Source organism: Typopeltis vanoorti, chromosome 19 (genome assembly GCF_054136105.1).
Source record: "Typopeltis vanoorti isolate ZY-2024b chromosome 19, IOZ_Tvanoo_1.0, whole genome shotgun sequence".
Lineage (NCBI taxonomy): Eukaryota > Metazoa > Arthropoda > Arachnida > Uropygi > Thelyphonidae > Typopeltis > Typopeltis vanoorti.
This window is the reverse complement of record NC_143567.1, coordinates 95,334,976-95,454,009: the sequence shown is the minus strand read 5'-3', so window position 1 is coordinate 95,454,009 and position 119,034 is coordinate 95,334,976. Positions and strand designations below refer to the sequence as shown.

Sequence of the window (119,034 nt, the reverse complement as noted above, 5' to 3'; positions counted from 1 at the left end):
TGCTTGTTGAACTAATTCATTTGGATGTGAGGACGATTTTGAGAAGTACTTTACTGCTAGCGATTGCAGGAAAGCGTGGAATATAAGGAATATTTGTGTCTCGATGAAGTTGAATATTTCTAATGTACCATGGTGCATTTAAAATCATGCGTAAGCATTTTTTTTTTTTTTTTTAGTCTCTGCAGTTTAAGGATATTTTAGCTTGAAGAATGGCTCCAGGCAGGGTACGCATAATTGATAATGTGACGAATCATCAACTGGTAGAGGAGCAATTTGATTTTAATATCTAGTTTGCTGTTCCTATTAATAAGAGGATAGAGCTGAGCAATGACTTTTGATGCCTTCGCACATGAGGATTTTGTATGTGGGCTGGAGTTTAGTTTTCTATCCAGCAGTACACCGAGATATTTGGCTTCTGTTTTCCAGGGAATTTTGATATTAAATAGGAAGATGTCTTCTTTATGAGATATTAAATTTTTAGTGAACAGCAGGGCATTGCTTTTTTGAGGGTTTACTTGCAATCTCCAAATGGAGAACCAGTACTCCAATTTCAGCAGGTTATCTTGTAGTTTCTTGGTAACAAGATACAGTTTTACAGATCTGGCCAGTATTGCTGTATCGTCGGCATAGAGGGCAATGATAGATGACATCAGTTTATGAGGGATGTGAATCGAGAAAAGTATCGGCTCCAGGACGATCCTTGAGGCACTCCAGCCAAGATTTGTCTCTGGGTAGATAATGCCCCATTAAGTTTAACTTGCATGCGTCTTCCAGAAAGAAAGAACTTCATGAGGTGGACCAGATCCAATGGAATGCCGGCTAAAATCTGCTTGTATAGGAGTCCATAATTTGTCAAAGGCCTTTTCTAAGTCAAGAAAAACTGCTCCAGTATTGGTACCAGCTGAAGCTAATGGTGATGTATTCAATTAGTCTATGGATTTGTTGAGTAGTGCTGTGGAGTTTACAAAAACCAAACTGCTCTGTGGGAAGGATATTTAACTTGTTTACAGAAACATGAATTTTGGAAAGGATGACTTTTTCAGCAATTTTGCCCAAATTGGAAATCAGACTGATGGGATGATAACTTTTTGACAATTGTGGGTCTTTACCAGGCTTATAAATAGGTATCACATCTGCCAACTTCCATGCATAGGGAAAGTATTTGAATCTAAGCATGACATTTATTATTGTTGTAAGATGTACGATGGCCTTTCGGAGCAGTAGTTTAATAACTTTATTAGGAATGCGGTCAGGTCCAGGAGTTTTTTTATTCTTTAAATTCTGTATCATGTCATAGATTTCGGCTGGAGAAGTAGGTGTGAGTTGGCTGATACAGGTATCACACCGTTTTAGCACGTATCTAACGTGGCGGTGGATGTTATAAATATGGATTGAAGTTCAGGTTATCATATGAAGGGACTGCCCTGGTTTTCTAAATTTTTAACTATAGTTTCTGCTTTTTCAGCATCTGGAACAATGCCTAAATCGGATTTGAGAGGGGGAGAGTTTTATTTTTGTTTTTGATATTTCTTAACATTTTCACAAGGTTTGATTCCCGGGTGAAATGGAAGCTAATTTATCTTCCTATAGTTTGCTTCTGTGAGCTTTTAATGCATCTCTCACTGCACTATGCGATTTGTTGAGTAACTTTTTATCTTGGAAATCTCTTGTATTAAGGTATTGCTTTCTAGCCTTATTTTTTTCCCTGATTAAGTTCATAATATCTTCTGGTAGTCCTTTAGGCTTAGAAGCAGGTGCGTTTGAGGTGATAGATGATAAGGCTGCATTGATTTGTTGAGTAAATTTATTGACTGCAGATTCGATTTCTTCCTTGGAGTTAATATGAGGAACAAGGCCAAAGTAGTATGGGAGCAAAGTGGATAATTTTTCCCAATATATGAAGGTGTGAGGCGGGGGGACAGTCCCTTCTGATTGCCTAATTGGAGCAGAATAGGGTTCTGGTCAGAGGTTAATTCGTCTAGTGAATCCAGGTTGTACTGCAATTTGACATTTTGTAGGCCAAGTATATCTAGGATGTCAGAGGAGCCAATTGGATTGAGATGAGATGGTACAGAAGGACCAGCTACAGCTATACAATTGGAACTTGAGTAGTTAAACAGAATGCGGCCATTTTTGTTGGTAGATTTACTCTTCAGGCAGGATGTTTTCCATTGAAATCTCCAGCGATGATGATCGGTCCTTTTACTTCGAGAATTGCGTCCAGATCTGAAGTCAACAATGTTTTTGATGGAAGGTTGTAAGCAGCAAAAATTTTTTAAGTTTCCAACTAAGTTTGTGACGACATTAATGCCTGTGATTTTTAAATTGGTGGTTGCAGGGTTGGCTACTGAATGATGGTTTATATAGTTTTTGATAAGAATGGCTGTACCTCTATACTTAAGTATTATTTCTGTAAAACTGATACCCTCGGATTTGGGAGTTGTCAGCAGACCTCGGGTGAGTTTCGTTCATTAGTAATATATCTGGGTTATATCTATTATTGAATTCCTGAATCTCCAACACTTTGTATTTGAGACCGTTAGCGTTCCAATCAATAATCCTAAGCGAATCTGGAGTGAGTGTTTTCCTATGCATCAGAGAGTGCAGATAATATGGATTGGGTTTGCTGTAAAAATCTTTTTGTAATACTTAATAATGGATTTCAGTTCCTGAAATATGCAGCATATTTGAAAGAGAAGAGGTGATAATAGCTGATAGATTTCAAAGTGGATTAGCAAGTTTCTTGTTTTGGTCTATGTGTTTGGAGCGGGCCATATCGGGATATGTTCTCATTTAATGTTGAAAATTCATTCTCTTGAGGGACTCAGTTAATGGTGGGTGAGCACCTGCTGCCATGTTTTCACTCTTGGGAGACGGAGGAGTTTGAATTTCAGGAGCTCTTGCACTAGATGACGAGATAGACTGACTGTTCGGATCGTTCCATCTGTTTTTGGAGTAATGAATACATCCTCTATAGTTAGCGGGCGAGGACCGCCACAATTAGCGCACTTGGCCAGGGTGGTTTTTGGTTTGGTGCAAGTATTGTGGGGTGATTTTCGCCACATTTTAAGCATCTGTACTGGGCTTTGCACAACTTCTGGCCATGGGCGAATTTTTGGCACCTGTGGCACCGCCCAGATCAGAGAGATTAGAGGCAGAGACCACTAGATTGCGCTTTTCCTCCATTTGAGGAGAGTTTTCATTCTCTTCATCATCAACCCCGGGTAAAGAATATAAGTTTAGGTATCCGGGCCATTCTTGTTCAAATTTTTTAGGAAGCTTTTTAACGAAAGTAAGTGCTGGCCCATTATCGAGCGAGTCAATGATGATGTCGTGATCGATCATACTTGCAGGCCATTTAAGCTTCAACTTTTTTTGAAGTTTATTTATGAGTATAAGAGCTAGCTCTTCATCGAGCAAGTCACTGACGGCGTCCAGGTCAGGCACACTAATATCGATTTAATTGCTTATGAACGCAAGAAGAAATCCCGCATGTCTAGAGACCTGCCAGCAGAAATTCTGTAGATAATCCTGCAGGCGCAGAGGACTACCAGCAATACCGAGAGTTAGATAAACACGTAAAGCAATAGCAATTAGTGGGGGAATGAGATTCAGGACCTGCCTTGTCCCTTCTTTCCACCAAGTGTAGACTCCAATCGAAATCTCCTACAAGAGGCGGAAGACTACTGACGGGCACATTATAGGGAACAGGAGAGGGCCTGGAAAATTGCATCAAAATCCCCTCTTACCTTGCACTCCACTATCAATATACATTTACAAAATCCAAAACTCGCTAATCACGACTGACCCCTCCACTGAGTGTATCGCATCACTTTATATATATTTAATACGAAAATCACTTCAAAAGTGCCCACAAACCGCGCATGCATAGTTACTGAATCATGTATTATCGTGATCATTATTATTATACGGGTATCTTCATGGAGTTAGAATATTCATTGCAGGAGACCCATTATTCACACACTAACCATATTCATACAATACCCTTCCTTAAACTCATACTGGTACCCGATGCAGAGAAAGACCCTTAAAAAGATGGAATGGAGTCCAGACCAGGCCACTTGGCCTATAAGTCTAGAAAGGAGAAAAAGAAGATGATGATGATACACAATATGCAAATTTTTCAAACCGAAGAGCATAACCTTACAATTTGCAACATTAAATTGATAATCATTATCAATAACCCATAATGCCAATTTATTTAAATCGTCCTGCAGGATATCTACATTACATTTGTCAACTATTGCTTTCCCCAGTTTTGCATCATCAGCAAACAACTTAATATCCCTCTTAAATCTTTCCCTATATCATTGGTATACAAATTAAATAGTAGTGGCCTAAGTATCGAACTCTGAATTACTCCACTACTGCCCGTCATTCTCCTAAACTCCACTCTACTATATACTACTCTTTCGTGTCTGTCTATCAGCCGTCCCTCTATCCATGCAGCTACTTTTATATATTCATTCCCTTCCTCTCGAGTTTCTGTAAGTTTTCCATGTGGTTTTCTGTCAAATGACTTGGAAAAGTCGAGCAGTATCATGGTGTAGTAGCCATTATTTTTATCCAATTCTGCTGTCACCTTATTATAAAATGTGAATAATTACTAAGACAGGAACTACCTTTTACAAAGCCATGCTGACCGCTATAGAGTATCGCATTCCTATCCACCCACTGTTGTATTTTACCTTTCACCAACTTTTCCAATGCGTTAACAACCACTCCCGATATATTAATTGGTTTGTAGTTTGCTACCTCCGTCTTGTAGTCACCTTTATGCAATGGTACTATCTCAAGGTTCCAAGAGAGTGGAAAATTGCCAGATATGAGACTTAGATTGAACAACTTCGTCAAGGGCAATGCTAATTCTCTTACACATTCACGTAATACATGTGCTGATATTTCATTTAGTAGCACTGCTGTGTTCAAATTCATATTTTGTAATATGCTAAACACCTCCTGTTCATCTACCTCATTATCGGTATTCATTTCTGTAGCATCAGCAACTGTGAAATCAGCACTTGAATAATACACCTTTGCAAAATGATCACTTAGTAAATCGACTATTTCTTTTGGTTAAGTCATTTTCATACCATGAGCAGTCTTTAAGTCATTCAACCATAGTCATTTTCCCTCTTACCTACTACATATCGAAAACACCCTTTTGGGTTTACTTTGTCCTGTTTGGCTAATTCTTTCTCATAGCCTGATTTGGCCTTCCTTACCATACTAGCCACCTTTCTTGCTTACACTTTGAACTGCTCATGAGTATGCTTATCACTTTTTTTTTTAATATTTTCTCCGTAATGTTTTTTTTTTTTTTTGTTTGTTTCAGCTCTTGATTTATATCCCTACTAATCCACTTAATTCCAGCTTTGTTTATCCTCCTGATTTTGGATATGCAGTTCTGATACTGCTAGCCTCAAGCAATCTGACCACTTACTGTGCACTGTTGACCAGGGGCGGCTGATGCATAAGCACTGCAGAACTGCAGCACCCTAATTTTTCTCGATATATAAATATATTTATTAATTTATTTATATTTGCTTGTAATATTTAATTTTATCATCAACAATCCTATACAATTCTCTAATTTTGTATAAAAAAATAATAAAAATCCATCTTGTAGCACTTAGGAGGGCGAAGGACGCTAGCAGCACTGTGTTTACCACATTGTCATATTGCTACGCGCGCAAGCATATGCACATCATAGTGAGATGCGAGCTATTAGCGTAATGCGGCACTGTCCGTCGCGCAGATCCGCTGTTATTTATATGCAGTTTGCGCCAGCAGTAGAGTGTTCGTAGGACTTATCGTGTTTACTCCGTCTCTTTAAATATTTGGACATTACAATTAAAGGATTTAATTGTAATGTCCAAGAATTTTAAATCCGTTCCTTTAATTACAATTAAAGGAATGCATTTTATTTTTAAGTACTTTTGAATTGTCGATAATAAACAATATTTTTTCATGTTTAATTTTTTTAAAAATTTTTACCATAATTTTGATATTTTATCTAAACAAGTATACACTGTACTTACTAGTGTGTATGTGTATTTCGAAAGTTGCAGCACCCCCACGATTTCAGACTACACTACTGGATTAACGCCTTTCCAAGAATACTCCAAAACTGTCCGTTCAAAGCTTTCCTTTCCTCCTGCAAATCTGATGAATGATATCAATCCACCGTGATATAGATCTCCGTCGTGGTCGTTTTTCCTCTCCTGGAATCCAAACCCAGTACTTCGTTTGTCCATCGTTGATCTTATCTTCAAGCAATATGCCTAGCCGATTGCCACTTGGGATGTTTCACTCTTCCCACGATGTCAGAGACTTTGGTTTGATTCCTTATCACGTATGCCTTTTGTAATCCAGTCTTGTGATACGAAGCATACTTGTTTCCATACTAAATTGTGTTGTTCTTAATTTTTAAATTCCCTTGCATTTAGTATCCATGTTCCACATCCATATGTTAATATAGGAAGAATGCATTGGTTAAAAGCTTTTCTCTTCAGGTATAATAGTAGTTTCGTGCATCTTTTAGTTTCGTCCTTTGTATGTTGTTTCATTGATACCTGTTGTCCTAATATATGTAATGATCTACTTGTTTGATATCATCGTTATTGATTTTTATTATTTTTCGTTGGACATAGCTATTGAACATAACTTAATCTTTAGGTTTATCTTTAGGCGAGCAGTTTTGCTAGCAATTTGGAGTTCATAGATACGAGTCTGTAATTCACTGTTATCTGCAAAGAGTAAATGGCTTAAATATCTTCCATTTATGACTTTTCACTTCCCAATCAAGAAATTTGAATATTTCTTCTAGGCAAACTGTGAATAAATTTCGATATATATTGTTATACCTCTCTGTATTTCCACAGTAGAGATGTTTCCATTGAAATGAATTACTGCTGTGGCATTGGTGTATGCTGATTTCATAGTCCTGAAGTATTGCTCCTCCACTTGTTGGTTTCGTAATGCTTTAAGTATTGCACAAGTTTTTTACTGAATCAAAGGCTTTCTCATAATCAATAAAACCTAGATATAATGGTAACTGATATTCATTACACTGTTCATAATTTGTTGTACAACTTGAATATGGTCCATTGTATTAAAGCCACTTCGAAAGCCCGCTAATTCTTTTGGTTATACTAGGTCTACGTTCGTACAAAGCCTATGAGCTAAGACTTTTCTAAACACTTTGTAAACCACTGGTAGTAGACTAATGGATCAGTAGTTCATCAAGTCTTCTACTTCACCTTTTTTTTATGTATCAGAATTAAAGTAGCCTTGATAGGTCATTTTTCTTCCGCCATAAGGTAAATAGTTTTGCTAAGATTTTGTAGATCATTTCTCTACCTGCTTTTAGAAGTACAGCTATAACTCCATCCTCACCTGTAGCTTTTCCATTTAGTAAGCTTTGGATGCCCCATATAACTTCTGGTAGAATCTATGGCACTTCAGCTATTTCACAGTTATCTCCTTCATTTAATTCATCATCCTGATATAATACTGAGTAAAATTCTTCAATTCTTTTTGCTATAGCATATCTACGACTACTACTACTACTACTATTATTACGGGCAACTCCAGGGAGTCATTAGACTCATCGAGGGAGGCCCCAAATCATATTCATCACAACTATTCAACATTCATACAGTATATCTCATACCTCGCCTTAAACTCATTCACTGTCACAGCATCCACCACAGACTCAGGGAGCGCATTCCACTCATTCACTGCTCTAAAAGTAAAGAACCCAGCTCTAACACCTTTACTAACCACACTTTTGCCCAGTTTCCATGGATGTCCCTTAGCCCTCCCACAACCAGCCCTGTTCTCAAAAATATCTTCTGCATTAATTTTATAGAAACCCTTCAGTAATTTGAATGTCTCAATCATATCTCCCCTCCTCCGCCTATCAACCAATTTTTGCAACCCACAAATCCTCAACCTGTTCTCATACGGTTCATTCCACAGACCTGCTATCATCTTGGTCACTCGCCTCTGGATCCTCTCCACCTCCTCCCCATCAAGAAGAAACCTAGGTGACCAAATCTGAGCACAGTAGTCTAGATGGGGTCTTATCAAGGCTTGATACAGAGGAACAATAACCTGCTTATCTCTGCTTGTCAACGTATTCTTCAGCAACCAAGCTAGTGGGATTGAATGCGATGGGTATAGCGTATTCAGGAGTGACAGGGAGAATAAAAAGGGAGGAGGAGTGTTATTGATGATAGCTGATGAATTGCAGCCAAGGAGTATAGAAGTTGAACTGCAGGATAGAGAAAATAGCACATTTGAGGCTGTTTGGTGTGAGACAGAATCTAGCAGAACAAAATATACAATTGGGTGCTGCTATAGACCAGGTGATGGAATAGATGGTGGGGATAGTATGCATAGGCAAATAGAAGAAATGAGTGGAAGGAAGGAGAGTAATTATTATGGGTGATTTCAATTATGGTAACATTGACTGGAAAGAGGAGAGGGCACATGGGAGGAAGGAACTGGATTTTATGCGGTTATTAAGGGACAACTATCTACGGCAACATGTAGTGGAAATTACCAGGGGGCAGAGAGTGCTGGACCTTGTAATTGCAACTGAGAATGTGGCTGTAACGAACATGACCATGTTGCCACCAATTGGTGGGAGTGACCATAAGGTCATGACTTGGGAGGTGGCTAAAAGAGTGGAATTTACAATTAAGACAGGGTACATGTGGAATTACCAGGCTGGTAAGTATGACAAGCTTAAGTGTGTGCTTGGCTCAGTGCCATGGCATGTAAAACTGCAAGGGCTGGATGTTGATAGTGCATGGGAGGTGGTTAAGAACTGTTTGCACGAGGCAATGGTTGACTGTATACCAAGAATCCGAATAATAAATCAAGTAGGGGTTAAATGGATGAATAACACTATTAAGCTTGAACGGCAAAAAAAGAAACAATTGTGGATGGAATTTAAGGAGAAAGGTGACCATCAGGTGCAGGAACAGTATAAAGCTCAGGCCAGGATGGTAACAAGGGTGGTAAGAAAAGCAAAAGCAGATTACGAAAGAAAATTGGCCATGCAGGCTAAAGAGAATCCCAAACAGTTTTTTCAATATGTTGCAAGTAAAAGGAAAAATGCTCATAGTAGAATGATCTTAAAAAATGCTGAGGGTAGGGAGGTAACCGAATCAGTCGATATTGTGGAATTACTGAGCGAGCACTTTGCAAGAGTGTATCATCCAGGTGGTGACTTTGCAGGAATGGAAGAACCAACAGCTTATGCTGGAATTGTGATGAATGAAGTAGAAGTAACTAGTCTATTACAGAACCTCAATGTCAATACATCTGTGGGATTGGATGGTATACCAGCTTGTGTCGTACGTGAAGCAGCAAAAGAATTGTCAGTGCCATTGACCATTTTGTCTAATTTGAGCCTCGGGTCTGGGTCAGTCCCAAGGGGGTGGAAAGAGAGGAAAATAGTTCCGCTGCACAAAGGTGGTTCCAAGGCTGCTGTTGAAAATTACCGGCCAATCAGCATAACAGGAATCATTATCAAGGTCTTAGAGAAAATAGTCAAGAGGAAAATACAAGATTGGATAGATGAAAATGGGATACTGTATCGGGGACAGCATGGTTTTGTGAAGGGTAGGTCATGCCTCAGTAACTTGCTCACGTATTATAACACAGTGACGGCTGAACTGGATAAGGGTAATGGGTTTACAGTGATTCTACTGGACCTTGCTATGGCCTTTGACAGGATACCACATGGAATTCTAATCAGTAAATTGCAGCATATGGGAATGGACATAGGGTTGGTGAGATGGATAGGAGGGTGGTTGACAGAGAGATATCAGAGAGTGGTTTACTCAGGAGTAGAATCCACAAGACGGCCTGTGACTAGTGGTGTGCCACAAGGATCTGTTCTTGGACCACTGCTGTTTAATTTGTTCATTAATGATATAGGAAAGGATCTGAGAGGAACAGTTCATTTGTTTGCGGATGATGCGAAGTTGGGTAGGGCAATAGTGAATGCAGATGATGTCAAAATTTTGCAGGATGATTTGGATAGATTGGGTGTCTGGGCTAAGGAGAATGGATGTCAATTTAATGTGGCAAAATGTAAGGTTATGCATTTTGGGGTGAAAAGATTGGCGGCAGTTTACTGCATTGGTGGAACTGTGCTCCAGGAAATTGATGAGGCACGAGATTTAGGAGTGTTAGTGAATAAGGAATTAAAATTTAGGGGACACATTGCAAAAGTGGCCAAATCAGCTCATCAAATCACTTGGTTGTTGAAGAATACGTTGACAAGCAGAGACAAGCAGGTTATTGTTCCTCTGTATCGAGCCTTGATAAGACCCTCTCGACTACTGTGCCCAGATTTGGTCACCTAGGTTTCTTCTTGATGGGGAGGAGGTGGAGAGGATCCAGAGGCGAGTGACCAAGATGATAGCAGGTCTGTGGAATGAACCTTATGAGAACAGGTTGAGGATTTGTGGGTTGCAAAAATTGGTTGATAGGCGGAGGAGGGGAGATATGATTGAGACATTCAAATTACTGAAGGGTTTCTATAAAATTAATTCAGAAGATATTTTTGAGAACAGGGCTGGTTGTGGGAGGGCTAAGGGACATCCATGGAAACTGGGCAAAAGTGTGGTTAGTAAAGGTGTTAGAGCTGGGTTCTTTACTTTTATAGTGAATGAGTGGAATGCGCTCCCCGAGTCTGTGGTGGATGCTGCGACAGTGAATGAGTTTAAGGCGAGGTATGATAGATACTGTATGAATGTTGAATAGTTGTGATGAATATGATTTGGGGCCTCCCTCGATGAGTCTAATGACTCCCTGGAGTTGCCCGTAATAATAATAATAATAATAATATCTCAATCAATTTTATGATTATAATTTTTGGAATTTTTTAATGAAATCTGGGGAAAGTGCCCCATTTCCCCTCCTTCAGACTCCCATGACCGTGTGATTGCATTTTTATCGATGTATGAAAATTTTGAGAGGGCACAGCTTATCAGCACTCATCTTAATTGGTCCAATGCAATTAATTGCAGGATACCATCTGCATAGACTGGGGGAACAATCTGTTTTAGGATTTATTAGAAAATAACAATGGAGGAGAACGCTATATTTGGTTGGTATATTTGAAATACTCAAAGATGAAAATATGTGAACCATCATTTATAAGACACGTAAGAATAGGAAAGAATAAGTGTGAGTAAAAATACTTTCATTAATGGTAAACAAATTATTAATTATCATTTGTGATATGTGTGTCCTATAACTTGCTGGGTAGAGTCAATAGCACAATCCTATAAAGTCGAAACATGAATAAGTGAATTTATGATGGTATAATTAAAAAAATACAACTTATGAAAAAAGAGAATATTGCAGGAATAAATATGGTTTGATAGAGCAGCAAATCATCTCATAAAATTTGTTGCACATGTTATGTGTATTTCTCTGGTTTGTGTATATTTCGCTCCATTTTCCAAGAATTTTATTTTCCTTACTGAGACTCAGTATACATATTCGATCATTATCGAAATTATCTACATTTTTGTGAATCCTACATTCATTAGTTTTTTTTTTAGTATCAGCAGTTCTTGTGTCTTATCAATCTCACATATGCTGGAATTTTGTTATAAATAGATGTCCTATAATACACAGAATATTCATTTTTATTCAGGAATAGATTTTTTTAGTCTCTTTTTTTGAAGACTAGAATTAAAATGTCTCTATATACCTTTAAAAAACTTTCCAACCCGAACAGACGCTATACTGCACAAGCAAAAGAAAAAAAACAATTAACTTTTTTCTCCTAACATCCACTTTTAAATTTTCAGTTTCAGAAAACATGTGTAACAGCTGTTAGTAATACAGCCATTGGATACAGTAATCGCTCAACTCATGACAAGTGACGTTCAATTGGATTGGTTATATCCAATAACCAATCACAGATGCTAGGTAAGCTCAAAATGTTAGCTCACTCAGCCATGCTTTCTCAGCAGTTTAAAAATACCAGAAAGCTAAGAATTTGACCCACTGCACCCTCTTTACCTCTTCTCGAAGGGCTCAAAGGTGTATGCATTTTGAAAGCACACCCAGGCTATTAACGTGAATGCGATGCAATGTTTATGCATCGAAAAGTGCCCTCTTTATGAAGCACTGTTTCATTACTCTCCTGAAGAGGACAATGAAGCATTAGTATATAGTGTTCAATTTTAAGTCTACAATCACCTCTTGATTAGAAGAAACATGCTAACCAGCGAGGAAGAGTTTTAGTTTTGGGAAGAGATAGAAGTCAAAGGGACCCAATCTGGGGAATAGGGTGGATGTTCCAACAATCCATAGTGCAGATCCCTTAATTTTCCCATTGCAAAACAGCTTTGTGGGCAGGTGCATTATTCTGATAAAATATGATTTTTTTCTTCTGCAAACCAGGTCTTGTCTCATGAATTTTTTCGTCTAGTGTGGTCAAAAGATCGGAATATTCCCCGGTTATTGTTTTACCCTTTTCAAGATAATTAATAAACAAAATGCCTTTAGCATCCCAAAACACCGATACCATGACCTTTCCTGCTGATGGAACCAATTGTGTCTTCTTTGGCGCTGAACAACTGGTTTCTGTCCACTGTTTTGACTGCAGTTTGGATTCTGGTGTGTGTGTAATGATGAACCCAAGTCTCATCCATAGTAATAAATTGACATACAAAATCATTTTATTCTTGCTGTGAGCAAGCAAGGCACCCATCTTGTGCAAAGCTTTTTCGTATGCAATTCTTCATGCAAAATATATCCTACATATTCTTTTGAAATGCCTATAGCGTCAGCAATTTCATGCACTTGGACTTGCAGGTCATCCAATACCATATCATGCACTTGATGGATGATTTCTGGTGTTGTTACACTTTTTGGACGTCCTTCACGTGTATCATCTCCAAGGCTGATACGGCCATGTTTAAACTCGGCAGTCCATTCCTTAATTGTCGAAAAAGATGACGAGTGCCCATAAATTTTTATAAACTTCGAATTAATTTCTTTTGGCATTAAACATTTTACAAAGAATTTTATAACTGCATGATACTCAATTTTATCCATTTCAAGGGATACAGACAACACTTTTGCTTCAGCCATATAAAACAAACTTGATAGAATGACTTGCAATTTCACATGGATACTTATGACAGATGTACCAACTTAGAAAAAAAAATCTCTTGCCGATAGTGATATGGTCGAGGCCGAGAAATTTTCAGACCACCCTCATAAGTACTTATAAAAATACATTCCTTTTTAGTAGAAAATTCCCCATATCTGGCAATCTCCCATGTCAAGATTACATCATCGCTATCCCTAATGAAGGCAGAGTAGATAGATTGCTTACTGTTAAGTTCCCTGATGCTATGACACCAGATCCAGCACTCTGGAACCTAGTGTCCCCCCCCCCCCTCCTCCACTACTTGCTATCTCAAGTAATATCTCTTAGCAGCAGTTGCATAAATTTCATTTTTTCCTTTCATATGACCATCCCTCTTCCTCCCAATCTACATCCTCATAGCTGAAATCCTCCATAATAATAATTGACCTGAACTTATCAGTGCTAATTTGCCACTGCATGTCATCTACACAATTTCCCTAATATCCCATGGATTATAGTAAGCATAATTACACATTTCATCCTGTTTGCCCATATCTCACATTGGATAGCCTCAAAGCTGTTCATTTGAGGACAGGAATGCAGAAAGCATTCCTGTCCTCCTGACTTGTGGAGGATATTCTCCCCTCCTCTTTTGTCATCTCTAAGATGATCAAAGAAACACAATGAAGGAGGGGAGAATCTACTATATTCTTTGCAGTTTTGAATAAGGGGCAAAACTAATTATGTAAAGACCCAAATAAACTGGCTGTGAGTAAATCCTCCATCCATTGTTATGGTCCTAATGACAATAAATAAAACTAAAAGTAAAGTAATGAATAAAAACGAAAATAAAAACATACCTATAATAGTTCAGAACATAAGCAAATTTCGTATTATCACCAACCTCAGTGGCTCTAACAGATCCTTAGACACTCACAATCTTCAAAATATCCTTGGATTCCGTAAATGTAATTATTCAATAAGGTATTTAGCTTCATCTGTATAAGGCTATAAGTATACTTTGTATGTAAACTTGTGTTCGTCTTGCTGGTTCAAAAAAAAATTTTTTTTTTAAAAATCAGCTAACGCCTTTTTTTCCCATATAGGTGAGGCCATTTGTAGAGAGAGAGTTTGCAGGATGATTTGAACAGGCTGACAAGATAGGCAAAACATAATGGATGTTGATTTAATGTCGAAAAGTGTAAAGTTATGCATTTTGGAATACAAAGATTACAAGATGTTTGACATTGAAGGAAGTGCTCCAGGAAATTGATGAAGCCAGGGATTTGGGGGTAATAGCAGATAGATAGTTGAAGTTTAGAAGGCACAATGCTAAAGTAGCCAGGGTAGCTAACAGGATTATTTAGTTATTAAAGAACAAACAGAGATAAGGGAGTTACTATTCCTCTTTATAAAACCTTGATATGACTACACCTGGATTACTGTGCTCAAGTCTGGTCACCTGGGTTTCTTTGGGATGAGGAAGTGGTGGAGAGGATCCAGAGGCAAGTGACCAAGATGATTAGTGGTCTTTGGAGGATGGACTGAGGGTTTGTGGATTGCAAAAGTCGATTGATAGGCAAAAAAAAAAGGGGGGGGATATGATAGAAACATTTAAGTTACTTAAAGGATTTTATAGGATTGGCACAGGGGAAACACTTTCGTACTTGGCTAGTCATCCCCGGAAGTTGGGTAACAGTGTAGCTAGCAAGGGTGTGAGGACTAAATTTTTCACTTGGAGAGTGGTGAATGAATGGAATCGGTTGCCCGAGTAAATTGTGAGTGCTTTCTCTGTTAATGATATTTGCATCCATAGTGCTAGGGCACACGAAGAAAGACCATTTGTAAGTTCAATTCTAGTCACTGACAGAGTAACTCTGCCTGCCTTTCTTTCTCCAGTTAATCTCTGAGACAAGCAAGTAGTTTTTCCCTATGAAACTCAGGTTCTAATTCGCACAAATCAAAAAAAAAAAAAAAAAAAAAAGCCAAAGTGCTCGCACCATTTAAGACAATAATATATAGTGAGGGAGCATGAGATGGTGTCAGTTGTATGGCATATACATCATCCAAAGATGTCTATTAAAATTATTGATGGCCTTGAGCTAGCTATCGATAATTGGCTATGAGTGAGGTCTCACTACCCACCAATCTTCAAAAGGAAGCTGGGGCTAGTAAATGGGCATTAACAATTTAATGAAATGGAAGTTGAATGCTTCAAAAGACAAAACGAAAACATAAAAGAATGGCAGGGGAGCATGATGATGAATCACTGAATGTCAATGTAATGAAAATTTCTTGTTTATATATATAAATATGATATTTGTACAGTTCATCTCTCCAAGATGACTGACTGATTGCTTTTTGAACTTTTTTTTTACATATTTTCTTTTCAATATGAAATTTATTTTTCTATTACTCAAATTAGTATAGTAAAAATTAGCAATTAATAAATTCATTCTGTGATTTAAGTACTGAATTTCACCAATTAAAAAGTTAACTTAATCTTTCTCCACTGACTAAGAATTACACGACAAACTAATCATTAATACAAATAACAAGTCCTTTGAATTAGTACATAATGAAAAAATATTTTACGTATTAACTTTCACTGCAGAAAAAAAATTTTATTGAATGTTATACAAATGTGTGTTTATAAAGGTATATAGGAGAACCCATAATTTGGAACTGAGATGAACTGGGAATAAAAGTTTATATGATATGTGCAGAACAAATAACACTGGCACATAGTTCAGAAAAACAGACTTCACAAAATCTTTTTTGTATAAATAAGCCATAGAAATGTACAACAATGATTTATTTACAAATGTGATACAGTATTGAAAAATACATGGAGGCCATTTGTGATTTAAACACAAATTGTACAGGCTTCTGTACTACACAACATAGCAAAATCTATTTACAGGATGGGTTTTAATATTAAATCAAATAATAATAAATAAATAAAAATAAATAGATTAAAAAATTAAAAATTTTTAAATTAAATAAGAAATTTAGGCTGAGTGATAACTTTTATTAGAGCTGATGATTCAATTAAGTATTAAATATCTTCCTTCAGCATAATGCCCTGCAGTAATTAAAAATTTTCACCTTTTTACAGATATAAGTACATGATTACGTGGAGACATCTTAGGATCAAAAAGGGGAACAATGCAGCTTGAATATCCTAGAGAATTAAATCAAAGAAATTATATATTAACCGTTAATAAAGTATTAATTAAATTGTCTAGCACAGAAAGTTATTTCTTCACCGAAATGACAATTCTAATGAAGAGAGGAGTTCATAAGAGAATTAGATAAAACATGAAACTTTTTAGAGAAACATGCATGTCAGATATACTAAAAATATAAGTAACAGTTTAATACAAGTAAAAAATAAGATTTGTTGCTGTTATGTTTTGTAACTTTTTACAATAGCACCATGTAATATGAGACAAGTTAATTCAAATTATATGTATTCAAAATGTATTCAACTATTGACCTATCAGTATCAGAGGTGAAGATTTTGGAAAGTTGGTTAGAGCTCGTATCCAGAAATGGGTTGATAGAGAAACTATACTTTGAAATGAACAGAGTGGGCTCACTAAGGGTAGGTCATGTTTGAGTAACTTGCTCACATTCCACAATAATGTTACCGTTGAGTTAGACAACTGGAATGGATACACCACGACAGTTTTGGATTTTGCTAATAAGGCTTTTGACAGAATACAGCATGAAAGACTATTGCATAAACTGGATAACACAGGATTGGATTATAAGATATTGGCATGGATAGAGAGGATGGCTGACTGACTGACATATCAAAAACTAGTACATGGGAGATGCGATTCTGCAAGATTTAAGGTAACCAGTGGCATGCCACAAGGATCAGTCCCTGGTCTATTGTTATTCAATCTGAACATTAATGACAGTTGGAAGAATTCACAAGCAACATACAGATATCTGATGATTGGTGATGATTCAAAGCTAGGTAGGATAATCATGAGTGCTGCTGATATGTAGTACTTGTAGAATGATTTGAACAGGCTGGAATTGTGGACATGTGAAAATGGCTGTCAGTTAATGTAAAGTCATGCACTTTGGTGATATTAGATATCCAATATCATATTTTATTGGTGGGATTATGCTAGAAGAAACTCATCAGGCTAGGGATCCTGGAGTTTTAGTAGGCAGGAAGATAGTAAGTTCAAGGACAATATAACAAAGATTGCAAATACAACTCTCAGAGAATAATTGCAATGCTGAAATGAACCTTGACTTGTAAAAACAAGGAAGTTATTTTGCTCTTTACAAGGCTTTGATAAGATCTCATTTGGATAATTGTGCACAGGTCTGGTCTTCTGGTTTCCAAGGTGATTCTGATACAGTGGAGAGAAACAGTGCTAAGGAAAGTGCTAAAAATTATATAAGGCTTTGGAATACTGATTATGAAGGCAGATGAGAATTTGGGAACTGCATACCCACCAGCAGACAGGAGAAAGAGTGATATGATTGAGACTTACAAACTTCTGAAAGGATCATACAGGATTTCACTAGATGGAATTTTTCATTTTATGGATGGTGGGAAAAGGATGTTAAGGCATCCCTGGAAGTTGAGAATGAATGCTGCCAAGAAATGGGATAAATTTTTCTCTCATAGAGTAGTGCATGATTGGAATGGATTGCCATTAGATGTGGTGTGTGTGTGTGTGAGTAGCGTGAAGAATTCAAGAACAGGTAGGACTGCTGGTGCAAATGGTATGACCATCCTCGATGAGTCCCTGAAGGTCTCTCTTAATAATAATATGATTGATGTCAAGAAATCATATTCTTGGTTTAATTCTTTATGCAAGCATAAGCAAAGTTTGTACGTTAAGTATCTTCACCACTGGGCTACTTGTATATAGAGGATAATAAATCCTATACAACCATGATAACATATATGCTTCTTTCATAAACCCTCTTTTTGCCTACTTATGACAAAATTCTTTAAATATGACATTATTGTCATATTTAAAGAATTTTAGATGGTTCTTATTGCTAGGAATTCTGAGCAACATAATTTGGTTACATTTTCTTGGAAGCTTTTAATTGTAGTACATGTAAAGATATTTCAGTAGTGGGAGATTTTTTTTTTTTCCACTTGATTAAACTATACAATAAAGATATCAAGAAATCATATTCTTGGTTTAATCCTTTATCCAAGCATAAGTAAAGTTTGAATGTTAAGAATCTTCACTAGTGGGATACTTGTATATAGAGGTAACTTCACATCAATTGCTTTAGGAAATCTTTACACTTGGATAAAGGATTAAACAAGAATATAATCTCTTGGCATCTTTAATTTACATTTTAATGAAGTGAAAAATTTTCAACATCTTTCTTTGATCTAGAGTATTTTAATAATAAGTCGATACACCTTTTCATTACTTATACATGAGAAATATATGACTATTGCATTACTTTAATCTTGGTCTCTGGTATCCATTCATCTTAAAAGGAAATCTTGACTCAACATCAAGGTGACTCATTAAGATTTATTCATCCTAAGCCAAAACATACACAGGGGCTGATATTGGATCAGACCACAATCCTGTGGTCATTAAAGCAGCAATAAAATTAAAGAAAACAATGAAACCTATAAATATAGAAAAATATGATCTTGGCTCCCTTAAAAATCAAGAAATACAAGATAAATTTTTAAAAGAACTGGCACAATCCACTGCCGCGAATGTTCCTAATTCCACCAAGTATCCTTACCATAAACATGAGATTGAGGATAGATGGCAGAAATTTAAAGAGGGCATAAAAAAAAGGCAGTAAAACAAACAATTCCCAAATTTGAGAAGAAGATAAGTAAACCCTGGATGAATGACAAGATACTGAAAATGACGGAGGAAAGAAAGAAAGAAACACAAAAATCGACCTGAATACAAGAACTTAAACAAGGAAATTGAACTTCTGGCCAAAAAGCACAAAACAAGAGAACTTCATGAAAAAGTTAGGGAGCTAACTAGCAAATCTTGCAAAAGGGTAGGCTCTCATTGCATCGAAGATACCAGTGGAAGCATCTTAATGGAGAAAGAAAAAATAAGGGATAGATAAGTAGAGTATTCAAAGGAACTCTACAATCATGACAGAATAGATAAGCCAATGCAAGAAGATTTGGAGGGGCCTACTTTTCTTACCTGGGAAGTAACAAATGCCATTAGGAAACTGAGACCAGGAAAAACTCCAGGAATTGATGGAATTATGGCAGAATATCTAAAGACTTTAGATGATAAAGCTATAAGATCACTAACTGACATATGTAACAAAATATACGAAACTGGACACCTGCCAAAAGATTTTAAGCACTCAATGTTCCTACCAATACCTACAAAATCGAAGACAATCGAACATGAAGAGTACAGAACAATCAGTCAGATAGCAAAAGTTATGTTATATATCATCCTAGAAAGAAATAAACATAAAATTAAAATGGAAATTAATGAAACACAATCTGGTTTTCAGGAAAATAAAGGAACTAGAGAAGGACTCTTCAACATTAGAACTATCATAGAAAGATATCTGGAGAAGCAGAAAGAAGTCTACTTATGTTTTATTGACTACACAAAGGCCTTTGACAATATACAACATGAACAACTAATCAAATGCATCAGAAATTTAGCAGTAGATGGTAAAGATACCAGATTACTGATAAATCTATATTGGGAGCAAACTGTCTCACTAAAAATATCAGGAGAAATCTTGGAGTAATTCCCAGTAGACAAGGCTGTGTTCTTTCTCCTATATTGTTTAACCTCTATACTGAAAATATCTTCCAGCAAATAGAAGAAATTAAAGGAGTCAGCATAGGAGGCAGGAATATAAACAACTTAAGATATGCAGATGATACAGTATTGATAGCTGAAAATAAAAAAGATCTTCAAAACCTACTAGAAGAGATGCTGAAGTAAGTAAAAAATATGGACTTAATTTCAACTTCAAAAAAACTAAAGCCATGCTGGTAACAAGAGAAAAACAGAAAATACCTGATATAAATATTAAGATCAGAGGAAATACTTTAGATCAAATAGAGAGTTATATATATTTGGGTCAACTAATTACAGAGAATGGAAAGTGTGATAAGGAAATATTAAGAAGAATAGAAATTGCTAGATCAACCTTCATTAGCACGAAAAACATTCTGACCTCAAGGGAATTTCACACAAAAACAAAAATTAGGCTGTCCAAATGCTACGTATGGTCAACACTGCTATATGGAGCAGAAACCTGAACAATATCAAAATATTGCGAAAATAAACTAAAAGCCTTTGAGATGTGGATCCTCAGAAGAATTCTTAGAGTCCCATGGACTGCCAAAAAAAACTAATTTAGAAATATTAGAGATGATTGGAGAAGATAGGAATCTATTGAAAACCATTAAGAAAAGGAAAACCACCTACCTTGGTCACATACTAAGGCATGAATCCCTACAAAAAACATTTCTAGAAGGAATGATACAAGGAAAAAGAAGAAGAGGAAGACAAAGAGCAGATTGGATGGGAAATATTAAGGACTGGACCTTTTTGTCCTATGAAGAATGCAAAAGAGAAGCACAAAACCATACATGTGGAAGCTCATGGTAGTCAACCTCCTGGAAGGAGATGACATCTGACAAGACAAGCTCTATGAAAGTTAGCCGTATGCTTGGAGCAGATAAATGGCCAATGCCTCTTGTCCTAGTGAAAATCAGAAAACAGTACCAAGAAAACTTATGGCCTAAAAATAGTTTGCGACCAGACTATAAAACCAGAACCCTTATGACGGAAGGCATCAACTGGACAATGTCACTACTGTGAAAAATCCAGCCATCGTAATACTGCTCAAGGCCAATTTTCACTGTGTTAAATGCAGAGAAAGCTACACAGTGGCTTCATGCAAAAAATCAAAAACAACCCGCTATATGTACCAACTGTGGTGGACCACATTCCACCAACTACAGACTGCAGACAATACTTAGCCATGTAAAAGTCAACAACTCCAGAAGCACTTACAGCAAATGATGATACCCCCAGCAAAACTGCAGTCATAACAGCCACTCTGGGCAAAATGTTAATAAAGCAAACCCCCAGCCAGGACTCTACAAACAAGTTTGTGAGACACACACAAACAATTCTTACTGCATTAGTCGATAGTTAACAAACATTGTGTTCTGGAATGCAATGGTTTAGGAAACAAAATGCAAAAACTACAAGAATTTGTGACACGTTATAGTGCTAAGGTAATCCTTGTAAATGAAATGAACCTTTGATCTGTTGACAACCCAAAACTCAGGAACTATGTTCTATACTGAAATTAGAACACAAAATTGCAAATTCTGCTACTACCAACATAGAAATCACGGGGGTGGAGGTCCAAACTGCAAATGAGAGTACCCTGAAAATATACTCTGTATATAACTCTCCAAGTAAACAGTTATTGGAAGCAGACCTGACTGAAATTCTAGCACAAACAATGCAGTGCTAGTATCAGGAGACCTGAACGCTCAAGCACACAAGCCTGGAACAGCAAAACTACAAATTGAAATGGTAGTGCCCTTTCCTGCCGACTTCTGGGTTTGGAACTTCTTTAGCCATTGAGAACCTTGGAGTGTCACTACTCCATTGACTGTTGTTTGGTCTCTGAGTCATAGTATTATAGTCATATTTCATCAAAACAGTCATAATACAAGCCAAAAAATTTGCACCTGATTTCTCAAAATGATCCAAACTCCCTTGAGATGACAGCACACATTCTCTCTCTTGGTTGGCATTCAAACATTTGGGGACCCACTTCACTGAGAGCTTCTGCATGTCCAGATATTGGTGGATAATGACCCCAATTCGTTCTCTAGATATCCCCAGAGTCGTTGCAATTTTTTGGCTGATATTCATCTATCACCAACTATCATGACATGCACTGCATCAATGTTTTCAGATGTGATCATTGTGAAAGGTCTTCCTAACCTGGGAGCATTTGTTGTCTCAGGATGCCCAGTTTTAAACTTGGCCACTCATCTGGCAACTGTTGGATATGCCAGGACACAGTCCCCTAAAGTCTTAAACAAAGTTTGGTGAATCTCATATGGACTTTTCTTGGAGCATGAAAAACTTGATGATGGCCTGCACCTCTGTGTCTTCGAATTTCTTCAAATCACTGACATGTCTCTTATATATCCTAAAAGGAAAAAGAACAAATTATTACAATCTGATAAAACAAAGGGGTTAAAAGGTTTTAAGATGTGTTCTTTCTTGTGTTTATATCAGTTGTTTTAATGGCATTTATTAGAACTTTTCAGCCTCAATAGAGTGATAGAAGGCAAAATGCAAATTTTAAGTTGTTTTAAAAATTTTTGGTAGGATTTTTTTTTTTTTTTGTAAATTTTTGATGTTTTGTTATTATTATTCTAGGAAGGGATTCTGGCTTTCTGCAATTGCTTCTGAATGGAGTATGCAGATTTCTATCATGAATAGTTCATTCCACAGAACTCGACCAGGTGGAGATCCAGTGATTGAGCTGCCCAATGAGATATGGTATAGTCATTCTGATGCTCTTGAAAAATTGCTAAATGAACATTACAACATTTCTTAGTGGATGAGTAGAGGTATAAAACAAGAGTTGGAAAATAAAAAAAAAAAACATTGTAGAGGGAATAAGAAGAAAAGGTGATCAGCATATTCATGGGTAGTACAAAGTGCAAACAAGAAGAATGTGACTAGTATGGTTAATTCCCATTTGGTTTATCCTCCTGACTGTGGATATGCAGTCTGATACCACTTTTCTCAAACAATCCTTGACCACTTCCTATGCACTACTGATATTCTTTCCTAGGTTATGCACTTCAAGATGAAAAGGTTACATACTGTGTATCATGTCACTGGTTCTAGATTGGAGGAAATTAATGAAGGCTAGTTTCTCGGGGATAAATTATAGGAGACAGAGAGTTCAAGTTAACAGGACATATTGCAAAAGTTGGTAGAATAGCTCAGAGGATTACTTGGATGTTGAAAAACATATTAACAAGTAAATATAGAGAAGTTATTATCACTCCTTATAGGACTATGATTTGGCTGCATATGACTATGTGTACAGGTTTGGTAATGCATGTTTCTTGGGAATCAGGAGGTGGCGTTGAGGATTCAGAGAAAAGTGATCAAGCTGGTGACAGGTCTATGGAATGCTTCCTATGTAGATAGGTTGAAGGTTGTGTGGGTTGCAAAGTTTAGTTGATAGGTGGAAAAGAGGGGACATGATAGAAACTTATAAGATATTAAAGAATTTTATAAAATTGATGCAAAGTAAATTTTTCAATATATGACAAATAGAGAGAACTAGGAGACATCCTGGAAGTGTGTAAGCATGTGGTTAGTAAAGGTGTGTGTGGACTAGATTTTTTGCATGGAGAGTAGTGAATGAGTGGAATGGATTGCCAGAATTAGTTGTGAGTGCCCTGACCATGAATGAATTTAAGGAGAGGTATGATGGTTTTGTGTGTATATATGATAGTGTGGGTCTCCCACAATAAGTCTTTTGACTCCAGATACCTGTATAATAATATAGTAGATTGTTACTAGACAAATAAATTGAGCATGAAAAAATGCACTTAATCAAAACCATGTAAGTAGCATCTGTCATTCAGATGGTCTAGTACGAGAGAGAGAGACAGTGTGTGCGCGTGCGTGTGAGCATGCATGTCAAGGAAGTACTTCCCATACCATCACATTCATCATTCACCTATTAAACATATACTTCGATATGACAAAATTGTGTAAGAATGTGGTTAGTAAAAGTGTGTGGACTAATTTTTTTTTTTTGCATGGAGAGTAGTGAATGAGTGGAATGGATTGCCAGAATTAGTTGTGAGTGCCCCTGACAATGAATGAATTTCTTGAATAATGAAGTGTTAAGTAATAAAATGGCCACTCAGAGTTTATGTTTAATTCTATTCTTGCATTAAATCATTCATTTAAATACTCTATCATCAAATTCCTGACATGTACCCTCAAGGGGTGTACAGGATATGATAATACCACATGAAAAATTTACATAATTACTAACTTCCTATCTACAATTTTCCTCCAAATCAGTTTACTTGTCAAGACTCCAACATTATCAGATCTTATATTTATATCGTCTAAGGCACTTTGTACTGTATCAATCCACCTATATCTTGGTCTTCCTCTGGGTCTTTTTCCTGCCAACCTGACAGAGAACACTTTTTTTGCTAATCTTTCCTCTCCCATTCTGTTTAAGTGACCATACCACTTGAGATTAGCTCTGCTAATGCATTCCAATATCAAGTTCTTTCCTAATATCCTCATTTTTAATACGATATTGCCATTGATGCCATCTGTTCACACCTCTAATCTTTCTCAGGATTCTCATATCTGCAGTCTCTAGTCTTTGGTCAAGTGTTTTACTTCTGACCCAGCTCTTAGATCCATAAGTTAAAACTGGTTTGAACACTGTCTTGTATACAGCTAATTTAGTGTTCCGACTAATTTCTCTCTTATTACATATGAATTTATTCAATTGACTTCCTACCATACACGCATTGTTGATTCTGTTGTCTATTTCCATATTTAATTTACCATCTTCACTAAAAATCGTGCCTAAGTAGCTGAAATGTTTTACTTGTTCCACAGGTTCCCCGTTCACAACACAGTTGACATTTTCAACAATTCTACCTAATTTCATTGTCGTTGTCTTTTTAATGCTGACCTTCATACCATATCTATTACAACAGTTATTCAATTTAGTCAGGGAATCTTGCAAACTTGTAGCGGATTTATTTAGAAGTATAACATCGTCCGCATAAAGCAAATAGCTGACATTAACATTTAAAATTCTGATATCATGTTTAATACCACTTTCCTTCATATATCCTGTACACCCCTTGAGGGTACATGGTAAGAATTTGATGATGTGATCCATATAGATAATGAATAACAGAGGGAATAATGTACATCCTTGTCTGACACCAGATTTAACATTAAACTATCTTCCTGTAATTCCTTCAATTCTAACTGCTGACTTACAACTCAAATAGAGACTAAGTATTGCTTGATATAATGCCCCATTAACACCATATAATAGCGTTTGGAATAACTTGTCATATGCCTTTTTCCAGATTTACAAAACATAAATACAGATTTTTGTTATATTCCCATGATTTCTCAACTCTCTGTCATAAAGTGAAAATCTAATCCTGACAGGCTCTATTTGGCCTGAATCCAGCTTGTTCTTCACCTAGCTTCTCTTCCTCAATTTCTTCCAAAAATCCTTCCTTAACCATTTCTGAAGTACACTTGCATATATCTTACCAGGAAAACTCAGTAATGAAATGCCTCTGTAATTCTGACATTCAGTTTTATTTCCCTTTTTATGTATAGGTACTATTAGAGCTCTACTCCAATCATCAGGAATTCGTCCCTCTGTCCAGGCTTTCTGAACTATGCAGTGCAGCCACTGTAAGACTTTTGTGCCACCATACTTCAGCATTTTTGGTCGAATATCATCTACTCCTGCTGCCTTTTCACATTTCAAGCCTTTGATGGCTTTTTCTACTTCAAGTATGGATATGTATTCCTGACTGTATGGTTGTTGAGCGTTTTTTACCACTGTGCTATCACTGCTTGTTTCATTTAGCAATTTTTCGAAGTAATTACTCCCTACTTCAAGGATATCTTTTTCTACCGTTTTCATGTCACCTTTATCATCTCTAACTCCTTTCACAGCACACTTTCCTCCATTTCTAAGCTTCTTCAACAACCTCCAAAATATCTTATCACCTTCTAGATATTTATTTTCTATGTTCTTGCCAAATCCTCCCATGACTTTTGTTTAGCTTTCTTACATTTGTCTCTGTATTCTCTAAGAGAGAGCAAAAGCTGAATTATTTGCCAGGAATGTTCGATATGCTTTCTTCTTTTCCATCACTGCCACTTTAACTGCCTGTGTCCACCATGGAGTTCTGATTTTCTATCCTTGCAGACTACCTCACCACATGCTTTTCTGGCTGAATCAATCAAGGTTTTCTTCAAGACTTGCCACTGAATCTCCAAGGTTTGGTTCCTGTTCTCAAACTCTTTCATTTTTTCTTCAATAATCTTTGTGTATTTTAGTCTACAGTTCACATCTCAGAGCTGCTCAACTTTTATTCGCTTTAAAACGTTCTTAAAACAGGGAGAAAACATCACTATCAACAATAACATAGTCAATGAGACTTTTCTTATTCCTTGCTTCTTCTCTCCATGTGAATTTGTGCACATTTTTATGTTGGAACATCTCATCTTCTTTATACCCTCTTTTACCTTGCGGTGTCGAGGGTCCATTGATCATCGGACCTCAATCCGTTTACAGGATAAGGTGGTCAGCCCTATGCCCCGGTATATCCTATGGCCTGTAGTGTTAAATTCTCAAGGCCAGTTTGCCTGCTTTGCGGGATGAAAAACCCCAGAATAAACTGAGGAAAAAACCCTGCTGTCCACGCCCAAGACTGGCTAACTTGGCTATGGCTGAGGAAGATCCTTCAGCTCCTCACGTCACCGACGGGAATTGAACCTAGGAACCTCCTTCCCCAGGCATATGGTTGCGAAACGCATAGCCACTAGACTAGCCGCACGGACTATGTTGGAACATGGTGTTAGTAATAACCATTCCATGTCCTGAGCAGAAATCCAACAGGTATTTGCCATTATTATTAGCTTTGCTCTTTTCTCCAAATTTTCCCAAAATATTTTTGTATGTCTGACAATTATTTCCTACTCTGCTATTTAGATACCCAACAAGGACCAACTTTTCCTTTTTCATTGTGTCAGTTGGTTTTTCTAAAGAATCAAAAAATTCCTCCACTTCTACCTTAGTAGAATCTTCTGTGGGACCATAGGCACAAATAAGTCTCATTGTCCAATTCCCCATTCTGATATTAGTCCACATCACTCTACTTGAGACTGCCTGCCATTCAGTTAGGTGAGCCTCATATTTTGTGTTGAATACTATGGCTACTCCTTCTTTTCCTTGATTGTCATTGCTTGAATATAACATTTTGTATATATTGCTCAGAAAAAATTTATTGCTCTTTTTTGTTTCAGTCACCCCTATTATGTCGATCTGGTACTTATCTAATTCCTCAGCTAGCTCCATTTCTTTGCCATTCAGGCTTCTTATGTTGATAGTACCGATCTTTAACTTTGGTGATGTTGAGTTGGGGTGTGTTTTCAGATTTGTTCCAGTAGCTGACTTTTCGCTGTTTGCCTGGTTCCCTGGCAAAAACAATGGGGTCCTTGTTTAACCGGGCGACGCCCCAGCCGGCATGAAATTTTGTCATGTTGTACCATCGTTTTGTATATTGGTTTAAGGCAATAAGAATACAATTTGGTCGGCTAAATCCCAAATTGCCAGCCCATCCTCGTTCATTCAGTATCCAGGTAGATACCCAACAGGGTGCACCACGAGAAGGTAAGGACTGGACATTAGGTCAGAAGCCCTGGTTGGTTCTCTGCATTCCTTGAAAGGCTATGTAGAGGTCTCCTCTCAGTTATATAGCTTTGACCCTTAAGCTATTATATCATTTTTAATTTAAATAATCTAAACACATTCGGTTTAATACTGAATAATCATAGGATACGAGCCTGTGCAATAATAATTAAGGTTATAGTTGTAAAAACTTCTTCTTGGAAATGGCTGTTTTTGTTTTAGGATCACATAGTGCATGTTGGGTGTGTGCATTCTTGAGTTGGTTTGTCAGTTTTGAAGAAGGGATATATTATTTAGCAAATGAAACCTCTTGCAATTTATCTCAGTTCCAGAATTTAGTCAAAATATAGTAATACTCGCTTTTATTTTTGTTTATATACTGAACTGTCAATATTGTCGCAATCCCACTCTTACAGTGTGCAGGAAAGCTGAGAGTTCATCAGGCCAAATGAAAGCCCTTGGAAGGTCCAATGAAAACTAAGTGAATTCATGAAAGGTTTCTGTGTGGGAGGAGGGGGAGGGATTGTGGAATAAATAACTATTGAAAAATTGTAGTCCACTGTGCACTGTGATTTAACTCAATATATCCATGAAAATTCAGCTATCAGCTGATGACTGTCTTAGTAAAGACTAAAATGCATGTGAATCAGTGGCGGCCCGTGAAGTTTTAAGTGTGGGTGCTGCCTATACAAAATAATTTAAAAAAATTCTTTTTTTCCTAATCAGTAACCAATTTATTAATAAATAAATTACAGATTTATTTACTAATAAATTGGTTACTAATTAGGAAAAAAAGAATGATTTTTTTAAAAAATTTTGTATAGGCAGCACCCGCACTTAAAACTTCACGGGTTGCCACTGATGTGAATGGTAACTCTCTTAAATATATATTGCTTATAATTTCAGAATGGATTGTTAATCACATTTATATTTGAGGAGAAGAGTAGAAAAAAGTTCTATATCACAAATACACTTACCTGGTCAGAGTCTTAAAGAAGATTGATCATATCACAGCAGTGACTGGTTTAGCCTCTTCCACAACCATGATCAGGTGAGTTATATTTTGAAATATATTATTAATTTATGACAACATTTATAAAATATAAATGTTATTAGCACAGCCATGCTAAAATCATCAGCATTACCACCTACACAAATTACCTTTATTTAGAGTATCTAGAACCTAGTCATTTATTATTTTATCATCATCATCATTTTAGGCATGGTTTGATTAGCTTCGTGGGAGGTCCAATGTCATACACAAAGCTAATCAAACCATGCCTAAAATTCATTCTGTTTCCATATGCACCACAATTTCAGGCAATGCATTCCACTCACCAATTACTCTCCATATAAGAAATCTGTTCCTCATTTCCAGGATCAGATCTCTTTCCTGGGCTGACTTAACTCCGGTCTATCCCTCTTCTTGTAGACAGGTTTATACATTGGTTAATCATACATTTGTTAATCAAATATACACAGGTGTCAGTGTGGTTAGTCTAGTAGCTGTGCGCTTCACAACCACATGCCTGGGGAAGGAGTGTTCTAGGTTCGATTCCCATCGGTGACGTGAGGAACTGAAGGATCTTCCTCAGTCATAGCCAAGTTAGCCGGTCTTGGGCATGGACAGTAGGTTTTTTTCCCCAGTTTATCCTGGGGTTTTTCATCCTACAAAGCAAGCAAACCGGCCTTAAGAACTCAACGCTACAGGACATAGGATACACCAGGCGCAGGGCTGACTACCTTATCCTGTGAATGGTTTGAGGTCCAATGATTAATAAACCCTCAACACCGCACGGTAAATGAGGGTAAAAGGAAGATGAGATGAGATATACACTGATTAAGCATAACTATTAATTTTTCAGGAAATAACAACACATAATACAATATTAATTATAAAGGACTTTAATTAATGCTTTCCTATATTTCGGCAGCATTACATTGCCATCATCTGGAATCACCAAAAACAATGATATGTGCATGCAGACACTTAACACTGAGCAAATGAGGCTGAAGAAAGGCAACAGAAGTCAGGCCTAGTCCTAAACAGTGCTCCCCAATGGGCTAAATTGGGTTAATCCTCATGGATATATTGAGTTAATCTCAGCAGTTGGGCTGACGATCTTAGAATGTGTGCTTCCCAAATTTGGGGCAGTCTCATGCACCCAAATTTGTTGAGGTTTGGAAAGTTTTTTCAGGACTGAGAGGCAGATTTGAGTAATAGTCTTTCTTATTTATATTTGCTGCAGTGTAATAGAGTAGCCCTTTCCCAGCATATCCCATGGTGGGTGTTCAAAGCATGCTCAGCAAGTACTGAGTGGTTGTATTGGTGGAACCGGATGTAGTCCTTGTGTTCAGATATTCTGATGTTGGCTGTTTGGCCATAGTAGGCCAGTTTGCAACTGCAAAGGGCCTGGTATACTCCTGATAGGTCTAGGGGATGTGACTGGTCTTTGGTGGAGGGGATAAGAGATGCCAATTTCTTATGTGGTCTGTAAGTGGTTGTGAGGTTATATTGGATTTTTGTTAATTTTTCGGATGTGCCGCAGTGCACCTCTCCTTTTCTCTCTCCTGGCATAAACACATCACATCAGTATCTTCCTCAGCCTCTAAAAAAACTAGACATTCTTTTTCCATTCAAGATGCTAATTTTTATCCACCCAGCTATTAACTCTATACAAATCCTAAGTCAGTTCACTGATCCTTAAAATACTATCCTCATGTTTGGGTACACCTAAAACCTCCGTAGAAATTCTCAGTGCTGTACAGATGATTATTCCCTCACATATCAACTATCTGACAGATGCATTATGTCTTTTCTACACATGCTTTTACATCCATTGCTATGGATGTAAAATCCATTCCCCACTTTCTGTTGGGCCTTTAAAACAAGAGCAGCAGCTGCCCAATATACCTTTTCAGTACAACTGTAAACACACTGGACTTGCTTTTCCCATTTCTCTTTTATTATATCTACTTCTGTCTTCTGGAATAACCTTTCTCCCAAAACTTTCCAAAAAACTATTACCACCAACTATTCAAGAGAAATGTCAATAAACTTATTAAGAAGAATATTCTATAGCACATCAGTGCTATAGGATATTCTTCATAGAATGCTATAGAATATTCTATAGCACATCAGTGCTATAGGATATTCTTCAACCTTACGTGTGAGATCTCGCTCTCTCTTTATATATGTATATATAAAGTTGTAAAACTTTATATATACAGAACATAAAAACTTTATATATAAAAAACACCATGTTATTATAACATTATAAGCAGTGCTTTTTTTTCTGGCGGTATGCAGTATGGCACCTTTTTTCTTATTTAAAAATTTGCGATTTGTTGACAGCAAAATTTATTATAAATATGCCAGAAGATGGTACTATGTTCACAAATTAAATTTTCAGTTTTGATTACTCATAAGTTGGTATCCTGCTTTCCTGTTTCATAGGTTGGTACGCAACCGGAGACAGGAAGTTGTGTTCACTTCTGATTGCTTCCAATATCAGTTTATCAGTTCTATATTCACTCTGCAACAGGCAGATGTTCACATGAGTTTTGAATTAATCTAAGTTAAATCAGTGCACTCATTGTTCAAAATGAGTAAAATAAGTAGTTACTTTATGCCAATGAGTAAAAAATGGGAGGCTGAAGAAGCAGAAATTGTTGATCCTGTAAAACAGAAAACTAGTACAGAAAAACAGAAAATACACTTGGCGAAGAGGATCACGAAACCAAGACCGAAGATCCACGTAGTCAAAAGAAGCAGATTCTGATGATGATGGCCTGAATGTTGGACAATTTTGCAGAAAAATGACTTCTGCGAGAGAAATGAGTGGCTGTATGTCAAGAATAAAATGTTGGGCTGTAAAGTATGTCGTGATGTCAGAAGTCTTGCCATCAATAAACACATGGGAATGAAAATTTCAGTGGATGGAGAATCTCACAAACAACAGTTAATGTCATTAAGAAAAAAGATTTACGATCATAAGAAGAGTGCAGCACACAAAGCATGCCAAAAAAATAAAATCTGAAGCAAAAAATGAAACATTAGAGAAAGTTTTCCTAAATACTTTGTCTCATAATAAAGACCCAACAGGAAAATTGTTTTGAACCACTGAAAAAGTTGCGAGGAGAATCAATCATTTAACAACTTTGAAGATAATGGCCTAGACATGGGATATATTCTTCATTCTGCAAATGCTTGCATTAACATTGTGAGCCATATCGCAAATGAAATGAGAAAAACATTAATAGACAATATAGTGAACTCCAAGAACAAAATATCGTTACTAATCGATGAATCGACAACTGTGAGTAACACAACAACATCGATTGTTATTGTTCGTGTAGTTCTTCCTGAACTTTCGGCTCCTGTGAGTCTTTTCCTAGATTTGATCGAATTATCAGATGTAACTGCTAGAGGAATTCTAAACTCTTTAAGCCCTCATCCATCACTTTCTGGAAGCAAAAGAAGACAGCAGCAGAAGAAGCAAAACAGATTGCTTTCTTTATGAGGGCCTTTTAAGAAAAATAACGTCATGCAAGTTTGTTCTTGATTTCGGCCTTATGTGTGATGCTCTCCAAGATTTAGTGAACTAAGTCTAGATTTACAAGAGAGAAATATTGACTTGTACAAAGCAAACAGGAAGATAAAGAATACAGTTCAATTTTTTGAAGAATTGAAAATCCTGGTCCATACTACAGTATTTCTCTTCAAAGTCAGAAGAACATGAAGTTCAAAAGGATTGAACTCCACAAAAATGAAAGACACAGTCCTGCAATAAGTTCATCTGCTATTTTATAAAATTCTGAAAGAAGCTGTTGGAAAGCATCTGCTTGAAGGAGATGATGCTGATTTGCCTGAATGTGCTAAGAATTTAGATTCCAAGTATTGGCCAGAAAATCCTGGGAAGCATCTGTCATTTGGTGAAACTGAAATTAAAAAGTTAGCCCTGCAAATTTTGCTTAAATGAAAGATAAGCAGTTCGTGGTTTCCGTGAATATCTTTAAGAAAATAAAGTCCCGGACATACTACTTCATCTAAAGCACACTTTGGGCACAATTGCAATATCTTTCAGTGAATGTGAAAGGGTTCTCTCAGATGAACCTTATAGTAACTTCATCTAGGTCATCTCTTCATGTATGGATAACGTCTGCACTGATGTTCGGCAGTATAGTAGGACCTCCTCTCGCTCAGTTCAACCCTAGCAAATATGTGGACTCATGGCTGCTCCAAGGTAGTCATTCTGCAGTTGATACCAAAAGCAACAAGCGATCTAGAGACGATGAGGGCATACCAGAGGATATGTTAAAAGTGTAGAAGTTGCTGTAATAACATCTTCATGGTGAGTACCGGCATCTTTTTTTCCAGAAAAAAAAAAACTGATTACAAGTCATATATGCACTCTATCATTTTATGTGAAAAACGAAAAAATTCAATGTGAATATAAAAATGCAGAGTGAAACAGCAAGCCTATCAAATTACCTTTCTCAAACAAAAAGAGCATTCTATCAAGAAGAATCAAGGTCTCAATAGCTGGTGCAAGAAGCAACCTCAAAGAGTAAAATGCAATAACATGTTTCCATTGTTGCAAACAGGAATTTACAAAAGACGAATCAATATCTTCATCTGGTATGCAGAAGGGTTGTTTCTTTAAAGCATTTGCCACATACCTAACAAGATAACCATTTATATTAAAAGTATACATCAATAAAAATAAAAACTGCAATACAAGTAGATTTAAATTCAATTAATCTAAATAGCTGAGGAAAAATGTAGCAACAGAAAGCATTTTCAGATTTTATGTACTGCAACTTATAGCCTACTCAATCTAATCACTGGCCACTTTTTTCTCTATGTGTAATGAGATTATCTGCAAAGATTATTCCAACCTATCATGCATGGATGGCATAAAACAGATCTCCATGGTACAGATGGAAAAAAGTGATGCACCCTTTAAATGGGAAAGACTTGGGTTTCAATGCTTTTTAAGGATGTTAGGAGCATTTCAACTAAAAGTGAGTTACCTGTAGAAAGCATTTTTTTTTTTTTTTTTTTTTTTTTTTGTAGAAAGACTAGGATTGATAGGTGACAAAGAGGAGAAATGAGAGAAACGTATAAGTTATTAAAGAGTTTTATAGGATTCACATTAAAGACTTTTTTCAATACATGGCAAAGGGAAAGAACAAGAGGTTACCCCTGGAAATTATGCAAGAGTGTGGTGAATGGGTTGCCAAAGGAGACTGTGAGTGTTTCAATTGTGAATGAGTTGGGAGAAGCATAATAGGTATTGTGTGAATAATGGTTAGTTCAGGCATCTTGAGATAAGTCTTAAAGTCATCTTAAAAAGATGACTGGTAGGAAACTTGCCTTTAAAAGTCAACTGTTCAGCTGACCATGTGAATGACGACTACTCTGCCCAATTTTACATCAGAAAAGAGAGAAATTTTAGCTTTAATATTTCAACTTGAATCTATTAGTTTGAAGTTAACAACACTGAAAGTCAACTGTACAGATGATCTGAACAACTGATTACTTTGCCTCACTTTACATCAGCTGAGAGAGAAATTTTTTATAATCAGTCCTCAAATTAATATTTGAGGACTGATTGTAATTTACTTTTATTACCAAGCAAAAAACCTTATTACAACAAAGTTTCATATGGGAGACATTATAAACTCAAAGGGATGGGTATCTAAAATACACTTATGACATGGAACCTAAATCTATTAATTTATTAATTATAGTAATATTTTATTAATATTAATAATCTCTTAATCTGAACTTAACAAGTGTCCTAAAGCTGAACCTTTGTGGTACCTCATTTCAAACAACTTAATGTAGACATGAGTTAAAGTTTAGGAGTCACGCTGTTAGGGTGGTTAAATCACTGTATTGGGTAATAGCATTGTTAAAGAACACTAACTTGTAGGAATAAGAAAGTTATCCTCCCATTTTACAAGACTTTGATAAGACCACATCTTGATTACTGTGTGCAGATATGGTGTCACACAGATTCCAAAGGTATGGGTAGACAGTTGAAAAGTTTAGCAGTGAGTAACCAAAATAATAATAACTAGCATGTAGAATTCTATATATAAGGTAGATTGAAAGAATGTGATCTTCAAAGTTTAAGGAACAGATGGAGAACAGGGGATATGTAGAAACATACAAGTTAGTAAGGGAATCCTGCAGTATAGACAAGTGAGATTATGCAACTTACAGGCATAGTCAGGGTATCTTCCTGAATATTCCTGAGAAAAATTTGTTGATTTAAAATTCCGAGTTGCCAGGAATAGTAGAAACAGTATTTTTATCATAATGTATTATACCTGACAAAAAATATAATCTTCTGTTTATCCTTTACCCAAGTCATGACAAGCAAAGGGTTGTACAATTTGCTGCTTGTACAGGGTGGTGATAAATAAACTTCCTCTATTCAGAGTTTTATGTAGCTCAATATAACAAATGGAATGTCACCATATTTGGTAGGAAGACTAATCAAGACATGGGAAAAAGGATTCTGCAAAAAAAAAAAAAAAAAGATTAGTTCAAAAAGTTGCTGATAGTCTCGATGGAGACCATGTTGAGAAATAAAAGCGATTTTTTTCCAAAAAAATGTGTTTAATTTATTTTTTTTACCAAACTTTTCAAACAACCCTAGTATGTTGAACAATTTTGTCATTCCAAAATGATGATGTCTGAATGCGACCATTTTTATGCAAGATGGAGGACCTCCCCACATTGCACAAGTGGTACAGCAGCTTCTGGCATAACTTCACCGAAGAAAGAGTGATTAGTCACTTCTTTCCAGTTGCATGGTCACTTGCTTCCCTGATATTACTCCTTGTGATTTTTGGTTGTGCAGTTACTTGAAGATCAGCATCTATTATGGGGTGTCTTGAACTTGGTAGCCTTGAAGGACAATGCATCATGGACTGTGATGAACATTCCTTCAGACATGTTATGTTCTGATGTTGAAAATGCTTGTACAGGATGCAATTTCTGGTCCATGAGAACGGTGGCTACATTGAACTAGGTCCTCTTTTTTTCATGGGTGAACTCAATGTGTTTGAGTTGTGCAACAGGTTTGTGACAACACTTATGCTCCAGTAACTATAATGCCTATGTCATAGATGAAGCTCTTCATGAATATGACACTGGAATAGTAGTTCGTGGACTAAGAATAAATAACTTACATTTTGCAGACGATATCGATCTTCTGGCAGAAAGTGAAGAAGAAAACACGGCCAGTTACAAGAGATAACTGGCCGTGTTTTCGGAACATTAACAAAATATGGATTATACATAAACCTACAAAAAACAAACAATGATAACCTCAAAATCAGACATTGAATTCTTAAAGATACAAATTGGCAATAAACAAATTGAGAATGTAAACAAGTTCACTTATCTAGGAAGCACGTTGAGTCAAGATGGTTGTTCAAAAATCGACATTAAATACTGAATTACTAAGGCAACCATGGCCCTACAGAAGTTAAAACCACTGTGGGGAGATAACAAAATAGCAATCACAACCAGACTAAGACTAATTAACACCTTGGTGAATTCTATCCTCTTGTATGGTTGTGAGGCCTGGACTTTATTGAGGGAAGATGAGAGGAGACTCCTGTCTTTTGAAATGAAAACTTACAGAAGACTTTTGAGAATTCCCTATACCGCTCATGAAACCAATGAAAATGTCCGAAAACTGATTGATTCAATAGACGGGAGAAGAAGGGAAAATATTCTGACAGTCTTCAGAAGAATATAGATGAAATGGTTCAGACATGTAGAGAGGGCTAATGGCATTCCAAAGCAAACACTAGAAGGAATCGTTCCGGGACCAAGGGTTAGGGGCCGACCTCAATTAAAATGGACTGATAACATCAAAAAAATGGACAAATTCCTTCCTTTCTCAACTGACATCAAGAACAAGAGACCGAAAAGATTGGACGAGGCTAACAAAGAATATCACCTACCAGCCATGAATGACCCAACAGTCCATTTAGGACTACGGGAGAGAAGAGAGAACTGTAATACCATAATTAATGTGCTAAATTAAATTGATATTAAATATTTTCTTCCATGTTATCATAAGTGTAACACATAAAGGTAATTTTTATTTCAGTTTAGTCTTTCTTATTCATTTGTCTGTCCATTTCAATGCTTAATGGGTTTTTTTACATTCTACAGTGCCATAATTCCCCTACCAGCGACTTTTCAAATGAAATTTTTTTTTTCGTGGAATCCTTCCATGTCTTGATTAATCTCCCTACGATATTCGGTGACATTCTGGTTGTTAGATCGAGCTATATAAGACTCTGAATAGGGAAATTAAAATTATGGCCACCCTATATATGGACTTCTGCAACTGATTTAGCTCTCAGAATTTCCAACTGGGTCTAGTTCTCGCCAATGATATTTCAATCAAAATCAGTCTGTGTGGCGACATATCCGTGATGCATGTGACACTGGAATAATCTGATGAGAGGTTAATTGCCTTTAAATATTTTATATTGTATATTTTATATACAAGTAGCCTAGTTGTGATAATGCTTCATAGGCAAACCTTTGTTTACTCATAGTCAGGTAAAGGATAATGAGAAGAATATAATTTCTTGAAGTACCATTTACTTTCTGCTCAACAAAAAATAAACTTGATATCATAATAAGTGTTGTAACATTTGAAGGTATACACAAAAAATTATAATGATTATACTTCTTATTAAAATGAGATGCTCTTTCATCATATTTTCATTGCAGGTATTATTTTTAAACATTTTTCATTCTAATATTTCAACTACCTATACAGAGACACCGATGTAACCCTTTAAATGACCAAACTATCCCTGACAATCAGTCATTAAATAATTAACATTACCAGAGATAGAGAAATAAAATGTGTTTTGTTTTATAGCTAAATTGTGTGTGTATGTGTCTCTCTCTCTCTCTCTCTATATATATATATATATAGATATACATATACTTACTCTGCAAAATTCATTCTTTCTGCATGTTTGACACCACGCAGTCCCACATGCTTCATGTGTGGATAATACTTGACTATTAAAGCCTCAAGAGTAGCTCTATAACAATGGATTTTCAGGTGAGCTGCATCATCTAAATAAATAAAATGCATTTATAATAGTTGAATATTATAATTCTAAATTTTAATGCATTTTAAAAATATTTTTGGTATTATTAATTTTTATTTAATTTGTTTGCTAATATTTTAAGTGAAAAGTACAATAGATATCCATCCCTTCTTCCTCTTCATGTTAGGCTCAATGGCTTGTCATGGCAGGCAACCTGGAATTTAGACACCTAATTGCTGCCTATGATAGGGCAGTTAATCATATCTGCATTGTTTGCTATGTCTGTAAATTGTATATTCTTCAGGCTATTTGTCTGTTTTGCAGGATGAAAAATCTGAGTTTCCAGGAGGAAAACCCAGCCATCTCTATATGAAACTGGTTAACTCACCCTCACTTGCAAAACCCTGACAAGGTGCCTCTTGTCCTAAATAGGATTCAGATCTGGATCTTTCCAACCAAAGAACACTGTCTATTAATTAAACTTCAAAGACACTTTGCAACAGACATAACTCTGTTAAAATGGTTTTATAACAAAACAATGCAAATAAGACTACATAAGTGAAAGAATAATTGTATAAGTATTTTACAGATGTATTGACCACACGGTTGTCAATACATCTGTAAAAAATGCGGTATAAGAAAAAACCTCAGCTTACCACAAATGGCTCGAGACTAAAACTCCAGTCCAAGTCAGACTTCGAAAGGAGACCAAATGCTGCAAACTCAACTCTGGCCCAAATGGCAGTCACTCCATCTGGTTCCTAGCCAAGGCCATTGGGCACAACTTCTGCCCACCCAGATTTCCACCACTCTCATAACCGGATGGTACTGTAATTACCACACCTAAAGACAAGGCCAACTTACTGGCATCACTCTTCTCTTCAAATTCTTGCATTGATGACCTGAGCAAATTTCCCTTCACACTACCAAGAATGCATCCCTTCATGTCGCCCATAGTCTTCCGACAAAAAGAAATCCAAAGAATCCTCAATAACCTGAACACAAACAAGGCATATGGTCTTGATAGTATCCCACCTATTGTGCTCCAGAACTAACACCTATCCTGTATTGTCTCTTCAACCTATCCCCATTCAACTCGCATCTACCCTAAAACATGAAAGAAGATCCACATCCATCCCATCCCAAAGAAAGGTGATAAAAGTCAACCAACGAACTACTGTCTAATTGCTCTCACTTCTATTCTCTCTAAAATTATGGAGAAGGTCATCAACAACCAACTCGTGAATCACCTAGAGTCATACTAACTACTCAGTGAACAGAAGTATGGATTCTGCCACTTGCGATCGACAGCTGGTCTTCTTGCTTTCACCACCACTGCTAGACTCAAGCCATGGGGAAACTCATGTGGTTTCCTTTGATATTTCAAAGGTGTTTGATCAGGTTTGGCACAGGGGTGACTTAAACTGCAATTCTATGGTCTGCCTTCCTCACTCTGCAACTGGATCACCAACTTTCTCACTGCTTGCTCACTACGTGTCATGGTGGATGGTTTACTCTCTACTCTCTTCAGATTTTCCCACCAATGCAGGAGTACCCCAAGGTTCTTTTCTTTCACCCACTTACATCTTCCTCTGGTATATAAATGACCTGCTCTCTCAGACTTCCGATCCTATCCATAGCTTTGCCAATGACAGTACACTCCAATCCTCCTTTTCATTCGATAAACCTTGTATGCTCAAGTATTAGAATCCTCATGACCAGCGATCTGAGCTCAGATCTCCTAGTTATATCTCAGTGGGGCAAGGACAACCTTATAAATTTCAATGCCACTAAAACTCAGTTCTGTCTGATCTCTAGCAAGAATGAGCTCACATCAATCCCCCTTACCTTCAGTAATACTGAGATATCCAAACACGATCAGATTTTTCTACTCAGACTAACCTGCACCTCCGATCTTTCCTGGCACAACCACATTTCAACTATAGCTTTTGCAGCAGCAAAAAACTTGGTGTACTTTTTCGCACAAGACACTACTTCACAGCTGCTAACTCTATACAAAGCCCAAATCTGGCTAGCCATGGAATATTGTGCCCATATTTGAGGTGGAGCACTAAAATCTTCTCTAAGATTGCTCAAATCTGTCCAGAAGATGGCAATCTGGATAATTAATGATCTCTCTCTCATATACCCACTTCAATCCCTCTCTCTCACAGATGTTCAGTTTCTGCCTTGTGCCTCTTCTACAGATACTTCCATGGACAGTGCTCTACTGAACTGGCCACTATTATTCTTCTACTCTCCTCCAAAATCATTAAAACAAGAGTCACTGTTACCCAACACCCTTTTACAGTCCATCTTGAAACTCACCAAACCTACTTCATGGCCTCCTTCTTCATCCCATCTACTTCTGTCCTTTGGAACAGTCTCCCCAGCTCTGCTTTCCCCAGAGATTACAAGTCTCAGCTTTTTTAAGCAAAATGTAAACAGACACCTCCTTTTTTCTATTCCTTTTGTCCACACACAGTACTAATGTGCTATAGGTCCAGTGACCTTTTGTGTGTGGATCAGATATATAAAAAAAATCTACTGTCCTCTTCAGTCATGTTGGAACATCACACAATATTAAAAAAAAATTCAGTCAACTCTTACAGCAAACACTTACAAGATTTGCTCATTGTAACAAAAAACATTCCTTTAGCTTCTGTGACTTCATTACAGTGAGAACTAAATGTACTAATGTTAGAAATGAGACAGCTTTACCAATAATCACTGTTATTTACTCTTTTTTTTTTCTGCAATGAAAGGCTGCTAGCCTATAGTACATTAATGTGGATAAACTACGGATTATATAACACAGAAACAATACTTTTTCAAGTCTACAATAAGCAAGGTGATATAGTCTTGCTCTGGTAAGATGAAATTCATCTATCACTAAAAGAATTTATCACTAAAAGGAGAGGCAGATTTGCTAACACTTGATCAATCATTGCAAATGTGACATTGTTAAATGTACTTTTTATTCTTTTTGTCTATCTTTTGTCTACTTTCTATCTTTGATCAACTGTTATTTCCCAACCTGACTTTCAGATCTCTAGAAAGCAGACCATATTTGATGTAAAATTAAGCCTTGATTTTTATTGCAAATGCTTAAGATCCCTACACAATTCAATAAAAATTAAGACTTAATTTTATATCAAGTATGGTCTGCTTTCATCAAAGATTTAACTGCCATGAACCTAGGATATAGCACGAGTGATGTCACAAAACGTGATAGCAACAACTAGCGATGTTCTAATGTGCATACAGTAATGAATTTACCATTTGTATTCTGGTTTACAAATTATATTTAACAGTTGTGAAGTCGTCAAAAACATCTAATGTGTGTAGTCAATTGTTAATAGACTTTTGTTGTGTAAAACTTTCATGTAACACTACCCCCCCCCCCCCCGATGATGTAAGTCTTACGACATAGAAAACTTGTTGGGTTTTTAATTGCTTATTTTTATTAAACTCCTTATTTATACTATAATGTGGTCTTAATACTGAAAACTTCTGACATAGTTTTGCCCACGAAAAATATATATAAATATTAACATATTCATGATATATATAAAAACAGATAAAAGATACAATTTTTCAGCACTTAGACAACTTTGTTGTTATCTGTTTTTATATAATTTTTGTGCTTATTTAAACCCTGACAAAGCCACCAGTTTTAGGATGAGTGAAACTAGTTGGATAGTAGTTTCTAAATAAACGACTAATAATATTACTAATAATAAACCTTAGTAGTCCATACTAAGGCAACTCGGGAATGGTGAGGAATGCATTTCCGCTAGCTCTCTGGTCAACTTAAGAAACTTTCATAGTTTCTACATTTGGCTTTGAAATAATGCTGGTTCTAATATCCACTTTGCTTATGTAATTTTGCATCACCAAACTGAAGTCTTTTGGCTCTTTACTTTAGTAATAATAAATCTGTTTTAATTCAGTGTGTGTATGTTGTCTTATTCACTTAGCTGTAACTGATACACAAGTCTGCTTGGAAAGTATACTTATTAAATTGAACACTTAACAACTCAACTATTTCTGGTGCACATTTTATGCTTTCCTATTATTCAGATTCATGGTTATTCTTCCATGGCATTCTTTCTTTTAAATGTAATAAAATTTTCTTAGCTTTTCCTTGATCTGTATGGCTAACTTCTTTTCATAATATGATTTCACCTTCTTCATCATGGTTGTTAATCTGCTGGCCTGTTCTTTATACTGCTTTCCTGAGCTTCACTGTTACTTTCCTCATGATATCAGATCCAAGACATACTATTTTATTGCAGCTTCTGCTTGAAAAGTTGAATTCATTAATTTAACTCCCATGACTTAGCTTCATTTAGGACATCTATGGAAAAAAATTATGTAAACAGCTGCTGATTGTGATGAAGTTAAAGGGCATAATGTAGGATATAGCAGAGAGTGTATTTCAGCTAAACAGTTAATATTTCTTTCTTTTTTATTATTATGCATAGTAAAAAAAAAAAAATACTGTTTTGAAACAAAAATAAATACACAAATTTTTAAACAGTTATGAAGAAGATAGCAGTGATGATCATTGTCTTTCTCTTATGAATGTACAGCCCAATCCAAGAAACCTCAGAAGGTTGGTAGTGTGAAAGGGCAGTACCTGGAATAAGAGTTTAATAATGTCACATTACTCATCACACCAAATAATAAGAAAGTGAGATGATCTGTATTATTTAGGGAATCATACCTGTAAGCTTTTTTCTATAGTGTTCAATAGCATGGCAAGCAACTTCTCTTGCTTCATAACTTAATTCATGACCCTTTTGCTCTTTCACACAATTACTCAATGGATAACCACAGTATTCACTATAAAACATTTTAAAAGATATGTTAAAGATAAAGAAATGTCAGGAGAACTACATAGAGATGTAAAGCAATTATAAATAAATAAATAAATTAGGTATATGTATACAATTAGAAACTAAATTTAATACATAATAAACTCTTTCACACAATTACTCAATGGATAACCACAGTATTCACTATAAAACATTTTAAAAGATATGTTAAAGATAAAGAAATGTCAGGAGAACTATATAGAGATGTAACGCAATTATAAATAACTAAATAAATAAATAAATTAGGTATATGTATACAATTAGGAACTAAATTTAATACATAATAAACACTAGCATTTCACTTCAACAATCACAAACACTGTCAGAGGGGGAACACAAATGAGAGTTAAAGCACATGGAATGAACTGGGATTGACTGGAATCAAAAGATATATGCAATGAGAAAGGATATGAAAGAGTTGTTGAAAGAAGCAAAAATGAAGAGAAGGAAATAAATATTGTGAATCTGCTGCCTTGGTATGATAAGACAGAGTTGCGAAGAAGGGCAATGATTGCTAATGACTCAATGAAGGAAGATTGTGCACGAGGAAGGGTGTGAAGCTTATAGATATATGGAGTGAATTTGATGGATGAAAGACTTATACATGCATGATGGACTATGTTTGAATGGTTTTGGAGTTAGATGCTTGAAAAAAGGGTTGTTTAATGAGAGTTTAGAAGTACAAACAGGAAAACTAGAGTTATTAAGGGGTGATGCATCAAGCATTTGTCTGGCCATGCCTGGAATAAATGAGTATGTGTACAGAAATTATTATGCAATGTTGAATGCAATTTCACAGGTTTCAGATTCAAATGAGTTGGTAATGACTTTACACAAAGGAAACTTGGCCCAAGAGGATGCTGAAATGCATGTACACAAATGCCAGAAGTATCAGAAATAAAGGAGAGGAGTTTTTGGCATTCAGCTCAACTTGATCAAAAATTATAGGCATTTAGTGACATCTGGTTGACAGAAAATGATATAGTTACAGAGATAGAATGTAAAGGATATTGTATTTTCAGGGGGGGGGGGATAAAGAGAATAGGACAGGAAGTGGGGGTATTGCTAATTATAGCTGAAGAACTACAACTAACAAAATTAGAGTTAAAGAGGATTTTAGATCGGGGGGGGGGATGGTTCATTTGAGGCTGTCTGGTGTAAGATAGAGATAAATAGAACAAAATATGTTGTTGGTTGCTGCTAAACACCGGGGGGGGGGGGGATCCATAGGAATGCCATGCATTGGTAGATCAGCACAAATGAGTGCAGGCTGAGCGATTATTATGGAAGTCTTCAACTATGGGGACATAGATTGCAGAAGGATAGGGGCATGGCAAATGAAATTTATATAGTTGCTAAGGGATAATTACCTGAAACAGGGATTTAAAAGCTCTGGATCTGTAATAGCATCAGAAGATATATCTATAACCAAAGTAGACATTCTGCCTCCAACTGGGAAGAGTGACCATGCAGTCTTGTTCTATGAAGTTCTCAAACATGTAAAATTCTCTGTCAAGAAAGGGCTTATCTTGAACTATAAAGCTGGTAATTATGACAGACTTTGGAGACGTCTTGGAGCAGTGCCATGGCTTGAGAAGCTACACGGAACGAATGTCAGTAGTGTATTGGAAGTTGTCAGGAGGATAGGGGATTAAGTGGATGAGTAGAGATATAATGCAAGGGCTAAAAAAAAAAAAAAAAAAAACTTTGGAGGAAATATAAAGAAAAAGTGATCAGCATATTCATGAGCAGTACAAAGTGCAAGAAAGAAGGATGACTAGTATGGTAAGAAAAGCCAAATCAGATTATGAGAGAAAATTAGCTAAGCAGGCCAATGTAAATTCAAAGGAGTTTTTTTTTATGTAGCAAGCAAGAGGAAAAATGACTATGATAGGATGACTCTACTCTAATCAATGCTGATGGTAGGAAGGTGAAAGAGGCAAAAGAAATACTTGAGTTCCTGAGTGATCATTTTGCAAAGGTTCATCATCCTGGTGGAGATTTTGCAGTTGCTGATATGACAGAAACATGTGAAAATTGAGGCAGATGAACAGGAGATGTTCAGCATATTGAAAAATATCAATGTGAATACAGCATTGGACTGGATGGCATGTCAGCCATGTACTACGCGAATGTGCAAGAGAATTGGCATTCCTCTGACAAAGTTGTTCATCTTAGTCTCAGCTCTGGCAAGGTTTCAAGACAGTGGAAAGAGGGTAAGATAGTTCCATTACAAAATAGTGGCACAAGACAAAAGTAGCAAGCTATAGACAAATTAATATATCAGGAGTGGTTGTTAAAGTATTATAAAAGTTGGTTAAAGGTAAATTCCAGCGGTGGGTGGAAAGGTATATGATACTCTATGGTGGGCAGCATGGCTTTGTAAAAAGGTAGTTCTGCCTTAATAATTTACTAATATTTTATAATTGAGTGACAGCAGAGTTAGATAAAGGAAATGGCTACAACATGATACTACTGGACTTTACAAAGGCCAGAATACGGCACAGAAAACTAAACTATTATGAAAGTTGAAGCAAATAGGAATGCATATAAAACTAGTAGCATAAATAAGGGGAGTGGTGGCTAACAGACAGATACCAGAGAGTAGTCTATGGAGGAGTGAAATCTAGGAGAATGAGAGTAACTAATGTAGTATCTCAGGGTTCTGTAGTAGAACCACTATTCTTTAATTTGTATATCAATGATATAGGGGAAGGTTTAAGGATGGGGTTGGTTGATGTTCAGTTGTTTGTTGATGATGCAAAACTGGGGCAGGCACTAGTTGCTAAAGGCAATGTATATATCTTCAGGATGATTTAAATAAACTGGCATTGTGGGCAAAGGATAATGATTATTAATTTAATGTTGCAAAATGTAAGGTTCAGCACTTCGTATTGAAAAGACAACATACTGTGTATTACATTGATGGTTCTAAATTGAAGGAAATTCGTGAGGCTAAGAAATAATGGTGGACAGAGAAATGAAGTTCAGAGGGCATATTGCAAAAGTAGCTCAAAGGATTACTTGGATGTTGAAAAACATGCTGACAAGCAAAAACAGGATCCAGCTTTATAAGGCCATGATTGGGTTGCATCACTGTGCATAGATTATTTGGTCACCTGGGTTTCTTGGGGATCAGGAGGTGACAGAGAATATTCAGAGATGAGTGACCAAGCTGTGGAATGATGAATGGTGACAGATTTGTGGAATGCTCCCTATGAGGATAGATTTGAAGGTGTGTGTGGGTTACATAATTTAGTTGATAGGTGGAAAAGAGAGGACATGATAGAAACTTATAAGATATTAAAGGGATGTTAAAAATTGTTGCAAAGTAAATTTTTTGATATATGGCAAATAGAGAGGGAACTAGAGTGTGGATATTAAGGGTGCTTGGATTAGATTTTTGCGTGGAGAGTGTTGGCAAATGAGTAGAATAGAGTGCCAGAATTAGTTGAAGTGCCCTGACAATGAATGAGTTTAAAGAAGAGGTATGATAGGTTTTGTGTGTATAAAAGTTAGTGTGGGTCATCCATCTCGAGTCTCTAGACTCCATGGAGATATGCCATATAATAATAATCACATAAAGGTGAGTCTGATTACTGCCTGTATTTTTCAAAGGTTCATCTGGGAGGATAAATCACAATCCAGATCGGCTAACTCACTAGGGTTTCTCTCAGGATTTTTGAGAAATTTAGATAATGGTGGTATGTTAAGAGAATAGATTTTTTTTTTTTTTTAACTGTTCAGTGATAACATATTCTTTTAAAATTGGGATAATTAATCATTTAATGCCTAGATGAACATTTGCACATCATAATATATTATTATATGAGTATCTCCATGCAGTCAGAAGACTCATTTTGGGACATCCAAGCTAAGCATCATTCAGACAAAACCTAGGACCTCTCCTTAAAACTCCTTTACTATATCAGGGCACTCAAAACTACCTCTGACAATCATTCCACTCATTTGCCACTCTTCAAGCAAAACTTTTCTTGTGTCAATCCTATAGAACCCCTTTAGTAACATAAGTTTCTATTGTATTCCCCCTCTCTTCTGCTTGTCAACTAAACCCTGTAACCCACACATCTTCAATCTATCCTCATAGGGAACATTTCATAGACCTGTCACTCATCTCTGGATCCTCCACCACCTCCTAACACCAAGAAATCCAGATGACCAAATCTGTGCAGAGTGGTGTCAAGATATGGCTGAATCAAAGTCTTATAAGGGGGGATAATAACCTCTCCATCTTTACTTGTCAATGTGTTCTTCAACATCCAAGTAATCTTTAGAGCTATTCTGACAACTTTTGCAATATGTCCTCTGAACTTCAAACCTCTGTCACCACACCCAAATCCCTAGCCTCATGAATTTCCTGCAATCTAGTACAATTGATTTGATATAAAGTATGTCATCTTTTTGTCCAAAAGTACATAACCTTACATTAAATTAACAACCTTAAATTGAATCATATAACTGGATATCTGAAAGAATAATAACGGCTAGACTTAAATTAAATAAGAAATTTATTACAATCATAGGAATATATGCACCCAAAGAAGGGAAAAAAAATCTGAAACAGAAGAATTCTATAAAACCTTCAAAACGTAATTCAGAACATAAATAAACGAGATTATTTAATCATTGCAGGCGATTTCAATGCTAGAATTGGATCAAATACATTTAAAGATTTAATAGGTAATCAAGGAGAAAACACCATAAATAACAATGGAAGAGAACTCAGAGAATTTGTGGCCTATAATAGTTTGAAAATCACCAACAGCTTCTTCTTTAAACATAAAGATATACATAAATATACATGGGAAGCCAGAGGATATAAAAGCATCATTGAACTATATAATAGTAGGTGAAAAACTAAAGTTGGTAAGAAATTGCAAATCATACAAAGAAAATAAATGAAGATACAGATATAAAAAACGAATGGCAAAACATTAAACAAAATAACAAAACAGGCAGCATATGAAGCCATAGGAACAAAACTGCAAAAAAAAAAAAAAAAAAAAAAAAGGTTAAACGACAGAACCATGGGAAATGAAATAGAATATAAAAAAATCAGAGCAATAACAAGAAGAGAAACCAGGAAAATCAGAAGACAAGATTTGGAAAAATTTGTATTAAGATTAGAGCATGACATAAATGGACCTCAACTAAAGAGCTATAAAATCATAAAAAAATGACTCAAGAAACAAAGGATAATCTACAATTAGAAGGCCCCCTACACAAAAGAATGGACCAATCACTACACCCAGCTTCTAAACAATAATAATCAAATTGAAATAAAATAAGTGATAAGTCAAGAAACAAATGAAGAAGAAGAATAGACTGATTTGGAGGAAAATGGTAGATAGGAAGTTAGTAATGATGTAAATTTTTCATGTAGTACTATCATATCCTGTACACCCCTTGAGGGTACATGGCAGGAATTTGATGATGATGATGATGACAAATGACGAACCAATATAGCTAAATGATCTAAAGGAAATATTGAAGAAACTAAAAAATAGAAAAGCTACAGGAGAATATGGAATAAATTCAGAACTATATAAATGCAGCTCTAAGCCATTTCAATTACGATTGATTAAATTTCTAAACAGAATATGGGAAGAAGGGAATATCTCAACAAGAATGGAAGAGAGCAATAGTCATAAACATATTCAAAAAAGAAAACAGAAAGGATTGCGGAAACTACAGAGGAATATTCTTATTAAATACATGCTATAAAATATATCTAGATATAATTAAAAGTATTAATTATATAATTAAAATGATATAATATATTTAATGATATAATTAAAACGATTGATTAAATTTCTAAACAGAATACGGGAAGAAGGAAACATCTCACAAGAATGAAAGACAGCAATAGTCATAAACATATTCAAAAAAGGAAACAGAAAGGATTGCAGAAACTACAGAAGAATATCCTTATTAAATACATGCTATAAAATATATCTAGATATAATTAAAAGTAAATTAACACCATGTTGGAGGTTTAATGGATTTTTTACAACACTCAGAAAGGATTAAAAAAGAATTTAATACTTCCTATATTTCGTCCTAGTCGCTAGGACATCGACGGGGATTACAAAAATAACTAATGTAACATGTATACAAATATCATACAATACTCAGCCCAACAGCATGGGTGACGCTAAAGTCCTATCTAGGTGGAGTGCCCTCTAAGGGCGGTTGTAAGTGGCCTGGAATGTAAGGTGGGACCTCTGGTGATAAGTGTTTCCCAAATCTTCGGAAGCTTAATGCAACCGTATTTATTAAGGTTTGGTTGAATTTTGAGAGCTGCTGCTGCTTCTAAGAATAGTCTCTCTTTCTTGAATTGGCTGTGATGGAGCATGGTGGTTTTCTTCCATGATACCCTGTGGGTGGTGTCTAAGACATGGTCAGCCAAGCCTGATCCGCCTAGAGGGACACAAGTCTTACATCTATAAACACTGCTATGATCATTCAGGCTTGGCTGACCATGTCTTAGACACCACCCACAGGGTATCATGGAAAAAAACCACCATGCTCCATCACGACAAATTCAAGAAAGAGAGACTATTCTTAGAAGCAGCAGCTCTCAAAATTCAACCAAATCTTAATAAATACGGTTACATTAAGCTTCCGAAGATTTGGGAAACACTCATCACCAGAGGTCTCACCTTACATTCCAGGCCATCTACAACTGCCCTTAGAGGGCGCTCCACCTAGATAGGACTTTAGTGTCACCCAAGCAGTTGGGCTGAGTATTGTATGATATTTGTGTACATGTTACATTAGTTATTTTTGTAATCCCCATCGATGTCCTAATGACTAGGACGAAATATAGGAAGTATTAAATTCTTTTTTAATCCTTTCTGAGTGTTGTAAAACATCCATTAAACCTCCAACATGATGTCCTCACAGCACTTAAGCCTCTACACATGAAGTAAATTAACGCCATGGGCTGGGGAAATTATTGGAGAAGAAATGCGGCTTTAGGAAAGGAAGATCCTGCATAGATCCCACATTTACACTCAAACAGATTATAGAAAAAAGAATAGAATTTAACCTGCCAATATATATGGCCTTCCTAAATTATGAGAAAGCATATGATCAAATCAGTAGAACAAAATTAATCAATATACTGTATGAATTGAAAGCTCCACCTCAAACCACCAAAGCAATAGCAAATATAATGGAAGAAAGCTATACTCAAATTAAAAATAATAATGAAACAACTGAAAAAATTAAAACCAATAGAGGTCTCATCTAAGGAAGTGGATTATCACCAACACTCTTCAATATATATATATATATATGGGAAAAATTTCAAGAGAGTGGAGGAAAAACAAAATCATAGGAATTAAAATAGGAAATAAAGAATTAACCAGCCTTTTGTATGTTGACGATCAAGTTATTTTTGGTGAATATGAAGACCAATTACAGAAAAATATACATGTATGAACAAAACAATAGAACAGTATGACATGAAAATCTCAATAAATAAAATGAAATCAAATAGCATTTCAAAGTAAAGAAATTAAAAGATGCAGACTAGTCATCGACAACAAAGTAATAGAACAAGTGAACAAATTTAAATATCTAGGAAATTACATAAGCCCCAATGGAGAAATCGACATTGCATATAAAAAGCAAAAATTCATAACAGAACAGTCATTGGAACTTTGAATAGACACTTCAGTAAACCAATGTCTAGAACAACCCAAATAAAACTATATAAAATAATAGCCAAACCAATTCTGAAATATGGCAGTGAAACATGGACTTGAGGAGAAAGAGATAAAAGACAAGTGGAAGCCACAGAAATAAAGTTCCTAAGACTGCTTGCAGGCTATAAAAGAATTGATAAGATAAGAAATGAAGAAATAAGAAAACAGTTATCCATAATTAACATAACAGAAGACATCACAAACTATAGAAGGAACTGGAAAAACCACGTAGATTGAACGAATGAGAACAGATGGCCAAATATTGCTTAGAAATATAAACCAAAGGGACACTGATCAAGAGGAAGACCCAGGATAAGATGGGTAGAGATTTTTAAACCCTTGAAGACGTTACATGCAAACAATTGCCTAATACGGAAGCCAAGAAGAAGAAGAAGATATTAACAACCACTATCCTTCACCCACACTATCAATTTATATCATCCTGTAGGATATCTACATCGCCTTTATCAACTAGTGTCCCCTGCAAGTTTTGCATCATCATCAAACAACCGAGAATAGGTTGTTTGGTGATGATGCAAAACTAATCACCCTTGCTCCCCTAGATTCCATTCCATTATACACTATTCTCTGGTTTTTGTCTATAAACTATCCCCAAATTCATGCCATTTTCATATCCATTCCAATTTGCTCCAACTTATGTAATAGTTTTTTCCATGCAGTATTCTGTGAAATGCCTTTGCAAAGTTCAGCAGTATCATGATGTAGCAATTTCCATTATTCAGTTCTGGTGTCACTTTATTATAAAATGTGAATAAATTGCTAATGCAGGACCTACCTTTTACACTCCAACCCCCCATAGTGTATCAGATTCCTATCCATCATTTCCTGAGATACTAATTGGTTTGTAATTTGCTACTTCTGTGTTTTGGTGCTGTCCACATTTATGTAATGGAACTACCTTATCTCTCCACTTTCCACTTCCTTGGAACCTTGCTAGAACTAAGGCTTAGATTAAACAACTTTGTCAGAGGCACAACAAACAGGCTGACATATATGCATTTATGTCTTCACACTGATATTTTCAACATGCTGAGCAGCTCCAGTTTGTCTGCCTCAATTCTCACATCAGTAACCACAAAGTCTCCCTGGATTGTGCATAGTAGCTCAACTCTTTCATCTGCTTCTGCCACTTTCCTACTATAAGCAGTGATTAAAGTAACTTTCCATAATTATTCTTCCTTTTTTGCTATGCATCATAAGATTTATTCTGCCCTGCTTAGTTAATTTTGTCTTATAATCTGATTTAACCTTCCTTACCATAGTCACCCTTCACGCCTGCTCTATATTTAACTGCTGAACTGTATTCATTATGAATAGTATGATATATTTCAATGCATTATTATAAAGTATTTGACAATACAGAAAAATAAAATTCACTAGAAAAATTAATTTTAATCTTTTATTTTAAAATCAACCAAAATTTTTTAAAATAGTATCTTAAAATATATGGTTATACATAACCATATATAAAACTACGTGTGTTGAGGCTTAAGTGCTGTGAAGAATTCATGCTAGAGGTTTAATGGAATATTAACAGCACTGAGAAAGGATTAAAACTAATTTTAATACTTCCAATATTTCATCTCTGTCACAGAGACATCTTTGGGGATTACAAAAATTTTTTGTAACAACACACACATAAATACAATACAGAGTGAAACTAAAGTCCTATCTATCTAGGTGGTGCCCTCTATGGGCATTTGCAGGTGGCCTGGGATGTAAAGAGGGATCTCTGATAATTAAAGTTTTTCCCAAATTTTGGGAAGTTTAATGCAACCGTATTTGTTTAAATTAGATTGATTCCTGAGTGCAGATGCAGATTAAAAGAACAGTCTTTCCTTTTTTAATTTACTATGGTGGAGCATGGTAGTTTTTTTCCAGGAGATCCTATGGGAAGTATCCAAAACATGGTCTGCAAGGTCAGATTGACCATAATCGTGTTTGCATTTGCAGATGTAAGAACTGTGTTCTTCTAACTGGATGGATGCTGACCTGCCTGTTTGTCCGAAGTAGGCAAGTTTACAGGAACAAGGTACTCTATATACACCAGGCACTGAAAGAGGAGGGAGCTGGTCTTTAGTGGAGTGGATAAGGGTAGCAAGTTTACGGTGAGGCTTAACAGCTGTATGGAGATTGTACTTTTTCAATGATCTGGCTATTTTTTTCTGAAGTAGCACGGATGTAAGGAATGGTGATGGCATTTTTGAAGTCCTTCTGAAGAGATGGTTGGGGAATGGGGAAGGACTTGATTATTTTTTTTAATTCTGTAGTCATTATAGCCATTGGAAAGGAAGGTGCTGTGTATGTGTTTGAGTTCGGTTGAAAGGGCAGTTTTACTGGAATAAAGATTGTGGGCCCTATTGGTCAGAGTTACCATTAAACCTCTAACATGCATATATAAAACTATGGTTATATATAAAGCTGCTGCAGGAAAGGCTCTTTCAATATAAGTTGGCAGAATGGTTTTCAGGGTATGAAGTTCTGTTCTCTATTGTCTTGAGTGATAGCAATTCTTGTTTAAACTCCAAGCCTGACTAGACTTGGACAGGTAATGTGGACCCACACATTTTAAATGTTCTTTATTGGAGTTCTCAATATAATATTGCCAAACAAATGTTTCTGGATAAGAAATGGAGGGTTTAAAATAAATAATAATAATACAGTAAATATACCTCACAATTTGTTTGATGTCTGATAGAATATCAAAACTAAAACAGTGGACTATGAGAGTAAAAATGATTATTCTCTACTGAAAAATATCTGCTCAAGAAGAAGTATAATTTTGTTCGTTATAATGATTTGGTGATTAATATTAGCATGCCTTCTTATTTTGGATGTAGGAAAAATTAAAATTTGGATAATAATCTGGAATTTTTCTTGGATATTTATCTAATTCCTGGAATTTTCGAATCCAATAAAACAAGAAGGATCCTGAGATCTCAGTTTCTCAGGAAGGAAATCCTATAACTTGCCTTCAATTGAAAAACAATGGAATGAAGTGCATAAGACATTCAGATACTTGGATGCTATGAGAGTAACACTATTAGGATATAGCATGTATGCATATACTAATTAACACTTAAAATGCATGTTAACACAAATATGTTAAGGAGAATGTTATGTGCATAAATGCATGCTGTACTCACTATTTTTTTTTTTTGTACTAAAATATATCATTTTGTATTGCTGCTACATTGTTATATACAACATAAATGCCAAGAGCTGTCTATGATAATAAAAAAATGAAAAAAAAAATTTAAATGATTGACAGAGTTACTATAAGACAAAAGTAAATCATAACTATAGGTAACAGATCACTTTCAAAGAATGCATTACTTGGCTGTTAAGCAATGCCTCAATACTATATGCAGCCTATTATTATATACAGGAGTCACTTAACATGTTCACTGGAAAAACCCTATCATGTTGCTCTTGCTCATGGAACAGGATGTGACAATTTGTTTTGTACTTCTGATATGCACAGCAGGCAGGCGTGCAACAAATCATTACATGTGCTTTCCAGAGAAACAAAAGTTATTAGAAGGGAAAAGAATCTGTTGGTTTTAGGCTATACAAATAACTGATAATTAAGATATTCTATATTTGAATTGCATATAGAAATTTCTAAATGTGCTTCAACCAACATTAATGAGACAGCACGAACCATTTAACAGTGCACTAACACAATCTAATTCTCCCACCAACACCACATACCATACTACACAGCAGAAGTTTTATTGAAGTACTAAGTACAGTACAGTACAACATCCTAACATACTATTTGAAAATAATAAACAAGGGAAATTTATTCTTTTTCAAAGATTACCCTTCTATTCTTTTACCCCAAGAAACAACTTCTTTTCATTTTCTGAGTTTATTTAAAGAACAGACTTACCCATCTCTTAATCTCTTTATTTTTTGGAAATCACCTGGAGTAAAAAAGATTAAGTAAGAAACTGAGAAGCTTACAAAATCTGTATTTCTAATCCTGTTAATATGCCAGTGACTATTTGATACAGAATTTACGAAGTTTGTGATAATATAGGATTTTGAATTTTCTTTGGCAAATGAAATCAAAGAAAGTATTTTATTTCATATAACAATGACTATATTTTTTTTGAGTTAGCATCCTTACTTCGCCTTTCTCAAACAAAATTTAATTAAACTTAAAAAATCTTCAGTTGAAGAAAACACATGATTACAGCAGTTCATATCCCCACCTCCATTACGCAATACTTCAGTATTGCATAATGGAGGTGGGGAATTGTTGATTGTACTTTCTTTTGCTGTTTATATTTATGATGATGATATAATCAGAAATCAAATTGATATAACCACAAGAAAGAGCATATGAGGATATAAGAATATAAGTTACCTTCATAGAAATAAAACTGAATGTGAGAATTACAGAGGTATTTCCCTACTGAGTGTTCCTGGCAAGATCTATGCAAGTATACTTGAGAAATGGTTGAGTAGAATTGTGGAAGAAAAGCTTGGTGAAGAACAAGCTGGATTCAGGCCAAATAGAGGCTGTCAGATTCAGATCTTCACTTTACGACAAATAGTCGAGAAAGCATGGGAATATAACAAAGATCTGTATTTAAGTTTTGTCGATTTGGAAAAGGCATATGACAAGGTGTCTAGAGAGAAGCTATTCAATACGCTGCAGTTATATGGTGTCAATGGGGCATTATATCAAGCAATACTTACTTTTTATTTGAGTTGTAAGTCAGCAGTTAGAATTGAAGGAAGTACAGGAAGATGGTTTAATGTTAAATCTGGTGTGAGACAAGGATGTACATTATCCCCTCTGTTATTCATTATCTATATGATCACATTATGAAGGAAAGTGGTATTAAACATGATATCAAAATTGGAGATGTTAATGTCGGCTCTTTGCTTTATGTGGATGTGTTATACTTCTAAATAAATCTGCTACAAGTCTGCAAGATTATCTGACTAAATTGAATAGCTGTTGTAATAGATATGGTATGAAGGTCAGAAATAAAAAGACAAAGACAATGAAAATAGGCAGAATCATTGAAAATGTCAACTGTGTTGTGAATGGAGAACCTGTGGAACAAGTAAAACATTTCAGCTACTTAGGCACGATTTTTACTGAAGATGGTAAATTAAATATAGAAATAGACAACAGAATCAGCAAAGCTGGTATGGTGGGAAGTCAATTGAATAAATTCATATGGAATAAGAGAGAAATTAGTCGGAACACTAAATTAGCTGTATACAAGACAGTGTTCAAACCAGTTTCAACTTATGGATCTGAGAGCTGGATCAGAAGTAAAACACTTGACCAAAGACTAGAGACCACAGATATGAGAGTCCTGAGAAAGATTATAGGCATGAACAGATGGCATCAATGGCAATATCATATTAAAAACGAGGATATTAGGAAAGAACTTTACATTGTCAGCATCCAGGAATGTGTTAGCAGAGCTAATCTCAGGTGGTATGGTCACTTAAACAGAATGGGCAAGGAAAGATTAGCCAAGCAAGTGTTCTCTGCCAGGTTGGCAGTAAAACGACCCAGAGGAAGACCAAGATATAGGTGGATTGATATGGTAGAAAGTGCCTTAGACGATAGAAATATAAGATCTGATAATGTTGGAGTCTTGACAAGTAACAGACTGATTTGGAGGAAAATTGTAGATAGGAAGTTAGTAATGATATAATTTTTTTTCATGTAGTACTGTCATATCCTGTACACCCCTTGAGGGTACATGGTAGGAATTTGATGACGATGATGATGTTACCTTCATAACTCTGCTACTAGTATGTTCTTTCTTGTGGTTATATCAGGTGCTTTAATATCATTTTTATTCTAGGTGTTTATCAAAACTTTATAGAATGACAGCTACTCATGTGGTGAAAAACAAACCATGGAACATCTTCTGCAATGCTGCCTAATAGACATTAATAATATATGTACCCGAGAAGATTTAATGCAGTGTAATAAAAGAGCTTTAAAATATGTTAGTCACTGGTGAGTAAAATTTGACATGTTATGTTTTTGCATAATATTTATGCAAGTGGTATTTTTGTCTTTTAATGTATGCTTTTAATCCCTATTCTTTTAATGTCTATTTCTTTAAATGTATGCTTTTAGTCATTTATATGTATTCTCTTAGATTTAATGTAGTTCACACATGAAATAAATCAGAACTTTCTAGCCCCACCCCCATGTACAGTCAAACAAGTTTCCACCTGATGCAAAAAATGCACAAGATGCAGCCTAGCATGAAAGTGTTAATGGTGTAAAAAAAAAAAAAAGGGTCATGGAAGTAGACTTTCAATAGGTTTCTCACCTAATTTTTCAATCCTCATCTTATTGTAGTGCACCCTAGTAGGTATACTAGGGTGCACTACAATAAGATGTTAATTTAGTTACTGAATAAATGAGAATGAACTGGCAAATATGGTTCTCAGCTGACTACACTGTATTCTATATTAGCTTGTATGCTGCATAAAAAATATGAGTGTGTAACATAAAAAAATGTCATGCTAGCTTGCCTAGTTATACAATAAATTGTTGTTTTTGTCTTAAATTCAATAAAATTGAAGATAAGAAGGGTATCATTAACATAAGATGTATCAATGGCAAAGTGAATCAAGCAGAGGAATTTCAGAAATCTTCTTCTTCTTCTTCTGCAGCTTCTCCCACTTAAGTGGAGTCACTGTTTGTAATGAGTCTCCTCCACACCTTCCTGTCTTGGGCTGTCACCACATCCAAGTTCTTCATCTTCAAGTCCTCTTCTACCAGCTCCCTCCATCTCTTCTTTGGCCGCCTACGCTTCCGCCTTCCTTGCACATCCATCTGCATGACCCTTCTTCCCACATATTTGTCCTCCCTCATCACATGACCAAACCATCTCAACCTTGCCTCCTGTATTTTCGCTCCTAAGTTCGTAACTTTCACTGTTCCCCTGACATAGTCATTTCTCAGATGATCCTTTCTGGTCACACCGCACATCCACCTAAGCATTCTCATCTCTGCTACTTCCATCCTGCTAATATTATTTTTCCTCAGGGCCACAGTTTCTATAGCATATGTCATAGCTGGCCTCACTACTGTCCTATAAATTTTGCCTTTCAGATTGATCGGCACCCTCTTATCACATAACACTCCAGCCATCTCCCTCCAGTTCCTCCAACCTGCTTGTATCCTGCATCCCACTTCCTTCTCACCTCCTCCATCTTCTTCCACTGTCGAACCTAAGTATCTAAAGTCTCTCACCTTCCTGATGACATTTCCTTCCAGGTCTGTCTCCTGGCCACCGCCCACTGCGCAACACATATACTCTGTCTTACTTCTGCTCAGTCTCATACCTCTCTCTTCCAGTACTTTTCTCCATCTTTCCAGTTTAGTTTCCGCTTCTTCTCTTGAATCTACACCCAGCAAGATGTCATCTGCATACAACATTGTCCAAGGTGCATCTTCTCTCACCTCCTCTGTTACCACCTCCATCACAATATTAAACAGAAATGGACTTAATGCTGACCCTTGATGCAAGCCAACTGTTACTTGAAAACTTTCTGTCTGTCCCAAACAGGTCCGAACACTTGTCTTCACATTTCTGTACATTTCCTGCACCAACCTGACATATTTCTCCGGCACCTTCTTTTCCCTCAGACACCTCCAGACTTCTTGCCTTGGCACTCTATCGTATGCTTTCTCCAGATCAGTAAATACCAGATGTAGCTCCCTTTGTTTCTCTCGATATTTTTCCATCATCTGTCGTAACCCAAAGATAGCATCTGTTGTTGATCTTCCAGGCATGAAGCCAAATTGTTCCTTTGCAATCTCCACCTCCTCCCTCAATCTACCATCCAGAACCCTTTCTAGGATCTTCATTGTGTGGGACATCAACTTTATTCCTCTGTAATTTTTACAGTCTTGTGCATCCCCTTTACCCTTGTAGATGGGAACAAGAGTACTCTCCCTCCATTCCTCGGGTATATTTTCCTGTTGGCAAACTTTCATGAACAGGTCCCACAGCAGGTCAATTCCCTCTTCCCCCAGTGCCTTCCATGCCTCCACTGGAATTCTGTCGGGGCCCACCGCTTTTCCATTCCTCATCCTCTTCATGGCCTCCGTCACTTCCATTCTACTGATGTTCTGCACCATCCCCTCAGAAGGCTGCCCATCTCCTCTGTGAGTCCTTGCATTTTCCTCATTCAGAAGTCCCTCAAAGTATATTTTCCATCTGTTTCTTATGTCCACATCCCTCCATAATACTCTTCCTTCAGCATCTTTGATCTGCCTCACATGTAAGATGTCCTTAGCTGCTTTATTTCTACATTTCGCTAGTTGGTAAATTTTTCTCTGTCCTTCCTTTGTTTCTAATTGATCATACAGATCTTGATATGCCATGGCCTTCGCCTGTGCCACAACTCTCTTGGCTTCTTGCTTTCTCTCTTTGTACACCTCTCTGTCCTCTTCCACTCTTGACTCATCCCACTTCTGCTTTGCCTTCCTCTTAGCTGTCACTGCCACTTGTACATCATTATTCCACCACCAACCCTCCTTCTGCTCTCTAATCTTTCCAGATGTCTCACCAAGCACCTCGATTGCACAGCTCAGGATTACTTTTGAATTATGTTTCCACCAATCTTGTACACTTTCCAGTCCATCCGAAATCCTCTCTAACACTCTCTCCCTAAAATGATTCCTCACACTCTCTTCTTTTAAGCAAAACCACTTAATTGTCTTCATCCCATGGCAACCAGAAGTTCTTATCTTCGATCTTAATTTAAAGTCTGCGCACAGCAGTCGGTGTTGTTGTGCTACCTGATCTGTTGGAATTACCTTACAATTTGTCACAACCTTAAGATGTTTTCTTCTAGTCAAAATGTAGTCAATTTGTGAGCTGTTGTTACCACTTCTAAATGTTATCAAATGTTCTTCCCTCTTGAAAAAAAACGAGTTCACAATTGCCAGATCAAACGCTACTGCAAAGTCCACAACCCTCTCTCCTTCCTGGTTCATCACTCCCACTCCGTGACCGCCATGCACCCTTTCACAGTCTCTATTCTGTCTTCCTATGTGCCCATTCAAGTCTCCTCCTACAATCACCATCTCATTTTCTTCCAATTCCCTCATTTCTTCATCTAACACGTTCCAGAACTCATCTTTTTCCTCTGCTGTACAACCAACTTGCGGGGCATATACACATAATACGACCACCCGCTCTTCTCCAAGACCCAATTTCATTCGCATGATCCTGTCGTTCATTCTACCCACGTCCAGTACTTCACCCTTCATTCTGCCACACACCACAATTCCTACACCATTTCTTCCCTCGTTATTCGCTCCAGAGGAATTTCAGAAATATCATATATTAATGTAACTTGTGTTATTATCAGGACAAAGAACACCACCTACCCACAATACTAATGTACTTAAGGACTTAAGTACATTAGTATTGTGGGTACAGCCATTTTGTAATTTATCATTCACAGTACAAAAAAAATATTATGATTATTTCTGGTAGCTAGATAAATGCACAATATTATATTGAGAGGTTTAACCCAGTATTAAAACAAAAGAATAGTGTGTCAGATATGTAAATATGAGTCATCTGTTGATTCCTGGAACATTTTTATTTTAATGAGATACTTAAATAACTATTCTTGACAGGTAAAAGTTTTTTTAAGGATTAAAATTCTTACTTCATCCTTACCTACTCGTGTCTATCTTCATATAACAGCATCCAACAGATAATAGTGCTTTAGCTGATTTCTTTTCCACAAACATTCTTAACATTAAAGGAACAAGATTGCCACATGCATGAAGTCCAATGATTCCAAATGGCAACTTAAAAAATGTGAGAGAAAATTAATTTAACAAAAAAAGTATTTAAAAAGATATAAAATGAGGGGAGGGAATGAAAAGGTCTTAAGTGAGAATATTTTAATACAATGGGAACCATTTAAAATATTCTAAGACATTTTTCTGCCTGTTAAAATGTTTAATATAAGTACCTGATATTGAACATTTTTTTGTTGAACCAAATTCAGCAAAACTGAATGGAAAAACTTGTTCAAAATACTTATAAATCTTCATGGTAAAAATGTAACTGTGTGTATGCATCATTATTATTATTGCACAAGAACCTACATGGAGTTCAATGGCTCAATGCAGAAGAAACGCTATTCACACAATATTTATCCATCTCTCTCTTAGGTGGCATCTTCATATTGAAGGTTTGCAATTATGGATCTATCCATAATACAACACTGAGGCCCCAAGAACCAAGTGGGGAAAATTTCCCTATATATTTTTTACTGTAGATCCATGTGTGTTCACGGAGCTGGTTTGCCTGTTCTAATGGACAAAAAACCCGAGTTTCCAGGTGAAAAAAACCCTTGACCTCTGTATGAGAGACTGGCTAACTCACCTTTTAGTCAAAAGAGACCAGATAAGTTCCTCGTGTCATGGATGGGAATCAAATTCATGTCTTTCTGCTCAAAGTCTATACCGACTGAGCTACAGAGGCTCTATAGAATATACCTATCATACCTTTCTTTAAATGCACTAACTGATGAAGCACTCACAACAGACTATGACAAACCCATTTCACTCATTCACCACTTTCCAAGCAAAAAATATAGTCCTCACACTCTTGCTAAACATGCTCAATTTCTAGGGATGACCCCTCCTGTAACCAAGTGGTGAAATATTTCCTTTGCATCAATCCTATAAAACCCTTTTAGTAACTTAAACGTTTCTATCATAACTCCTCTTTTACACATATCAACTAACTTTTGCAACCTACAAACACTTGGTTTACCATTGTAGGGAGCACTTACCTCACCTTTCCTCTCATTCCTCAACCTCAATAAACTCAAGGTGACCATACTTGGGCACATTAATCTAGATTTGGTGATCTTTATATAAAAAGAGGAATGGTAATTTTCATAATCTCTGCTTGTCAGTGTTTTTCAAACAAAGTAATCCCATGAGTTACCTTGGTCACCTTAACAATATTTCCTCTGATCTTCAATTCTAGCTAGCAATATCATCAAATCCCTAGTTTCATCAATTTCTTGGGATACAATTCCATCAATGCATTACACAGATTGAAATCTTTTTTTATCCCAAAATGCATAACTTTTTTTACACATTAAACTATGGAAAAGTGTAAAATTATCCTTTAGCTTTTGCACCCATTATCTTTTGCCTATACTGACAGCCTGTTTAAATCATCACACAAACACTCTACATCAACTTGTTTAATTATTACACTACCTAATTTTGCATCATCAGCAAACAACTGAATATTCAAATCATTTCCTATATCATTTATGTACAAACTAAACAGCAATGGCTCCAAACACAGAGCCAATGAAATGCTTTTTCACTGATTCTGCTCCTTCATATTCTACTCTTTTTTTAAATAACGAAACCTGTGGTGCGTTCATAATTAGAAGAAACACACGTACAAACCACAGTGAAAATTATTCAATTGTAAATATTTCATCCTAAGTATCTTAGGACATCATCAGTACAGTATTTAAACAAAAATTAGGAATAACATACAGTTAGGGCGCATGATTACAATAGAATCTCATGAAAACGTGCATAACGTGCTAAAGTAGTACAAAAAAAAAAAAAAAAAAACGTTAATTATTAACACAGTTTTGTATGATAATTTCCCATACTTTAGGAATAGTAAGAACGTCGTTGCGGTTTAGGTTTGGTCTGTGTAGTAGGGCTTCAGAACTTTCTTTGTATAAACGTTCATGTTTAAATAAAGATCTAGGTAAAAGTTTAGCCTTTTCCCAATGGATCCTATGGTTTGGATTTTCAATTCCGTGTTGAGAGAGGCCAGATTTCTGCGGTTTAAGAAGGCGAATGTGGTCTTGATGTTCCGATATGCGTTTCTGAACAGACCTACCTGTCTGTCCAAAGTAAGACAATTTGCATGAACATGGAATCTCATAAACACCAGGCAACATCAGAGGTGAGAATTTGTCCTTAGGAGAAGGTCATAAGTTATAAATTTGGTTGATAGGTTTGTAAGTAGTAGCAAAATTGTATTTCTTCATAATTTTAGAAAGACATTCTGAGATGCCTTTAACGTAAGGTATGGGAATCCTATGCACTTCTTCCTGTCTGGTTTGATGTATGCAGAAGTGACTGATGATTTTTTGAGTTGTTTTGGGATTATATCCATTTAGGATGGCTGTATTTTTGAAAACTTCTAATTCCTGGTTTAAAGATTCTTCAGAGGAGCAGAATTTGTGTGCTCTGGAAACTAGTGATTTAATAATGCCAGATTTCTGAGATGGATGATGAGCTGAAGAATTGTGAATGTAGCGACCTGAGAATGTAGGCTTGCGAAAGACGGAAGTGGCGATGGAACCGTCTTCTTTTCTTTTGATGTGTAAATCCAAAAAAGAGATACCCTGTGGAGATTCTTTTTCTAGCGTAAAGTTGATGCAATGATGAAGAAGGTTAATTTTATCTAGAAACAGTTGTAATTCAGGTTCGGGATGATTCCATACTGCAAATACGTCATCGACATATCTTAGCCAAATTTTTGGTTTAGGTTCAAAAGTGAATATTTTTTCCTCAAGGTGTTCTAGAAACAAATTTGCTAGGTTTGGTGATAAAGGAGATCCCATTGCTGTTCCTTCCTCTTGCTTGTAAATTTGACCTTTCCACGTGAAGTAACCTGATGCAATAACAAACTTGAACAATTCAACTATATCAGACGGAAATTTTTTAGTTAGTAATTCTATTGTTTCTTTATGGGGAATGTTAGTGAAGAGGGAGACAATGTCGAAGCTGATTAACAAGTCAGTTTTTGATAGTTGAATGTCTTTAATTTTTGTGTGAAACTCAGTAGAATTTTTGATTGAAGAGACTGAGTGGCCTATGTGAGGGCGGACAAGGTTAGATAAGAATCTTGATAACTTGTACGTTGGACAGCCGATACAGTCTACGACAGGTCTAAGAGTGGAACATTAGTTTTGTGTAGCTTAGGTAAGCCATAAATTCTAGGAGGTCTTGCATGGTATGTCTTAAGTTTTTTGATTGTTTTGATTTAAACATGAACGTTTATACAAAGAAAGTTCTGAAGCCCTACTACACAGACCAAACCAAACCGCAATGACGTTCTTACTATTCCTAAAGTATGGGAAATTATCATACAAAACTGTGTTAAATAATTAACGTTTTTTTTTTTTTTTTGTACTACTTTAGCATATTATGCACGTTTTCATGAGATTCTATTGTAATCATGCGCCCTAACTGTATGTTATTCCTAATTTTTGTTTAAATACTGTACTGATGATGTCCTATGATACTTAGGATGAAATATTTACAATTAAATAATTTTCACTGTGGTTATATACGTGTGTTTCTTCTAATTATGAACGCACCACAGGTTTCGTTATTTAAAAAAGTTTTATCTTCACGGGGAAATGACAGCGCAGAAGACAAACTTACTAGGAAAACTGCAACTAAAACAGGGTAAGCTACAAGCTAGAATATCTTTTTTAAAAAAGTGCAGACGTGATAATCTTATTCCAACCTTTGCAAAACTGAAAGAAACCATCAAATCTCCAGGCGCCCATAAAATCTATCAAAAAGCAAGTCATTCCTTACTACTGAATCAGTTACGAGTGCCTAAGCATGAACTAGCAACAAACAATTTAAATATTACAGAACTAGAAACAGATTTGTCAAATACGTTAAATCAAGAATTGCTACAATTAATTATAACTGTCTCAAAGAATTTGGGAAAAAAAGCTTTTGATAAAAGCAATAATACTCTACATATTAAATACCTTAATTTATTAAATCGATCAAAAAAGATCACTAACAAATTACCAACGGAAAAATGGGTAGTCAATTTATCTAACCGTCAACTAACAAAAGATGAATTAAATGTTCTAGCAAGAGGCCATAAATTTGCGATTTCACCAAAGTGTTTCCTATATTTAGACTTTATACATAATATAGAAAGAAACATTAAGCATCTCTCCAGTATTGAAGCCAATAAACTTCATTTCGAATTAGCTAAAGTGATCTTCAATGCCAAACCTTCAGAATTAAATATCCCACCGTCGGAATTGAAAGCTATTATTTCCTTAAAACGTAACAAAAATTTAATCATTACTAGAGCTGATAAAGGAAATACCACTGTGGTTCTTGATACCAATTCATATGACCGAAAAATTAATTTACTTCTTCGAGATCGTAATACTTACTCCAAATTGGATTTTGATCCTACGAATCGTCAACTCAGAAAATTAAATAAACTACTTAATGAAACTTCCTCCTTAGATGAAGAAACAATCAAAAAACTTAAGACACACCATGCAAGACCTCCTAGAATTTATGGCTTACCTAAGCTACACAAAACTAATGTTCCACTTAGACCTGTCGTAGACTGTATCGGCTGTCCAACGTACAAGTTATCAAGATTCTTATCTAACCTTGTCCGCCCTCACATAGGCCACTCAGTCTCTTCAATCAAAAATTCTACTGAGTTTCACACAAAAATTAAAGACATTCAACTATCAAAAACTGACTTGTTAATCAACTTCGACATTGTCTCCCTCTTCACTAACATTCCCCATAAAGAAACAATAGAATTACTAACTCAAAAATTTCCGTCTGATATAGTTGAATTGTTCAAGTTTGTTATTGCATCAGGTTACTTCACCTGGAAAGGTCAAATTTACAAGCTAGAGGAAGGAACAGCAATGGGATCTCCTTTATCACCAAACCTAGCAAATTTGTTTCTAGAACAAGTTGAGGAAAAAATATTCACTTTTGAACCCAAACCAAAAATTTGGCTAAGATATGTCAATGACGTATTTGCAGTATGGAATCATCCCGAACCTGAATTACAACTGTTTCTAGATAAAATTAACCTTCTTCATCATTGCATCAACTTTACGCTAGAAAAAGAATCTCCACAGGGTATTTCTTTTTTGGATTTACACATCAAAAGAAAAGAAGACGGTTCCATCGCCACTTCCGTCTTTCGCAAGCCTACATTCTCAGGTCGCTACATTCACAATTCTTCAGCTCATCATCCATCTCAGAAATCTGGCATTATTAAATCACTAGTTTCCAGAGCACACAAATTCTGCTCCTCTGAAGAATCTTTAAACCAGGAATTAGAAGTTATCAAAAATACAGCCATCCTAAATGGATATAATCCCAAAACAACTCAAAAAATCATCAGTCACTTCTGCATACATCAAACCAGACAGGAAGAAGTGCATAGGATTCCCATACCTTACGTTAAAGGCATCTCAGAGCGTCTTTCTAAAATTATGAAGAAATACAATTTTGCCACTACTTACAAACCTATCAACCAAATTTATAACTTATTACCTTCTCCTAAGGACAAATTCTCACCCTTGATGTTACCTGGTGTTTATGAGATTCCATGTTCATGCAAATTATCTTACTTTGGACAGACAGGTAGGTCTGTTCAGAAACGCATCTCGGAACATCAAGACCACATTTACCTTCTTAAACCGCAGAAATCTGGCCTCTCTCAACACGGAATTGAAAATCCAAACCATAGGATCCATTGGGAAAAGGCTAAACTTTTACATAGATCTTTATTTAAACATGAACGTTTATACAAAGAAAGTTCTGAAGCCCTACTACACAGACCAAACCTAAACCGCAACGACGTTCTTACTATTCCTAAAGTATAGGAAATTATCATACAAAACTGTGTTAAATAATTAACGTTTTTTTTTTTTTTTTTTGTACTACTTTAGCACGTTATGCACGTTTTCATGAGATTCTATTGTAATCATGCACCCTAACTGTATGTTATCCTAATTTTTGTTTAAATACTGTACTGATGATGTCCTAAGATACTTAGGATGAAATATTTACAATTAAATAATTTTCACTGTGGTTTATATGTGTGTTTCTTCTAAATATTATACTCTTTAGTACCTGTCTATCAGTCCCTGCCCTCCCCATTTGTTCCAATTTGTATAACAGAGTTCCATAAGGTATCCCAGGCAAAATTCAGCAATATTATTGTGGAGTCATTCCCTTTATCCAACTCAGTTGTTACTCTAATATAAAAAAGTTAATAAATTACTAGGGGGCGCTTAAGGATCAAAGCTATATAACTGAGAGGAGTCCTCCACATAGCCTTTAAAGGAATGTGGATAACCAACAAAGGCCTCTGACCTAATGTCCAGTCCTCACCTTCTTGTGGTGCACCCTATTAGGTATCTACCTGGATACTGAACGAACGAGGATGGCCTGGTAATATGGGATTTATTCAACCAAATTGTATTCTTATTGGCTAAAAGCACAATGCAAAATTTTGGTACAACATGATAGAATTTCATGCTGGCTGGGGCGTCGCTCGGTTAAACAAGGCCCCCATTGTTTTTGTTATTTAATAATATCAGCATGGCATTATTAAAACTCTTAACTAATAGAGTAATCAATCTCTGAAAGCTGAACTTAACCATATATGTCACATCTCCTTATCTAATTGCTGTAATTCTAACAGAAACAAAATACTTAATCCTTTCCCATTCCTCAACATTCTCTAAACAGAGATTATAGTGATGTAATCACTATTCCATGTCCAGGATACATCAGGAAAAAAAGCAAGAACTCTGAAAAAATACAATTTCTTCACTGCCTTCAAGCCCCTTGAAAATGGCGGTTTCTTCTAAGCCCTTTTTGGAGTCACTGGAGGCCTATAACCATTTTTGATTACAGGCCTGCTTCATTTGTCTCCATCTCCTCTGTTGAAGGCTTTCCAATGCTAACATTCTCCGACTATCTCTACCAGGTTATCCTTCCATCTTCTCTCTGGTCATACAGGCATTTGTCTTCCTTCATATGGATGTCATGGAGTGACTGTCTATGTCCATTTCTCGCTTTTCATTTGTGCAATATGTTCTTCTCATCTCCATTTTAATATTAAACTCTCTTCCATTACATTCAAAACTTTTGTTTCTTTTCTTATATCTTCATTCCTTATTTTGTCTTGTAGTCTTATTTAGCATGGCTCTCTCCATTCTGTGCTCAGTTTTCCTCATTCACTGGCCATGTCTCTGATCCATATGTCATAAACGGGATGTTGCACTGGTTGAAAAGTGTGGCTCCATTTTCTGGTTTTATGTTACTGAAGAGAAATTTTTTTCCAGTTTACCAAAAGTCATCAAAACTAGCTGAATTCTTCTTTTTATTTCTTCATAAATGCTTCTTTTCCTTGGCACAAATATTCTTGAACTAGTCTATTTTGTTATTGTCTATTGTTATTTGGGTTTTTCAAATTTGTCATTCATTTTAATATTTTTCATATCTTATGTACCATCCTACTTCTCATCTCATCTTCCTTTTACCATCTTTTACCTTGCGGTGTCGATGGTTAATTAATCATCAGACCTCAAGCCGTTCACAGGATAAAGTGGTCAGCCCTACTCCCCGGTGTATCCTATGTCCTGTAGTGTTGAGTTCCGAAGGCCGGTTTGCCTGCTTTGTGGGATGAAAAACCTCAGGATAAACTGGGGAAAAAACCCTATTGTCCACACCCAAGACCGGCTAACTTGGCTATGGCTGAGGAAGATCCTTCAGCTCCTCACGTCACCGATGGGAATCGAACCTAGGATACTTCTTCCCCAGGCATATGGCTGTGAAGCGCACAGCCACTAGACTAACTGCGCGGACACCATCCTACTTTATTTACTATATTCAATTCATTCATCATTTCTTCCAGTTCTCTTTTGTTGTTTGCTTTTGCTACAATATCATCAAAGTACTGTAAACAAGTTAGTTTTTACCATTAATATTAATTCCTTTGTCACTCCAAGGTTTTGCAATGGCTACACTGCATAATTCAGAGTGCTTGGTCAGAAGGTCAAATTTCAGATGATAGAGTTGAGCTCTCATAGTTCCCATCTATAAAAAAAAATAAAAATAAAGCTGAATGTGAGAATTACAGAGAAATTTCTCTACTACCATGTGTTCTAGGTAAGATTTATGCAAGCACACTTGAGAAGTTAAAAAATTAGGGAAGATAAATTTGGAGAAGAACAAGCTGAGTTCAGGATAAATAGATTGTCAAGATCAGATTTTCACTTTACAACAAATAGTTGAGAAATCATAGAAATATGACTAGGGACTGTACTTAAGCTTAGAAGATCACGAAAAGGCATGTAACAAGGTGCCTAAAGAAAAAAATTTTACAATACTACAATACATGGGATAAATGGAACATTATACAAAGAAATACTCTATATTTAAGTTGTAAGTCAGCAATTAGAACTGAAGTAAATACAGGAAGATGGTCTGATGTAAAATCAGGGATAAGACAAGGTTGCACATTATCGCCACTCTTATTCATCATCTATATGGATTGCATTATGGAAGAAAGTGGCATTAGGCCTGATATTAAAACTGGAGATGTCAAACTTAGCTCTTTGCTTTTTGCAGATAATGTTGTACTCCTAAACATCTAGTGCAAGTCTCCAGGATTCTCTAACTAAATTGAATAATAGCTGAAAGTTTATTTTTCACTTGGTTAGACTATAATAAATTTAGTTTAATCCTTTATCCAAGTGTGAGCAAACATAGTTTGCGCCTGAAATATCTTCAGGACTGGGGTAAGGTAGTACAACACCGAGCAACTCATAGCAAAGGTGGACCAAACTAACATCACTCCTATCTCAGTATCTCCCATAATGCAAAACACCCTTGTGGATATGTAACAAATTTGGCATGAAAAGCAGCAATAAAAAGACCAAAACTACGAAAATAGGCAGGAGCATAGAAAACTTCAGCTACATTCTGAATGGAGATCCTATAGAACAAAATAATACAGCTATTTGGGCACAGTTTTTAATGAAAATAGCAGGTTAAATCTGGAAATAGACAACAGAATAAACAAAACTGGTATGGTGGGTACCAGCTGAATAAATTTATATGAAATAAGAGAGAAATTAGCCAAAACACCAAACTATCAGTATACAAGACAGTGTTCAAACTAGTTTTAAGTTAGGGAGCTGAGATTGTGTAGAAATAAAGCACTTGATTAAAGAACTAGAGACCACAGATACGAGTGTTCTGAGGAAAATTAATGGGGTAAACTGATGGCATCAATGGCAGAATCATATTAAAAAGGAACTTAACATTATTAGCATTCAAGAACGTGTCAGCAGAGTTAACCTAAATTGGTATGATCACCTAAACAGAATGGGAGAGGAAAGGTAAGCAAAATAAGTGTTTAATGCCAAGAAGGCAGGAAAAAGACATAGAAGAAGATCAAGATCCAGTTGGATTGATTCAGTCAGAAGTGGCTTCTCTTCCATAGTCCTAAATGGAGCGTTGGGTCATTCATGGCTGGTAGGTGATATTCTTTGTTAGCCTCCTCCAATCATCTCGGTCTCTTGTTCTTGATGTCAGTTGAGAAAGAGAGGAATTTGTCCATTTTTTGATGTTATCAGTCCATTTTAATCGAGGTCAGCCCCTGACCCTTGGTCCCGGAACGATTCCTTCTAGTGTTTGCTTTGGAATGCCATTAGCCCTCTCCACATGTCCGAACCATTGCATCTGTCTTCTTCTGATGAATGTCAGAATATTTTCCCTTCTTCTCCCATCTATTGAATCAATCAGTTTTCGGACATTTTCATTGGTTTCGTGAGCGGTATAGGGAATTCTCAAAAGTCTTCTGTAAGTTTTCATTTCAAAAGACAGGAGTCTCCTCTCATCTTCCCTTAATAAAGTCCAGCCCTCACAACCATACAAGAGGATAGAATTCATTTAGTTGGTTGCGTTAGCAATTCAGTATTTAATGTCAGTTTTTGAACGACCATCTTGACTCAACATGCTTCCTAGATAAGTGAACTTGTTTACATTCTCAATTTGTTTATTGCCAACTTGTATCTTTAAGAATTCAATGTCTGATTTTGAGGTTATCACTGTTTTTGTTTTTTGTAGGTTTATGTATAATCCATATTTTTTTAATGTTCCAAAAATGCGGCTAGTTATCTCTTGTAATTCTTCTTCACTTTCTGCCAGAAGATCGATATCGACTGCAAAACGTAAGTTATTTATTCTTAGTCCACCAACTACTATTCCAGTGTCATATTCATGAAGAGCTTCATCTATGACATATTCCAGAAAAAAACAATTAAAAAGAAGAGGGGGACAAGATGCATCCCTGTCTTACACCCCCCCTGGTTCTGCCCAGAACGGTTCAGTGCTCTGCTGTAATTTTTAATTTCGATTCTCATATCAGATGAGGAATAAAGAGATTTAATAATCCTAATGATTTTGTTGTCAATACCATAATGTTCTGAAATTTTCCATAATGCCTCATGCCTTGAGTCAAAAGCTTTTTGAAGGTCTAAAAAGTTGTGACAGATTATTTTGTTATGTTCTATGTATTTTTTGCCTAGTATGTGTATTGTAAAAATATGGTCGATTGTACTTCTGGAAACCTGCTTGTTGATCTGATAGTCCGCTTTCTATTTTCTTTTCAATTCTTGACAATAGTATTTTTAACAGGATTTTGCTTGGATGACTAATAAGGCTTATTGTTCTGTAGTTGCTACATTTATTGCTGTTTCCCTTTTTAGGAATAGGTACAAGGACAGAAGTCAGCCAATCAGAAGGCCAAGTCTCTTTGTTCCATACATCCTGGAATAAATTTAGCAAGGTGTCTATGATGAGGTCACCTCCTTCGCATATCAGTTCCATTGTAACACCATCAATTCCCAGTGATTTTCCTATTTTTGAGGAGGTAACTGCTGTAATGACTTCTTTTAATATCAGGTAATCTCCTTCCTTCGAACCTCCTGGCAAAATTCCGTCCAAAATATTGTCAGTCAGTTGAAGGTCCTTTTGAAAAAGCTTGGTTGCATAACATTTCCATCTATCAACTATTTGCTGGATGTCTGTGATAGGAGTTCCATCTTCATCTTCTATGCTCCAATTAATTGCAGTTAAAGGTTTGGTTAACTTATTGATAATTTGAAAAGCACTTTTAGAATTTTTTGCTGTGTTTATTTATAAGGATACTAGCAGTTACTTTTTCATATATTTTGTTTATTAGATGTATATAATTTTTGTTAACTCCATATTTCTTCATTGCTATTATGACTGCTTGTTTATCAACTGAATTGAAGGCTGTTCATTGTTAAACTATATTTGGTGACTCAATTAGATAATTTAAACTGAAATATATTGATTTTTAATTGACCAGTGATTTATAAACATACAATGCCAACAAGTTTTGCTGATAGAGCTGTTTGGCTTCTTCAGGGTTTATAATGGTAAGAGAAAACTCAAAGCGGCTAGTAGAAAAAATGGAGTAACACTATTGTATAAATTTAAAAAAAAATTGAAACAGACAAGTAACATTAAAGACAGACAGACTACCTTGGACGTGGTGTCTTTATTCACCAACTCTCTTTCCGGGTAGATATGGCTCACCTTTTTCGTCACTGCCTCAAATCTAATTATTTTAAATGGAATGACACAATATATGAACAACTAAATGGCTTAGCTATGGGCAGTCCCCTCTTAACTTTTCCATGAAGGAATTCATGGAAAAGTTAAGAGGGGAAAAGTTAAAAGTTATTAAAAGTGATGTTAATAACAACAGAACAGAAAATTCCAGCCCATCATTTTGCGATTACAAACCACACGATTAAGTGGGATAGGAGCTCCATGCCTTATCTAGAAGAAGACTTCCATCATAGAAACTTCAAGGAAGCCGTAGTAGTTCTCCGTTCTGGAGAAAATCTGAACAGAAACCAGGGAATGATAATTGCTGACATACGGAAAACCTTAATAAGATCACTCAGTTTTCCAGAATTTCATTTTGCTCATAACTACACAACGTGTTCGCACAACAGTGACTAATACAACACGTTCCATGCGTATAATGTTACACGTCTGTTTCGATTTTTTTAATTTATTTATTTATTAATTTAATGGAGTAACACAGTAGTGTTACTCCATTTTCTCTGTACTAGTCACTTTGAGTTTTCTCTTTTTCAATAAGCCCTGAAGAAGCCGAACAGCTCTGTCGGTGAAACTTGTTGGCATTGTATTTGCATTGGCATTGTTTATAAATCACTGGTTAAAAATCAATATATTTCAGTTTAAATTATCTGAATTAAAGGCCTTTTTAATAATCTATAAAACTAGGTATGACAAATAGTAATTCTTATTCATCCTAAGCTACAACCTTGACAAATTAATACCACATTACTAACTTCTTAACTTTATTGTGGGATATCTGAATTTTAATACAGATATCCTACAATGTAACAGGATAGACACATATATGAATGAGGTGATTTTAGTCGGTTAACAGAGGGGAGGGATTATAGAAAGAGAAGTGAAAGATGAAAGGGTAAGAGTATCTCTGGAAGTTGTATAAAAGTGTGGTGAGTAAAGGTGTGAAGAGGAGATCTTTTACATTGGAATAGTGGACAAGTGGAATGCACTGCCAGAATGAGTTGTTAATGCTTACAGCAGTGACAACTCATTTAATTCCTAATGATTTTGCTAATGTCATAGAGGTTCTGTAATAATAATAATATAATATATTTATATAGAAATGTTTATGGTTTGTATATAAATATAATATATATTGCAAATGTTGAAAATATATACTCACAGGAAAATCATCATTGCTTTCTGCACTCACAGAATCCACTGCAAGCCATGTTTTTCTTATTATCTGAAACATAAATACTGTTCATTATAAGAAATGAACATCATTCCTGTGTTTCAGTAAATAATTGCAAGAGTGAGATCAGCTATAAAAATTATATAAACTAAAATCAAAAAAAAAAAAAAAATTACTGATCATGACTTAAATTTATAGATTCATGCAACTATATGAGATGGGAAAAGATGTTCAATATTTCATGTATGGGAAATGAAAATCGGTTTGAGAAAACATAAGTTTATTTTTTTCTCAGACCAGGACTAAGTTGTCACTGAAACTAAGCAGGGTGTAATATTAAGTATTAAGTAGTCCAATCCAATGTTTTACTAATCTAATCAAAGAATAGAACATAAAAGCACATTTTTTTTTATATAATCCCAGCTATAAAAGATAGTAGACATAACACCCATTTAGTATCATGGGTGGATTAAGGATTAGATAATTCAGTTTCCCTGCTACAGAGACCAAGCATGGTATTTTACCAAGCAACTACAGCCTTCCGAAAAAAGCAAGGAGATGTAATTTCAAGCCAAATAATGAAAAATCGTCTATCATGTAACTACTGGTTGGAGATTATAATATTATCCCCTCAACTAACCAAGTCATGGATAGCATTTGTGAATGGGTTTTGTAACAGCAGTGCAATGCCACTGAGAGATACTGGAATACTGGTAACAATTCTATGAAGCAGAAGCACTCCTGATGGACATGTGCTTAGAGATGTTTGCAGAAAGTTGTAAAAAAGTGTCTTATTTTTTTGAATATGTACACTTTATTTGCTAATAACTGTATGACAGAATATGCGTGAGGAGAAAAACATTCACGTGGCACAATGTAATTTAGTCTGTATGTTAGTACTGATCAAAAGAATTTCTGCTTGCCTCCACAACCAAATATTATATCCATACCATATGCTGTGATTTCAACAAACTGAATTTGGGGAAATGAACAGATGACTGCAGTTCTACTGCTGGTTTAATGCATACCTCTGCTTGCACTGCCGTTTGCCAAAAGACTGTATTTTGGTTTATATTGTGCCAAAGTGACCAACACTATGAGGCATGTGTATCTGTAAACTGCATATGTTGTTCTCCAGCTGAGGTGGAATTATGGAAAAAAAAAAAAAAAAACCCTGAGATTCTAGGAGCAAAATTTCTCTCATAAAAGTTCCTTTCTAAAACTGAATTCAAGTCTTTCCAACCAAATGGAATATTTACACCCAACTAATCCACAGGTAAACCAACAAGGCTCAAGTGAGCAATACTAGAAATTCCCATATATGAGTTTATAACTATTCACTGGAAAATCAGAAAATGTATTTTACTAGTAAGGACTAGATGTCAAGTAGAGAGGAGTGGGTTTTCTCATAAACAAAAGTATAGCAAACAAGGTTACTAAATATGCAGGAATATCAGATTGGGTGACATAGTACAAACAACAGAACAGAAAACCATTAAAATAATACACTGATGTCCAAAACCTGAGGACAAACAGTATTTTTGAAGATTACAACTGCCAATTCAGATGAATCAAATTGTGGCAATTTGTATAACTGACAATTTTGAGTAGAGAGTGGGTATACATTCAAATTTTTGAATCACGTGCAAAGGGGTCCCCTGGTGGCACTCATCTGGATAAAAGGCAAAAACCGGCACAAAGCAAATTGTGTTTGAAGAAAGCTCTTTTGTTGTAAAAAGTTGTAAACTTGGATGTCCTGTAATGTCCCAAAGACATCACCATGATTTCAGGCAGGGAAAAATTATTGGAAAGAAGCTGCAGAATCACTGATATTGCCAGAGAGTTTAGAATCTTGCAATAGAGTTGTATCCAGGCTCTGGGCAACATTTCAAACCAATGGCATGTGTTCCTGACATTTGCTAAGAGGGTGCCCTCACTCTACCACGGAGCATGAAGGCAGATTTTTGGTTTTAACAGCAAAACATAATCAATGCCCCATGGCAGGTCAGCTTGCAAGTCTGCTCTATTCAAGTACAGGTACATACATGGATATCTCGACAATCTGTAGCAAGGAGTCTGTGACAAGTAGGCGTAAACACCAGATGGCCTGTAGTCTATATCTCTTCACCCACAGCTCATCATGGAGCATATTTTCAGTGATGCTCTTTACAGATAAGTCATTTTAGTCTTCTTTTTGATTCTAGATGACAGTTGATCTGATGAGAAAGTGGTACTGCTTACAATCACAAGAATTTTATTGAAAGGGATAGATATGGCAGTGCTGGGGCATGGTGTGGGGAGGCATTATGACTGGTGAACGATATTGCAAAGAAGTTCTTCAATGTCATGTTCAATTGTTCTGTAGTTCTGTAGATGAAGAATTCATTTTTATGGATAACAAAGTCACATCATATTGTACAAGAGCAGTGGAGATACTTCTGGATACCGAGGATATTAAGTGAATCAAATGGTCAGAATCTTCCCAGATCTCAATCCCATAGAACATGTTTGGGATGTAATAAGGAGACACATTGCTGTTCGAAATTCCCCTTCAGAAAACAAACAAGGCCTTATCCTTGCTCTGAAGGAGGAGTGGGCCGGTTTAGTTCAAGAATTCCTGAATCACTTGGTGTTAAGCATGGTATGACATTGTGAGAGCTGCAATGCAGTTCATGATGGACATATTCCATACTGAAAGCACCATACATTAATTCCTTAACTACGTTCTTAGATAATTTATAACTTTTGCTAAAAATGTATTGCAATTTAATTTGTATGAAATTTATAACACATTTCTTGTGTAAATTAATTAATTAGTATGCTGGCAATAAATGTATGTCCACATTTGGCTGTAGTTAAGAAAATTTTTTCATATACAAGAATGTAGTTCATCCTTTTTGTATACAAGAAGGTATTCATCCTTAACTTTTGGACACCAGTGTACATATATGCACCAACCAGCAGTTGTGATGATGAAGTAGAATAATTCTATGGCACAGCATCTAAATACAATATTGCAGGATCCCACAGTCCACACAATAGTGTTGGGAGACTAATGCACAACTGGGGAAAAAATGAACTTGTAAAGTGTATAGGAAAAAATGGCACAGGAGAACAAAATGAAAGAGGAAATATGAAGTAGCTGAATATTTAAAGATGTTTCAGTCATCAATCAAATAGTTAGAGAGAAAATAAATAGAATAAAAAAAATACAGAAGGAAACAGAATAAAACAAAATCTGTAAAGATAAATAATGATACATTAGTAGCCAACAAAGCATTTTATCAAGATATTGTCCGCACAGTTAGCCTAGTGGCTATGCGCTTCACAACCATATGCCTGAGTAAGGAGTGTTCTAGGTTCGATTCCCATCGACGACATGAGGAGCTTAAGGATCTTCCTCAGCCATAGTCAAGTTAGCCGGTCTTGGGTGTGGACAGTAGGGTTTCCCCCCCAGTTTATCTGGGGTTTTTCATCCTATAAACCGGCCCTGTGAACACAAATGGATACAGTCAGGAATACTTCAGACAATCCCTCCAGCCATAGGTCTGAATTGTCAGCTATGCTGGTCCCAAGCCAGGATAAAAACGGGGGAGGGGGGGGGGGGAATTGAGGTGGTGCTGTACTGCCCCATAAAAGGAGCTCACAACCATTGAATCATCATACGAAATGAATGAATGAACCAAGATATTGCAAAACATTTATACGATCAAAGAAATAACATGAATGAAAACAAAAATCTATAAATGGATAATATACAGATTGTAAGTATGTGGACAGGGGTGCTTAAGGGTCAAAGCTGTATAACTGAGAGGAGACCTCCACATAGCCTTTAAAGGAATGCGGAGAACCGACCAGGGCTTCTGACCTAATGTCCAATCCTCACCTTCTCGTGGTGCACCCTGTTGGGTATCTACTTTGATACTGTACGAACGAGGATGGGCTGGCAATTTGGGATCTAGCCGACCAAATTGTATTCTTATTGGTTAAACCAAAATAAAAAATGATGGTACAACATGACAAAATTTCATGCCGGCTGGGGCGTCGCCCGGTTAAACAAGGCCCCCGTTGTTTTCACCAGGGAACCAGGGCGAACAGCGAAAAGTCAGCTACTGGAACAAATCTGAAAACAAACCCCAACTCAACATCACCAGAGTTAAAGATCGGTACTATCAACGTAAGAAGCCTGAATGGCAAAGAAATGGAGCTAGCTGAGGAATTAGATAAGTACCAGATCGACATAATAGGGGTGACTGAAACAAAAAAGACCAAAACTGGTGAGATCTTTCTGTGCAATAAATACAAAATGTTATATTCAGGCAATGACAATCAAGGAAAAGAAGGAGTAGCCATAGTATTCAACACAAAATACGAGGCTAATCTTCTTGAATGGCAGTCAGTCTCAAGTAGAGTAATGTGGGCAAATATGAGAATGGGAAACTGGACAATGAGACTTATTTGTGCCTATGGTCCCACAGAAGGTTCTACTAAGGTAGAAGTGGAGGAATTTTTTGAGGCTTTAGAAAAAGCAACTGACACAATGAAAAAGGAAAAGTTGGTCCTTGTTGGGGATCTAAATAGTAGAGTAGGAAATGATTGTGAGACATACAAAAATATTTTGGGAAAATTTGGAGAAAAGAGCAAAGCTAATAATAATGGCAAATATCTGTTGGATTTCTGCTCAGGACATGGACTGGTTATTACTAACACCATGTTCCAACATAAAAATGTGCACAAATTCACATGGAGAGAAGAGGCTAGGAATAAGAAAAGTCTCATTGACTATGTTATTGTCGATAGTGATGTTTTCTCCCTGGTGCAGGACACCAGAGTGTACAGAGGATTTGAAATTGGAAGTGATCACTATTTAGTCTTGAGCAGGATAAAATTGAATTTCATATTGAAAAGAATAACATCTAAGAAAGTTTTAAAGCGAATAAAAGTTGAGCAGCTCTCAGATGTGAACTGTAGACTAAAATACAGAAATATTATTGAAAAGAAAATGAAAGAGTTTGAGAACAGGAATCAAACCTTGGAGATTCAGTGGCAAACTCTGAAGGAAACATTGATTGATTCTGCCAGAGAGGCATGTGGTGAGGTTGTGTGCAAGGATAAAAAAATCAGAACTCCCTGGTGGACACAGGAAGTTAAAGAGGCAGTGAAAGAAAAGAAGAAAGCATATCAAAAGTTCCTGGCAAATAAATCAGCTTTTACTCTTACAGAATACAGAGACAAATGTAAGAAAGCTAAAGAGTGTGTAAAACTAGCTAAACAAAAGTCATGGGAGGACTTTGGCAAGAATATAGAAAATAAATATCAAGAAGGTGGCAAAATATTCTGGAGGTTGTTGAAGAAGCTTAGGAATGGAGGAAAGAGTGCTGTAAAAGGAATTAGAGATGATAAAGGTGAAATGAAAACAGGAGAAAGAGATATCCTTGAAGTATGGAGTAATTACTTTGAAAAACTGCTAAATGAAACAAGCAGTGATGACAGCACAGTGATAAAAAACACTGACCAGGCATGCAGTCAGGAATACATATCCATACTTGAAGTAGAAAAAGCCATCAAAGGCTTGAAATGTGGAAAGGCAGCAGGAGTAGATGATATTCGACTAGAAATGCTGAAGTATGGTGGTATAAGAGTCTTACAGTGGCTGCACTGCATAGTTCAGAAAGCCTGGACAGAGGGACGAATTCCCGATGATTGGAGTAGAGCTCTCATAGTACCCATATATAAAAAGGGAAATAAAACTGAATGTGAGAATTACAGAGGTATTTCCCTACTGAGTGTTCCTGGCAAGATCTATGCAAGTATACTTGAGAAACGGTTGAGAAGAATTGTGGAAGAAAAGCTTGGTGAAGAACAAGCTGGATTCAGGCCAAATAGAGGCTGTCAGATTCAGATCTTCACTTTACGACAAATAGTCGAGAAAGCATGGGAATATAACAAAGATCTGTATTTAAGTTTTGTCGATTTGGAAAAGGCATATGACAAGGTGCCAAGAGAGAAGCTATTCAATACGCTGCAGTTATATGGTGTCAATGGGGCATTATATCAAGCAATACTTAGTCTTTATTTGAGTTGTGAGTCAGCAGTTAGAATTGAAGGAAGTACAGGAAGATGGTTTAATGTTAAATCTGGTGTGAGACAAGGATGTACGTTATCCCCTCTGTTATTCATTATCTATATGGATCACATTATGAAGGAATGTGGTATTAAACCTGATATCAAAATTGGAGATGTTAATGTCAGCTCTTTGCTTTATGCGGATGATGTTATACTTCTAAATAAATCCGCTACAAGTCTGCAAGATTCTCTGACTAAATTGAGTAGCTGTTGTAATAGATATGGTATGAAGGTCAGCAATAAAAAGACAAAGACAATGAAAATAGGCAGAATCATTGAAAATGTCAACTGTGTTGTGAATGGAGAACCTGTGGAACAAGTAAAACATTTCAGCTACTTAGGCACAATTTTTACTGAAGATGGTAAACTAAATATAGAAATAGACAACAGAATCAGCAAAGCTGGTATCGTGGGAAGTCAATTGAATAAATTCATATGGAATAAGAAAGAAATTAGTCGGAACACTAAATTAGCTGTATACAAGACTGTGTTCAAACCAATTTTAACTTATGGATCTGAGAGCTGGGTCAGAAGTAAAACACTTGACCAAAGACTAGAAACCGCAGATATGAGAGTCCTGAGAAAGATTAGAGGCGTGAACAGATGGCATCAATGGCAATATCATATTAAAAATGAGGATATTAGGAAAGAACTTGACATTGTCAGCATACAGGAATGCGTTAGCAGAGCTAATCTCAGATGGTATGGTCACTTAAATAGAATGGGAGAGGAAAGATTAGCAAAACAAGTGTTCTCTGCCAGGTTAGCAGGAAAACGACCCAGAGGAAGACCAAGATATAGGTGGATTGATACGGTACAAAGTGCCTTAGACGATAGAAATATAAGATCTGATAATGTTGGAGTCTTGACAAGTAACAGACTGATTTGGAGGAAAATTGTAGATAGGAAGTTAGTAATGATGTAAGTTTTTCATGTAGTACTGTCATATCCTGTACACCCCTTGAGGGTACATGGCAGGAATTTGATGATGATGATGATGATGAAGTATGTGGACTACAGACTCTTGTTAACAGGAGAAAGAGGGATGATATGACTGATGTCTACAAACTTCTGTATGGGTGTTATAGGATACTGTCTGATAAAATTTTCCATTATATGGAAAGTAGGGAGAGAGAACACGGAAACATCTATGGAGGTTAAGTTTGGTTAAGAAAGGGATAAGAGCTAGATTTTTCTATCACAGAGCTGTGAGTGCATCTATTATGAATGAGTTTAAGGGAAGACATGACAGATGGTTTAGGTGACGTATAGTCTTCCTCGATGAATCGTTGACTCCGTGGAGGTCTCAGATAGCAATAACAATAATAATATTTATATTATTTGGGGTGAACAAAATTTGCCATCTGATAGCAGTAAAGAATTTTCATATTAAATAATAGAAAACTTGTAAGGTATGTGGCTAGCTTTGAAAACTGTATATGACAAACAAAGCACAGACAAGGTCAACTCACTATGGAAAGAGAAACTCAGAAATATTGACAATGTATTGACAACATGGATACTATTAAATAAATGAAGTAAGAAAAAACTTCAGAATTACAGCTAATACAAATGCAAAAATCGAGCCTGATGAAAATTCAAAATTCTAACAATTTTAAAATTGATTTTTTAAAGAATGCACACCTACTTGTATCTGCATTCAGTGCAAATTGCCAGTGCATGCAATAAGAAGATTAAACATAAAAGACGAACATGATAGGTATGGCTGAAACAGATTGTGTCTTTTGTGCAATAAAAAGAATGCTATAAAAAAAAATTTTAAAAATGAGAGCAGGCCAGATTTGGCTTAAGTATACGGAAAAACAAAATGATAACAACCTCTGATGCTAAGACATCCTGAAGCTATATAAGTTATAAGTTTCTCAAGTAGTTTTTGAGAAATATAATGCTCAATCTATAATATTAGCTATTATGCTTGAAAAAGTTAAGGATAGTTTCCATAAATTGGGCACTAGGAATGGATTTATAAAATGATTATATACAAAGTTGCAATATGGTTGCAGATTTTTGTCAATACTTTATTTGTATTCATTTATCTGACTTATAAACACACTTATGAAAGCAAAAATTATATTCTTTTCTTAGTAATATAATGGGCCCACCGCAACATTATGTCAATGAATAGGTAATCTTTAGATGCTTAAACTAGAACTAATTAGTAATTCTATAGAATAAATAAGTCTCAGTCTATACTGAGAAAAGCAAGAATAAATCAGGAAATAAATAGGAAAAATATGAAAGTATAAATCAAGTCTATGCTTGATTTATACTTTTGTTATCTTAATGCAGAGTGAACATAAGTTAGAGAGGGTAATGACTGACCTGAATTGGAAATTCAGGTTTTTTAAAAAATATATAAATATTTCATATAGGCATAACAATGCAAATAACAAAATTAGATGAATTTATTACATTCATCATGCATTTCCCAGATGGTGAAATAGAGCATACTACATGATGTGGAGGAATCCAGTGATCAATTTTAGACAATTTATCATCCTCTTCGAAACTAATGCAATCTTTGATTTTCTTCTTTAAATCTATTTGAGCCTAGGGAGAAAAAATGGATTAGCAACAAGTTGCTATTTTCAAAAAGGTTATTTAGCACTAAATATTAGAAACCAATAATCTAAACTGTCAAGGACCACATGCAATCTTTGTTTCCAGCTCACAAAATCTGAGATCTTTTGATAAACTATAATATCAACCAATATTATTTGCACTGAATTTTTATTATTTAAACTTTTTATTATCTACATTTTATTATTTTTAACATAGTTTTTTCCCACTTGGTTTAATTATTTTTAATAATTTTTTACACTGAACTGGAGTATATGAGAGAGAGAGTGCAGCCCAGTGGAAATGGTGCTTGCATCCATAGTACTAGACTACCTAAAGCAAGACTGTTATATAGAAAATTTTAGTTACCAACTACAGAAACTTTTCTAGAATTTCCCAAGTCAGATGATCTTTGGCATGCATAAATAGAGTTTATTCTTACCTCCTACCTCAGAAAATCAATTGTAGAACCTAAGACAATAATATGAGTGTGAGGGTTTAGGACCACAAAATGGCTCAGTTATCTGCCATTCTCAAGCTCTCTCTTCTTCCCTGAAGGTGTCATGGTTCACATAGTGTGAGATGACTATCGGTGGAGGCTTAAGTGTGGAGACCAGCTTCCCACTTGTCTTTAAAAAGGTAGTTATGCTAAAGGAGCTCTGCTTTTTTTGCGGAATAAAAGATGTTCGAAGATTTGTTTTATTTATTCACTTCACAGACTTGAAAATTAATAAAAAACAGTTGATATTAAACTTCGAACACATATTTTTTACCTTAGTTTTTATCTTATAATACTAGATAAAATCAGTTTTGGTATAAAAATTTAAAGACAAAAATTCTTAATATCAAGAATGATTTTATCCAATTATTTTTAAATGCTAAAAACTAATATTTAAAAATTACTTTTTAATGTTAAAAACTAATATTTAAAAATTACTATTTAATGTTAAAAACTGATATTAATTTTAGTTTTGAACTTCTATGTAATCGTACTTACCTGATGATGGAAAAAAAGCATGTCAGGACAAAAAAGATTTTTAATGTCAGCTTAACAACCAGAACTTGTTCAAGGCATACAGAACAACTGGATGCAAACTTTATTATTATTATTCAAGATCTCAATGAAATCTTATGATTCATTGTAGGAGGCCCATTTTAGAAAACACAACCTATATCATATCATTCACCATCTGTACATTCACAAATCCCATCAGAAAATGCATTCCATAATCCACCCACCCTCCATACAAGAAAAGCCACTTTCACCCTCATACTCACTACCTCCTTTTCAAACTTCAGTGATGGCCCTTATCCTTGTTCTACATGAAAAATCACTATAGTGTCAATCCTATATATCTCTCAACAATTTACATGTTTCGGTCATGTCACCCCACTTGTCTTCTATCCAAACTCAGCAAACTGCAGACACACAACAAACTGCAAGAGTTTGTTGTGTGTGTGTGTGTGTGTGCGCGCACGCACATATATATACAGAGTGATCAAAATTAAAGTCTTTTGTGGACCCTATTTTGGTTCCTGCGGTGCACATGCCATATCAAGACACGTTGATGTGCCTTACACAACTGTCTGGAAAATTCTATGGAAGATTCAGCATTTCTAACCATTCTAAATAACCCTGACATGGGAGTTGCATCCACAGGCCTTTGAAAGTCAACTGACATTTGCTTAACATTCCTTGCTCAAGTAGAGTTGGACACTGTATGGCCATGGATGATTTTGTGGGGAGATGAATGGAACTGTGAATACCCACAATTGCCAGGTATGGCTATGCAAAATCCACATGCAATCCAACAAATTCATTTTTATTCACAAAAAGTTACTGTCAGGTGCGGGTTTACTGCTTCATTTATCATTGGACACTATGATGATTTTTCATATAGCAGAAAAAGGATAAGGGGGCCATCACTGAAGTTGCAAAAGGAGGTGGTAAGTATGAGGGTGAAAGTGGCTTTTCTTGTATGGAAGGTGGATGGATCATGGAAAGCATTTTCTGATAGGGTTTGTGAATGTGAAGATGGTGAATAGTATGATATACTTTGTGTTGTCTAAAATGGACTTCCCACAATGAGTCTTGTGATTCCATTTTGATCCATTTTGGATCACATTCCCTTATGGTGAATTTTGGAACTGCTTTTTATTTTCTCAGATATCGCTTCTGCAAGACACAAAATGTATTCCTGCAAAGTTTTGCAATATTTGGATCACTGGATCATTGGACTCAACTTCACAAGGCCTTTAAACAGGGATACATTAATTTTGATCACATATGAAGACCTTTGTCAGCTGGGTCCTGTGACCTGCTCAGTTATTACTGCCGAGAGGTATCACAATATGATAAACAATTTTGTTGTGTCACAGCTACAGCAGTGCCTGTGCATGGATTCAGTCATTTTCATGCAGGATGGGGGTCCTTTCACACATCATTCAATCCATACAGGAGGTTCTTTTTCACAGAAGTCAGAGTGACAGCCATGCATTTCCCAATGCATGGTTGCCTCATTCACTTGATCTGATCTCCTGTGACACCTGGCTCTAAGAATTTCTCATTATTGAGCTCATCCTGACAACTTCCCAGTGCTGAAAGACAGCATGATGCAGAATATGTACAACATCAGTCCTTGCCAACTGCATTCTGTCATTGAACACACAAAGGATGTAGCTGTGGCATACTGGGAAGGGAAGCACACTGAACAGTACAGCCTGTGAATGCATAATAAAAGTGAATTGTTTTCACTTTTCTCTTTCTTACACAGGCAGAAAAATTACTACATCTACTTTCAGTGGCTCCTGATCTTAAATTGGATCACTGGGTGGTGCTCCACAAGGCTTTAAACAGGGATACTTAAATTTGATCACCCTAGATATATGACTTGTTTTATTTTGTAGTGGTTTGTAGAGTACAGTTTTTTATGTGTGTCATAAGGCACAGATAGGCATCAGTCAATCAATCAGCTCTAACTCGGCGTGCACACTTTTTCTGTGACTTTGAACCCTTTTAAAATGTCATTTGAACCTGGTAATTCAGGCTTGTTTGCTTTATGAATTTAACTTCGGTTTGAAGCCTTCAGAAGGTATTTGGAAAAGATGCAGTAGCAGAACATACTGCACAGAAATAGTTTATAAAAAATTTGTTTCTGGTGATGAATCACTTGAAGATGCACCACGTTCAGGAAGACCCCCACTACTGATAATGAAGAATTACATGTCACCATTGAAAACAATTCAAGACTAACATGTCAAGAACTTTTACAAAAGTTTAATGTGAGTGATGAAACAATTTGTTTATATCTGCCAACTGAGAAAATCACGGAAGCCCCAAATAGGTCCCACAAGCATTATCAGATGACAATAAACTTCAAAGGCTATCAATTTGTTCTTCACTTCTTTTACATAATAAAAACGAGCATGATTTTGGATTACTTGCCCACTTGTGATGAAAAATGGATCTTGCACTCTAACAGGAAGTGAACTTATCACTAGTAGTCACCAAACGATCCAGTACCACACACTTCAAAGGCACCACTTCGTTCCCAGAAGATTATGCTTTGTGTGTGGTGGACTAGAGCCAGTCTTGCTGCAGGCTAAACAGTTATAGCCAAGATCTACTCGATGCAACTCAAGCATGTGCAAGATGAGTTACTTCAGAAACAGCCAGGACTAGTTAATCAGAAGAAAGTGCCATTCTTACAGAACAATGCAAAACTTACCTGTGAGAAGTGTGCTTTAGGATGGGAGATACTCCCACATCCTCCATATTCTCCTAACATTTCTTTTTTTGGTGCTAGACAATCGCATGCAAAAATACACAGTTCTGCAATAAAACAGAGATTGAAGCAGAAGTTGCTAGGTTTATTACTTCTACAGGTAAAACATTTTATAAAAGCAGAATTTATAAACTTTTATCTCGTTGGGAAAGCGGTTCGAATTAGTTCCACATCCACTGTATTCTCCGGACTTGACACAAACTTAAAAATTTGGCTCTGTGGGAAAAAATTTCTTCAAACGAGGATGTCATCAAGACTGTCAATGACTATTTTGCACATTTTGACAAATCCTAGTTTCTATATGGGATGAAAAAATTGGAAACTCGCTGGACCAAATGTGTAGACCTCGATGGAGACTATGTTGAGAAATAAAGGTGATTTTTTCCAAAAAAATGTATTTAACTTATTTTTTTATCAAACTCTTCATACAACATTCTTATAATGAATGTTTTGCATAATTTCATCAAAATTTACCTGATTATCAAACTTTTTTGCTCCTGCAACATGCTGACTTTCTGCTTCTATGGTGAGAACCTTTAATCCATATGAAAAAGAAAGCAACCTAGAAAGATGCCCCTGGCCAGATCCAATGTCAATGACATGATAACAGCTACAATTTTTCAAAACATCATTGATAACCTGAAAGCGATGTGAAACTTACAAAAGAAGAAACATAAAAATTAAAACATGCAAAACAACTTTTCACTACAAAAAGTTTAAATAAGTCCATAATAAGCTGCTTCATTCTTCATTCATAACTTATTTTAAAGGTATTAACAACACTAAACAAACCATTTTATATATATAAAAAAATGTTTATTAACTAGGTTAAATTTTGCTGGATTTCAAACAACATCTTCAGAGAACAAAGCAGCATGTTATAGTTTACAAAAGACAATGAGTAAGTGAAACAACTCAAACTAGAAAATGTTAAAGGGAGTACAAAAAATAAGTAGAAAGTCAAACATCAACTTAAACAGGCCTAGATAGCTTTTAGTGCATGCCTAGCATTACTGCATTTGGGTTTCACATGTCTTCTAAATAAAAGATCAAGAATGCTTTGCTATGATTTTTTCTTGAGATAGATATGACCATGCTATATTAGTTCTAATTTTAAGATATAAAACACATTTCTCAGATCACTGGTCACATATTTTAATAGCATGAAATTCATACTGTTGACTATCCAACTTTCAAATTTAAACAAATCAGTTTCATTTTTCAGGAAAAGGAAAGTGACCTAAAGATATTAAATGGATAAAAATCCTATTTTATTTTATAGCCAGTAAGTGAAACTCAAGATCGAGAACTACGATCTAAGAGTTCCAATGCCGAAAAGCTATCGGCGAAGGCAATATTGCTATAAAATAAAATATTGCTATAAAATAAAATAGGATTTTTATCCATTTAATAACTATTAAATTGCCAGAAAACTAGCCTTTTGGCTTTTCATTTTAATGACCTAAAGATAATTGCAATGTTTGTTCAAATATATAACATTTCAGATTTGGCACTCTGTACAGTATCATAATCAGCAGCCTACTAATTACTTGTGTGCATGCATGCTTGTGTGTGTGAGTGAGTGAGCGGAGAGAGAGAGAGAGATCCATTTCCTCAGAAATGTTCCCAAAAACTTCAGTACACGTAAGTAAGCCAATCTCATGAGAAAATAGCAGGATTTTTATCTGTTGAGGATACATGTTAACTAACAGACTATGCACACATGGGATTAACTGCTCTTCATAACATTAATTAAGATTATACGAAATTAAGTTACTTAGCATTGACAGCTAATGAGCTGTGCATGTTATGGAAAGATAAAATGAAATTGGAAAAAAAATACAATAAAATAAAAATACATACATATATATATATGTTAAGAATACCAAGCAATTTTTTAAACCTGGTTTTACTCCATTTACTCCAAAAAAAAAAAAAAAAATTGCTTGGTATTCTTAACATTTATTATACCCAAGGTAAAATACTTTCTACATATATATATATATATATATATATAGATACATAAAAGTAGATTTAATTACATCTGATATTTACCTGTGAAAAACGAACGATTTCATGCTGTTTTTTGGGTTTCACATGTCTTCTAAATAAAGGATCAAGCTGTACATGCTGTCCTGATATATTTTTGAATTCATCATGAAGGGATTTCCACTCAGAAGATGTAGCTAAAAGTAAATTATGCAAAAATGTCTAAAAGTGATGCATAGTAACAAAAAATAAATATACAGTATATATATATATATATATATATATATATATATATATATATATATATATATATATATATATATATATATATATTTTTTTTTTTTTTTTTATTTAATTTTATATCATGTATAGATCTGGCCTTTTGCCTAAAATTAATAATAGAGCAAAGAAGAGAATATCATTTAGAAATACATATTACATTTATTGACTTTAAAAGAATTTGATAAAGTTGAAAGAAGCATTTTATTTAACATATTAAAAGAAAGAAAGACAAATACCAAATAATATTCCAAAAGTTATCATAAGTATACATATGAAAATAATCAAATACAAATACGATTCAATTATGAACTATCATATTCGAGAGAGATAAATCAAAATAGAATAAAAATTTCCATCAAGATATTAAACTTTCTCCTACTGTGAACTTAAAGACCCTCTTTTTTTCTGATGATCAAATAATAATTACAAAATGGCCAGTCTCCGAAAGGAAAGAAAATTATTACTATAGTTATTAATCCCAGTAGGGATAAAATATCATATAAAGTTAAATGTCCATTTGTATAAACAGTACTCAGATATCTACAACCACAGAGCACTGATAGCTTCAATATTATTCAATTTAATCAAAAAGTTAATTTCAATAGCTAAAGTCAAAGGCTATTTATTGATCATCACCACCATGAACTATTATAGATCTTTTGTTTCAAATGTGAAGATATTATTATTACATGCTATCGAGTTCCAGGCTCATGATGGGGAGGCCACTCCATACTACACAACATAATTCACTGCAAACTGCACAGCATTCCGTCTGTTAATTGCATGTATTCTCTGGTCAGTTTCTCTTTTTTGGCAGGATGAAAAACCTGATACCTTTGCATGAGACTGGCTAACTCACTTCTAAGAAATCTTTATATGCGAGTCTGTATAAAGATTTCTCATAACTGTGATGTAAATCAAGACCAGGTCTTTTCCAACAGGTGCATAATTGTATCTTCAAAGTGTGCTCTGTACAGTTACATTTATACATTACAACAATTTTTTTTAAGCTTCCACCCACAAAAGGTTATTGCAAACATAGGGTACAGACATTACTACTGTAGATGGATTAAGCAGTGTTTTCCCTTTTTTATTAATTTTATATATATATACAGTCATACTCCAACTTACGCGAATCCGGAGTTACGCGGTTTCTTATATGTACATATTCTTGTCCTGCCTCACTACTAGTCGCATCTTTCAGGCGCCGGCCACATTCGCCAGTGTTGCACATGCTGTGAACAAGCACTGACATGTTTTGCGTAGTCTCCATTCATACACGATTTTTATAGTCTACAAACCTTGCAATTGTTTAATGTTATGTTCTTGATAAAAATTTTATCACATAAAAAAAATAATAATGTCATCCAAAAGAAGCAAGTCCGATTCTTCTACAGCTAGCAAGAAAAGAAAAACATTGACTTTGGAAACAAAACTCAACATTATTAAGGATTTTGAAGGCGGAATGAAAATTTGTGAGCTAGCAAAGAAGTTTGATCTATAGGAATCCACAGTAAGAACAATCATAAAAGAAAGGTTTACAGATTTTGGAGGACATAGATTCTAATGAGGAACGAATTGTAGCCACAAGGCAAGGAATAAAAAAATCATTATCTTGCTATGAAGAAATTTTGCGTGACAAGAAAAAGACATTATGCTTCAGACGAATCTATTAGATTTTAAGAAACCATCGACATCAAAATAACTTTTTTTTATGTCCTTTGGTCCTAATTGTATGTTTGTATATAAAAATTACATGCAAAATTATACCCAGAGTTACGTGAATTCGACTTACACATTTTTTGTTGGTCCCACCTACCGCATAACTTCAGGGTTTTACTGTATATATTTTGTATTTTTATTCATTTTTTACCAAGTCCAAAAACTCTGGCCTAGAAAAGCAAACATAGAACTTTTTTAAGTCACTTCAGGCCTTCAGTAAGCAGGGCAGTGGTTACACACTAGGCAATGAACTGCATTGCCCACCTAAAGACATCACAAACATCTATGCCCACAGTGGGATGAACCTACAGCCTGTTAGATTGAGAGCAAATATACTAGACACTCAACCAACCAACCACGCCAGCAAACTAATCTACTACCCAAAGATACTTATACTTTATTTAGGTGGGAAATGAATTTCATTGCCCAGTGTGAGACCACTACCCCACTTATTGGAGACTTGAAGTGGTTTAAAAAAGTTCCATGTTTGTTCTCTAGAGCAGTTTCCAGACTATATAAAAATAAATTAAAAAATTACAAAAAAAATATACAGGTAGGCATTCAAAAATCCGGCTCCTTCAGAATCTCTGGCAAGGATTTTGGAGTGCACATTTTCAAATTTACTGCGTTGGTGCGCCACCGTTTTCTGTTTCTGTTTTGATGGCGCTGTAGTCAATAAGCATTGCGATAACCTGCTTATTCCTTCTCATTTTATCATTTATTTGCTGCTGTATAGTCCCATTATGGATTTAGCAAAGAAAAGAGGTGGCGTAAAACTTAAACATCGAGCGTTGTCCATCGCAGAGAGAGTGGAAGTGCTAAAAAAACTTGATAGTGGCGTGTCTGTGCGAACCATTTGTGAAACATATGACATTGGCTCTTCAACTGTGTATGATATTAAAAAATTAAAGTTCTTTTCTGACAGTGTATCAAAAAAGCAAATGTTTGTAAGAAAGTCAATGACGGAGGGAAAAACTTTGGAACTGGACCAAGTTCTCATAACCTGGTTTAATTTTCGTGTAAGTGAAGGTGTGGAAATTTCTGGTGATTTATTAAAGGAACGAACCAAAATGTTTCATGAAGAGCTTGGAATGCAACACAAGTGTGAATATTCAGAAAGTTGGCTGCATCGTTTCAAGTCGCAACATGGCTTACAGTTTCTACACCAACACTATCTATCTATCGCTGATCACCACCACTAGTATTTCCACAGACAATCATAAACATCCATGCCCATGGTGGGATTCGAACCCAAAGCTTTTTGGTGGGAGAGCGGATACGCTAACCACTCGGCCAGCCAGGCTGGCATATATTATAGGCATGAAAGACAAAGTAATGTTAGTAAGTTTGGTTGCCATGTTGGAATATGTGGAATTTTATGCTGTTAATTAAGACTTGCTAAATGTCAAGTTAACGGTCTTATAATAGTTTTATTAACTATCAGCAGTAAACTTACGAGATTATTTAATTTTGTACAAGATACTGCAGGCATACTAGATTCTGCCTCCTCTGAATCAGTAATCCATAATATCAGATATTGATAATAAAACTACGAGGGGGGGGATGAAAAGTTCTGATAAACACCTAGAACAAAATTGATATTAAAGCAACTCTTCCTAATTATTTTTAAAAAAAAAGAACAAATTATTATAATTTGATGCAACATGGAGGTTAAAGGGTTTTAAGATATGTTCTTTCTTGTGGTTATATCAGTTGCTTTAATATCATTTTTGGTCTAAGTGTTTATCAGAACTTTTCAGCCCCTCCTCACATATTAAAAAAAAAGTGAAATTACAAGTTCTCCCCTTTTCAGGATCACATCTTTTAAGTAATGCAACATCAAGGAATTTTGTGTTAAAGGACAACTACTATTACTTTCGGAAACCTTGGGGTCTCTTATCACACATACTGAATTGGAAGACACAGATTTTCATTCCCTCCACCCCATTAATAGATCTAGCCTAGACAGGTTGAAGGAGTTTAATGATCATTCTTTAGAATATTTATAAAAAAATATCATACCTTGAATCTCTACTTTCAGAACTTCAGCAAGAAACTTTAAAATAGGATCTGACAGTTTAATAGCTATTCTGTACAGTGCAAGATTTTTAGCCACAGAACGCAATGCCTGTAGACTAAGTGGTGCTACTACACCACAGCTGCAAAAGAAATATAGAATTACTGAGGATATGCATGTTAAATAATAACAACAAACTATAAATGAAAGAAACCCGTGTTAAAACTTATTTATTTATACTATTTTAACATGTTTCATAGGCATCTTCAGTATAGAAAAAAAATGGGATGGCAATTGAACAGCAAAAATAAAAAAAAAATAGCGCCACATTAGTAGTTAATGTAAGACAACTAAAACAATCAATATTTTCCAAACTGAAAAGTTTCTAAATTCATTTACTAAAATTAACATGTATGCTGCAATAGAGACACTGCACTACAACTATTGCTAAATAGTTTATATTGTAAGTTTTTAAGACTAATGTTATTATATATATATATGTTAAAGATACCAAGCTATTTTAAATATAAACCTGGTTTTTTACTCCATTTCCCAAGTAAGCAAACAGACAAGTCAGTCAAATTTGTGCCTGCAAGTGTTCCAAGTGTAGCTGACCCTGCACATAGTGCAAGTCAAGGCAAGTCATGGTAAAGGAAGAATAAGCTCTGATCACTATTCTTAATATTTACCCTTAATGCAAAGCACATCTCCTGGAGGAGATGTATGATGCTATGTATTAAAGGCAAGGGGTCACTACCCAGACCGGTTTCGACCTTTATTGAGGTCTCGTCAGTGGGAGCCAGGCTAAGAAATATTAAGTTTTAAGTAATACAGAGCTTATAAATATTTTACTAAAATAAGTTACCATAAGGTACTTTGACCTTATTAAATAAAAATCTCAGGATGAGAGATAGATGTAAAAAGTTTTTTACCTTGGGTATAATATATATTAAAGATACCAAGCTATTTTAAATATAAACCTGGTTTTTTATTCCATTTCCCAAGTAAGCAAACAGACAAGTCAGTCAAATTTGCACCTGCAAGTGTTGCAAGTCTAGCTGACCCTGCATGTATTGCAAGTCAAGGCAACTCATGGTAAAGGAAGAATAAGCTCTGATCACTATTCTTAATATCTACCCTTAATGCAAAGCACATCTCCTGGAGGAGATGCATGATGCTAAGTATTAAAGGCAAGGGTCCACTACCCAGACCGGTTTCAACCTTTAGTGAGATCTCGTCAGTGGGAGCTAGGCTAAGAATGTTTGCTTACTTGGGAAATGGAGTAACAAACCAGGTTTATATTTAAAATAGCTTGGTATCTTTAACATATATTATACCCAAGGTAAAAAACTTTCTATATATATATATATATTTTTTTAAATTAATAATTATACTGACTAAGAACACCAAGAAAGGTATGAAAACTTTAATAAAACACAACTAGTTTCGTCAGAAATGCCGACTTCTTCAGGTGTGTAAATAATAACAAAAAACTGGAAAAATAACAAGGTAAAAAACATGGACTTCTCAAATTAACAAAATAGGAATAGCAGCAGTCATATTTGAACTGGTATCCACGTGGCAGGACTAGCGCGAGTTGTAAGTGAGTGGCAACTGATTCGAGAGCGCCAGAACTCAATCACTCTGCTGTGGACATCAGGCAAACTGTAGCTTCAATTGTTGTTTATGTGTGATAGGTCCAGAACTATTTCTTTTGATTCTACGATACATCTCTAAAGTTCGTCACCACATTTATGGATATTGGTCATAAAAATCCAGTCTATCTGGTGTTGAAGCGCTTCTAGATTAGAGTTAGCTGAGAAAAGAACATGACTGGAGAGTGCGCTTACACGGGTTCTTTTGCAAGAGATGTAGAGATGTCACATTGGTGTTCCTCAAGACGTAGTGAAATAGAGTTATCAGTCTGTCCATAATAAGGTTTACCGCAGTTGCAGACGACTTTATAAACTCCTGGAAACTGAAGCGGGTTGTGTTTTGATTTGGGGCGACTCACAAAAGAACAAAGCTTTGGTAGGGTGGTGAAGTAGGTTTTAATGTTGAATTTCTTCATAATTTTTGCCAGTTTTGGAGATAGAGAGCTTTATGAACGGCAATTGGATGTGAGTAATAGGATTGGAGTTATCTTCTTGTCGAGGTTGGATACGTGGGTGTATATATATATATTATAGCTTATATTTAGAAACTCTTCTATATTTCTATATTATTCTCCAGCTTTTTCATTTTTATGTATATCCCATCCACAAAAAAGGTTGTAAACTAATATGTGTGGGACAAAACTAAGATAATCCCAAAACTGTGTTTTGGAGACCAAAATTGGAACTTTGTCAAGTCACTTCCAACCTCCAATAAGCAAAGTAGTGCTCTCACACCACATGAAGAAAAATCATCTACTACTTGAAGACATTTAAAAATATTCAGTTCACAAGTGTTATTCACACCCACAGCCTGCTAGAGGTGTGGGTGTGAATAACACTTGTGAAATATGATTGAGATAATGGAAATGCCTTCACTTGAACAACCAGGCTAGCAAATGAACAGAGATAATTTAATTTCAATCTCTCTCCAAAACAAAATCCTCATAAAAAACTTCAGATTTTATCTACAGTTCAAAGTTATTGCTATTTCAATAATTTCAAGCTGCTTCTGATATATACACTTATCACTGAGAACCTATCTTAGGTTCTCATATGATGACATGTGAGAAGGAAAAAAAGGTGTGAAAATGACAGAAAGGGATATGGTGATTCCATGATGGTATGGTGTGTGTGTGTGTGTGAGAGAGAGAGAGAGAGAGAGAGAGAGAGAGTGGTAAAAAAGGAGAGCAGAGAAATACTCATTCCTATGATTGCAAATGATTCAATGTATAGATTGTATAAGAGAAATAGTCAGCATATCGATGTATAGGGTGATTTAATGATTACAAGGATTTCTACATGCAGGATGGATTACACTGAAAAGAATTTCATGTTTGGTGCTTGGTGAAGTTGTTGTTCAGTGAGAAAAAAAAAACAAAAAAAAAAAAACAAGAATATAACTCATGGGCTATGAGTTTTAAGGTGAGAGATCAAATTGTGAATAAATACATAATCAAGAGTGAAAGAGAGAATGGTATGACAGGACTACTTCTTTCAGTTAAAGTGATAACTGCAGCAGTGCAGGTAGGAAAATTTGGTACAGGAATAAGCTTTCGATGCTTATTTGAAATGGTCAGGTTTTAAGAGTTACCTGAATACTCATCAGCTGGCTACTATGCATATTTTGCACCTGATGGGAGGATTTATCATGCAAGAATACTGGAAATGGTAACAGCATCTGAGAATCTGTCTATAAATGCAATGATTGTTATACCTTCAATTACCAAGAATAATCATAAAACTCTGATTCAGATAGTTGATTGGCTGATTAAGAATTTATTTGTGCAAGGTTCATAAAGGTCATATTGTGCCAAAACAAAGACCACAGCAGTACAAGGTAATAATACACACAATAAAAAAGATATAAATTAGTAAATAATATGTACAAAAAAGCAATTAAAAGTACATTTTAAATAATTAAAAAATATATTAAAGCAGTATATTATTATTATTATCCAGGCCTCCATGGAGTCGAGACTCATCATGGGAGGTCATTTTTAGGAAACACAAAGTTTATCATACCACCCCCTTGAACCCATTGACCGTTCCCACTCCAACCACTCTTTCAGGCATGCATTCCAAGGTTCAACCACCCTCCATGCAAAGAAACCACTCCTCACCCTCTTGTGCACAGCCTCCTTTCATAACTTCCAGGGATCGCCCCTTGTCATCGCTCCTTCCTGCCATTCCACCAAGTGAAAGAACTCTCCAATGTCTACCCTGTAACTGCCTCTTAACAGTTTAAAAGTCTTGATCATATCACCTCTCCTTCTTCTATCCACCAAACTCTGCAGTCCACATTCCCTCAGTCGATCCTCATAACTCATGTACAGTCCTGAAACCATCTTTGTTATCCGCCTCTGTACCCTTTCCACAGTCAATTTATCCCCTTCAAATCCTGGGAACCAAATCTGAGAACAATAGTCTAAGTGTGGTCTGATCAGGGTCTTATACAACAGAATAATAACTCTTTTATCTCTGAGGTCAGCATCCTTCTCAGTATTGCAGCAATCCTCTGAGTTACTCTCACCACCTTTACAATATGCTCCCTGAATTTCAGTTTTCTATCAATCATCACCCCCAGGTCTCTTGTCTCCCCTACCTCCTCCAGTACAGCTCTTCCAATGGAGTATGCATCCTCCCATCGATGGATCCCAAACCTCAAGACTTTACATTTTGCTGTATTGAACCTACACACCCATTCATTTGCCCATCTGCCTAGTTTATTTAAATTGTCTTGCAGGGCTGCCACATCTGCAAACAACTGAATGTCTCCTTGCAATCCATTGACAATATCTTGATATAAAGGTTGAACAATATAGGTCCTGTGGAACCCTACTTGTAACCTTCTGCTTCCTTGATAATCCCCCCACCATACACAACATATGTTGTGTATGTTGTGTATTGTTCACACAACAGAATAGAGAACCACTTTCTCTATTCTGCTTCTATGTTGGCTTGGCTGGCAGTGCTTCATTTCAAGCTTAATCTTGTGCAATTTCTTCAATTTCTTTATCAGTGCTTCTGGCCATGATGACTGAAAGTGAGATATTAGATCTGATTTTTTAGTTTTCAGTGGCATCTGCAGTCTCGTTTTCCTCTATTCCAATGTGGCTGGGAATCCAGTAACTGAATATCAAAATTAAGAATCTTCACACTTTGTGCCACAGTTGTAGAATCTCAAAAACACTGGATGTGGACTGTACGGAGATGAGATGGCCTGTATAGAACTCAATGAGTCTGTATGAATCAATCACTTCTGGTAGCAGTTTTCTTTTATATGCACAAGCTGAATTGCATACAACTCTGCTGCATACTTACTGCAATTAACTAGAATCTGATTGGATATGATAAAAAAAAGTCAGGAAATACAGACACAGTGGCTTCATATCTTGAACCATCAGTATAGATCGGAAGGATATCAGAGTGTTCTGCTCTGTGTGCATTAAATAACTACATGTAGATGGATGATGGAGTATGATTCCTTAGTTTCCACAGTGAGAGGTTGCAGAATGAAGAACAAACTTGCAATGGAGGAATGCTATTATGATTGGAACAGGTAATATTGTCAATATTCATGCCAAAAGCTTGCATAATCTCTTTAACATGCATACCAAAGAAACTTAGGGTATTCTGACATGTGTGATATTGGGCCTCACAATGTAAATAAAAGACAACCATGTAGGATGCTCCGGAAGAGACTTTATTTTTAGGGCATAGTTAAGAGAACTGTTTCCATCTAAGTGATAGAGCCAGTTCATTTGCTTTAACATTGAGACATTGAGTGTGTGATGTGTGAAAGGCTCTGGAAACTATCCAATATACTTAGATGATGAATGAGATAAAACCACTGCAAACCATCCTACCTTGAAGGACAGACTCGAGATCCATACTCCACTTTGAATGTATAAGTGTACAATAGATGATGCAATGAAGAATGATCTATCTATCTAGATAAGTTGGCAGATGCCCTAAAAGAATACAGAGAAAAATGTAAGAGTAAGCTATGTATAAAAGTAATTAAATAAAACTCATGGGAAGACTTTGGAAAGAGTATGGAAAATAAATATCAGAAATGGAGGTGGAACAGCCTCCAGCAAATGTTCTGGAGGCTAATGAAAAACCTTACAAATGGGGGAAAGAGTACTGTAAAAGAAATCAAAGATGATAAAGGTCACATGAAAACTAAAGACGAGGATATCCTAGATGTCTGCAGTAATTATTTTGAAGGATTATTAAATATTATTATTATTATTATTATTCAGGCCAGGGCTGTGCCGTGCGGTTGTGCAGATTGTGCGCTGCACAAGGGTGCTTGAAAATAGGGGTGCCATTACACCACGGGAAATAATAAAAAAATATATATAAATTTTCTTATTCTTGAATTATATTGTACTATATAAATTACACAATTACAAATTATATTGAATGCAATAAAAATGAAATTTTAAATCAGTCAAATTATTATGAATTCTTAATAATCTAACATTTTTAACTTAATACATCACCAGTTTTATTATAATTTGTTTGAAGTGACACGTCATCAATATTACCACAGATTTAATTTCACAGAGTAAGAATCGACTCAGAGAAAATTGTATAAATATTCTCGATTGTTTATTATATTTTTAGTGGAAATTGTTAGTTTAAGACAGACCATGAATTCATTCTTACGCTGTGCTTTGCCCAGTATACTGTAGACAGGATGTGGGATAGAGGCAGCGTGCCTCACAGTGCTGCTTAATGAGGGCGCTCATTCAGCCATATTACGGCAACAAGATATTTTACAAAAATACAGCGTTTAGTTAACCAAATAAAAAAGGTGCCATTTCTCATTGACAGTTAAATATGTGCTTATTATATTTTATTAATAAAAAAATTATAGTCATATAATTTTTTTATGCTTGCCTGCAATAAACAATACGCCCTCCACAACAGCAACAACGATACTGCAGAAAAACGAAAACCAATTAGTTTTATCGTGTCATTGAATAAGGTTCACGGACATTTGCAGACTGTGTAATATATTTCTCAACAAATAGAGTAATTACAGACAACTGAGAATATAAACACTAACTAATGAATCATATCTTCCCTTCAACAGAAACTGCTGTATACACTCAAGCAAACCACGTGTTGCAGGTACAACATATGGTTTTGAAAGTTTATTATTCACTTGGTCAGACTATGATAAATTTAGTTTAATCCTTTATCCAAGTGTGTGCAAACATAGTTTGCGCCTGAAAGTATCTTCAGGACTGGGGTAAAGTGGTACAACATCGGGCGACTCCTTGCAAAGGTGGAGCAAGCTACCAACACTGCTATCTCAGTATCTCCCATAATGCAAAACACATGTCCTTGTAGATATGTATTATGTTATGCATTAAGGGAAGGGCCACTATCGAGACTAGTTTCCCCCTTTATTGAGATCTCTTCAGTGGGAGCCAGGCCCAAGTGGAGATACCAAGGCAGAAGCATTAGCAAGGTCATCTCCTCCTATAGGAGCTGCGAAACAGTGTGCCACCTTTTTATTAAATTACTCTGGATTTAGAGAAAGATGTTGAAAGTTTATTTTCACTTGGTCAGACTATGATAAACTTAGTTTAATCCTTTATCCATGTGTGTGCAAACATAGTTTGTGCCTGAAAGTATCTTCAGGATTGGGGTAAAGTGGCACAACACTGGGCGACTCCTTGCAAAGGTGGAGCAAGCTACCAACATTCCTATCTCAGTATCTCCCATAATGCAAAACACATCTCCTTGCAGATATGTATAATATTATGCATTAAGGGAAGGGCCATTACCCAGACTAGTTTCGACCTTTATTGAGGTCTCTTCAGTGGGAGCCAAGCCCAAGTCGAGATACCAAGGCAGAAGCATTAGCAAGGTCATCTCCTCCTATAAGAGCTGGAAGTGGCCCTTCCCTTAATGCATAAACATCACCAGAGTTAAAGATCGGTACTATCAACTTAAGAAGCCTGAATGGCAAAGAAATGGAACTAGCTGAGGAATTAGATAAGTACCAGATCGACATAATAGGGGTGACTGAAACAAAAAAGACAAAAACTGGTGAGATCTTTCTGAGCAATAAATACAAAATGTTATATTCAGGCAATGACAATCAAGAAAAAGAAGGAGTAGCCATAGTATTCAACACAAAATACGAGGCTAATCTTCTTGAATGGCAGTCAGTCTCAAGTAGAGTAATGTAGGCAAATATGAGAATGGGGAGCTGAACAATGAGACTTATTTGATTGTTACACAGAAGGTTCTACTAAGGTAGAAGTGGAGGAATTTTTTGAGGCTTTAGAAAAAGCAACTGACACAATGAAAAAGGAAAAGTTGGTCCTTGTTGGGGATCTAAATAGCAGAGTAGGAAATGATTGTGAGACATACAAAAATATTTTGGGAAAATTTGGAGAAAAGAGCAAAGCTAATAATAATGGCAAATATCTGTTGGATTTCTGCTCAGGACATGGAATGGTTATTACTAACACCATGTTCCAACATAAAAATGTGCACAAATTCACACGGAGAGAAGAGGCTAGGAATAAGAAAAGTCTCATTGACTATGTTATTGTTGATAGTGAAGTTTTCTCCCTGGTGCAGGACACCAGAGTGTACAGAGGATTTGAAATTGGAAGTGATCACTATTTAGTCTTGAGCAGGATAAAATTGAATTTCATATTGAAAAGAATAACATGTAAGAAAGTTTTAAAGCGAATAAAAGTTGACAACTGTAGACTAAAATACACAAAGATTATCCAAGAAAAAACAAAAGGGTTTGAGAACAGGAATCACACCTTGGAGATTCAGTGGTAAACTCTGAAGAAAACATTGATTGATTCTGCCAGAGAGGCATGTGGTGAGGTTGTCTGCAAGGATAAAAAATTCAGAACTCCCTGGTGGACACAGGAAGTTAAAGAGGCAGTGAAGGAAAAGAAGAAAACATATCAAAAGTTCCTATCAAATAAGTCAGCTTGTGCTCTTAGAGAATATAGTGACAAATGCAAGAATGCTAAACACTGTGTAAAACTAGCTAAACAAAAGTCATGGGAGGACTTTGGGAAGAATATATCAAGAAGGTGGCAAAATCTTCTGGAGGTTGTTGAAGAAGCTAAGGAATGGAGGAAAGAGTGCTGTAAAAGGAGTTAGAGATGATAAAGGTGACATGAAAATGGGAGAAAAAGATATCCTTGAAGTATGGAGTAATTACTTTGAAAAACTGCTAAATGAAACAAGCAGTGATGACAGCACAGTGGTAAAAAACACTGACCGGCATGCAGTCAGAAATACATATCCATACTTGAAGTAGAAAAAGCCATCAAAGGCTTGAAATGTGGAAAGGCAGCAGGAGTAGATGATAATCGACCAGAAATGCTGAAGTATGGTGGTATAAGAGTCTTACAGTGGCTGCACTGCATAGTTCATAAAGCCTGGACAGAGGGACGAATTCCCGATGATTGGAGTAGAGCTCTCATAGTACCCATATATAAAAAAGGGAAATAAAGCTGAATGTGAGAATTACAGAGGTATTTCCCTACTGAATGTTCCTGGCAAGATCTATGCAAGTATACTTGAGAAACGGTTGAGAAGAATTGTGGAAGAAAAGCTTGGTGAAGAACAAGCTGGAATCAGGCCAAATAGAGGCTGTCAGGATCAGATCTTTCCTTTACGACAAATAGGAGAGAAAGTATGGAAATATAACAAAGATCTGTATTTAGGTTTTGTCGATTTGGAAAAGGCATATGGTGCCAAGAGAGAAGCTATTCAATATGCTGCTGCAGTTATATGGTGTCGAGGGGGCATTATATCAAGCAATACTTAGTCTTTATTTGAGTTGTGAGTCAGCAGTTAGAATTGAAGGAAGTACAGGAAGATGGTTTAATGTTAAATCTGGTGTGAAACAAGGATGTATATTATCCCCTCTGTTATTCATTATCTATATGGATCACATTATGAAGGAAAGTGGTATTAAACATGATATCAAAATTAGAGATGTTAATGTCAGCTCTTTGCTTTATGCGGATGATGTTATACTTCTAGATAAATCCGCTACAAGTCTGCAAGATTCCCTGACTAAATTGAATAACTGTTGTAATAGATATGGTATGAAAGTCAGCACTAAAAAGACAAAGACAATGAAAATAGGTAGAATCATTGAAAATGTCAACTGTGTTGTGAATGGAGAACCCGTGGAACAAAGTAAAACATTTCAGCTACTTAGGCACGATTTTTACTGAAGAAGGTAAATTAAATATGGAAATAGACAACAGAATCAGCAAAGCTGGTGTAGTGGTAAATCAATTGAATAAATTCATAAGGAATAAGAGAGAAATTAGTCGGAACACTAAATTAGCTGTATACAAGTCAGTGTTCAAACCAGTTTTAACTTATGGATCTGAGAGTTGGGTCAGAAGTAAAACACTTGACCAAAGACTAGAGACTGCAGATATGAGAGTCGTAAGAAAGATTATAGGCATGAACAGATGGCATCAATGGCAATATCATATTAAAAACGAGGATATTAGGAAAGAACTTGACATTGTCAGCATCCAGGAATGTGTTAGCAGAGCTAATCTCAGGTGGTATGGTCACTTAAACAGAATGGGCGAGGAAAGATTAGCAAAACAAGTGTTCTCTGCCAAGTTGGCAGCAAAATGACCCAGAGGAAGACCAAGATATAGGTGGATTGATACGGTACAAAGTGCCTTAGCCGATAGAAATATAAGATCTGATAATGTTGGAGTCTTGACAAGTGACAGACTGATTTGGAGGAAAATTGTAGATAGGAAGTTAGTAATGATGTAATTTTTTTCATGTAGTACTATCATATCCTGTTCACCCCCCTTGATGGTACATGGCAGGAATTTGATGATGATGATGATGATGAACATTTTTGAAAATTTTTTTTATTAAAAATTCCTTATTAATGAATTTCAGTGATTACAATGTTCTGCTATTGTTAAATAAAATTTATTTTTATGTATGCATGTAAACTGTTTTGTACTTTTCACAAAGTAAAATTTTTCATGGGGGCGCTGAAAACATTTTGGACAAGGGTGCCTCCTAGCCACGGCACGGCACTGATTCAGGTCTTCATGATATCAAAAAGACTCATCGTGGGAGGTCCTTCTTAGGAAACACAAAGTATATCATACTACTCCTTGAACTCAATGACCGTTCTTGCTCTAACCACTCTCTCAGGCAATGCATTCCATGGTTCAAGCACCCTCCATGCAAAGAAACTACTGCTCACCCTCTTGCTCACAGCTTCCTTTTGTAACTTCCAGGGAAGCCCTTATCATCGCTCCTTCCCGCCATTCCAACAAGTGAAAGAACTCTCAATGTCTATCCTGTAACTGCCTCTCAACTGTTTGAAAGTCTTCATCATATCTCACCACTCCTTCTATCCACCAAACTCTGCAGTACACATTCCCTCAGTCGATCCTCATAACTGACATTGTACAGTTCTGAAACCATCTTTGTTATCTGTCTCTGTACCCTTTCCACAGTTAATTTATCCCTTTCAAATTCTGGGGACCAAATTTGAGAACAATAGTCTAAGTGTGGTCTGATCAGGGTCTTATACAATGGAACGATAACTCTTTTATCTCTGCAGGTCAGCATCCTTCTCAGTGTTGCAGCAATCCTCTGAGTTACCTTCACCACCTCTGCGATATGCTCCCTGAATTTCAGATTTCTATCAATCATCGTCCCCAGATCTCTTGTCTCCCCTACTTCCTCCCATCATGTATGCATTATCCCATAGATGGATCCCAAACCTCAAGACTTTACATTTTGCTGTATTGAAGCGACACCCCCATTCATTTGCCCATCTGCCTAGTTTATTCAAATCCTCTTGCAGGGCTGCCACATCTGCACTATTACTGATAACCCTTCCCAGCTTCACATCATCCACAAACAACTGAATGTCCCCTTGCAATCCATTGACAATATCATTGATATAAAGATTGAACAATACTGAGCCCTGTGGAACCCCACTTGTAACCTTCTGCTTCCTTGATACTGCCCAATTGTCTATGATGGGATTGGCTGTCTGATACCATTAGACAGCCAATCCTGAATCCATTTGACTAAACTGACATTTAAACATATGTGCTGCAACCTAAATATCAGCTTATCATGTGGCATCCTATCAAATGCCTTTGCAAAATCCAAAAAAATGAGAGTACATGCCTTTCCCCTCATCAACTGCTCTTGATTACTTTATTATAAAAGGCAATCATATTACTAAAGCAAGAGCACCCCATTAACAAAACCATGTTGATTCTCACAGATAACATTATCCTCATCTGCCCAACAGTGTACACAGTCCCTCACTAATTTCTCCAAGACCTTAACGACTACTGATGACACACAAACTGGCCTATAATTAGATACTTCCAGTCTGCTACCACTCTTGTGCACTGGCATTATCTTACCTTCCATTCCTTGGGTAACCAGACTTTCATTGAAGAGCCAGGTCAACGGAGCTGTCAGTTCTTTAGCACATTCTCTCAAAACCCATGGTGAAATACCATCCTGTCCCACAGCTTTACTGATATCCAGAGTACTCAGTATTTGGAATACACTCTCCTCTTGCACCTCTAAACCCACCCTATCCCTCTAGTATTAAAACCTTCTTCTCCAGGATGAAACATTCCAATAAAGTGCTCATTGAAAAATTCCACTATGTCCTCTGCATCAGTCGCTCTATTCACATTTTTATCCCGCAATGTCATTCTTCCACAATCATTTCTCCTCCTACTGGCCACATAGCTAAAAAATTCCCTAGGATTTTTTTGGATCTTAGTGCCAATCTCTTCTCTCGTATTCCAGTTTTGCCTTGCTCACCATACTAGTCACTCTCCTGGCCTGCAGTTCCTGTTTGATATTGTTTGTCATCCACTTTACATCAAATTGTGTCTGCTTCTTCACTCGTGGAATACAGCTTACTATTGCTGCTAACAAATATTCCTTCACAATTTCACAAGCACTAATGATATCCTGGCCTTCCAATTCTGCCGTCCATGGAACTGCCACTAGGGCAAATGGTCACTCTCTCCAACTGGTGGGAGAGATGTCATCTCACTTATTATCAGCTCTTCTGACGCTATGACCAAATCCCAAACTCTTGAACCTCTTGTTCCCTCTATTACATGTTGCTTAAGACTTGTCCCTCAAGAATTCTAGAAATTCCATCCCCTTATGACTACATGCATTTTCCTCTTCCCAGCTTATACTGCTATAGTTAAAATCTCCCATAATAATCATCATTCTTCTTGCACTTGACAAGCTCAACTGCCTAAACATCTCCTGCTCCCCACCCTCTGTGCTCCTTGGTTTGTAGCAACAACCCACTAAATATTCTGTCTTGGCCGCTTCTACCTCACACCATACGCTTTCAAAACCATTAGTGTCACTGCCTTCCAAAGCCTCCACTCTTAGAGGAAATAAGTCATCACTCATCATAAGCAGTACTCCACCACCACATCTTCCTTTCCTACCCTGCCAAAAATGCTGTTCCCTGCTACTTCAATTCCTGTTATTATATCATACTCTATCAACCACGTCTCAGAAATCCAAATAATCTTTGGCCAGGCTGATGCTATCAGCGCCGCCAATTCATCTCCTTTATTTCAGATACTCCTGGCATTAGTATAAAGCATAAAAATGTCACTGTTCTATACCTATCATTATTCCCTCTCGACCTCACTGGACTCAGTGTTACCTGATGTCATCCCCCTTTCCCCCATTCCCACAAGAGGCCACCACCTGCTACCATCCACACTGGGAATTCCAGTTTCCCTGCACCGACACACTGACTGATTCAGAAAACAGCAATCTCTCCAGATGCCTTCGTCCTTCCTCATTCAAATGCAAGCAGTCTCTCGCATACAGTTCTCTTCTGTCCTCAAATGCCCTCCAAGCATCCACATATTCCAATCCTCTCTTCTGACACATTCTGGCTATTATGCTATTCAGCATTACTGCTCTTCTGCTCAGCTCGTACCTGGGCAACACACATAATCTTTCCTCTCTGCATTTTCTTTTGAACAACCTCAAGCAAGAATCTCAGCTCTCTTGCCACCCGATTTCCACTGCCTCTCAAGTCATTCGTGCCCACCATCACAATCATTTCATTCATCCTTTCACTCCTCTTAATTGCCATAGCCACACTTTCTATCGTCCCTCCAGGCAAACACTCTGGTATCCTATCTTGCACACCACGGATCATCGAGTCTCCATACATCACACCTTTTACCATTCTATTCCTTGATTGCTCACCTGCATCCCTCACTCTCTCTCTCTCTCTCTCTCTCTTTCTCCTAACTCTTTCTCTCTGTGTTCCCCTACTTACCTGCTGTCCTGGTATCACTCTATCCCTGGCTCCAGCACTCCCTCGCATTCTTCTCATTTCCTCTCTTTGACTGCTTCCATCCCCCCCTTTCTATCATTCCCATAATTCTCTCTTCTACTGTTTCTATTCTCTCCTCTTCTATCATTCCCTCTTCTGCTCCTATTCTCTGCTCTTCTAGCACTACCATACCTCTCTCTCATTCTCTCTCTCCTACTGTTTCTATTCTCTCCTCTTCTATCATTCTCATAACTCTCTCTCTCACCCCCTCTCTTCTACTGTTTCTATTCTCTCTTCTTCTATCATTGCCATACTCTCTCTCTCATTCCCTCTTCTACTGCTCCTATTCTCTATTCTCTCCTCTTCTAGCATTTCCATCCCTCTCTCTCATTCCCTCTCTGCTACTGTTTCTATTCTCTCCTCTTCTAGCATTTCCATCCCTCTCTCTCATTCCCTCTCTGCTACTGTTTCTATTCTCTCCTCTTCTATCATTACCAAAATTCTCTCTCACTCCTACTCTGATTCACCTTGCATTCATCTCTACCATTCTCCTAATCTCATCTTTCATACTTCTCATCTTGTTCACAAGACATTCCACCTCCTCTTTCAGCTCATCTATCCCTCTCTGCAAGTCAATCACTGCCCAATCAAGACCATCTCCGAAAACTTCACAGTCATTCAAGCCTTCCACTCTCTTGATTCTATTTTCTCATTCATATTTCGCTCGTCATTCTCTCCTATCATTACTCATCTCCCGACATTCATTTCCCATCCCTGATGCCACCAGGTCGGTTATCCAAATATCTAATTCATTGAATTCCTCCTATTGCCTACATTTTGCGCATATACGCACTCCCCTTTCTCTCACCCACCACATATCTAATTCCCGGTATGCATACATGCCACAAAGTCCTTTATTATGCTACGTATAATAGAGTCCTTAAATGGCAGAGGACTTCGTGACATGCCATTTGTGACTGCAGCTGCGGCTGCCATCATTCCTTACTGCTGAGGAACTACTAAACTAAATGCTAAATATATATAAACACTATATTATATATATATAAATATAAACCCTATATTCAACTATACTAAATAGTGAAAACTTATCTTCTCTTCCATCGCAGATGCTGCTGACTGTGACCTCGCCTTCTCGGTAACTCAAAAAAATAATGCAATATATAACAATGAAACTCCAAAAGCAGAAACATTGAAGAACACTTGTGTTACTAAGGAAAAAATGTAGCACAATTCACAAAAGAATTCACACCACACACCATTTAAAAAACACTTCAAAATGAAAATGAAACAAAAATGAAACAAGCAGTGACAGAACCATACTAGAAAATTTTCAAGAGGAATGCAAAGAGGCATATAGATCAATACTTGAGGTAGGAAAAGCCATCAAAAATTTGAAATGTGGAAAGGGCAGTTGATATTCGATGATATTCGAATATCGTCGAATATCAACTGGTCGAATATCATTCTGGTAGATGATATTCGACCAGAAATGCTGAAGTATTGCTCTACTCTGGATGACTGGAGTAGAACAATCATAGTACTCACCTATAAAAAAAAGGTAATAGAACTGAAACAGAGAAATTTCTCTGCTACTACTATGTGTTTCAGGTAAGATTTATGCAAGCACACTTGAGAAGAAGTTACAAAAAATTGTGGAAGATAAATTTGGAAAAGAATGTGCTACATTATGGCCAGAGGTTGTCATGATCAGATTTTCACTTTACAACAAATAGTTGAGAAATCATAAGAATATGACAAAGAACTGTACTTAAGCATAGTGGATCTGGAAAAGGCATAGGACAAGGTGACTCAAGAAAAGCTTTTCAAAACACTACAATTATATGGGGTATATGGAACATTATACAAATCAATACATGCTCTATATTTAAGTTTTAAGTCAGCAGTTAGAACTTAAGTAAATACAGGGAGATGATTTCATGTAAAACCAGAGGTAAGACAAGGATGCGTATTGCAACTGTTATTCATCATTTACATGGATTATTGCATTATGAAAGAAAGTGGCATTAAACCTGATATTAGAATTGGAGATATCAAACTTAGCACTTTGCTTTAAGCAGATAATGTTGTACCCCAAAATGCATCCAATACAAGTCTCCAGGATTCTTTAACTAAATTGCTCACTAGCAGAAAATCATGGCATGAAAATCGGCAATAAAAAGTCCAAAACTATGAAACTAGGTAGGAACATAGAAAACTTCAACTGCATTTTGAATGGAGAATCTGATCGCGACAACCTCTGGCCTTAATGCGGATATTCTCCAAAAAGTAGTACCGCATGGACATAATTTGCATTACTGAGACAAAGACAAAAACAGGTGAAATCTTACTAAATAAGCATAGGATGTTATATTCTGGCAATGATTATCAAGAAAAAGAAGGAGTAGAAATGACATTCAACACCAAACATGAAGATAACTTCTTGATTGGAAGTCAGTTTTAAGTCGAATTATGTAGGCAAATGGTTTTTAGTGAAGATGGCAAGTTAAATCTAGAAAGACAACAGAATAAGCCAAGCTGGTATGGTGGGTAGCCAGCACAATAAATTTATATGGAATAAGAGTGAAATTAGCCAAAACACCAAACTAGCAGTATATATACAAGACAGTTCAAACCACTTTAAGCTATGGATCTGAGAGTCGGATTAGAAATAAAGCACTTGATCAAAGACTAGAGACCACAGATATAAGAGTTCTGAGAAAAATTAGGGGACCAAACAGATGGTGGAAATGGCAAAATCATATTAAAAATGAAGATATTAGAAAGGAACTTGTTGTTAGCATTCAAGAATGTGTTAGCTGAGAGCTAATCTAAGATGGTATGGCGACTTAAATAGAATGGATGAGGAAAGGTTTGAAAACAGGCAATTGATGCCAAGATGGCAGGAAAGAGACCCAGAGGAAGAAGGTTTAGATGGACTGATTCGGTGCTTTTGAAGTACAAAATATTAGATATGACAATATTGGAGTGCTGACAAGTAATAGACTAATTTGGAGGATAATGAATGATAGATTAATAATAAGGTAAACTTAATCATGCAGTGCTTCATAATAACCTGAACACCCCCTTGAGGGTACCATGTCAGAAAATTGATAATGCCTTTTGCTTACTGGTAGTAATATGAACCAACATAATATTGCTATCACATATAAAACAGCTTGGTCACAAACTCTCAAAATGAGAGCATAACTGGTACACTACTGATTTTCCATTATCTATAAATGTATTAAAAAATAGAAGCTGTGTACTTACAGATGCATGCTGAGTACATTGAATGAATATTCATATACAAATAAGTGAATATTAATTTGAAACAGCATATATATCTCTTGAATATTATCATGAAAATCTGAAAGTTCATACAAGAAACGACAACCAAAATAAAATATGAATTAATCAATACTGCTAAACAAAATAGGCAGCTTGTCATACATTTTCAGAAAAATGCTTCAAACACTTACTGAAATGGCTCTTGTATATTAAGCAAGTTGGAAATGTCCAATGGCTCCAGTTCATTAAGAAACTTTTTCCACGAATTTGGTAATTTGTTCCAATGATCCCCACTAAAAAAATCCTGAAAAGAAATACAGATGAAAAAAATATTTTTATGAATTAGATTTAGAGCAGCTATGCAATACTGAGAAAAATTAACTGTATTATCTGAAACAAGATAATTTGCCTTGAACATGATAAAGATCAGTCAATTATGAACATAAAAAGACCTGTCGTGTAGAAAGTTTTACTGCTGAGTTATAAAGTATATTATTATACTTGACAAGCAATTATATTTTGTTTTAATCCTTTACCCAACTGTAAGCAAACGTTTACACATGAAGTATCTTCACAACTAGTCTATTTGTATACAGAGGTTGTTGACTTCACATCAATTGCTTCAGCATCCCATAATGCTAAACATTATAGAAATAACATTTTTGTAAATATTATGGGATTATTATTATTTTTTTTATTATTCAGGCCTCCATGGAGTCAAAAGACTCATCGTGGGAGGTCCTTCCTAAGAAACACAAAATCTATCAAGACTCATTGAGGGGAGGTCCCCCCCCTAAGAAACACAGTCTATCATACCACTCCTTGAACTCATTGATCGTTCTTGCTCTCACCACTCCATCAGGCAATACATTCCATGGTTCAACCACCCTCCATGCAAAGAAACCACTCCTCACCCTCTTGCTCACAGCTTCCTTTTGTAACTTCCAGGGAAGCCCTTGTCATCGCTCCTTCCCGCCATTCCAACAAGTGAAAGAACTCCCAATGTCTATCCTGTAACTGCCTCTCAACTGTTTAAAAGTCTTGATCATATCTCACCACTCCTTCTTCTATCCACCAAACTCTGCAGTACACATTCCCTCAGTCGATCCTCATAACTGACATTGTACAGTTCTGAAACCATCTTTGTTATCTGTCTCTGTACCCTTTCTACAGTTAATTTAACCCTTTCAAATTCTGGGGACCAAATTTGAGAACAATAGTCTAAGTGTGGTCTGATCAGGGTCTTATACAATGGAACGATAACTCTTTTATCTCTGCAGGTCAGCATCCTTCTCATTATTGCAGCAATCCTCTGTGTTACCTTTTATCTTCGCTACCGTTGCAATATGTCCCCTCAATTTCAGGTTTCCATCAATCATCAACCCCAGATCTCTTGTCTCCCCTACTTCCTCCAGTATAACTCCTCCAATAGAGTATGCAGTGTCCCATCAATGTTTCCCAACTCTCAAGACCTTACATTTTGCTGCATTAAACCGACACCTCCATTCATTTGCCCATCTATCTAGCTTATTCAAATCCTCTTGCAGGGCTGCCGCATCTGCACTATTACTAATAATAATTCCCAGCTTCGCATCATCTGCAAACAACTGAATATCCCCTTGCAATCCACTGATAATGACATTGATATAAAGGTTAAGCAATATAGGTCCCAGTACTGAGTCCTGTGGGACCCCACTTGTAATCCTCTGCTTCCTTGAAACTGCCCCACCATACACAACTCTCTGATACCTATTGGGCAGCCAATCCTGAATCCAGTTGACCAATCTGACATCCAGACCCATGTGCTGCAACTTAAATATCAGCTTATCATGTGGCACCCTGTCAAATGCCTTCGCTAAATCTAGGAAAATGGCAGTATATGCCTTTCCCTCATCTAATGCTCTTGTAACTTTATCATAAAAGGCTAGCATATTGTTAAAACAAGAGCGCCCCTTAAGAAATCCATGTCGACTCTCGCAGATAACATTACCCTCATCTACCCAATGCTGTATATGGTCCCCTAATTTCTCCAAGATCTTAACAACTACTGATGACACACAAACTGGCCTATAATTAGACACTTCCAGTCTGCTACTGCCCTTCCTTCCATCTTCCTACCTTCCTTCCATTCCATGGGCACCTTTCCAGCAGCCAGACTTTCATTGAAAAGCCAGGTCAAAGGCACTGTCAGTTCCCTAGCATATTCTCTCAAAATTCGTGGTGAAATCCCATCCAGTCCCACAGCTTTACTGACATCCAGCATACTCAGTATTTGAAACACACTCTCCTCCTGTACCTCTAAACCTTGAACCTGCCCTATCCCTTTAGCATTAAAATGGACTCCTCCAGGATGAAATACTCCAATAAAGTGTTCATTGAACAATTCTACTATGTCCGCTGCATCAGTCACTCTATTCCCATTTTTATCCCACAATATCATTCTTGCACAGTCATTTCTGCTCTACTGGCCACATATGTAAGAAATTCCCTAGGATTTTCTTTGGATCTTAGGGCTAATCTCCTCTCATATTCCAGTTTCGTCTTCCTTACCACACTAGTCACTCTTCTGGCCTGTGTCTTATACTCTTCATGCATCTTCTCTTCTCCTGTCTCCTTATATCTCTCTTCAACAGCCTCTTTTTCGCATGCAATTCCTGTTTAATATTGTTTGTCATCCACTTTACTCCAAATTGTGTCCTCTTGTTCACCCGTGGTATGCAACTTACCATTGCTGCTAACAAATATTTTTTCATAATTTCCCACGCACTAATGATATCCTAGCCTTCCAATTCCTCCCTCCATGAAACTTCCCCAAGTTGACGTCTAAGACTCTTATAATTACCTGCCTTATAATTCCACATATCTTCCCATCTCTTTGATAATCCTGCATGTCTATTCATTTTCCAAGTCAAAACCATATGGTCACTCTCTCCAACTGGTGGGAGAGATGTCATCTCAGTTATTATTAACTCTTCTGATGCTATAACCAAACCAAATCCAAATCCATTATTATGAACAATAATGCTTCCAATGATGAAACAAGGATTGAATCTAATCTTGATAGTGACTCATCCCCTCATGTTTTTGTATTATGGGATACTGAGGCAAATGATATGAAGTCAACAGCCACAATATACAAGTGGACTAGTTGTGAAGCTATATCACGTACAAACTCTGCTTACATAAGCGTTGCTTGGGAAAAGGATTAAAAATAAGAATATAATTTCTTGTCAAGTATCATATAAAATACTTTATTTCCAATATTTGACCAATAAAGCAGTTGCATCTTGGTAAAGAAGCTTGTATTGAAGAATATACTGACAAGCAGAGTGTTATCATTGATCTTGATAAGACTTTGATATGACCACATCTGGATTACTGTATACAGGCCTGATCAGTTGGGTTTCTCTGGAGGAGGATGCAGTGGAAAGGATCTTAGTCATTCACCTCTAGATCTAAGTGATCTGTCAAATGCTTCATATGATAACAAATCGCAAAGTTGTGAGTTGCAGAAGATGGCTGATAAGCAGAAAGATGCAGAGAAAATATTTCAGTGTCTAGAGGGACAGAGGCCACTCTGGAAACTGAATAAGAGTGTGGCCAGCAAAGTGTGAGGACTGAGGGCTAAATATTTCATTTGGAGAGTGGTGAATGAGTGGAATAGGTTGGACAAGCACAATAGATATTGTGTGGATAGTTGTGGTCGCCCGTGATGAGTCTTTGGACTTCACAGAGATAAAATAATAAATAATAATAATCAAGGTATATGACAGAAACATTAAGTGACTGAGAGTTTCATAGGACTGATGAAGAGGACATTTTTCAGCTTTTGGATAGAGAAAGCCAAATACTGAAACAATAAACACTGAGAGAAGTACGAAAATATGCAGATCACATAATAGCATATTTTAAGATCATTCAACATTCTAAGATGTAGAAATGCACACCAACTAATGCAAGGTACCCTACCATTGTTGTGAAAATCTTAAAATGAAACTGTGACAGCTGTGAATGAGTGGAATAGGTTGGACAAGCACAATAGATATTGTGTGGATAATTGTGGTCTCCGGTGATGAGTCTTTGGACTTTACAGAGATAAAATAATAAATAATAATAATCAAGGTATATGATAGAAACATTAAGTGACTGAGAGTTTCATAGGACTGATGCAGAGGACATTTTTCAACTTTTGGATAGAGAAAGCCAAATACTGAAACAATAAACACTGAGAGAAGTACGAAAATATGCAGATCACATAATAGCAAATTTCAAGATCATTCAACATTCTAAGATGTAGAAATGCACACCAACTAATGCAAGGTACCTTACCATTGTTGCGAAAATCTTAAAATGAAACTGTGACAGCTGCAAAAGAAAATACTCCTTATAAATTATTATATATAGTCATTTTGCACACCTAAGTGCATAATATTTAACTATTTCTCTCATTATTTTGAATCAATGACATCTAATAAGAGATTTTTCACTTAATATATTAAATGGAACTCTGTTACACAAATTAAAACATATGGGGATGGATATAACACTGGTTATGTGGATAAGATGGTGGATGCTAGACAGATATCAAAAAGTGGTATATGAAAGGGCAGAATCAAGGTGAAAACAGGTGATTAGTGGTGCAGACCACTCACCATCTTGTCACTTGCTCAATCTACTCAATCTTCTTGACTGCTTTCTCATCCCTAAGAAACCGAAGGAACAAGACTTGAGCACTTGAATAATCCAGATGTGGACATATCAAGGCCTTACAAACAGGAATAACAACCTTCTTATCTCTACTTGTTGATGTGTTCTTCAATAGCCAAGTAACCTTATAGGCTCCCTTAGCAACATGTCCTCTAAACTTTTTTCTTTCGTCTACCATTCCCCCCCTAAATATATAGCTTCATCTATTTTCTTGAGTAGAGTGCCATCAATGTGATCCACAGCTTGAATCTATTTATCGCAAAATGCATAACTTTACATTTCTCCACATTAAACTGACACCCATTATTTTTTGCTCATACTGACACCTATTTAAATCATCCTGCAAGCTCTTCATCCCAGAAATAGTTAATCGCCTTCATTAACTTACTCTGTCTAATTTTGCACTATCAGCAAACAACTAAATATTTCCTTTCATGTTATTTCCTATATCATTTATGTACAAATTAAATAGCAATGATCCCAGCATCAAACCTTGCAGCACACCACTAATCACTTGTTTACGCTTAGATTTTGCCATTCCATATATCTGTCCAGGAGTCACCCTCTTATCCACTTAACCAGTGTCATATCCATCCCCAGTTCTAATATGCATAACACAGTTCCATGTGATATTGTCAAATGCTTCTTGAAAATCCAGCAGAATCATCATGTAGCCATTATGTTTATCCAACTTTACAATTACTCCATTATAAAAAGACAGTAAATTACTAAGGCATGACTAACCTTCACAAAGCCATGTTGCCCCTCATACAGTATCATATTTTTATCCACCCATTCCTCAATTCTCTTTTTTGACCAATTTTTCCAGTACTTTTACCACCATGCCTAAAATACTGAGTAATCTATAATTTGCTACTGCAGTCTTAGAATCTTCCTTATGCAAGGGAATTATTCTGCACTCTTTCCACTCCTTTGGAACTCTACCAGAGCTAGACTGAGCCTAGTCAGATACTTTATCAGTTCCCTTGCACATTCTCACAAAACCCGAGCTGATATCCCATCTAATCCCACAATGGTATTCACATTGAAAATCTGCAATATCCTAAGAACTTAAAATTCATTCACCTCTGTTTCCACATTAGCATCTGTCGCAAATGTTAAAGCAATAACCTGACTAAGATGATATACCCTTGCAAAATGGTCACTCAGTAACTCAACTTTTTTTTTTACCTGCTTCTGTCAACTTTAAGATCACTCATTAAGGTTAATCTTGCATAGTCATTCTTCCTCTTACCACTTTATTATAATAATAATCATAATAATTAATTTTGGACTGTGATATAATCAAATAAATGTGCACAGATTTAATTGCCTGAATTTCTTGGCTGAGAAAGTGAGGGAGAGAGAATCAAAAGCCAAAGTGATGAAAATGGCAACTAGTCTGTTAAGCACTTCCTGTGAACAGTAGAGACTGAAGGTTTGTGGATTGCAAAGTCTAGATAATATACAAAAAAAGGAGAGGAAATGATGCAAAAAGGATTTAATTAAGGGATTTTATAGAGTAGATGTTAAAGATGTTACAGAACAGGATAATAGGAAGAAAAAGGGGTCACCTCTTGTCCTGAAATTTGTGTAAGCATGCTTTAGCAAATGGTATAAAGGATTCGGTTTTTGTTTGGAGAGTGCAAATGAGTTAAACAAGTTGCCAGATTCAGTTTAGGATGTTTTGTCAGTGAATGAGTTTAAGGAGAGGAATAAATAGGTATTATGTAAATAATGATTAATGCTGCCCTCCCATGAATCTTTGAACTCCATGAAGTTGATCTGTATAATAATAGTAACAATAATATTTTAATTTATTTTGTGAAAAAAAAAAAAATTAAATACCAACAATATATACATAAAATCAATAAAGAAATTTTAGCCCACCCACCATAAGACTGTACTATAGGTTTACATAAAAACCTTCTGTGGATGAGAGCCACATTAAAAAAATAAATAAAAAAAAAAGCAAGCTCACTGTAATGAAAGAAACCCATATTCCCAATAAAAACAGTATACTTTTTCACAGCTTTAACATCTGCTTCATTGTTGACTGTGGTATTTCCTGTCACGCATCTAGGATGTTAGGTTCAAAATGATTTTGTTTTTAAACTGTACTATAAAATGAAATCATATCCCATGCAGCTAGGATCAAAAATCAGATATTACTAAGTATATGATGATCATTTTAATTAAGCATCTTCTTATAACATCTCATAAGATGTCTTTCTACTCATATAGCTTCCTTGAAAAGATTCTCATGTTTTGTAAACATGAAAGTATGAGTTCTCAATCCAAGCTTTAAAATTTTTTTATTTATTTACTACTTGTGTAGTCTGTAATGCAGGAAGATTTAGAATGGCAGTGTTTGTGGATTGGAACACATGATATAACTCTGATTTAGGATGCAGACATTTATAAGGATATCAAATGAATGCTTAACTGGTCATATTTGGTATTTTAGTTGACTAGTTGGAGATAGCATATCAACTCTCTACCCGAAAGACGGAAAGTTCAAATTCCACTGTGGATGTTTAGGAATGTCTTTAGGCAACAGATAATTTTCAATGCAAGTGTCTTTGTTTTTTTTTTGTTTTGTTTTGTTTTGTTTTGTGAAAGGAAACAAACTTGGATTTGTTTCCTTTCACAAAAACAAATTTGTGGCCAAACTCTTAGTGACACCATGAGTTAGCAAGCAAAAAAGCTATTTCTTAGTATATTAAAACAATCTTTATTAGGCATAATAAACCCTGGGGTTGCATTTATATTTACAATGGTCAATTTTAATGAAAGCAATTCTTAATTCAGATTACGTAACACCTCCAAGGAGTCCCAGGACTCATCAAGGGAGGATGCTCTGCTCTGCAACTCTCTGTCTCCACCATGATGGTTAATAAATACAATAAGTATATGTTATTTTTAATAAAGACTATTATTATAATATAATAACTCTTTGGTGATGGCATGTTAAAGTTTATTTGGAGCATTCTGAACATGCATAATTTCAGAGTAGCATTATATGAAGCACATTTGGCCAACATGATTCTGTACAACCTGCAGTATGATATTATCATCTCCCTAGCACTCAGACTTCAGAATAACATCTAATAAATTTAGAAGCTTTTCAAGCAAGGTCACTTGATCTCTGCAAGTGTTGGCCAAATTTGCCTCATATAATGCATGCTCAGAATGCTCCAAATAAACTTCAGGGACATGCCATAACTAATACCACATAACAAATGTGGTATTAGTGCAAATGGTTCATTACCCTTGAAATTTAAAAATTTTTCTTGCTATTTCTTACTTTTGTAATATTACAGAACCCAAAAAGCTTGGCACTCTTTAGTAGTTTTGGGTTGCTCGGTAATATTCCAAAATAAAAAAAAAATAATAAAAAAAAACTGCATGAAAATGTGATGGACATGATGTTTAGGGCCTCCCTCGATGAGTCTAAGGACTCTTTGGAGTCGCCCGTAATAATAATAATAATAATATTAAATTAAGGGGATAAAAATTTTATCCCCTTAATTTAATTAACTTCACCAGAAAAAAATAGCCGTTTGGCTGTTCATCTTAGTAATAATAATAATCTTTTTAAATCTACTCTGCACTAATACCACTACCGGCCAAAATAAGTGAACACAAATTAGTTCTACTAAGATGTCCAAAGAATCAGTGTCAATACTAGTCGGTAATATATGAAAAGGAACAATATAACTCATTTGACAAGGCACAGAATTAGCAGAACACCTGATGTCAAAGAAGTTATAACTAACGGAGGGTTAGTTATTACACACTAATGTTAAAATAGATGCTAAATCGTTGCCCTCCTGCACTGGCCGTGTTTTTGTCCTGCTCACTTACTGATAATTTGCATATATTAATTTCAGGGTACAGACATACTTACTAAAACATAAGAGTCGATTAGCCATGAAAAATGTGAAATAAGTGTAATTATCTGCTCCACTCTACTTTTAATTCCATTCACTGTTGCACCACAACAAATTGTGCACCCATCGCCAACACTGGACATCACGACTGCTAACGATATTACGATAGCCGAAAACAAACAATAATAATATATATAATACACAAAAATAAGGAGAGGGGAGTCAACTAAGAGTTGCCAACCCCGTTTTATCTTTCTTTCTTTCTTTTTTTTTTTTTAAGCACCTGAATATTTTCAGAGAGAAACAGAATGAATGAATAAATAAATGCTTAAAACACACAGGTTAGGAAAGCAGGCATAGGAATAAAGAAAGAAATTGGGAAATTTCGGAGGAGAAGCTACATTATGCTTCAAAATGATGGGAACAAGACTTAATTCTGGATTTGGAAGACTGAAGGGACACATTCCGCTCATCGATTCTTCCTATGAGCTTTTTCAATTGATGGTGAGTTCGCCAACCTTATATGATGATAACAGGGTTTTTTAATCCTGGTAACTCGGGTTGATCATCCAGCATATAGGCATATCGGAGAGAAAACACATACATGCAATTTCATCATTATCTTCCTCCCCTGTCTAAGGCCAATTGAGGTTAACATGAACAATAACTTTCCAGTCCAGTCTATCAGCAACTAAGCTATTTAACTTTCTAGAAGGAAACGAATAGAAAACTTCAAGAGTTCAGACCACTTATGCTCTTGAAGTTTTCTATCCGTTTCCTTCTTGGCCTTCCAGTTGGTATCTTTCCTTCTACTCTTCCATTTTGAAGAATTTGAGGAAACCTTTCAGTGGACATTTTAGTATGTATTTTTTTTTAGTAGGCATTCAGTCCACAAGTCCATACCACTGTGACTGTTTTTCCCTGATTTTGTTATTATTGAAATATTATAGTGTAATTCTTCTCTGATCTCCTGGGTTTTATTTAATTCCATGAACAAAAATCGACATTCTTTGAAGACTACGTCGATTTTTGTTCGCCCTTCTGTTTGATAACCCAAGACTCTGCACCATAAAGAACTGTGGGGAATAACGTTAAGTTATATACCGTACTTTGATTTTAAGTTCTTTGGAGTGATGTGTGTTTTTCCATATATATGTAAGTTTGGTCATAGTAGACCACCCTAGATTGATTCTGTTTCATAATTTCTTCATGATTTAGCCTTTCTGTGATCAATGTGATAATATAATTGCTTATCAATGTGATAAGCAATTAAATTTTTTTCACCTCTTTCATTGCCTTTCCTTTCATTTCTAAGTTATTCTCCATTTCTGTCTACTGCCATTGTTTTGATTTTATTAAATATATTTGAATTGCATATTCTTTACTCTTTTTATGTAGGTTTTAAATCATGTATTTTAAACTTTCCTTATTATTATTATTATTATTATTATTATTATTATTATTATTATTATTATTATTATATGACACCTCTCCAGGGAGTCCAAACACTCATCGAGGAAGGGTACCTTCTCTACAACTCTG

General features: G+C 36.0%; 1 protein-coding gene across 1 annotated transcript; it reads right to left on the bottom strand.

Annotated features, from left to right (window-relative positions):
• Positions 1–15,959: 15,959 nt before the first annotated feature.
• On the bottom strand, positions 15,960–117,635 carry LOC150096368 (methyltransferase-like protein 25B). The gene is made up of 12 exons (XM_090409042.1): positions 117,510–117,635; positions 109,084–109,196; positions 91,573–91,709; positions 87,613–87,743; positions 86,032–86,196; positions 81,626–81,763; positions 73,055–73,117; positions 60,095–60,228; positions 42,492–42,610; positions 37,658–37,787; positions 33,150–33,337; positions 15,960–16,340 (listed from the first exon to the last, which is right to left on the bottom strand). Exons 1-12 carry the CDS (start codon positions 117,633–117,635, stop codon positions 16,261–16,263), a joined length of 1,524 nt encoding a protein of 507 aa, XP_090265168.1. The 3' UTR covers positions 15,960–16,260.
• Positions 117,636–119,034: the final 1,399 nt, after the last annotated feature.

What these genes read in the sequence shown, in the direction of transcription:
- LOC150096368 (XM_090409042.1), bottom strand. Translation starts at nt 117,635, where the DNA reads ATGTCCAGTGTTGGCGATGGGTGCACAATTTGTTGTGGTGCAACAGTG. An exon ending in TCTGAAAGTAGAGATTCAAG is followed by an intron (nt 87,744 to 91,572) that starts GTATGATATTTT and finishes ATTTACTTTTAG; the next exon opens with CTACATCTTCTGAGTGGAAA. An exon ending in CAAAAAAGTTTGATAATCAG is followed by an intron (nt 81,764 to 86,031) that starts GTAAATTTTGAT and finishes TTTTCTCCCTAG; the next exon opens with GCTCAAATAGATTTAAAGAA.